General features: G+C 39.7%; 2 protein-coding genes across 3 annotated transcripts; one reads left to right on the forward strand and one right to left on the reverse strand.

The window, feature by feature from the left end:
- Positions 1–3,680: 3,680 nt before the first annotated feature.
- Positions 3,681–89,214, reverse strand: Megf8 (multiple EGF like domains 8). Its single transcript, XM_071663563.1, has 17 exons — positions 87,902–89,214; positions 84,642–84,875; positions 79,309–80,055; positions 76,385–76,635; positions 73,332–73,447; positions 68,652–68,791; positions 66,215–66,352; positions 63,507–63,700; positions 51,215–52,462; positions 50,887–51,080; positions 42,809–42,960; positions 36,645–36,885; positions 36,184–36,375; positions 31,597–31,751; positions 28,986–29,166; positions 21,470–21,935; positions 3,681–14,620 (listed from the first exon to the last, which is right to left on the reverse strand). Exons 1-17 carry the CDS (start codon positions 88,080–88,082, stop codon positions 10,577–10,579), a joined length of 8,874 nt encoding a protein of 2,957 aa, XP_071519664.1. The 5' UTR covers positions 88,083–89,214; the 3' UTR covers positions 3,681–10,576.
- Positions 89,215–93,033: 3,819 nt separating this feature from the next.
- Positions 93,034–105,380, forward strand: LOC139749557 (uncharacterized). 2 transcript variants are annotated; one of them, XM_071663568.1, is made up of 9 exons: positions 93,034–93,335; positions 95,077–95,249; positions 98,061–98,148; positions 99,199–99,382; positions 100,223–100,494; positions 100,736–100,870; positions 102,184–102,408; positions 103,717–103,825; positions 104,571–105,380. In XM_071663568.1, the coding sequence occupies exons 1-9, from the start codon at positions 93,135–93,137 to the stop codon at positions 104,747–104,749; spliced, it is 1,566 nt and encodes a 521-aa protein (XP_071519669.1). In that variant the 5' UTR covers positions 93,034–93,134; the 3' UTR covers positions 104,750–105,380. The 2 variants fall into 2 exon arrangements, with proteins under 2 accessions (XP_071519669.1, XP_071519670.1); XM_071663569.1 differs by having other exon boundaries at positions 93,035–93,335; positions 100,232–100,494.
- Positions 105,381–117,377: the final 11,997 nt, after the last annotated feature.

Genomic DNA, 117,377 nt, shown 5'->3' on the forward strand with positions numbered 1-117,377 from the left:
GACCTGGGATCATGTGTGATAACCGTAGCGACCCCTCGCAAGGAGGTGGAGACAAGGAAAGGATCTAGTTCATCAAAGGAAAAAAAAAGGTAGACGTGAACACAGATATATATATAAGACAAGTAAGAACAGCTGTTCACATGATTGAACCCATTGAAGCCACCGAGAGAAAAGATTCTTGCAAGGGGCAATGTCATAAATGTAATATCGAACTAACAGCATCAATGTCACCAATTAAATTACGATAAGAATACAAGACAATGACCTGTGCTACCTAGTCACAAGCTATACCTAAGGTATTTGCTTGTGCAAGGCCTTTCTGAAATAACGTACTCCAATGCTTTCGATTTTGAATGGCCTGTATCCCAGTTCTTTTACCTTTTCAGATCAGTTTTCAAGTGTTGTGGTTGCTTTAGGTTTCATCCCTTAGCCATGGTGTAAGTGGACCTTTGTATTACACCTTCTGCTTCCACTTGAGGAACCTCGAGCTCTTCTTTGCAGAGAGCACGAAGACTGACATCACTTGATGACAAGAAAAGTAGTTCCATTACTGCATGCTTGATGGCAGCATGACTGCCAAACAACAAATGAGTGTTTACTTAATACCAATAATACAGTGTAAGTTTCCTGAACCACTATTGTCAGTAATAAAGACACCAATCAAAATAAATTTTTCCTCTACAGCCCGTTCTTGTAAAACTGATATGAACGATTATTCTGGTAAGTTTAAGACCGCACAAGTTAAATTGTGCGATTTTGACAGTTAATAACAAATGATATTTTTCTTGGTATATAGATTATGGCTTTATAAACGAGATATTCAGTGTCAGTGTCACTCACTATATCTTTACCGAGATTATAAAGCAAGACTACTTCGTTCCTAATATAAAGTCTGATGCTCATACAACTACTGTGTTCATTACAGATGTGAAAAGGAAGTCATATTACATTAAGTTGGATCTTCACTGAAATGAGAAAAAATGGAAATTATACTTGCATAGTCTATCCTAACAACCTGATTACATAGCTAAATTTAACTTACACCAGTAATTAGTATAAAATCTGTTGCTAAACCTAACCAAACTTACACAAATACTACCTTGGTTGCCTCTTTATGATCAAGCCATCATAAGAGGCTGTTGGAATTAATGCAAGGCTCACCTGACCTGACACCCCGGATAGTTTTACCACATGTTCACATTACTGAGTACAGTTGTTACAGCAGCGGCCAGGCTGTGTGTACAAACAAGTGTCCATACAACAAAATGAATATATCATTATCCCCAGTGGTCCAAGTCTCTCCTGTATGTCGATAAAAAAAAAAGTTTAAAGAAATTGCATTTAGATTTTCAAACATAATTTTATGGAACCAGCAACATTAAGTTAGTGAAAAGAAAAAATTGCTTATTTCACCAACGAATACCTGACAATCTTCTCTTGGTCAATACTGAGAAAGTGACCAGTGTAGCGAGACAGCCATTAGAGAGCAATGGGTGTGGGTGTAACGAAAGGGGTGAGAGGTCTTTCAAATGATGTGGGAACATGAGCTCTCTTATACTGTGGCACTAATATCATTGAACCATATTCTCTCCTCAAGTTGTTCAAAGCATCGACCACTAATTTGGAGAAAATAAAATACTTTACACGCCCTGCTTCAGTCCAATGACAGCACGTTAATCCCTGTATACCACATGGTTCTAGTTCACTTTATCCCATCCACGCCTTTCAGCCTCCTGTATGTTCAGGCCCCCATCACTTAATGTAATTTTTCACTCCATCATTCTATCTCCAATTTGGTCTCCCCATTGTCCTTGTTCCCTCCACATCTGACATACATATCCTCTTTGTCAACCTTTCCTCACTGGAGTGCATGGTATTAGTTGATTGGTGTGTTAGGAATTTCAGTGTATGCATCGATTATGGTGAGGTGGCTGAGGATTGGCGGAATGAATGTAGAGTACCTCTGTATAAAGGCAATAATGATAAAGTTGAGTGTTCAAACTACAGAGGTATAAGTTTGTTATGTGTCCTGGTAAGTTGTACGGGAGGGTATTGATTAAGTGGGTAAAGGCACTTATGGATCATGAAATGGGAGGAGCAGTGTGATTTCAGAAGTGGTAGAGGATGTGTGGATCAGGTGTTTGCTTTAAAGAATGTGAGAAATACGTAGAGAAACAGATGGATTGGCATATGGCATTTTTGAAAGTGGAAAAAGATATAATAGGGGTTGATAGGGATGCCTTGTGGAAGGTCTATATGGTGTGGAAAGAAAACTGTATAGGAGCAGTTTAATGTTTCTAATGGGTGTAAGGCATGTGTATGAGAAGGAAAAGAGCAGAGTGAATAATTTCAAGTGAAGGCTGGTCTGCAGCAGGGGTGTGTGAAGCTAATATGATTGTTTAATTTGTTTATGGATGGGGTGGTGAGGGAGATAAATGTAAGTCTTGGAGAGGGGAAAATTTGCAGCCTGTATACTGGCATTTTCTGCTGAAAATAGCCTGTCTTTTTCTAAATTGAGGTTAACATAAAAGAGATATTTGACATTGCCTTGAAACCTTGAATCTTCTGAACTAAAGCTAGAGTATTTTGATGAGGCTGTATGAATATCTATGTCTTTCACTTCAAAAAGCATTAGAAAGTGGTAACTGTACACATGAACAGACTATACTGAAATGGCTTTTCATTAAAAACATGATACTGGAAATTTCATGAATAAATTTATATTTAGACATGGTGAATTGGGTTGAAGATTTTCTTTATCACCAATGAAAAATTGATTTCCTTAACAATAAATCAAAAGCATGGCAGAAATATGCAATCTACCAATTCTGGTAATCATTCAAACATGGAAAAAATCCTGAATAGATATAAAACCACAGGCAAAGCAGTGTGCATGTGTAAATGTGTGTGTGTTTGATGGGGTGAAGTCAATTAAACATCATAAATGTGTTTGAATATTCACCCAAAAGTGACAGAAAAATATTAAGCAAAGAGAGGTATTTTTTGACAATACACTAGTCCCGTAGCGTTGATGCTATATGGTTGTAGGGTGTGGGACTTACACAAAAATGTAAAGGATAGTGTGAATGTGCTGGAAATTAAATGTATGAAAACAAAATATGGTGCAAGGAGGGTTGATTGAATAAAAATTGATAGGGTTAGAGAGAGCTGTGGAAGTTAAGAGGAGTATGCATGAAAGGTATGAAGAGAGGGAAAGATGATTAAAGAGGGTATAAATGTCAAGTGGAGGGAATAAAGAAAAGGAGAAACCAAGGAAGAGATGGAAGTATGGAGTGAAAAATGCTTTGAAGGCTCAGAGCCTAAACATGCAGGAGGGTGTAAAGCATGCAAGGGATAGAGCAAATTGGAACAATGTTGGTTACAGGGGATGACCTGCTGTCAAAGGACTGAAGCAGTCAGGGAGAAACCAAAGGTTTGTGGCCTGATTGTGAATAGGGAGCTCTGGTTTCATTGCATTATACATGTAAGCTAGGATGTGGATGTGATCAAACGAGGCTACTTCTTTGTCTGTTCTTGACACTTTCTTGGGAAAAGAAAAAAATCCATGATTACTCTTATTCTCCTAAGTAGTGCTCTGGGTTTACCTCTCGTATCATACGAAAAACCATCACTTACATTCACATTAACAGAACATCACTGGACAAGGAAGTGAGAACCAATTTCCTATGGAGATTATATTTCATTAGAAAAGCATTACAGATAAATCTATACATAATATCAATTTACAAGTTCATAAATAGAGATTCAGAATAATGAAGTCCTAGATTTCTGCAGTGATTTATAAAATGCATATATACATGAACAATTCTACAAATATTCTATCATCACAACGGATGCCTAATGAAATTTTAACACTGAAGAATAAATTATGAATTTTGTAATCATATATATGAGTTACATACAGTAGAACACTCAAGTATAACAACAGGGTTATGCTAAAAGAACTTTTGTTAGTAAGTGCTACTCTCAAACAGTCATCTAAATAATTTACTCCAATGCCTTAACCTGATTTGTCTAAAGATAATCTATTTACTTCTGGTATACTCTCTCTTAAGTAAAGAGTTTACTTGAACTGTAATTACAACTTACATACATAGCTATGATTACTTCCTATGAAAAATTTGACAGCAAAAATTACATTCATTCTAAGGAAGGGAATGTGGATTAACTTACAATAGGCAATAAGTAAATATGGGCGGAATGGGAATAATTCTCAACTTTCTTAAACAAGACTTGTTTATATCTAACAAATTAAGATATAATTACAGGAAGGAGGCATACAATTTGTCTCACATTATAAATTACATTCCTTATACCATATACAGTTATGCTAACCTGATATGCTGATTTGGACGCAAATAAACTTTGGTAGGATGGATGATTTTAATAAAGGAGCTGGAAAAATGTTTAGGCAGATACTGTTGTTGTAAAGCATCACTAAAGTGTAAAGAGACAGCCAAGAAAGAAAGGTATGAAAATATGCAGAGGGCAAAGGAACAATACTCTTTAAAGATGAAAAAATAATAGACTGAGCACCAGGTACTAGGAGACACACACACACACACACACACACACACACACACACACACACACAAAAAAAAAAAAAAAAAAAAAAAAAAAAAACTAATGTCCACACACAGAAAAACTTATAATAGACGCAGAGAATGGACAGAAGAGATAAAAACTGAAATAGAAGACAGAGTGGTAACAATGTAGCAAAGAAAAAAGAGCATGAAACAATATCATTAAATGGGTATTACAAATACTAGAATGTATGTGGCGGGGTGGTGACGGGAATGAATAAAGGCAGCAGGTATGAATTATGTACATGTGTATATAAGTATATGTCTGTGTATGTATATATATGTATATGTTGAAATGTATAGGTATGTATATGTGCGTGTGTGGATGTGAATGTACATACATGTGTATGTGGGTGGGTTGGGACATTCTTTCGTCTGTTTCCTTGTGCTACCTCACTAATGCGGGAGACAGCGACAAAGTAAAATAAATAAATAAATAAATAAATAGAATGTATAAAGTCCTATGTTGTGAGAGGCAAGTCAGAGATGATCATAAGCTTTAAAGGATCAAGATAAGAAAAATAGTGAGAATGAATATTCAAGAATTTCAAAGTCTTCCAATAGTAATGCCAAAATTTTGCAATTAATACCACGGATCACATCTAAATGTCAACTAGTTGAATTAAACAATACACTTTTCAGTCAAAAGATAAAATGCACATAATTTCAACTGCTCATTACAAATTATATGTAATGCAACTATATACACCAAATTACTATATCAAAATGGCACAAGAATAATCATTACTATCTATCTGTCTATCTATATCTCCGACACAATACCAATCCATCTAAATCACTAACAAATCCGACTTAACATGCCATTCTGGTAAACCTACTAACTTTACATTTATGACTATTGCTTGTATAAGGGTGCTTCGTTTCAGCTTAAAAGTTATCTTTTTCCCAACAGAAAAACTAGAAGTCTGATTATGTACCAATAAACATGAGCATCTTTAGTTCAAGCAAAATTCTAAGGTTAAAATATGTATTCCCACCAGTCCTTTAATGCCTACTTGTTGGGATGAATGTCTAAATTGAATATCTCATAGGTATTTATATTTCTGTTATATACAGTTATATACTATATACTATAAAATCACTAGCAAATGAAGGGATACAGGTTGTACCTCTCTAATTTGGCACTCTGTGGTCCAGCAACTCTCATGGTCTGACACATTTTGAATCTTCTGCCATTAGTTTGTGGGTCTGCCACCAGGGCAGCGCTGTTAGCAGTGCTAAGGTGCCAAAATCTGTTTACACTGCAGCTTAGCTAATTAGCAGTCCTGTTAATTCTTATAGCCCCAAAGCAAGTGTATAATGCAGACAAATGTTCCCTATGTTGGTGCTGTATGCCACGAAAAACCCTTGCCCAAGATATTGAGGAGTCTACATCCTGGGGTAAGGATTCCAAAGATAGGGTAATAATTCTTGGCTGCAGCAATGCTTCAAGAACACACATAGCGAAGCTGATGGTAACTGGTAAGAGTGTTAACATGAAGGTCTTTAAAGATCCAATTTCTGTTTTTTGGCATTTCCTACGGTCCCAAGGTTGCCGGATTAAAGGGGTACAAGCTGTATCATTGTAATTTCCCAGAGATGATATTGAACAAAATTTGTGCCAATGGAAAGCACATTTTATATAGCATTTATTTACTTTTAGTATCTAAATAAACATAAGAAAAATACAGGAGACAATTCCAGTAATAATGTAAAAGATAACTTATTTCAACTAATGCAATCAATGAGGTAGGTCAAAAGCCATTCAGAGTGCAAGAGAAGGTGGTTGTTTACCTTCCATCTTCTCTAATGTAGTCCATGTCTGTCTCTCTTGTATTGAATTTACAAAACTAGTAATCCCATCTAACAACTGACTAATTAATGGACTCCTGCATATCTACCCAAGATAAAATGAATAAAGATTAAAATCTACACAAATTTACAAAACAATAAACTTTCCTTATTTTGTATCTATGTCCTTAAAAAAGCAAAGCAATGACTACCAAAAATAAGTCTTGATATTTTTATTCAAATATAAATTTGCATCAATGATGATAAGAATTCTGCATTAACAGGATACATTATGGTTTACTAACTCTGAAATAAAGTTCAATGTATGATGATGCAGATGCATTTTTAAAAACTGCAATAATACTGCTGAAATGTAAAACTGTGTTTTGGGCACCACAAATGTCTGTGAGAAATACAGATAATATAAGAAGATAAACAATAAATGAATCTGAGATGGAAAGTCATTAGGAAATACACAAGTGAAGAGTACATGTGACAAGTACCATATGATGCTCAATAAAATGTCAGTTTTGAATAGCATGTAAATTGCAAGAGAATGTAATGAGAAAATAAGCCATACATGTTGCATTACATGTGCTGAAGTATGCTATAAAGAATGGTGTAGTTCATCTAAATGTATGCAAATGAAAAAATTTTGCAACAAAAGAAAGGCATGAGACAAATTTCTCACAACGTGGACATAAAGTCAGGAGATAGGATGAAGGCAGAGAATGAGATAATTTGAGAAAGACACATTATTCTGAAATCTTTCAAGGGCTGGAGTAATGAAACATATAATTATGAGAAGAAAAGGATGTTGATAGAGAGATGTAAAGTGCAATTCAGAAAACAGGTGCTGGAAAAGATCAGTGGCAAGGGAAGCATGAAATGTGGGAGTCTGTGTGTTTGTGAGAGATCAAAATGTTGTAATATGCAAATATGCAAAAGGTTTAGAAGCTTTGATTATAATGCAGCCGGATAAAGGGAAAAGACATAAAAAATAAATAAAGATGGCATAATAAAGACAAACTAAAGGAAAATTAGATAATCTACATTAATTTACAGCAATCAAAACAGGGATGGAATCAATACTTTACTGATTTATTTCCTTGGTTTTTACCTAAAGAATCAATTGAATAAGATTTCAATGCCTTATATATATTTAGCCCTTTCCAAGTGGGATATGTTTGCTGATTTTCTGTGGGACCTAGTTTCAAACTTTATTCATTTATTTATATTCATTTATACTTGATCATTGTTTCCCTTGCCGGTGAGGTGGCACCAGGAAACAGATGAAGAATGACCCATCCACTCATACACATACATAAATGTCCATACATGCACATATACATACATCTACATATCAACATATACATATATACATACACAGACATATACATATATACCCATGTACATATGCTTGCTTGCCTTCAATCCATTTCCACTGCCACCCCACCCAAAAGGAAACAGCATTGCTGCCCCCTGCTTTAGTGAGGTAGCAACAGGAAAACAAACAAAAAAGGCCACATTTGTTCACACTTAGTCTCTAGCTGTCATGTGTAATGCACCGAAACCAAAGCTACCTATCCATATCCAGGCCCCACACACCTTTCCATTGTTTACCCTAGATGTTTCACACGCCTGGGTTCAGTTCACTGACCCCTGTATACCACATTGTTCCAATTCACTCTATTCCTTGCACACCTTTCACCCCGCTATATGTTCGGGACCCAATCACTCAAAATCTTTTTCACTCCATCCTTCCACCTCCAAATTGGTCTCCTGCTTCTCCTTGTCCCTCCACCTCTGACACATACATCCTTTGTCAACCTTGATGCTTTTAAAAGTTAACCTGTGCACTTACTATGGTAAATGTAAGTTGCTATGGGCCATGATACATTCAACCATGTAAAATAATTCAACCACAGTCATAATCTACTTGCCAGTGATCATATCTCATACTCCTCTCTCAAGTTTTGATATAATGAAAGCTAAAGTGTAAAATTATTAACATCCTAAAAGTTTTCTTTTCAAACTCACACTCCAACTAACCTGCAGAAGTTGGTGACAGTTTGAAAAAGTGTGTAAAAGAAGAAAGCTGAGAGTAAATGTGAATAAGAGGAAGGTCATTAGGTTCAGTAGGGTTGAAGGACAAGTTAATTGGGATGTAAGTTTGAATGGAGAAAACTGGAGGAATAAGTGTTTTAGATTTCTGGGAGTGGACTTAGCAGTGGATGGAACCATGGAAGGGAAAGTGAGTCACAGGGTGGGGGAGGGGGCGAAGGTTTTGGGAGTGATGAAGAATGTGTGGAAGGAGAAAACGTTATCTCGGACAGCAAAAATGGGTATGTTTATCGGAATAGTAGTTCTAACAATGTTGTATGGTTGACAGGCACAGGCCATAGATAGGGTTGTACAGAGGAGAGTGGATGTGTTGGAGGTGAGGTGTTTGAGGACAATATGTGGTGTGAGGTGGTTTGATCAAGTAAGTAATGAAAGGATAAGAGAGGAAATAAGAAGAATGTGGTTGAGGTAGCAGAGGAGGGTGTGTTAAAATGGTTTGGACATATGGAGAGAATGAGTGAGGAAAGACTGACAAGGAATAGAGTGAATTGTGGTATACTGGGGTAGACGTGCTGTCAATGGACTGAACCAGGGCTTGTTAAGTGTCTGGGGTAGACCATGGAAAGGTCTGAGGGAGATGTGGTTTTGGTGCATTACACATGACAGCTAGATTGAGTGTGAACGAATGTGGCCTTTTTTGTCTGTTTTCCTGGCGCACACTCGCTGAACTGGGGGGTGGCGATGCTGTATCCTGTGGGGCGGGGTAGTGACAGGAATGGACGAAGGCAAGCAAGTATGAATATGCTCATGTGTATATATGTCAATGCCTGTGTGCATGTGTGTATGTACATGTATGTACATGCTGATATGTATATGTGCGTATATGGGCATTTATGTATAAATATGTGCATATGAGTGGATAGGTCATTCTTTGTCTGTTTCATGGTGCTACCTTGCTGATGTGGGAAACCGATTATGTATAATGATAATATAATAACTATTTACTGTAGCACCAGATTTTAGTTAACCAAAAAAGACCTGATTAACAATGCACCATTAAAATAAACTGTAATAAGTTTCATCTTTTGGAATTTTCTGAAGCAACTACATTAGAAATACTCTTTAAGGTACAACTTCAGATACATGTCTTTTCCATCCATATCCAACCTTATCTAATTATCCTTTTCAATTGTACTGATCCTATTACCTTAAACAATGAAGCTAAATTGAAGTTAAACTGACTACATCTCCATGAGGAGACTAAAAAGTCCATTCATAACATAATTCCCTAAAAGGTACAGAGGTTAAGAGGTTTCATGTACTTAATTCACCCACATAGATACAAAAGGAATTACAGATAATGGATAGATTGTCATAATGATATTGCAAACAGATCCAGGAAGATACCTCTATGCTTATTATCACCAACAACCAACATTTATATTCTTTAATAACCCTGACAACAATAATGATCATTTTAGTAACAAATGCTTTACTATTTGAATTCTTCCCCATCTAAAACTAAGAATATTGAAACTTTCTGCATAATATTTCAAACACTTTATCTCTAAACTAGCCTGAAAATAATCAATCTACATACGAGAATTTTTTTATCCTAAGTATGATTACCACCATATAAAATATCATGTGGTATGTCTTACCTACCATTTTCCTATTGTTACAACACTAAATCTATGAGATTAGACAATAATATCACAGCAAATTACAACTATCTAAAAACAGCATGGCCATGAGCGAATTTAATCAACCATAAGAGTACAAGAATATGGACTTCATAATGCAAATGAATAACCACTTGTTTCCAGTTCCATTTTGTGCATATTCATGATACCAATTCACAGCAAACATTAGTATTTGAATCATGGGAAGATTTGTGACCAATGAGAAGTAGGAATCAACAAGAAGTCAGTAAAGCAAAAAAGGCTGATTTGTTGTATATAAAAGTAGCAGCAAAATTCTAACTTTTCAATTATGTAACATTACTGTATTTCTAATACCTGTACATCTAAACGCATAATTTAAATGCTATACATTACCAGCGCTGGTTCTCCTGGCAATTATAAAACATCACTGTGGGACCAACAATCAACAAGGATTCAAGCTGCCATGTGAGAAGTACGCCGTCGAAGATGAAATGGTCTAGAGGCAGGAGGATAGATACGTGACATTAAGCACAAGGCAGATCCCAAAGCTAAGCGATGAGTTGGTCCCTCTCCATGACTCACAGGATTACCAATGCCTCCTCCAGGTAGCTGAACCATTACAGTTACTACAGCTGCAACACCATCATCTGTTGGCTCCACTGCTAGAGGGCCTAAATCAAATCCATCTGCATATCGATCCTTCTTGGTGGTCCGCTTCCGTCTCCCAGGAGACAATGGTGTTGGGTCTGGAGGCATATCTAGAGCATCATGGTTGAATTCATCCTCAGCATGAAGCACCAATGTAGTGATAGCAAAAGGCCTCTTTGCCATATGTAACATCTCCACCACATGACGTCTCCTTGCCCGTCTCAGATCTACTCCCTGCTTGATTTTCCAAACCACAACACAGAGAGCAAGAAATAAGAAAAAACATGAGAAAAAAACTGAAAAGAAAACAAATAAGTCAATCCTTGGCTGATCCTGACGGAAGAATATAGAACCAAATGTGTCCACCTCTTTTTCACCTCCAACACCATACACAACAACATAAAACTTTGCGGATCGCAAATCATGCTGATGCTGTGGAAGTGTGATTACTAACCTATTAGTTACATTTTTCACTATCAATATATCATTAGCTCTTGATACAGTTGCAAATGTCTTTAATCCTTTAGCAACCTTTTCAGTGACCTGATAGCCAGTTATTGTCTGTTGTGTTGCATTTGCAATTAACTCCTTTGTTAAAGGGACTGGAAAGCTGCCAAGGTTGAGATCAGAATTTGTTCCTAAATATTTCCTCTTCAGAGGTGTGGCATATAAGGCATGAGCTGGTTCTTGTGCAATTGGATAGTTTCTGTCAAAATCCACTTGCTGCTGGCCAGTATCCTGGTTGACTGTGACAACAAATGTCTCTTCACTGGAGCTGAAATATACATCTGCACCACCTTTTGTTATGTCTAGAATTAGCCTGATGTCTACATTCATAAATTTTGGTTGAACTGCAAAAAACACTGTCTGACCTGGGCTAAGGGTGCTAGGTTTTGTGTTACAATCACTCTGAGTATAAGGATCAAGGCAGTACTCCTTCTCCACATTCATCTGTCTGTAACACTGATGGCCATTACTTGGATTTCCCAAATATGAGTCCTTACACTTGGCACACTGTTGCTGCCAACAGTTGTCTTCTTCATTTTCAGTACTGCCTCCTCTTGTTTTTGTACTACCTGTGCACTGAGTGTCAGTGTTATTACCACAGTTACATTCTGTACCCCAAACTGGGTTACAAGTTGTGCCATGGCCATTGCACTGACATGGGCGGCATGGGCGACGCAGGTCTTCTATGCCCCGAAAATAACCAGGTAAACAACTATGACACTTTGGTCCTGTGGTATTATTTGCACAGTCTATACAAACTGCATCTGCTCTTGCCCCTTCTGTTACATTTAGTACATTTACAGTTAAGTTGGACATTGCTGTAAGTTCTGGGGGAATGCACTTACTGGCATGCATGTTACAATACTCTAAACAACTAATGCATTGTCCATTATTCCGAGGATCACCCACAAAAAGAGGCTTACATTTTTCACACTGTTTACCCATTGTGTTATTATAACATTCTAAACATATGTCTAACTTATCTGGGCCTTCACAGTTTGCATGACCATTGCAATGGCATTCAATTGAACAGTTGGTGCCTACATAGCCAAAGTCACAGGTGCAGTTATTGGGTTCAACACAAGTTCCAAACACACATCCTTGAGAGCAAACAGGCATGCAGTGCCCGCTCTCTGTCATGTTATAGCCAGGAGCACACACACACTCATATCCTTTTACATGATCTACACATGACTGACTTTTATCATCACAGGTATGGTGACCATTCTCGCACTCATCCTCAGGTGGACAAAGATCATAGTGCCAAGAAACAGGCAGTGGATCAGATATGCTGTGATCAATATGTGAACGTGCACTATGATAAGGGTGATGGAGGGACATGATGGTGGTGTTGGCAAGAATGTGAGAAAAGCTACGTTCTTGGCATGTTCCATTATAGGGGCCCTCTAGAAGGCCTCCAGTGCACAAACCTAATCCTCCCACTGGTGTCTTTAAGGCACACCATCCACAATGTGATTGACTCAGACACTGAGAACACTGCGTGAACTCCTCACATGGTCTAGGGCACTGATCTTCATTTCCTGTCAAAATGAGGCCACAAGTGCCACCTAGGCAACGTAATGCTATGTAACTAGGTGAAAGACACTCTTTAAGTGATGATGACCAATAGCACTTTTGCCATCCACCCTCAGCTCCCTTGGCACTTAGGCAGTCATGGCAATTGGTGTGAAAATGACAACGAATGGGGCACTGGCGAGGAGGGGAAGACTCCACCAAATATGATGAATGACGACGGATCATACTTTTAACACAATTCCAGTTATAAATGGGCATCACATAAAGGGTATAACCCAATTCTGAGGAGCGAAGAACCTGTCGTGTCCAAATACACTCACGAAGGCTTCCACACTTGTCACAGTCAGAGGCAACACATGTACCCCCATGACACTTGTCAACCTCAGTGATAATGTTCCCTGAGCCATTATCATCTCTTGCTTGAGAATCACAGAGATTCTCCTGTGCACAGTCACTATCACGAGGTATACATTTTCCTTTAGAACAGTTGAGGCACCACTGGCAACGCTGTTCTGAATGTGGGTGAGCAGGCCATTCAGCTAAACATTCTGTGCAAGACTTATGTTGATAGCAGTCATGATCTTCAAGCCATCTTGCATCGCAGTGCACACCCACCACACTAGTCTTAGCACCACGTGTACTAAGACAGGTACTAGGTTCCTCTCTAATATTGGAATAACAGTAGGATGTGTTAGTACCTGACTTTTCATGTACCACACAGTTGGCACATCCAATTACATCACGGCACTGGATTTGGTTTGAATTGAGAGTGCATAAATCAAGTGGTATCTTTATTTCAATCACTGATCCTTGAAGGGTACCGAAATAACCACCAAATACATAAATAGTTGAGTCATAAATAGCTGCACTAGTTCCAGTGTGAGGGATTACCTCATGACCTACTACAGTGATGAATTCGTTATTAAGAGGAATCCACATATTACACTTGTAGGAGTAAACCAAGAGTCCTTGATCTGAGTCTCGATGATCAGTAATGTCACCTCCAATTATAACCATGTAGTCTTCTGTTGTGACTGCTGAATGAAAAGTTCTTGGAGCTGGGAGAGATGCAGGATTAAGGTTTGTCCTTCGATCTGGTGGAAGTACAGACCACTTTCTACGAATATAATCCAAAGCATAAAGATCTGGAAAGTGATCTACTTTATTAACTTTAAAGGAATATCCACCATATACATAAAAAGATTTCGTTCCTACATGATACACTGTGCTGTGACCGTATATGCCAACAGGGATAGCACCACTAGTCTCTATCTTGTTCCACTGTCCATTAGCCAAATTGTATTCCCAAATTTCCTCCAAAAAGCCATAATCTGAGGATGCTCCACCAATCAATACTAATGACTGTGACTCTGCATCACTACGGTAAGTCAGAGTATGGCCAGCTAAATGGGGCAAACCAGGGTGAGGCTCCAACTTTTTCCAGCTTTCTGATTCAATGTTGAATTTCCAAGAGTCTTTCAAGAAAGCACTTTCATTCAGTCCTCCATATATATACATCTCTCTCTGATTGGGAACATATGCAGCTGCATGAAAGTATCGACTGGGAGGTGGCTGACGCCCTGGTTGTACATTAACTGTAACTTGTTTCCATATGTTGCTGTTGTTGTGAGTGTCAAACTGCTGAATATCATTTAGGGGACCTCTTGACAACGAGTAACCACCGAATACCCACAATGAACCACGGTGGTCTACAATGAGAGAATGTCCCATCCGTGGCAATACTTTTGAGAGATGAGAATTAAGAGATGCAATCTTCTCTGGTGCAAAGAGCTGAGTCACTACAACCTGCAAGCAAAAATTTCTGTTTAATGTTTCTTCAAAAAATGAACCTGAAAATCAATGTCAACAGAAATTTGTAAAAAATCTTTCACAGTAGATCTGATAGTTTACTTAGCTGTCTGTCATGCATTTTCTAATTCCATGCTACTTTACAAACACCTTTGTATTCCGACTGTTTATCTTTTATGACTTTCTTACCTTCCTACCTTTTCTGTAATATGTCAAAATTCAGTTTCAGGCATTACTTTAAACAATCAATTATCAGAGATCAAGATCATGTGAGAAATAAGAAATCCATGTGCACTGCTACTATCGCAGGAACTATTTAAGTTACAATAAATTAAATGTGAACAAAAGTAAGGGAATATGATGCAGCAGGGGAATGGGATAGGAGGGTCTGAGTGCAACTATGAATTTGAAGGACCTGGAGAAAATTAAAAGCTATAGGTACATGGAAGAGGATGTAACAGCTGATGGAACCATGGGGGCTGCAGGGAGTCAGAGGGTGGGAGAGGGGGGGTTAAGTTTTTGGGTGTACTGATGAGTGAGGTAAAAAAGATCAGTGTCAAGAAGGGCAGAGACAATCATGTCTGAAGAAATAATAGTCCTGACAGTGTTGCACATCTGTGAGTTTTGGGTCTTCAATAGTTAGGAACGGAAGTGGTGGAAATTATATTCCTGAGGACAATGTGTTGTGAGGCAGGTGGATTGTGTAAAGAATTACATCATGAAAAAAGGTGTGGTAAGAAGCACAGTCTGACTGAGAGAGTTAGCATCATGGCTGAAATGGTCTAGAAATATCAAGAGGATGAGCAAAGAAAGACTGACTAGGAGGATCTAAATGTCAGAAGTGGCGGTAGGCAGGGGAGAAGGAGACCAAGGAGAGGGAGGGATGGAGCAAAGGAGGCTTCAAGGTATCAGGAACTTCAACATTCCAAGTGTGAGAGATGTGCATGGGAAAGAATGAAGTGGCCTGAAGTGGTATACTGTGGGGTGGAACTGCTGTCAATTGGCTAAACCAGGGCACATGAAGCGATCACAGTAAACCATGAAATAATCTGGGGCTTGGCTGTGGATAGGAGGTTCTTGTTTAAGTACATTATACATGATAGCTAAAGAAAGTTTGTGTACAAATAAGGACATTCACTTGTACCTGGCACAACCTGGCTAAGAAGAGAGCAACAATTGTGAATAAGAAAAATAAGCTATCATAAAAACTCTCGGGGTGGCGATGGGAATGAATAAAGGCAGACAGTATGAATTATGTACATGGGTATATATGTATATGTCTGTGTGTGTATATATATGTATACACTGAGATGTATAGGTATGTATATGAGCTGTGTGTGGACATGTATGTATATATATGTGTATGTGGGTGGGTTGGGCCATTCTTTCGTCTGTTTCCTTGCGCTACCACGCTAATGCGGGAGACAGCGACAAAGTAAAATAAAATATAAAAATAAAAACTCTCAATGTACTGAGATGTATCAATGATGTAGAAACCAATTAAAATGATTCCTTGATCAACTGAAATGAATGGTTGAATTAATTTCAGACTACTCCTACCACTATTACAAATGGCATAATGTTACCCACTTGATACAGTAAATTGTATCATATGACAGAGGAAACCAATGTGACACCCATTATATTTATACTAGTACATAATACTGATACCTTTTCTTGACAAATAAGGTCTCTAAACTGTAAGTTGGGTAGAATTGCCAATAATACACTGAATCCTTACTGAGCACAAGGATGCATTACTGGAAAACAGTATGCTGGGCAAAATCTTGGACAAATTTAATACCTTACAGAATAAATGAAAAGAAGGAAAAATGGCCACAAAGTGTACCATTAGGTAAAATATTTTCATGATTTTTCTTAATAAAAACCTGTGTGACTACATGTACATATGTATAAATGGTAAGCAGCTAAAAGTAGTGAGAAGTTTTTCACAAAGGTGTAAAGCTTCTGTATGAGTAGAAAGAGAGGGGTGAGTGAATGGTTCCAAGAGAAGGTTGATCTGCGGCAAAGGTGTGTGATGTCACCATGGTTGTTCAATCTGTTTATGGATGGGGTGGTGAGGGAGAAAGTTACGAAAGGGTAAGAAAGATGTGTGGTATCAAAAAAAAAAAAAAAAAAAAAAAAAAAAAATCGTTGAAAGGGCAGAAGACAGTGTGTTGAAATGGTTTGGACATATGGAGAGAATGAATGAGGAAAGGTTCACAAAGAAGATAAATATATGTCATAAGTGGAGGGAACAAGGAGAATGGGGAGACCAAATTGGAGATGGGAGGATGGCATAAAAGAGAGTCTGAGTGATTGGAACACTAAAGCTCATTTGCAGTCCAAGCATTACAAATACCTTCAACTACTCATGGCAACACAACAAAATCCTTTATATCTGAAAAGTTGCCAACATAATACTCTCCAAACCACCACTCCCCTGCTTCTTACTGTCCTATACCATTTCTAACCTTCATATCCAAACTGTGAAAACTAATTCACAACAGAATCAAACAAAACATCAAACTCACCCTAAAAAATCATGGCTTCAGACCCAAACACTCTACAATCATGCTGCAACATTTCATAGATGGATTCAACCAACCACAGCCTCCCTCCCTGCACCAAATTAATGGCAAAAGACATCAACAAGACATTTGACACTGTCCTCAGACAAATTCTGACAAAAATTACTTGACACTACTCTCCACACCAGTGACACAAACTGGTCGGCCAATTTCATATACAGCCACCATACCAGAGTCACTCACAGTGGCTTCACCTCTAAAACAATTAAACTCTACAAGGGAGTCCCCCAAGGACCAGTTCTTCCTTCAACTCTCTTCAATCTCTTCCTACATGACCGACCATTGCCTTAAGGTCCTTTCATATGCAAATGACCCTACAATCACATCACAACACCCTAAAACTGCACTAGCATCATCAAACATGCAGCAACACATCAAACAATTGGAACACTGGCTCACCCAGAACAGAATGTCTGCATCTCCACAGAAGTCTTCAATCACTCTTTTAACCCCAGACAGAGACATTAGTCCAGATCTTATCCCCGCCAGCCACCTTGAATGGACAGTCACTCCCAGTAAACAAGACACTAACCATTTTAGGCATCACATACAACATACAAATTCACTTCCCAGATCAGTAACATGGCCACAAAAGCAATACACAAAGTATATATCCTAAGAACGATAACTTGAACTAAAACTGGACACGGAAGAGAATCACTTAACATTCTCAACAAACAAGTCATCCACACCACTTCAAATTATGCCTCACCTGCCTCATCTTCCTTCCCCTCAAGAGCATATATAAAAAAGCTGCAAATGACATAAAACTGTGCATCCAGAACAATCACTAGATACCTAGCCATCACAAATACACAACACCTTCACGATGAAACAAAAATTCTCCTAATATGGTCTAAACAACATTCAATTCTATGCAACCCCACCCACCTAAAACACTTAATAACTAACCACCAACTCCCAAGTAAAAATGAAAAGCTTAAACCTGTAGGGTAGTTGGTGGTAACAAGCCACCAACCAGGGAGGTATATTACCACCTTGGTATCGGGAGGGTTATTGACAGCTGTGTAGTAAGCCAGCACTTCAGTTCTTGTCAAGTTGCACTCTTTTGAGTCCACAAACATAAAATCTCTCCTTGTCACACAACTCTCGACAACACTCAATTCATGCAACTCCTTCATAACTATAGACTTTTCTGTGTGCTAGCCCTGCCTCTTGGTAAAATGGTAGGAGCAATAGGTAGAAGCAGTAGGTAGGAACATTAGACAGGAGCATTAAACATAAACATCTGGCAGAAGTAGTATGTAGGGATGAACAGTAGCTGGGAGCACTAAGTAGAATAGGTTGGAACATTAGGTAGAAGTAGTAAGTAGGAACATTAGATATGAGCCCCTGATAACATTGCACTAGAGTTGCCCTCTGCCAGTGCCTTGAAATGGGTGAGGAAGTAGAGGCTGAGAAGCAGCACTACAGTTCACCAATTATGGAGACTCTTTAGCTGTGGCCATCCCCTTAAGGGAGTTCCTAAAGGGAATGGGCATCAGAGATACAGACAGATAGATATCTCCTACCTTACACTTCAGAAATCTCCATTCATGGATCACTCCACCCCCAACAAATTGTACACTGACAAAACACAAGCACACCAAAATAACTTGACAAGTGTTAAACACCAAAGCCCCTGCCTCACGCTTCAGTAACCTCTATTCATGGATCACTCCACCCCCAACAAATAGAACATTGACAAAACACATGCACACCAAAATAACTTGATTAATGTTAAACACCAAACCCCCGAGACATACACCCATCAGAAATCACAATATACTGACAACCACATGTCACACTCTCCTGTCTACACTGTGGAAATCAACTGTCACTACAAAAACCATTTCAACATATCTAAGACCCTTCATGCCTATAATGCAACTACCATACAGATGACACCAAGCACTTACTATCCAAATGCCCAGTACTCTCTGCACATACATCAAAACATGGTGCACATGGCCAGCAACCTGAGTGCTGCAGGGAGCCTCGTAAAGACACAAGTGACTCCTGAGACAGAAAGTAAATTAGCATGTACTGTACTACTGGGCTCTACCTGCATGACATTACACTGCTAGTGAAAAGTTGCCTCTGGTATGGCTGTATCACTTGGAGTACAGTTTTGTCACAGAACTTTTCACTTCAGTGGAGTTCATTTCCCTGCAACTTGAAGTGGAAGCCACAGAATGGGTGAAGCAGCAGAAGTTCTAAGAGCATTCAAGATTGTGTGAAAAGACAGGTCATCATCTGGGAGGGCAAAAATTGATGTTTAAAAGTCAAGTAATCCTAACAATGTTGTATGGATGTAAGGCATAAACTATAGGTGAGGATATGTTGGAAATGAACTGTATGAGAACAATAAGTAGTGTGAGGTGGTTTGATTGGTTAAGAAACAAGAGAGAGAGAGAGAGAGAGAGAGAGAGAGAGAGAGAGAGAGAGAGAGAGAGAGAGAGAGAGAGAGAGAGAGAGAGAGAGAGAGAGAGAGACAGAGACAGAGAGAGAGAGAGAGACAGAGAGAGAGACAGAGACAGAGAGAGAAACAGAGACAAAGAGAGAGACAGAGAGACAGACAGAGAGTGTGTTTGTCATAAGAAGTGTTTGCTTGAAAAAGCTAAAGAGGCTATGCTGAAATGTAAGGACACATGAAGAAAAAGAGCGAGTTGTTGACAAAGAGGATATATGTGTCAAAAGTGGAAGAGACAATGAGAGGGGGGGGGGAGACCAAACTGGGGATGGAAGGATGGAGTGAAAAAGATTCTGAGTACTTTGAGTGAGTGAATTGGACAGATGTATTACACTGGAGGTGGTGTGCTGTCAATGGATTGAACCTGGGTATATGAAGCAACCGAGAGAAACCATGGATAGGTCTGTGGCACTTGATTGTGCATGGGGGGGCTGTGGTTTCAGTACATTACACATGACATCTAAAGAATGAATGTGTGCAAATGTGGCATTTCTTTATCTGTTCCTGGTGCTATTTCCCTTAACATGGAAAAATGGTAAGCAAGTACGAAAAATATTACCACTAGCAATACCAAAGGCATTTACCTAAGAGCCATTACAACATTTCTCTGGATTTTCATGAGAAATATTTTGTTTCAACCATATCATCTAATTTCTATGCTGACACAAATACCATCTTAATTTCTTAGACAACTTACCATGTCCTGCCTTTGAGAAGTTGAGGCAGGAACTAACCGTCTACCTATCTATCTACATATATCCCTGATACCCATTCCCTCCTGGAACCCCCATCATGAGGGTGGCCATGGCAAAAAAGTCTCCACTTATCTCTGTCCTTATGTGCCTCCCTTGCAGACACCATTTCTCTTCCATTGTATTTCCCCATGTCACAGGTGGTCTTACTCTCACACCAACCTCTTTAATTGCACTATGGTCTTACTCTCACACCAACCTCTTTAATTCACTATATGTAAACTTCCCATCTTGCATTCTTTCTCTATGCACAAACCACCACAAAGTGTTATGTTTCACCCACTCTACAATTCAATCCCTTTGCATTCCTGGACATACCAACTTTCTCATACACTTCCTCATTTTCTTCCTTCCATCTAGCCATACCACATGCTCCTGTCAAACAGCTCATTTCCACCAGATGTATGCGACTCATTCCATGTCCATGTTTTGGCTGCATAGGTAAGGGTCAGGAAGAATGCTGTCTCTTAATCCTTTCTTCACTTTCATACTTAAACCTCTTCATTATTCTATGCAAGCACTATGCATCTCATAAAATCATGAAAAACTTTTGTAATTCCTTCAAATGACTAATCATTCAAAAAGAGTGAATACTACTGAAGCATCAACTGATGATAAGATTTCTAAAAACAGCAGTATCAACTGATGATAAGATTCCTCAAGACATCAGTGTCAACTGGTGATAAGATTCCTGAAGACACCAGTATTGACTGAGGCTAAGAATCCTAAGGAAATCTACTGTTGATGAGATTCCTATAAACAGCAAAACTGACAAGAGGATAAGATTCCTAAAAACAGTCGTATCAACTGATGACAAGGTTCCTAACAATAACTACTAAAGATACTTGAATGGTGTTAAACTCATGAGCACAGAGTTATGTATATGTTAGGTAATGATCACACTACTTAAGCCAATCAGTAAGAACAATTAGTATATGATCACAACCATGAAGGTAATGATAATGGATAAGCAAAATGTTAACCAAAGATTACACTACTGGTACCAAATGTTAAAGGATACTCTGCTTACCTGATGATCACGCTGCTTTATGCTGCAATCATCTCCAACAAATCCTGGTTTGCATATGCAGCGTCCATAACCAACATGACAACTCCCTTGTCTTTTTGCTTCAGAGCACTTGCTGGGGCACACAGGAATATCACAGTGAACGCCACGCCATTTCTCATTGCATACAGGCTTATTGTTCACGCATATGCGGTTGTGGCCTACATTGTTCTTACACTGCAGCACCTCATAAGTGACATTAAATCCCTGACCAGGATCATTTTTCTCATAAAAGACAGTCATAAGCCCACTGGCCTGTACAGTCACAGGGTATGAGGCCTGGCTTGCACAGAATGCTCCTATGATGTGATTTTGCTGATTTGAGCGATTAGTACCAGAAACAAAATCTGGAAGTCCCTCATATACATATAATATTCCTTCTCCACATTCTATATTAATTTCTTCTATTGTCAGCTGAATGACGTATGTTCTGAAAACAGAAAAAATTGATAAATTACTACAATCTTAGTACACATCTACATGCAACAGACTGAGTCCACATATCTGATAAAGGTACACATTTACATGCTGCAGACTATGTCCATATATTTTATAAAGGCAGCTCCAAACACAACAATCAAGAGTCTACATGCACTCATACATAAAAAAAATTTGGAGATGAAGTCCCTAGCCCAAAACCAAATTCTTTTAATAATCTTTACAATGAGCCCTATTCCTAAACCTTAAAAAAATCCTGCTTTGATACTCAGAAAGATATCTTTTCCCTGAGTAGGTGCCCCTGAAGTTGCCCAAATCTTTATGCACTGGGTTAGATGAATTGCACTGTGAAATGAACTTCAACTAAAGTTAAGCTGCATTGCTACTAATGGCTTAATTATTGTGCCCACATCTCCATCTTCATCTACAAGTTGCTTACAACACTCCTAACTCTGAGAGACATAATCTCTATGAAAAGAAAATCCCCCCCCCCCCCCCAAAGATCAAGCAACTGGACCCTCTTGTCAACTGAAAAGACAAAGTCAGCAGAACAGAACCAAAAAAATGGTGGCTTTACTGACAAACACTGAACCATGAAGGGCACACCCCTATGACTTGAATTAGTGTCATCACCTTGGGGCTTGCTACAGAACATAAATTACTGCATACAGACCCCCTTCCTGCAAAAGTGAAAGGTGGCAGAGGAAGCAACAAGGGGGAGGAGAAAAAGGGAGGTGAGCCTCTAATACAAATTAAACATGACTTCTCATTTTTACAGAAAGACTTACACACAAACATAAAGGATATGATGAAAAATGTAAGCTGACATAACCTTAAAAGATAATGCATAATTCCCCTGAAGGAGGTGGCAAGAGAAGGGAGGATACACTGTTGGGATAGGCTTTGTGACCCACATTTACTGAATGGCACTTACCACAACTCATAGTTACTACTTACATATATTTAAATATTGCACAATTCTACATATATTTACATACTACACAACCTTATAAATTCACATCAATGTATATGTATATGTAATCCTGTGTGTCATAGAAGGTGACTAAGTAAGGATGGAGCTGGGGGCAGGAAATGATCCCCTTCTGGTATTTCAATTTCTAAAATGTGGAACAGAAGAAACCAAGTGAGGAATACTGATCCTCCTCCAAGGCACAGGCCAAGGGTGTCTGAATGTGTGAAGACAAATATGTACTATGTCTGAGGAAAGGAACTTGGATACTCTAGCTATGTGGGAAACAAAGCTTAAGGGTTATGGGGACGACTGGTTTGAGACCATTTTATGGTGAAGTCAAGAGTGAGGGTGAGGATTAAGGAAGGGTAGCACTTCTTCATATGAACAGTGTCTCATCAATGCTTTAAATAATGACAAATAATGACTATGACACCACCTAAGCAGTGTGAATCAAACCTTGAGTATAAAACTGAACACCATGAATCGGATGGCAGCAACTATATCCCTGAGTCTGTTCTGGGGGCTTCTGGTCCCTCTCCTTGGAGGCATGGGGGATATTGCAGAGCACTGCACCAAAAGGTAAGACTGTTACAAAATAGTTTTACTACAAAGGCAAAATACTACCTTTATAAATTATAGTTTTATCATACTGGTACAATACTACAAAAATTATACTGCTGTATACTGTGCTGTATAACAATACACCAAATGGGGATGGATTTTTTTTTTCTAAAATTGCTTACAGCCAAACCATACATGCCAGCAAAATTTTAGCTCTGCATCCATACTTGACAGAGTTGAGTCGAAAGCGATCCACCTGGTGAACTGTCACAGAATAATTTCCAAACTTGACCATTTTGCCTTGCATCACAGTCTTGGTTCACTTTCCCTCTTTTATAGGTATTACTTTGGATTCTGCTTCTGAGAGCTGGCTGCTTGTATGCCCACAGCACTAACTAGACCATTCAATATTCAGCAAGCTGCTGAGCCACACAATTATCATGTGGCCATCAGCAACTCAAAAGTGGAGTTTTGACAACTGCTTCTTTTCCTACCCATCAAAGCTTTAAGACTCTCTACCTTCTCATGTCTTTCCCAATAACTATGACCTGGCACATTTCAAAAGAAAAGTTTTAAACTCAAAAATTTGTATGTACTTTCCCTTGTGTTTTCTTTACTATTCAACCATTCTCACTATATATTTCAATTAAAGCCTGGCCTTGATGTAGACCTTTGTCCATGAGTGGAGCCTTAAAAAAAAAAACTTTACCAATGGAATACCAAGAAATAAAAAATAACAAATGACAGTTAGAGACTGAGTGTGAACAAATGTGGCCTTTTTTTGTCTTTTCCTGGCGCTACCTTACTTGGGGGAATGCTATTTCATGTGTGGCAGGGTGGCGACAGAAGTGGATAAAGGCAGCAAGTATGAATATATACGTGTGTATATATGTATATGTCTCTGTATGTATATGTATGTATACGCTGAAATGTATATGTATGTATACTATGTGCATGCATATGTATATACATATGTGTATGCGGGTGGACTGGACCATTCCTCGTCTGTTCCCTTGTAATACCTCACTAACATGGAGATGGCAATTAAGTATGATGAATAAATACATAAATAATACAAAAATAAAAGTAATAGTGAAAAGTAACAAGATAAAGCAATTTTGGAAAAAATTTCATTATACCATTTTTCAATTCATCAACCTTAGTATTATCTATCTGTCTACATCTCTGACGCCTGTTCCAACTGGAACTTCCTCAAAAGGATGGCCAAGGCAACAGGGTCTCCATAACTACAGAACTCCAGTGCTGCTTCTAAGCCTTTAGAGCCTCACCCTTAACAGGCCACTGGCAGAGGGCAAGTCTAGTGCAGTGTTTACAAAAGCTCCTACCTAATATTCCCAATGACTACTGCTATTCAATGCTCCTACCTACTACTTCTACCTAAGTTTCTACCTAATGCTCCTGCCTAATGTTCCTACCTACTACTTCTATCTACTGCTTCTACCATTTTGCCAAAAGGCAGGGCTACCACACAGCACTCACTGCAGGGAAATCTAGAGTTATGAAGAATGAGCTGTGTGAGTTAAGTGTTGTCAAGTGTTACAGATGACAAGGAAAGACTATGTCTGTGGACAGAATGCCAGTAGTCCAAATGTTAGTTAGGCAAAAAGAAATGACAGCTACCTGTGTCAGAGGAGTGCAACTTGACAACCACTAAAGTGCTGGCTCACTAAGCAGATGTCACAAACCCTCCTGATACCCAAGTGTGTAGTAGTACTGGTAATATACCTCCCTGGTCGTTGGCTGCCTACCAACTACTGCCTACCTCCTTAGTATTTTTTTTTTTTTTTCCCGTCTCCCGCGTTTGCGAGGTAGCGCAAGGAAACAGACGAAAGAAATGGCCCAACCCACCCCCATACACATGTATATACATACGTCCACACACGCAAATATACATACCTACACAGCTTTCCATGGTTTACCCCAGACGCTTCACATGCCCTGATTCAATCCACTGACAGCACGTCAACCCCGGTATACCACATCGCTCCAATTCACTCTATTCCTTGCCCTCCTTTCACCCTCCTGCATCTTCAGGCCCCAATCACACAAAATCTTTTTCACTCCATCTTTCCACCTCCAATTTGGTCTCCCTCTTCTCCTCGTTCCCTCCACCTCCGACACATATATCCTCTTGGTCAATCTTTCCTCACTCATTCTCTCCATGTGCCCAAACCATTTCAAAACACCCTCTTCTGCTCTCTCAACCATGCTCTTTTTATTTCCACACATCTCTCTTACCCTTACGTTACTTACTTGATCAAACCACCTCACACCACACATTGTCCTCAAATATCTCATTTCCAGCACATCCATCCTCCTGCGCACAACTCTATCCATAGCCCACGCCTCGCAACCATACAACATTGTTGGAACCACTATTCCTTCAAACATACCCATTTTTGCTTTCCGAGATAATGTTCTCGACTTCCACACATTCTTCAAGGCTTCCAGAATTTTCGCCCCCTCCCCCACCCTATGATCCACTTCCGCTTCCATGGTTCCATCCGCTGCCAGATCCACTCCCAGATATCTAAAACACTTTACTTCCTCCAGTTTTTCTCCATTCAAACTCACCTCCCAATTGACTTGACCCTCAACCCTACTGTACCTAATAACCTTGCTCTTATTCACATTTACTCTTAACTTATATCAAATTACCGATTTCATGAATGTAAAGCTTAAATAAAGACATAATTTTTGAAGACTTATTGAGCTAACCCTAGTTTTTTGTAGGCCAAAACATTTGATTGCATTGAAAACTAAAACCTGCCAGGATTAGTGATGGTTAAGTAATGAGCCAGCACTTTCTGCCTCACCCACATGTGGACTGCTAGCATTCTGTCCACACACATACAATCTCTCCTTGTACACAAACTTAACAGCACTTGACTTGTATACAACTTATTCTTCGCAACTCTAAAGTTTCCTACAATGAGCACTTTGCACTAGCCCTACATTTTGGCAAAATGGTAGGTGCAATGGATAGTAGGTAGGAATGTTAGATAGGATTACTGGGTAGATGTAGGAAGGAACATTAGCTGGAAACATTAAGTAGAAGTAGTAGGTTAAAACATTAGGCAGGAATATTATGCAGACACAGTAAGTAGAAGTAGTCGGTAGGAACATTTGATACAAGTCTCTGAAAACACTACACTAAAGTAACCTTTTTGCCAGTGGCCTGTTAAGGGTGAGGCACTAAAGGCTAAGAAGCAACAATGGAATTCATTAGTGATGAAGACTCTTGCTGTGGCCATCCACATGAGGAAGTTCCCAAAGGGAAAGGAAATCAGAGATTGATAGAAAACTAAAATGCATGACTTCGAGTATTCAATTCAATTTTTATTATCTATTTTATTACACTTTGTCGCTGTCTCCCATGTTAGTGAGGTAACACAATGAAAAAGATGAAAGAATGGCCCAACCCATCCACATACACTTGTATATACATAAACGCCCACACACATACACATATACATACCTATGCATTTCAATGTATACATATGTATACATATTTACAAATGTACATATTCATACTTGTTGCCTTCATCCATTCCCGTCGCCACCCGCCACACACAAAATAGCACCCCCCTCCCCCTGCACACGCACGAGGTAGTGCCAGGAAAAAACAACAAAGGCCACATTCCTTCACACTCAGTCTCTAGCTGTCAAGTGTAATGCACAGAAACCAGAGCCCCCTTTCCAAATCTAGGCCCAACAACACTTTCCAAGGTTTGCCCCAGACGCTTCACATGCCCTGGTTCAATCCACTGACAGCACATCGACCCCAGGTACACCACATCGTTCCAATTCACTCTATTCCTTGCATGCCTTTCACCCTCCTGTATCTTCAGGCCCTGATGGTTCAAAATCTTTTTCACTCCATCCTTCCACCTCCACTTTGGTCTCCCACTTCTCCTCGTTCCCTCCACCTCTGATACATATATCCTCTTTGTCAATCTTTCCTCACTCATTCTCTTCATGTGACCATACCATTTCAATACACTCTCTTCTGCTCTCTCAACCACACTCGTTTTATTGCCATACATCTCTTTTACCCCTTTCATTACTTACTCAGCCAAACCACCTCACACCACATATTGTCCTCAAACATCTCATTTCCAGCACATCCACCCTCCTCTGCACAACCCTATCTATAGCCCAAGCCTCGCAAAAATATAACATTGAGTATTCAAATATATACATCTGTGGTTTTGGTGCATTACACATGACAGCTAGAGAGTGAGTGTGAACGAATGTGGCCTTTGTTGTCTTTTCCTAGTGCTACCTCACATGCCCACAGGGGGGGAGGGTGCCATTTTCATGTGTGGCAGGTTGGTAACAGGAATGGATGAAGGCAGCAAGTACGAATGTGTAAATGTGTACATATGTATATCTTTTGGTTTTTGGCTTTTTTCTCTGGTTTCATGTGAAAGAGAAACCAGTCTTACAGAGAATGTAGTTGGCTTCACATGAAAAATGAATCAGCTGCTGAAAAATACACCTAAAGACAAAATATACAGCACAGCTCTTCTGTAAGGTCAAATCTTGCCCCATGCTTGGGAAAGGATTCTACTATCAAAATGGTGGTACACCTGGGTGTTAAGACAGAAATGAAAGAAACGGTGTCCTCTCTTATCTCTGACAGCAGTGAAGCATTAGTCTTTCCATGGGTATTACAAAGATAAGTTTACTTCTCTGCTGTTTCTCTCTTTCTCTGTAAGGAACTATCTGTAAGGGTACAAAAACCTCAAATACTTACAGAAAGAGGAAAAAATTGTATTGACATTACAGGTTTAAGAGGTTAAGCAAGAAAGTTGTTACAAAATATGTAAAGGAGGTATCAGAATTGTGGATGAAACTGTGAATAATGACAATATCCAAAATATCAAAAAGTTGCATGATAATACAAAAAAGCCTGAAAGCTATGGTCCTAAAGAAAAGAACAGTCTCCTGTACTGGTACTGCACAAACAGTTCATTTCATACTAGTAACATGCACACACATACACACACGTAGTGATAGAGCAACCTGAGGACTTGATATGAAAATATGCATGAAACTTGTTATCAAAGAATGAAAGTTCTTTTACAGTAAATGAATGGTGGATAAATGGAAAAGAATGACTCTGGACATATTTAAAGCAAGTCAACATACATAAATTCAAGAAGACGCATGACAGTATTTCAAGGGATTGGGCGGGCCCCAAGAAAGCACGATTCCCTCCCGGTACAGTACAAATAGATCCTTACACGAATGGAGTAAACTGAAAGAGAACACAGTCAATGCACATACAAGCTGAAAAATTTGCATGAGCAGAAAATGTCCAAAACAATGGGTTCCATGAGTGCAAAGCACCTTTCCTGGACAGTACAAATGGGTAATCATAAATAGATAATTAAACAGACACACACACACACATACAAAGAAAAAACAAAAAGTCATCTACAATATAAAACAGAGTTGGGTTTGCAAAATCATGAAACTTACCCATCTAAGGTAGAAAGGGGGTCCAAAGAGTCACTAGCATCTATTATCCACATACAAGTGGCAGGTGACTCTAAGCCAGTTGTCTGAGCTCCCAAGTAACCAAATGTAGCATTGTAAAGAATATTCCGTGCACTGCATTCCCTGAAGCAGCGTCCTCCATTACGTGGATCACCATAAAATCCTAAAAAATAATCAAATCAAATTAATTGGTAGGTAGTAGTAGGTAGGAAGCCAACAACCAGAGAGGTATATTACCACTACTACCTGCCTGGGTTCAGGGGGTTACTGACAACTGCTTTGTGAGCCAGCATTTTAGTGGTTGTCAAGTTGTACTCCTCTGACCCAGGTAGCTGTCTTTTCTTTTTGCCTCATGAGCATGTGGACTACTGGCATTCTGTCCACAACCATATAATCTCTCCTTATCATATAAAACACTTGACAATGCTTAACTTATGCTGCTCATTCTTCATAACTAGATTTTCCTGCTGTGAGCACTATGCTCTCGCCCCACCTTTTGACAATACGGAAGAAGCAGTCAATAGAAGTAGAAGGTAGGAGCACTAGGTAGAAACATTAGGTATATGTAGTAGGTAGGATCATTAGATAGTAAAAGTCATCAGGAACATTAGGTAGGAGCCTCTGCAAACACTGTGCTAGACATGCCCTCTGTCAGTGGCCTGTCAAGGGTTAGGCACTAAAGGCTAAGAAGTGGCACTGGAGAAGCAGGACACCAAATTGGAGGTGGAAGGATGGAGTGAAAAAGATTTTGAGCCATCGGGGCCTGAACATACAGGAGGGTGAAAGGCGTGCAAGGAATAGAGTGAATTGGAACAATGCGGTTAACCGGGGTCGAAGTGCTGTCAATGGATTGAACCAGGGCATGTGAAGTGTCTGGGGTAAACCATGTAAAGTTTATCTATTCATCATACTCAATTGTCATCTCCCATGTTAGCAAGGGAGCGCAAGGAAACAGACAAAAGAATGGCCCAACCCACCCACATACACATGTATTTACATAAATGCCCACACATGCACATACACATACATATACATTTCAACATATACATACATATACATACACATATATACACGTGTACATATTCATATTCGCTGCCTTCATCCATTCCTGTCGCTACGCTGCCACACATGAAATAGGTGGAGGAAAGAGGGAGAAGCAGGAGACCAAATTGGAGGTGGAAGGATGGAGCAAAAACAATTCTGAGCAATCGGGGCCTGAACATACAGGAGGGTGAAAGGCGTGCAGGGAAAAGAGTGAATTGGAAAATTTGTGAAAGTTTGTAGGGCCTGGATGTGGAAAGGGAGCTGTGGTTTCTGTGCATTAAACATGACAGCTAGAGACTGAGTGTGATTGAATGTGGGCTTTTTGTCTTTTCCTGCTGCTACCTTGCATGCACACAGGGTGAGGAGGGTACTATTTCTTGTGTGGCGGGGTGGCGACTATTTCATGTGTGGTGTGGTGGTGACAGGGTGGATGAAGGCAGCAAGTATGAATATGTACATGTGAATATATGTATATGTCTGTGTATGAATATGTATGTATACATTGAAATGTATTTGTATGTATATTTGCACGTATGGGCATTTATGTATATATATGTGTATGTGGGTGGTTGGGCCATTCTTTGTCTGTTTCCTTGCACTTCCTCACTGATGCAGGAAACAGCGGTTAAGTATTTCAGGTGTGGCAGGTTGGCAACGAGAATGGATGAAGGCAGCAAGTATGAATATCTACATGTGTATATATGTATATGTCTGTGTTTAAATGTATGTATACATTGAAATGTATATATGTGTGTATGTGGGTGGTTGGGCCATTCTTCGTCGGTTTCCTTGTGCTTCCTCGCTGACGCAGTTAACAGCAGTTAAGTATTTCATGTGTGGCGGGGTGGTGATTATTTCATGTGTGGTGGGGTGACGACGGAATGGATGAAGGCAGCAGGTATGAATATGTACGTGTGTATATATGTATATGTCTGTGTACGTATATTTATCTATACATTGAAATGTATATGTATGAATATGTATGTGCATGTATGGGTGTTTATGTACATATATGTGGGAGGTTGGGCCATTCTTCGTGTTTCCTTGTGCTACCTCGCTGACGCAGGAAACAGCAGTTAAGTATAATAATCAGTCATCAGCAAAAGGCCCAGAAACCAAAGAACGTCATGTAAGTCGGTAACTAGTTGGGCTTTTGCTGTTATAATTTGGGGAATTCCTAAACACCTTTATTCAAATATCTGAAATAGGGCAAATCATTCTGTAACACGCCCAAAGTTAAGAGTTCCCTACCTCAAGTATACTACTCCCTACAGAATAAGAGTGCTTACAAATGTGAAAAGGTTGGAAATGGTGCTAGTTTTAAACTATGAGTTCTGATATCTCATTCTTTTAATTCTGTCAGCTATGCATCTCATTAGAACATGCCCTAGTGACCTGAGGCAGTGGTGCTTGGGGTTACAAAATGAAAAGTATGAATCATGAATTTTGAAATCATGTGTGGAAAAGTTAAGGGAGACCTATCTTGTAAGAATAACTTTGTTTAAATGATTTGGAAACTTATCACCATCATACATTCATTATGCCTTACCTGGTAAGCATTTCTCACAGTTATGCCCATAAGTATTATGTATGCAAAAACATTGGCCTGTGGTCTGATTGCACTGTCCAAGGGTTTCATCCCAATGATCATTGCAGTTACACATATGGCACTCATCAGTTGTTGCATTCCCAAAGCTTCCAGGCCTTAGATAAGAGAGGAAGAATTGTTAGTGAACTTAAAACAAACATATAAGTTATATAATCTGCTTACAACTGATTAAACTAACAATAAAATACCTACAAAAAAGATATCAAATGATTCCATAATATAAAGAATAGTGTAAGAGATAAAGGATAATTATGAAGATACTGGTATACTGTATCAATAGCCTTAGATATGATTACTTAAAAGGCAGATTAATGTAAGTCAACATGTTACTGAATTTCTAAGATTAAAAATTGGTCTACTTGTATAACTATAGATTTCTCAAATATAGAAAACATCATATACATAATACAGTAAAAATTTCATCAAGTTATCTTCAACTTTTACACATTTTCCAGATATGAAGCACTGTGGCTCATCCTGAATGCCTTCCGAACATCACATTTTGCATTTATTTATTTTCTTTATTACACTTAAACACCATCTACCACGTTAGCGAGGTAGCGCAAGGAAACAGACAAAAGAAGGCCCAAACCCATCCACACACACATGTATATACATGAACGCCCACACACGCACATATACATACACAGACATATACATATATACACATATACATATTCATACTTGCTGCCCTCATCCATTCCCGTCGCCACCCCGCCACACATGAAATAGCACTAGGAAAAGACAAAAAAAGGCCACATTCTTTTACACTCAGTCTCTAGCTGTCATGTGTAATGCACCGAAACCACACCTCCCACAAAACTTTCCATGGTTTACCCCAGATGCTTCACATGCCCTGATTCAATCCACTGACAGCATGTTGACCCCGGTATACCACATCGTTCCAATTCACTCTATTCCTTGCATGCCTTTCACTCTCCTCTATGTTCAGGCCTCAGTCACTCAAAATCTTTTTCACTCCATCCTTCCACCTCTAATTTGGTCTCACACTTCTCCTCGTTCTCTCCACCTCTAACACATATATCCTCTTTGTCAGTCTTTCCTCACTCATTCTCTCCATGTGACCAAACCATTTCAATACACCATCTTGTGCTCTCTCAACCACACTCTTTTTATTACCACACATCTCTCTTACCCTTTCATTACTTAATCAAACCACCTCACACCACATATTGCCCTCAAACATCTCATTTCCAACACATCCACCCTCCTCCGCACATCCAAAACCATCCAAACCTGCTGCCTTGCCAGCTTTCATCTTCTGCAAAGCTTCCACTATCTCTTCTCTCTTTACCAAACCATTCTCCCTGACCCTCTCACTTCACGCACCATCTCGACCAAAACACCCTATCTCTGCCACTCTATCATCAAACACATTCAATAAACCTTCAAAATACTCACTCCATCTCCTTCGCACTTCACCACTACTTGTTATTACCTCTCCATTAGCCCCCTCCACCGATGTTCCCATCTGTTCTCTTGTCTTACACACTTTATTTACCTCCTTCCAAAACATCTTTTTACACTCCCTTAAGTTTAATGATACTCTCTCATCCTAACTCTCATTTGCCCTCTTTTTCACCTCCTCCATCTTTCTCCTGACCTCCTGCAGCTTTCATTTATACATCTTCCAGTCATTTGCACTACTTCCCTACAAAAATCGTCCAAATGCCTTTCTCTTCTCTTTCACTAACAATCGTACTTCTTCATCCCACCACTCACTACCCTTTCTAATCTGCCCACCTCCCATCTTTCTCATGCCACAAGCATCTTTTGCACAAGCCATCACTGCTTCCCTAAATACATCCCATTCCTCCCCCACTCCTCCTGTGTCATTTGCTCTCGCCATTTTCCATTCTGCACTCAATCTCTCCTGGTACTTCCTCATATAAGTCTCTTTTCCAAGCTGATTTACTCTCACCACTCTCTTCACCCCAACATTCTCTCTTCTTTTCTGAAAACCTCTACAAATCTTCATCTTTGCCTCCAGAAGATAATGATCAGACATCCCTCCAGTTGCCCCCCTCAGCACATTAACATCCAAAAGTCTCTCTTTTATGTGCCTATCAATCAACAATCAATTATCCCTGGGGATAGGGGGAAAAAAAATACTTCCAAAGTATTCCTCGCGTGTTGTAGAAAGCAACTAAAGTGGGCAGGAAAGGGGGCTAGAAACCCTCCTCACCTTGTATTCAACTTTCTAAAAGGGGAAACAGAAGAAGGAGTCATGCAGGGAGTGCTCATCCTCCTCGAAGGCTATGATTGGGGTGTCTAAATGTGTGTGGGTGTAACCAAGATGAGAAAAATGAGAAATAGGTAGTATGTTTGAGGAAAGGAACCTGGATGTTTTGGCTCTGAGTGAAAAGAAGCTCAAGGGTAAAGGGGAAGAGTTGGTTTGGAAATGTCTTGGGAGTAAAGTCAGGGGTTAGTGAGGGGACAAGAGCAAAGGAAAGAGTAGCACTACTCCTGAAGCAGGAGTTGTGGGAGTATGTGACAGAGTGTAAGAAAGTAAATTCTAGATTGATATGGGTAAAACTGAAAGTGGATAGAGAGAGATGGGTGATTATTGGTACCTATGCACCTGGTCATAAGAAAGATCATGAGAGTCAAAAGTTTTGGGACCAGATGAGTGAGTTTGTTAGCAGCTTTGATGCATGAGACTGGGTTATAGTGATGGGTGATTTGAATGCAAAGGTGAGTAATGTGGCAGTTGAGGGTATAATTGGTGTACATTGGGAGTTAAGTATTGTAAGTGGAAATGGTGAAGAGCTTGTAGATTTATGTGCTGAAAAAGGACTAATGATTGGGAATACCTGGTTTAAAAAGCGAGATATACATAAGTATATGTATATAAGTAGGAGAGATGGCCACAGAGCGATATTGGATTATGTGTTAATTGATAGGCACGTGAAAGAGAGACATATTTTGCATATCTTTGCATATTCCCTCATTATAACATCCTTTCACTCATACAATTCCTTACTCTAATTTTTTCATCCTCTCTGTACTAAGAATATGCCAAATCTGTACATGGTTACAGCACTATGGTTTTAGTCATCCTTTCTGAATCTAATGTCACCACATATCAGTTAAAATTTTGTTTCATTCCATGATTTGATAATCATTTATCAATATTACCAAACCTATTTTCAATCTAAGTATATAATTTTCTCTCCTAATGCCACAGTCTATCAATCTATCTACATATCAGGTGCCTGTTTCCTCCGGGAATTTTTCAGTCTATCAATCTATCTACATATCAGGTGCCTGTTTCCTCCGGGAATTTCTATCAAGGAGGCAGACATGGCAAAAGTCTCCACTTATCCCTCCCTTATGTGCCTCCCTCGCTTACACCATTCCATGCATTCTTCCATCATTTCTCTACCCCCAGATCTCTTCTACTCTATTTCTCTGTCACAGGGGGTCTTCCTATTTCATTAAACATTTGTACACTCTACTTGTAAACACCCCATCCTGTATTCTTTTCATGTGTTCAACCCACTTCAATGTAATATGTATCACCTACTCTACCACTCCACAATTCATTCCCTTTGCATTCCCTGCCATAACACATCTCCCATACACCCCCTTCATTTCTTTCTTCATTCCATCTAGTCATACCTCTCAAATGGCTTGTTCCCATAGCCTGGATTCTTGACCTCTATGACTCGTACCATGTCCATCTTTCGGCTGCATAGGTCAGGGTTAGGAGGGTTATGCTGTTCCTTAACCCTTTCATCACTTTCATATTTACACATCTACCTTTCATTATTCTATTAAGGGTCCCATATCTCTCCTTCCATAACCCCAGTCTTTCTCCCCCAAAAGCTATTACACAAGTTTAGTACACTTTCTTCTTTCATTCTATAAGGTTTTTGGAAAATCTATATTTTCACTCTCTTTCCTTTTAAACATCATTACATCACTTTTACTCACAGTTACTTTCAATCACATATGCTTACACACATCTTAAGAGACAGCAGGGACCGGAGATGGTCTGGCACTTAGTAATGTGCGCTCTCCCCTGACATTTTGATGGCTAACGACCCATATAATCAAAATCAGTTGGTGCATTATCTGGCATGATTTCATGTTGCTATACCTCAATAGTCACCATTTTTCTAAAAATCTCTCTGGCATGAAATTTAAGTACATGCTGCTACAGCCACAGTGCCCAGTCAATGTAAGATATTTTAGGTGCTTATGTTCTAAAAACCCAAAGTGAATAAGTTAAGGATGGGGTAGAGAGGGAGGTGAATGTATCTTGGAATGAGGAACAGGTCTACATTATGCCCAAGGTGGGTCAGAGGGGTATGGGTGATGAATCAGCTGTTATGTGCTGCATAAAGTTTCAGAGAGAAACTCTATAAGCTGATGAAAGTTTGTCAGGTTTATGATACATTATGATATTCATAGGTAGAATCACTGAAGTTACTGAAAACAAATCATAAGAAAAATCAGTTTATTTCTGAGGGTCAAATGAACTTACACAATGAACATACTTACTGACACAAATGGCAAAATTCTCCATCTGTCAAATGTTTGCACTTGTCACAAATACCTATACCCTTATGACAGGTAGAATGGTTATGGCATCCACAGTTTGTGGTACAATCTGGCCCCATCCAACCAAGAGTACAGATGCACTTATAATCTGGATGGCCAGAGCAGTATCCATGAACACATGTTTCATAGCATCTGAAATATATATACACATATATACATATACATATGTACATAAACAAAAATGAATGAAAATTCTCATAATCATAAATGTCTGAAAAGTTAAAATAAAAAAAAAAGGCAGAATGCATTCCCTGTAAACTGGAAACATGCAAGCAAGCCACTTCACTGTTAAATAAGACAATATTATTTTAGTCTCTAAAAACACACACACACACACACACACACACACACACACACACACACACAAAACTATTAAAAAGATAATTCTTATTCATACTTACGTTCTCTCACAAGTATCATGTCCATTTCCATGGAAACCTCTGTTACAGGTGCAGTTGAAGCCTGGGTGTGTATTGGAACAAGTAGCATTGGAATGACAGTCATGAAGAGACAATTTACATTCATCTACATCTGGACAGGAATCATAAGCCCAATTAGTTTCTGAGATCTGTAGGTCAACCACAGCAGATACATTGTCATGGGCACCTTGTAGAAGAAGCTTAATGAGGCTGGCACAGTCACCTGCAATGATATAATATATATTCACAAGTTTTAAAATCCTGAAGCTTATGTGAGCAAACAGAGATGCTGCTGAAAATATGGGGCTGGGTTATTAATCAGCTTTAGATTGAAAATAAAAATCAAGAGTTAATTTGGAATAAGTTCAAAGCCAAGCAGTAAGAATTCTAAATCAGCAAAATGGGGTCTGGCAGGATAAATAACCATGACCATTGATCTGCTAGAAAGATGCTGGATGATGGGGACTGAAGTTTTCACAAAGGATGAAGAAAGAATCCAAAATTAATAAAACCTTTTGATGCACAGTGATTATTTTCAGACTCCACAGTGCACAAGCAATAACAAAGTAAATTTTTTCAATTTAAAAAATATGCACTAAAATTCTTCTTTCTTTTTTTCAAAAGAAGTATGACATAATTATTCCTAATTTAAGGAAAAAAAAATACCTACTGGCTGTCAAATTCCAGTTAAAAAATTACATTTGCACACTTTTCAAAACATTTTTATTTACATGACTACATCCTTTAAAACTACTAGGACATTTCTTTCTTAAGGATTAAGAGTCATGCATTTGTAGTTCGGGAAAACACAATTCACCAGATTGGCAAATCCTACGTAAAGGCGATGGGGACAAAATGGTGGGTGCTATGGGCAGTGGTGAAAGCCAAAGACACAATAAGTCCCTCAAAATGGCATGCAGCCCCACACTGTAGTCACTAGCAAGTTAATGAGACCACCAGGCAGCTCCTATAATTCATCCTTTATTTGGACTGCCATCTGTAGTGAATATTAGAGCCAAAACTGTACACAGAATCCAACTTTCAGGCAGGATATTAAGTTTGCAGATTGATGTTTATGGCATTCTTTTATGTCCATAGCAATGAGAGGGTTCAATGATGATTCATCCAGGACCATGTGGCTCGGAAATTATAACAAGTTATGGAAAAACAGAATCAGAATAATAAAGTCCCAAGATCCTGAAAAATGTCATCAGAATGAAGAAATTAGGGAGCTGAGATATATACTCAAAGGGCACAATGATGAAAGCATATCAACTGAATGGAATTCAGAAAGAAAGCTACCAAAGAAAAGAAATGCCAATCAAAGAGAAGCGTCAGAGAAAATGTTTAAAGGGTCTTCCTGGATATGTCATAGAGATAAACCCAACAAAAGAAAAATGCCGTTAACACAGAGATACGAGTGCTGACAATAGAGGGCAAAGATCAGGGGCAAATTTTGGACCTGATAGCTAGAAAAAGAGAGTAATGACCTATGCAGAGGAACAATGACCCAGGGATATTGAAATATAGGTATGTAGGAGACTGTTAAGTTAAGCTGCAGAGAGATTGATATGAAATTTTTGGGACAGATATATATCGGGGAAATGTATAATGTCCAATTGATTGAAGGTTTAAAAGAGCGCAGAATATTCAAGATTAGTATTCAATGGATAAAACAAGAAATTGGTCGGTGAAAAATTAATGTTGGAGGAAGTAAGAAAGAAGTGGATTACATCAAAATTAACCCATTCACTGAACATCACATTAATCTACATTGCCCAGTGAAGGGGACCTCATGTATACAAATGAATACAAATTAATTTAAACAGCAACACACCACTAGGTCCTAACGAGGCTGTTTGTAATGTGAAAGAGAACAGAAACTCATGGATTGTGGTAAGAGTAGTATAGCACAAATAGCATCTGTCACGGATATGAAGCAAAATATTTAGTCTATGCTTAAATATATGTATGATACTGCTTTAAACTACTAATTGGTAAATAATTCCATATGTTACAAGTCCTGTTAAAAAAAGTACTTCACCACATTCAAGGTAAAACATTTGCCAGTAAGTTTATATGCATTACTACCAGTGAAATCAGATGAATCTAACCTGAAGTAGCCCATTTGAGTGAGATTATGGAGCCTTTAATGATTTTCAAATGCTTGCATTAGATCACCTCTTCACCTTCTCCTTTCTAAGCTATAAAATCCAATTTGTTTAACTGGTTCTCAAAGGATACATTTCTCAGGCCGGGAATCATCTTGGTTGCTTGCCTCTGTACTGTTTCCATTCTATATCTTTTCTCAAGTAGGGTCACAAAACAATATTCAATATGGGATACAATAATGAATTGTAAAGAGTGAGAATAATTTCCCTAGACTTAAATCTGAAAACCCTAACAATAAATCCAAAAATTTTGTTCACCTGTTTGCCCTTTCCACTGTTTTTGTGCAATGCTTACTTGGCATTAGGCCACCAGAGATTATTACCTCAAAGTCCTTTTCCTCAATTACCTTTAGTAGCCCAAGAAAATTCATACTGTATCTTGCCTTATTATATTTACTACAAATAAATAAAGCTTTGCACCTATCAATACTGAAATTCAACTGCCACCTGTAAGCCCAGTCCAACAGTTTGTCGAAATCAGTTTGAAGCTGCAGACCATTCAATTTCTGTTGTAGATTTATTTCCCAACTTATTATCATCTGTGAATTTCAATACCTTACAATGCAACCAATTACCAGTAACATCAATATGTGTGAGCCAGGGAACTGGTCCCACAGCTGATCACTGTAGCCCACCACCTGTTACACCTTACCACTCAGAAGTTGACCATTAATAACCACTCTTTTTTACAGCCTGTCAGCCAATTTCCTAACCATCAAAGTACAACAACTATACCATGAGACTTCAACTTTTACTGGGACTCTTTGATGCAGAACTTTATCGAAACCTTTTTGAAAACCTGAATAAATGACATCAACTGCTTTACTTCCACATACATGTTGATTTCTTCATAAAAGAAATCAAGCACATTTGATAAGTTACAGATAGTTTACTACGTGGTGGTCCTCTAGATGGTCTACAATCTTACCCCGAATGATGACTTCCATCAGATTACCAGCTACAGACGTTTAGCTAATTGGGATGACAATATCCAGCAGTGATTTATTACTTTTTTTTAAATCTTAATATCACAATGGCAAATTTCATTCCTTTGAAACACATCCCATAGCAAGTGACTTGCTGAAAAGGGCAACCAAGAGTTTAAATATCTCATTTTTCCTTGGATAAAATCTATATGGGACTGACATGCTATCTACTTTCATTCCAATGATTCTAGCTTTCATGCCAAAAATCTAATTTCATATGATCAATGGTGGTGGTGTAAGATGTCTAAGGACTCCTAATACAAAATGCCTATGTTCATCAGTTAATCCTGCATAGAATCAAGAGGATATCAGAGTAGATGAAATCGAGCAATATATCCTTCGTCCTAATAGGGGATCAAGCAATCCAGATGATCTATCAGATGATAGCAAGTATGGGAGAAATACTGAAGAACTGGATATAGGTGCCAAAATGTAAACTAACTGCAAAATATTACAACAATTTTGGTCTTTTTCAGTTGTTCACCATTACCTACATGGGGTGAAGCAGCTTCAGAAACAAGATGATCAAGCCTTAAGAGGAAAAATCCTCATTTGGTTCCTTTCTCAGTTCCCTCTTTCAGAAACTATGAACACAGTTGGGGGCATTCCAGACCCCCAATTCCCCTCCCTCTTAGTTGTCTTCTATGACACACAAGAGATATATAAGAAGCATTCTTTTTTCCTATCCCTAGGGACTGGACTGGGATAGTGAATAAGACTATTTCTTCATCTGTTCCTGGCACTACTCCACTAATGTGGGAAACAGTGAATGAAAGAATATGTGGATCAAGTGTTTGCTTTAAGGAATGCGTGAGAAATACTTAGAGACTGAAAAGGACCTGTATGTGGCATTTATGGATCTGGAGAAAGTGTATGACAGGGTTGACAGAAATGCCCCGTTGAAGGTGTTGTTAATATAAAGTGTGGTAGGAAAGCTAATTGAAGGAATGACGATTATCTATCAAGAGAATATGGTGTGTGTAAGAATAGGAGAGGAGGGTGAGTGATTCCAGGTGAAGATGGGTCTGTAGCAAGGGTGTATGATGTCACTATGGCTGTTTTAATTTGTTAATGGACGGCATGGAGAGGGAGGTTAATGCCAGGGGTCTTCGAGAGAGGAGCTGGTATACAGTCTGTCAGGGGTTGGGGGCCTGGGAAATGAGCCACTTCTTTGGTGATGACACAGCACTGGTAGTAGATTCGAGTGAGATACTACAGAAGATAGTGTATAAATTTGGGAGTGTGTGTGTCAAGAAAGTTAAAAGGAAATGTCAGTAAAAGCATAGTTATTAGCTTTAGCAATGAAGAGAGAAGTATTTGAAACATGAGTTTAAATGGATATAAGTTGGGAGGCAGTGAAGTCTTGTAAATACCTGGGAGTATATGGCAGAGAATGAAATCCCGAAAGCTGATAAGATCAATAAACAAGGTGGAAGAGGGGGGGCTAAAGTCCTAAGCACACTGATGGATGTGTGGAGCGGTCACTGTATTTAAGGTCAAAAATGGGTATGTTTGAAGGTATAATAGTCCCAGTGGCAGTGTATGGATGTGAGGCATGGGCTATAGATGAGGGAGTCAAGGATGGTGATTGTACTGAAATAAAATGTTTGAGGACAATTGTGGTGTGAGGAAGTTTGACTGAGTAAGTAATAAAAAGGTAAGAGAGAGGTGTGGTTATAAGAAGAGTGTGGCTGAGAGAGCTGAAGAGGGTGTGCTGCAATAGTTTAGACATATGGAGGGAATGAGTGAGGAGAGGTTGACATAGAGGATATGTGTGTCAGATGCAGAGGGACAAGGAGGAGGTGGGTCAAATTGGAGATGGAAGAACAGAATGAAAAAGATACTGAGCGATTAGACCTGAACATGCTGGGGGTGCAAGGCTTGCGTGGGACAAAGTGAACTGGAAGAATGTGGTATACAGGGGGCAATGTGCTGTCAGTGGACTGAACCAGGGCATGTGAAATAGCCAGGGGAACCCATGGAAAGGTCTGTGGTACCTGTTTGAGGATTGGAAACAGTGGCTTTGATGTATTGCACATAACAGCTACAGAATGGATGTGAGTGGATGTGACCTTTCTTTGTCTGTTCTTGGTGCTACCTCATTAATGCAGGAAATGGCAGGCAAGTATGAAAGAAAGAATATATATAATTTTTCTTTCATACTTGATTACTGTTTCCCGCATTAGCAAGGAAGCACCAGGAACAGATGAAGAAAGGCCTCATTTTCTTATATCCATTCTCTAGCTATCATGCGTAATGCAAGAAATCCACAGCCCTCTATTCACATCTAGGTCCCACACAACTTTCTGTGGTTTACCCTGGCTGCTTCAAATGTGCCTGATATGTGCCTGGGAATTTGAAACCCAGGCCTGCCAAAAGGTATATTGTTTACATCTATTCCATGTGTACTGTACAAGTTCAGAGAAGTAAATGCCACTGGTGTTTGGGACTGATTTGATACTACCTATGACTTGTGTGGGCATAGGACTTCTTTCACCTTCCCAGGTCACTATGTTTATGACTGACATGGAAAACAACAAAGCAGTGAAACAAGCAAAGTAGTTTTAGTAAGGTGTAGCAGAGATGAACTTTATGGAACACTTGAGTAACCTTGCTAGCCCATGACATACTAAAGACACATCTAAGAGCTTACAATATCATTGGTTTGGGTGTGTTGCCATATGGCTGTTGGGTCTCTATGAACGAGCATTAGCCAGCTCAAAGACATTATAGCGGTCAAAGAGGTTGAAATCTCGGCATATACACTTTATATAGAAGGTAAAATCATACTTTTAGCCACCCAACTGAGAGCAAATGCTCTCTTTGAAGCTCACTGGGTTCAGTCTAAAGGTCATAATAAAAGTCAAAATATCCACGTGTTTTGAAGTTCTATGGAAACTGACTACCTTGCTGTGTAGCAAATGACAAACAGGTTGTAAAAAGACAGAATCCAAAGAATAAATATTTGAAACAATCAATAAGCAGTTACCTCTGTCAGGCTGTGAAAAATCCCCTGCAGTACACAGACCAATTGTAGGATTAAATATGCTGTAACACCAACCACAGTTCAAAGACTCCAGGCAAACATCACAGGACTGCAGATTTTCACAAATATGACATTCGGAAGTATCCACAAGTATTCTGAAAAGTAAATGGTGAACAACACTGTTCTTCAAACATCTAAGGATGCAAAGTAAGTACAATTCAAAATCATACAAGTTCACTATTTTGTGTATCATAAAAGAATGGCTTATATTGATGTCCCCTGTATGTAGGGCATACATTCTTTGAAAATTAAGCTCCTTTGAAAGTTCTTCCTCACTCTTGCCTTCCACAGTATCTTTATTCTGTCTCATATTCATTCCTCATTTAAACATTCTTTCTGAAACACTATTACATCCATTTGTACTTCATAACCAACAAGCCTAAGACACTGTGTTGCATCATAATAAATACTCCTTTCAAAACAGAGAATACTCCTTTTAAAATATCTCCCTTTACTTCCTCAATTCCAACATTCATTTGAACACCTCTTTTCAATGTTTACACTAAAATGACAACACCAATCCAAAAAGTACTATAAACAATCAATTCTATATCCTTTTCATTCTCTCTACATTCTATCAAACCTTGCATTTTGAAAAGTTCTAAAAATGAATAAACCCTCTTTTAGTATGGATTGGAATTAAGTTTTCTTTCTTACACCAGAAAGAAGTTCAACTCTCTGCATGGTCAGGCTCTCAATCAACTCTCCCATTATCATACAACATCAGCATCAACTATCACCACTTTTGTTGTTCAAATCTATTCTTCTCCCTATGCTATCCACAATGTCACATACAACGTCTACAAAAATAATGAAACGTGGTGACATACCACAGCACTTTATTTCATTAGGATGATCCTACACCAATTCAGACAAACGCTATCAAGAAAACTTTCCACTACTAACTTTTCAGCACACTACCTAGAAATTAAGCACATACAAAAACCCTTCCATATTGAAGGTTATACATGCTTTTAGTTATTGTGCACCCTCTTGTTTCCTACCAGTTTCACATTCACTATTCTAAAAGATAAATTCAGGTACATCCATTAATATTCTTATAAATATCCTTCCTGCTCATCTTCACTACATCACTTCTCACTTTTTAATCATAAGTCCATATAGTAACACAACATTTCGCTGGTGTAGTTATAGCCTGAGCTTCTCTGCCTAATGTTCGCAAACAAGTAATGTGGCTGGCAATATGTTGAGCTCCTCTGATTCCTCAGTCACATGAGTCAAGTACCAACTTACAGCAGAGTCAACTGATGTATAGCTTATGGAGAAAGAATGAACTGGACTCAAGTCCTCAACCTCAAGTTAAGCAATCAAGTGCTCTAAGTACCTAAACAGTATGCACTTATCGTTGTTAACAGTTTAATGAAATTAATCAATACTATTGCTTATAGTTTATCATTCCTTCAAAAACTTTGAAGTCATTGCAAGTATCCTTTATTTCACATGGTGGAATATGAATATAGGCATGAAATCCTTATAAATATACATAGAGGAAACTTCCACACATACAGCACTTAAACATTAAAGTAGAGTCTTCTTGCTTAGTTGTGGCTGATATATATATATATATATCTATATATATATATATATATATATATATATATATATATATATATATATATATATATATATATATATATCAGTTGTTAGAAGCAGTGAAAAGTTTTTATCAAGGATGTAAGGCATGTGTACGTGTAGGAAGAGAGGAAAGTGATTGGTTCTCAGTGAATGTAGGTTTGTGGCAGGGGTGTGTGATGTCTCCATGGTTGTTTAACTTGTTTATGGATAGGGTTGTTAGGGAGGTGAATGCAAGAGTTTTGGAAAGAGAGGCAAGTATGAAGTCTGTTGTGGATGAGATAGCTTGGGAAGTGAGTCAGTTGTTGTTCGCTGATGATACAGCACTGGTGGCTGATTCATGTGAGAAACTGCAGAAGCTGGTGACTGAGTTTGGTAAAGTGTGTGAAAGAAGAAAGTTAAGAGTAAATGTGAATAAGAGCAAGGTTATTAGGTACAGTAGGGTTGAGGGTCAAGTCAATTGGGAGGTAAGTTTGAATGGAGAAAAACTGGAGGAAGTAAAGTGTTTTAGATATCTGGGAGTGGATCTGGCAGCGGATGGAACCATGGAAGCGGAAGTGGATCATAGGGTGGGGGAGGGGGCGAAAATCCTGGGAGCATTGAAGAATGTGTGGAAGTCGAGAACATTATCTCGGAAAGCAAAAATGGGTATGTTTGAAGGAATAGTGGTTCCAACGATGTTGTATGGTTGCGAGGCGTGGGCTATGGATAGAGTTGTGCGCAGGAGGGTGGATGTGCTGGAAATGAGATGTTTGAGGACAATGTGTGGTGTGAGGTGGTTTGATCGAGTAAGTAACGTAAGGGTAAGAGAGATGTGTGGAAATAAAAAGAGCATGGTTGAGAGAGCAGAAGAGGGTGTTTTGAAATGGTTTGGGCACATGGAGAGAATGAGTGAGGAAAGATTGACCAAGAGGATATATGTGTCGGAGGTGGAGGGAACGAGGAGAAGTGGGAGACCAAATTGGAGGTGGAAAGATGGAGTGAAAAAGATTTTGTGTGATCAGGGCCTGAACATGCAGGAGGGTGAAAGGAGGGCAAGGAATAGAGTGAATTGGATTGATGTGGTATACCGGGGTTGACGTGCTGTCAGTGGATTGAATCAGAGCATGTGAAGCGTCTGGGGTGAACCATGGAAAGCTGTGTAGGTATGTATATTTGCGTGTGTGGACGTGTATGTATATACATGTGTATGGGGATGGGTTGGGCCATGTCTTTCGTCTGTTTCCTTGCACTACCTTGCAAACGCGGGAGACAGAAAAAAAAAAAAAAATTCTATTTTCATTATTCATACTATTCGCCATTTCCCGCAATAGCAAGGTAGCGTTAAGAACAGAGGACTGGGCCTTTGAGGGAATATCCTCACCTGGCCCCCTTCTCTGTTCCTTCTTTTCGAGAATTAAAAAAAACCCAGAGGGGAGGATTTCCAGCCCCCCGCTCCCTTCCCTTTTAGTCGCCTTCTACGACACGCAGGGAATACGTGGGAAGTATTCTTTCTCCCCTATCCCCAGGGATATATATATATATATATGTGTGGCGATGTGGCGATGGGAATGAATAAAGGCAGACAGTGTGAATTGTGTGCATGGGTATGTATGTATGTGTCTGTGTGTGTATATATATGTGCACATTGAGATGTATAGGTATGTATATTTGCGTGTGTGGACGTGTATGTATATACATTGTGTATGGGGGTGGGTTGGGCCATTTCTTTCGTCTGTTTCCTTGCGCTACCTAGCAAATGCAGGAGACAGCGACAAAGCAAAATAAATAAAATAAAATAAATATTTATTCATTTATTTGCTTTATCGCTGTCTCCTGCGTTAGCGAGGTAGCGCAAGGAAACAGACGAAAGAATGGCCCAACCCGCCCACATACACATGTATATACATACATGTCCACACACGCACAATATACATACCTATACATCTCAATGTACACATATATATTACACACACAGACTTATACATATATACACATGTACATAATTCATACTGTCTGCCTTTATTTGTTCCCATCACCACCTCGCCACACATGGAATAACAACCCCCTCCCCCCTCATGTGTGTGAGGTAGTGCTAGGAAAAACACCAAAGGCCCCATTCGTTCACACTCAGTCTCTAGCTGTCATGTAATAATGCACCGAAACCACAGCTCCCTTTCCACATCCAGGCCCCACACACTTTGCATGGTTTACCCCAGACGCTTCACATGCCCTGGTTCAATCCACTGACAGCACGTCGACCCCGGTATACCACATCGTTCCAATTCACTCTATTCCTTGCACGCCTTTCACCCTCCTGCATGTTCAGGCCCCGATCACTCAAAATCTTTTTCACTCCATCTTTCCACCTCCAATTTGGTCTCCCACTCCTCCTCGTTCCCTCCACCTCTGACATATATATCCTCTTGGTCAATCTTTCCCCACTCATTCTCTCCATTGACCAATCCATTTCAAAACACCCTCTTCTGCTCTCTCAACCACACTCTTTTTATTTCCACACATCTCTCTCACCCTTACATTACTTACTCGATCAAACCACCTCACGCCACATATTGTCCTCAAACATCTCATTTCCAGCACATCCACCCTCCTGCACACAACTCTATCCAACTCTACCCAAAATAAATATATATATATATATATATATTTCTTTCAAACTATTCACCATTTCCCGCGTTAGCGAGGTAGCGTTAAGAACAGAGAACTGGGCCCTTGAGGGAATATCCTCACCTGGCCCCCTTCTCTGTTCCTTCTTTTGGAAAATTAAAAAAAAAATAATGAGAAGGGAGGATTTCCAGCCCCCCGCTCCCTCCCCTTTTAGTCGCCTTCTACGACACGCAGGGAATACGTGGGAAGTATTCTTTCTCCCCTATCCCCAGAGATAATATATATATTTTTTTTTTTTTTTTTTTTTTTTTTTATACTTTGTCGCTGTCTCCCGCGTTTGCGAGGTAGCGCAAGGAAACAGACGAAAGAAATGGCCCAACCCCCCCCCATACACATGTACATACACACGTCAACACACGCAAATATACATACCTACACAGCTTTCCATGGTTTACCCCAGACGCTTCACATGCCTTGATTCAATCCACTGACAGCACGTCAACCCCTGTATACCACATCGCTCCAATTCACTCTATTCCTTGCCCTCCTTTCACCCTCCTGCATGTTCAGGCCCCGATCACACAAAATCTTTTTCACTCCATCTTTCCACCTCCAATTTGGTCTCCCTCTTCTCCTCGTTCCCTCCACCTCCGACACATATATCCTCTTGGTCAATCTCTCCTCACTCATTCTCTCCATGTGCCCAAACCATTTCAAAACACCCTCTTCTGCTCTCCCAACCACGCTCTTTTTATTTCCACACATCTCTCTTACCCTTACGTTACTTACTCGATCAAACCACCTCACACCACACATTGTCCTCAAACATCTCATTTCCAGCACATCCATCCTCCTGCGCACAACTCTATCCATAGCCCACGCCTCGCAACCATACAACATTGTTGGAACCACTATTCCTTCAAACATACCCATTTTTGCTTTCCGAGATAATGTTCTCGACTTCCACACATTTTTCAAGGCTCCCAAAATTTTCGCCCCCTCCCCCACCCTATGATCCACTTCCGCTTCCATGGTTCCATCCGCTGACAGATCCACTCCCAGATATCTAAAACACTTCACTTCCTCCAGTTTTTCTCCATTCAAACTCACCTCCCAATTGACTTGACCCTCAACCCTACTGTACCTAATAACCTTGCTCTTATTCACATTTACTCTTAACTTTCTTCTTCCACACACTTTACCAAACTCAGTCACCAGCTTCTGCAGTTTCTCACATGAATCAGCCACCAGTGCTGTATCATCAGCGAACAACAACTGACTCACTTCCCAAGCTCTCTCATCCCCAACAGACTTCATACTTGCCCCTCTTTCCAAAACTCTTGCATTTACCTCCCTAACAACCCCATCCATAAACAAATTAAACAACCATGGAGACATCACACACCCCTGCCGCAAACCTACATTCACTGAGAACCAATCACTTTCCTCTCTTCCTACACGTACACATGCCTTACATCCTCGATAAAAACTTTTCACTGCTTCTAACAACTTGCCTCCCACACCATATATTCTTAATACCTTCCACAGAGCATCTCTATCAACTCTATCATATGCCTTCTCCAGATCCATAAATGCTACATACAAATCCATTTGCTTTTCTAAGTATTTCTCACATACATTCTTCAAAGCAAACACCTGATCCACACATCCTCTACCACTTCTGAAACCGCACTGCTCTTCCCCAATCGGATGCTCTGTACATGCCTTCACCCTCTCAATCAATACCCTCCCATATAATTTACCAGGAATACTCAACAAACTTATACCTCTGTAATTTGAGCACTCACTCTTATCCCCTTTGCCTTTGTACAATGGCACTATGCACGCATTCCGCCAATCCTCAGGCACCTCACCATGAGTCATACATACATTAAATAACCTTACCAACCAGTCAACAATACAGTCACCCCCTTTTTTAATAAATTCCACTGCAATACCATCCAAACCTGCTGCCTTGCCGGCTTTCAACTTCCGCAAAGCTTTTACTACCTCTTCATAATATATATATATATATATATATATATATATATATATATATATATATTTTTTTTTTTCATACTATTCGCTATTTCCCGCGATAGCGAGGTAGCGTTAAGAACAGAGGACTGTATATATATATATATATATATATATATATATATATTTTTTTTTTTCATACTATTCGCCATTTCCCGCATTAGCGAGGTAGCGCTAAGAACAGAGGACTGGGCCTTTGAGGGAATATCCTCACCTGGCCCCCTTCTCTGTTCCTTCTTTTGGGAAAAAAAAAAAAAAAAAAAAAAAAAAAAAAAACGAGAGGGGAGGATTTCCAGCCCCCCGCTCCCTTCCCTTTTAGTCGCCTTCTACGACACGCAGGGAATACGTGGGAAGTATTCTTTCTCCCCTATCCCCAGGGATAATATATATATATATATATATGTATATATATATATATCACCAGCGTTAGAAGAAACAGGATGAAGTGTACATAATTCATATTGCCTTCATTACCCATAAAAGCATCACCATGAGGGAAAGAATTTTCCCTTTCATACAATGATAGTTCTATTCTATGTTCGCATTCATGACTTGTGGATTTGTTGCATTCACAAACATAACAAGATCCTTCCAAGACTGGTATTTCCTACCTAACAATTTTTGCCTTCTTCTATTTGTCTCAAATACTTTCTGCATTCTCACCTTTCTTACTTCTGTTTACTAAAACATCATTCATGAGTGCCATCTTTGGAAAAATCTAGCACTAATTATGGCCTTTCTATGTTATGACATCCAGCACAGAACACACCACTGTATCAACATCCTATCACTTGTACCTAGCCCTAGTCTATACTCTAGGTTGTACAGGAAAAGAACAGTTAACATGATACCAATGATACCAGGAGGGGTTCTGCTTTCTCCTTACGCATATTTGCTGAGGCAACACTCTGCAGTATATGTAGAAACTCTGGCCCATTCATAAACACTTTTGACATTACTCAACAATCAATAGTTGTGACATTCTGCATAGATGAACTATCTTGGTCCAGCTGAATTACCACTAAACATTCAGTTTGCACTTAACTTATGCATTTCAATTATTATTTCATTACTAATGATATATATGGAACAATGAATGTGAATTCAATCAAACTTTCACGAAAGACTTGTATTAATTTACACAATTACTATGCAAACATTTTTTTTTAATTAGTTAAAAGTGGTGGCAGGTGATGAAAAAAGCCCCTCTATGGATTAATCTGATATCTTCAATATTTCTACATCACACTTTGTGGGATCATTAAAAACACTAGTCCTGTAAATAAAAACTGCATGAATAAAACCTCTTTATTTCTAGGAGAGTAAATGTCTGTGAAAAAAATGCAAGACTGTGACTTTATAAGGAGACAAGGAGACTGTATCATAGTATTATAAAGGGGTTCATGTGAAAGGAATACCACCTGTAACATGGAGAAATAGAACTGAAGAGTATCAATGAGAGAGAAATGGGGAAGAATGCCTGTAATGGTGTATGCAAGGGAAGCATGTAAGGGCAAGGATAAGTGTAGACTCTTCTGCTATGGCTATCCCTTGATGGGAGATACTGGAGGGAACTGGCATCAGAGAGATATATAGACATGTCTACCCTGCCCACAAATTCTTGTACACAAGGGTTTTCTTTTTGTTAATAATGAACTTGAGTTGACATTATCACAGCATGTTAGTAAACCAGTTCAAAAAATTTCCTAACATTACTAGGAAACACTCATTAGTTTTGTTCTGTTAGAGGAAGAATGATTACATCATAATACAAATTTACCTACCCTGCAACACTGGCTTCAACTGAGGCACTTGTGGAGAGGTATGGTAAAGTTGTGCCTATGTGTTCCGTGTTCTCAACAAGGCTAGGGGATGTAGAAGGAACAGCAGTAGACATATTGGTGTGGTCTTCATCCAGCCATACACGACATGAGCCATACTGATACACTGATGTGTAAACTGAGAACAGGAAACATTCCTGTAAGGAAAATATTTTTACAGATTTACATATCTTTTACCATAAAGATTCTTCTTGCAGTTAAGGATCACTAATGCTTTAACATTACATAATATGACATGTAAATCAGATGAAGAGATTTTCAAATGACTTACACTTGATTCTTGGCACCAAGCACAACGTCCTGGATCCCCGAGGCATGTAGCACAGGACTTCCGTTTATGACATGCAGCAGGGCATTTACCAACCTCTGTCACTGCCCCTGGAAACTTTCCTTTTCTGGAACAGGAAGCCTCATCTGGCAACCACTCACAAAGCCCAGATCCAACACAATCATTGCAATAGATATACTGTTCACATGTTACACACTGCTCAGGAACCAATGTGAGGAAGTGGATATTCTTTGAGTCTGTGTTAATGGTAACAGAACAATTTGTAAAATGATCACGTCTGGCAACACAGGAGGATGTCAAGCTGCACCAACCACATTTGGAATCTACAAGACATGCCAAACATGTGGTGTGAGCAATACATGCATCACCTCCAATGCCATATGGCTCAAGATATTCAAAAGTGATGGCACGTCGGGTGTTGGAATGTGCATTCCAAACTAAACTCATAACTCCATTCTTAGGCGAGGAGTGCACTGGCTGGATCACTTGCAATTTACTTAGATACCGATGACCCCGTGAGGGGTTTGGAAAGATGATTCCTTCTCCAGGTCTCCGTGCTGCTTTTCGACTTTCCTTCTCACCAACCACACTAGCAACCAATTCCAAGTTTTCTTCAGTATCATCAAGAGAGACCCATAGTGAGGCATTCACACCAGATGCTTGAATAAACATCAAATCTTTATCACCTTTGACAGGCTGAACACCCAAAGGATGAATAAACCCAATGAACTGAGCCATTGTACTTCCCCCAATGTGTGGTTCTCGGGCACCATGGAACTTCTGGGTGTCCCCTAGCTTTTGCAGTGTGGAATTGACAATAAGAACATGATCAGGTTTAGTAAGATCAATTGGATGATGGTACTGCACAACAGTTATGCCAGGTCGTAAGTCTTTTTGTTGGCAATCCTCCGGTGAGACCAAGTCATTGCCATGGGGGCCCCACCAGCCTTCCTGACGTGAGGGATTATCATCAGGAGATCCACAGCGGCTTCGTCCTCCACTTGGTTCATCTCGCTCATGACACTTAGCTGTCTGGACACACCAGGCACATGGACCCCCGCGTGCATATCTACCATGAATAGCACATGCTTGACAGGAATGTAATGAAGAGCATATTCCCGGGCACTGAGATGTCTGCAGGTTATTTGTACAGTTGGCTCCACGTGACCTCTCATAACAGCTCATATCTGATGGACACCAGCCACACTCCAAGTTGGACACACATGAGGCCTGCAAACAGATAAGATATTGTAAATCAGAAATCACTACTTTCATGGAACTCATATACTTACATAGGTAAAAGAAAATAAAGGAAACAGAATAAATAAAAACTGAGTTACACAGCAGAGAAGAGACTGACAAAGAGATGGTTTAAATTTCTAAAAGGGAGAGAGAAGAAGGAGTCAAGCAAGGAGTGCTCATCCTCCTTGAAGGCTCAGATTGGGGTGTCTGAAGGTGTGTGGATGTAACCAAGATGAGGAAAAAGGATAGATAGGAAGAATGTTTGAGGAAAGAAACCTGGATCTTCTGGCTCTGAGTGAAAGAAAGCTCATGGGTAAAGGGGAAGAGTGGTTTGGGAAAGTAGTAAAGTCAGTCAGGAGTTGGTGAGAGGGCAAGACCTAAGGAAGGAGTAGCACTACTGAAGCAGGAGTTGTGGGAGTATGTGATAGAAGGTAAGAACGTAAATTCTAGATTGATGTGGGTAAAACTGAAAGTGGATGGAGAGAGATGGGTGCACTATTGGTGCCTATGCACCTGGTCATGAGAAGAAATATCATGAGAGGCAAGTGTTTTGGGAGCAGCTAAGTGAAAGTGTTAGCAGCTTTGATGCACAAGATTGGGTTACAGTGATGGGTGATTTAAATGCGAAGGTGAGTAATGGGGTGGTCAGTGTTGTAAATGGAAAAGGTGAAGAGCTTGTGGATTTGTGTGCTGAAAAAAGACTAGTGGTTGAGAATAACTGGTTTAAAAAGAGAGATATACATTTGTATACGTATGAATAGGAAAGATGGTCAAAGGGTGTTACTGGATTCCGTGTTAACTGATAGGCATGTAAAAGAGAGCCTTTTGGATGTTAATGTGCTGAGAGGGGCAGCTGGAGGGATGTCTGATCACTTAGAATACCTGGTTTAAAAAGAGAGAAATACATAAGTATACATATCTGTGAGTAAGAAAGATGGTCGAAGGGCATTACCGGATTTCGTGTTAATTGATTGGCATGTAAAGAGAGACTTTTGGATGTTAATGTGTTGAGAGGGGGACAGCTGTAGGATGTCTGATCACTATCTTGTGGAGGTGACGGTGAAGATTTGTAGAAGTTTTCAAAAAAGAAGGGAGAATGCTGGGGAGAAGAGAGTGGTGAGAGTAAGTGAGCTTGGAAAGGAGACTTGTGCAAGGAAGTACCAGGGGAGATTGAGTGAAGAATGGCAAAAGGTGAGAGCAAATGACATGAGGGGAGTGGGTGAGAAATGGGGTGCCTTTAAGGAAGCAGTGATGGCTTATGGAAAAGATGCATGTGACATGAAAAAGGCGGGAGGTGGGTGTTTTGGTCAGGGTGGCGTGCAAAGTGAGTGGGCCAGGGAGAATGGTTTGGTAAAGAGAGAAGAGGTAGTGAAAGCTTTGCAGAAGATGAAATCTGATAAGGTGACAGGTGTGGATGGTAATGCAGTGGAATGTATTAGAAAAGGGGGTGACTGTGATGTTGATTGGTTGGTAAGGATATCTAATGTACATATGGACTGTGGTGAAGTACCAACGGATTGGTGGAATGCATGCATTGTGCCATTGTACAAAGGCAAAGGGGATAAAGGCAAGTGTTCAAATCACAGAGGCATAAGTTTGTTGAGTATTCCTCGGAAATCATATGGGAGGGTATTGATTGAGAGGGTGAAGGCATGTACAGAGCATCATATTGGGGAGGAGCATTGTGGTTTCAGAAGTGGTAGAGGATATGTGAATCAGGTGTTTCCTTTGAAGAATGTATATGAGAAATTCTTAGAAAAACAGATGGATTTGTATGTAGCAGTTATGGATCAGGAGAGGGAATATGGTAGGGTTGATAGAGATGCTTTGTGGAGGGTTTTAAGAGTATATGGTGTAGGAGGGAAGTTCTTAGGAGCAGTGAAAGGTTTTACCAAGGATGTGAGGCATGTGTACAAGTAGGAAAAGAGGAGAGTGATTGGTTCCTAGTGAAGAGAAGGGAGTGACAGGTTTCCAGTGAATGTTGGTTTGCAGCAGGGGTGTGTGATATCCCCAGGGTTGTTTAATTTGTTTATGGGAGGGGTGGTTAGGGAGGTAAATGCAAGAGTTTTGGAGAGAGGGGCAAGTATGCAGTCTGTTGGAGATGAGAGGGCCTGGGAAGTGAGTCAGTTGTTGTTTGCTGATGATACAGCTCTAGTGGCTGATTCATGAGAAAAACTACAGAAGTTGGTGACTGAGTTTGGTAAAGTGTGTGAATGGAGAAACTTGAGAGTAAATGTAAATAAGAGCAAGGTATTAGGTTCAGTTGGGTTGAGGGACAAGTTAACTGGGAGGTAAGTTTGAATGGAGAAAAATTGGAGGAAGTAAAGTGTTTTAGATATCTGGGAGTGGACTAAGCAGAAGATGGAACCATGGAAACAAAAGTGAGTCACAGGGTGGGGAAGGAAACAAAGGTTCCGGGAGTGATGAAGAATGCGTGGAAGGAGAGAACATTATCTCGGAGCAAAAATGGGTATGTTTGAAGGAATGGTAGCTCCAACAATATTATATGGTTGCAGGGCATGGGCTATAGATAGGGTTGTGCAGAGGAGGGTGGATGTACTGGAAAGGAAATGTATGAGGACAATATGTGGAGTGAGGTGGTTTGATCGAGTAAGTAATGAAAGGGTATGAGAGGTGTGTGGAAATAAAAAGAGTGTGGCTGAGAGAGCAGAAGAGGGTGTGTTGAAATGGTTTGGGCATATGGTGAGAATAATTGAAGAAAATCTGAAAAAGAGGATATATGTGTCAGAGGTGGAGGGAACTAGAAGTGGGAGACCAAATTGGAGGTGGAAGGATGGAGTGAAAAAGATTATGAGTGATCAGGGCCTGAACATACAGGAGGGTGAGATGCATGCAAGGAATAGAATGTTCTGGAATGATGTGGTATACCAGGGTCTACATGCTGTCAATGGACTGAACCAGGGCATGTGAAGCATCTTGGGTAAACCATGGGAAGGTCTGTGGGGCCTGGATGTTGATAGGGAGCTGTGGTTTCGGTGCATTACACATGACAGCCAGAGACTGAGTGTGAACGAATGTGGCCTTTTTTCTCTGGTTTCCTGGCGTGTGTATGCATGTGTGTATGATTACTATTTGTGTGTTATGGAGTGATAATTTTACTCACGTGTGTGTGTGTGTGTGAGTAAAACAAAAAACTGTTACCTTAAAATATGTACAAAACAAAATGAAACAGTGAAAAAGAACAAAAATGCTGAAAAGCAATAGCACTGGTAAGGGAGAACTGACTTGGAATAATAACTACATCTAAAGGATGAGGAAGAGCAAAGTCTGAGAATATGTAACAGCCCAATATGCTCTTCTCTAACATAAATATGTACATAAAAAATAACCATCAGTATTATAAGGCAATCTCTTACACCACAGCAATATCAGGAGGGACCAATCTATGTAACAATAATGGAAAGCATACACAAGATGAAATGTAGGTTTTATGGTAAAAATACATTAATGTAGGTTTTATGGTAAAAATACATTAATGTAGGTTTTATGGTAAAAAAACTTATGTAGGTCTTATGTTTGAAAAATCATTTCTGTAGCAAAGACAGATCCCTGTAAATGTTTTATAGAGTATTTGCTGTATCTAACTACACACTTAGTACGACAAGGTTTAGCCAAAATGGTGGGGCTAGTGAAAAGTGCTCACTGAACAACTTGCTTGATGTATATGACTTTTCTCAGCTCCCACCTGTGTTACATAATTATCGATTCTTGGTTCTTTTGTGCTTGATTTCAACTAAGTCATTTTCTTTTAAATGTTTCTTTAGTTGTTCCATGCATGTTTCTTAACTCTTATGGCAGTGTACTAAATATCTTTCCCATTTCCAGGGTGAGCTGTCATGTTTTTATCTAATTCATTTGAAGACTTTACAACTCTGTAGGTTCCCTGTTGAGGAGCTCTCAGGTTTAACACATTTTCTTTTATACCTTCAATTTGCTGCCTTGTGTAGATTATATCTTTCTCCTCTTCTTTCTAAGCTATTTAGTTACAGTTCTTACACTCCTCCCCTTGGAAGGGGAGTCAAAAATGTTTTACCCCTTAAAAAGTGTGTATCCATGAAGATTTATCTATGATCATTATAAATCATATAAGGCTGGCAAATGGTCATTCACAATGACTTCTCAACCATACAGTAAACTGCCTAGGCCTACAATGGAAGTGAGGTGGCATAAGTAACTAGTCACTTTCATCATTCACTTATAAAGTGGTGTCTGCAATTCATGCCTTTCACTGTCAGAAATAAAAGTGGCTAAAAAAAAAAGGAACGAAAAATAAATGGATCACCATCATCAAGCTTAACCTAAGGTGCAGAAATGAAATTTCAAGTCAGAACCTACGATTCCCACATATGCACCCGCAAGCATAACCACATTAAGGAAAAAATACATCAAAAACAACAAAAGCTTTCTCTTAATGATGATTTGGCTCCTGCTCTGGGTTAACCTCTTCTAAAGATGGCATGCACAAAGATATACGAAGATAAATGTGATCCAAACAAATATAACTTTGAACTAATCTGTTCATAGAATGCTACAGACTCCTGATACCAATCTCAATGTATGCAAGGTTCCTTAAAAAGAGAAGAGGTAAATGCCACTTTTCTTTAATCTTGGGCTCTATCATGCAGTTCAGGGTGTGAAAGGAGTATCATCATACTGATTCAGCTGTGAAGATGGTTGCTGATAAAGGTTTAAAGAAGTCTGTATGAAAACTCAAATGTTCTAAGTAGTTTCTTGTGAGATCAAGAATTTTTTTGAGTCTTGAGTGGACACACAGGATGAAGCTTCCGAAAAATTTTCCTAAAGTGAAGGAAATTCATTACTAAATCTAACTTTCTTTTTCTAGCAAGGGAGTTTAGATTAACCCTTACATGGCAGTAATGGCTTTAATTCCCATATTCACATGGGCAAAAAAGAATAAAGAAAATATTTCCTTTATGAAATAATAGAATGAAAAGTATGAGAAAATACTGTAGAATGAAAAGTAAGAAAAAACTCAGAAAATCATTCAAATACCTTTGTGAAGACCTGGTCCTCTGCTGAGTGTGGGGTAGAGGGTGTGGTTGGTATGTCTGACAGCTCCTGATAAGACGTGAGGACAGGGAGAGTCTGTATGTTTCTTTCTATTCAACCTGGATTCACAGTCTACTCAATTTTCATACACAGGGACAGTGTTGGTGATGAATAACATAAATACATTAAAAAATATTACATCATACATGTTCAAACTGAGTGATAGGGAAAGTGGATAGAATATGTGGGAAGGGTGCTGGACTTGCACTTCCTTTGGGAATGTCCTAGCTCTTTGACTATCATCAGTTACTGAGGTTCTTCATCACCCCAGGCTTGCATAAAGAGAATATTTGGTGTCGTTGCTACATAAGTACCCCCTATATACCACCTCGCTCCATTTCACTCCATCCCATGCAGGCCTTTCACCTCCATCCCCTTGCATGTTCAGACCCAGAGCACTCAAAATCTTATTCACTCATCCTTCCCTTCAAATTCAGTCTCCCCCTTCTCCTTGTCCCCTCCACTTCTGACACATCTATCTTTATTGCATATATCTCACTATCAATCTATCCTCACTCATTCTCTTCTTAAGTCCTAACCACTTCAGCACACCCTCTTCAACTCTCTCAACCATACTTACCTGACCTAAATCAACCTTCCTCACACCATATACAGTCCTTAAACATTTCATTTCTAACACATTCACCCCTTTCCATACATTCTCATCTATTGCTCATGCCTCATGTCCATACAACAATGGTGAGACTATTATATATTCAAACATACCCATTGTCACCCTTCCAGAAAGTGACCTCTCTTTCCACACCCACTTCAATGCTCCCAGAACCTTTACCCTCTCACCCATCCTATGACTCACCTCAGCTTCCAAAGTTCCATTCACTGACATGTTTACTCCCAAGTAACTAAAACACTTCACTTCCTTCAAGTTTTCTCTGTTCAAATGTACACCCCAACTGACCAGTATCTTTGTAATGTTAAGCTGAATATCAATCTTGCTTTTATTCATATTTACACTAGACATTCTCCTTTTATACAATCTTCCCAACTCAGTTTGTTATCACCTCATGACCAATTTCTGTGAAAGAGTCTTGTTGTTATCCAGGACCTTTCTAAAGGCTCCTGCAGCTCAAAGCTGCACTACTTCCTGAAGCAGAGAATTACAGACACATTTGGAGCGAAAAGTTCTTTGACAAAAGTGTACTCCTAAAGATAGAGCCTTGCCAAAGGTGACTTTTCACTTGAGGTGTAACTTTAAGCTGGTGGAGTCAGTTATCACCTCTTTTTCCTTTTCAAATAATTTCTTTTTCATGTATACAAATTCCTGTAAACTCTTCTGCTCAAAAGAATATTCTACACTATTTGCTCTCCATTCAGTCAGTATTTCTTGTCAGATCAAGCTTCTTCCAAATTCATATTTTCTCATCCACCAAATTTCTTTACCAATTCACGGTAGGAAGGGCATGTGTCACAGTAATATTTTTCTGTGAGTACGGCTTATACAAGTACTTTATCATTTCCTGAATCAACCATCTCAACCTTAAGGTGAATATACAGCCACTAATGGACATAAATGCATTCAAAACATTGTTTTTCCTGACACTACAGCCCAAAGATTTTCCATACATTACCCAGTATATGTGAACATGTCAAGGAAACCTACAGTCATTTACTTACGCTTACGAACCGCGGAACCGCTTCTTTTTTCAGTGGTGCTCAATATGATATTCTATGAACTACATCTACTTCAGGGGAGCTGTGGTTTTGGTGCATTACGCATGACGGCTAGAGGATGAGTGTTAATGAATGAATGAATGTGGCCTTTGTTGTCTTTTTCTGGCGCTGCCTCGCGCACGTGCTGTGGAGGAGGGTTGTCATTTTCATGTGTGGCAGGGTCGCGACTTGAATGAGTAAGGGAAGACAGTGTGAATTAATGAATGTGGCCTTTGTTGTCTTTTCCTAGCGCTGCCTCGCGCACGTGCGGGGGAAAAGGGTTGTCATTTTCGTGTGTGGCAGGGTCGCGACTTGAATGAATAAGGGAAGACAGTATGAATTCTATCCCTGGGGATAGGGGAGAAAGAATACTTCCCGCGTATTCCCTGCGTGTCGTAGAAGGTGACTAAAAGGGGAGGGAGCGGGTGGCTGGAAATCCTCCCCTCTCGTTTTTTTTTCAATTTTCCAAAAGAAGGAACAGAGAAGGGGGGCCAGGTGAGGATATTCCCTCAAAGGCCCAGTCCTCTGTTCTTGACGCTACCTCGCTAATGCGGGAAATGGCGAATAGTATGAAAGAAAAAAGAAACATCTACTTCAAAATACAGCATCTAATACAATATTGCGGTCAGGTATAGATATTTACACTATTCTTACACATCTCCAACTTATGAACTGATTGACGTATGCACAGGGTCCAGGATTCTAACCTAGGGCCCTCATGTACCTGGTAAGCGTGAGACCAGAGACCTACAAACATATGACATATGTGCTGACGTTTCCCAAGTCATCTTAAATTTCCTAGAGCAGCCACGAGCCATATATGGATACAATATGCTACCAGCAAAAATAACTCACTTTCAGATATTTCACAGCTGTCAGTTACCCTACAAACACCAAGATAGATGGACTCATTGAAGCATTCATCTGGCAGCCAAAAGAGTGATACTCATGCATGTGGCAGCCACAAACATAAAAAATGAACCATGGGAAAAAATAAGATGAAACCTTGATGGAAAGCAATGATTAGCCCACCCACACATCCTAAAAGCTATAAAGACTCCCTGGAGAAACTATGGAATGAGACAAATACATTAAGGTTTTCTAGTGTTTGCATTAGCACAAATCATATCGGCAGATAGATAGTGCTTGTATCGGTGCAAGTCAATTTGTTTAAATATCTGTTTCATGTATATACATCACCATTACCACATTCAAAAAATGCAGACCTTCCCATGAAAATTATTTCCAATCATATTTTCTTTTATGTACTTATGTAAGTCATAGTTGTCTGTCTAGAATTTCTGGATTATGCCAAAAGAAATAAAAGAAAAGGCTATAATTATCTTGTATACACCATACACTATTTCCATCTCCTGCCAGCTCTAGAAGAACAGTGATGACGAGCTATTTGTTTCTTTATCTACTTTCTTCCAAATTTTATTTTGAATTTAGCCTTTTTTTCATTACATACATATTTACATACTTCATTTTTTGCAATATCGTGGGGACAGCCATAAATATCAGATCTCCCTTGTCCATTTTTGTCATCTGTGTCCAATTTCACAGCCATCACTGTTATCTGCTTTGCTTTTCTCTATTTCTTCTTCACTTTTAGGCTCACTGAGTGCAGCAAAGTCTATTGCATCCAAGATATCAACAACTCTTACAGTTTCTTTGCCAAAGGTCTTAGACTGGCCAACAGAGGCAGAAGATGGTCTAGCAATGATTGGATATTGAACTCTCTTCTCCAACATCTTAATTACTACTCTATTCATTTCATTAAACTTGACCACAGTTTCCCGCATCAGCGAGGTAGTGCAAGGAAACAGACAAAGAATGGCCCAACCACTTATATACACATATTATTTATTATTATTATTATTATTTTGCTTTGTCGCTGTCTCCCGTGTTAGCAAGTTAGCACAAGGAAACAGATGAAAGAATGGCCCAACCCACCCACATACACATGTATACACATACACGTCCACACATGCAAATATACATACCCATACATCTCAATGTATACATATATATATACACACACAGACATATACATATATACACATGTACATACTTCATACTGTCTGCCTTTATTCATTCCCATCGCCACCTCACCACACATGGAATAACATCCCCTCCCCCTCATGTGTGCGAGGTAGCTCTAGGAAATGACAACAAAGGCCCCATTCGTTCACACTCAGACTCTAGCTGTCATGTAATAATGCACCAAAACCACAGCTCCCTTTCCACATCCAGGCCCCACACAACTTTCCATGGTTTACCCCAGACGCTTCACATGCCCTGGTTCAATCCATTGACAGCATGTCAACCCCAGTATACCACATCATTCCAATTCACTCTATTCCTTGCACGCCTTTCACCCTCCTGCATGTTCAGGCCTCGATCACTCAAAATCTTTTTCACTCCATCTTTCCACCTCCAATTTGGTCTCCCACTTCTCCTCGTTCCCTCCACCTCCGACACATATATCCTCTTGGTCAATCTTTCCTCACTCATTCTCTCCATGTGACCAAACCATTTCAAAACACCCTCTTCTGCTCTCTCAATCATGCTCTTTTTATTACCACACATCTCTCTTACCCTATTATTACTTACTCGATCAAACCACCTCACACCACATATTGTCCTCAAACATCTCATTTCCAGCACATCCACCCTCCTGTGCACAACTCTATCCATAGCCCACGCTTCGCAACCATACAACATTGTTGGAACCACTATTCCTTCAAACATACCCATTTTTGCTTTCCGAGATAATGTTCTCGACTTCCGCACATTCTTCAAGACGCCCATACACACACATATACATATCAACGTATACATACATATACATACATAGACACATACATATATACAAATGTATATATTCATACTTGCTCCCTTCATCCATTCCCATCGCTACCCCGCAACACAGAAAATAGCCCCCCCTTTACAGTCAGGTAGCACTAGGAAAAGACAAAAAAAGGCCACATTCACTCACACTTATCTCTACCTGTCATGTGGAATGCACAGAAACCACAGCCCCCTTTCCAAGTCCAGGCCCTACAGACCTTTCCATGGTTTACCCCAGACGCCCTGGTTCAGTCCACTGACACCATGTCGGCCCCAGTATACCACATCGTTCCAATTCACTCTATTCCTTGCCCGCTTTTCACCCTCCTGTATATTCTGGCCTAAATTGCTCAAAATCTTTTTCATTCCATCCTTCCATTTCCAAATTTAATTACTATTGACTGATATACTTAAAAACAATTAGGTCATTGTCTGGCATTAGTTTCATTTTTTGCCATAACTTAATGGTCACCACTTTTCTTCTTGCCAATACTTCAGGCTAAAAAATGTAAGAAGTTGTGGCAATAGCAGTCAACATAAGTAATTTTAAGCATTCCATCACAACTCATCCTCGGTAAAGCAATTGTAGACAGCACAGTGTCAGAAACAGCACTGGATTGAGTGACCAGTTTAAGGTTAATTATAAAATAATAATGAATGTGTAAGAGTAGGAAGAGAGGAAAGTGACTGGTTCCCAGTGAATGTCAGTTTGCGGCAGGAGTGCATGATGTCTCCATGGTTGTTTAATTTGTTTATGGATGGGGTGGTTAGGGAGGTGAATGCAAGAGTTTTGGAGATAGGGGCAAGTATGCAGTCTGTTGTGGATGAGAGGGCTTGGGAAGTGAGTCAGTTGTTGTTCGATGATGATAAAGCGCTGGTGGCTGATTCGGTTGAGAAACTGCAAAAGTTGGTGAATGAGTTTGGTAAAGTGTGTGAAAGAAAAAAGCTGAAAGTAAATGTGAATAACAGCAAGGTCATGAGGTTCAGTAGGGTTGAGGGACAAGTTAACTGAGAGGTAAGTTTGAATGGAGAAAAACTGGAGGAAATGACTGAAAGAGTGATAAGCAAAGAATGTAGATAATACAGTAGAATGTTTGCTATATGCTACAGGGGTGATGAGAAAAGTTGAGTAAGGAATGGAGATAATAGTGAAAAGTACACAAGTGATGGAAGGCTTACATATCATTGGTGTTGCCACAGTCACATGAAAATATTACTATAGTCTCATGAAAAACTTTAAAGACTATTCAGAACATATCACTTGGCTTAAATGCAGGAAGAAGCAACACTTGAAGAAAGACAGAGATGGGATGTGAAAGCAAAGAAGAAAAAAACTAATATAATATGGAGAGTAATAGAATGAGACTTTTTTCAAGGAAATGAGTGCTAAATTTACACTATGTATACATAAACCTACCTGACTATTGTGTCTATGGCATGCCTCATCCATATCAAAATCACGGCCATCAGGAGAAACTAAAGTGGAAGGCAAAACATATGCCAAAACATGTCCATTGACAGTGCCATGGAATCCACCCACTACAACCATTGTGTTGCCGCCACGTAGAAATGCACTATGTCCATAAACACCTTGTGCTTTAGGGTACATTCCTGAAAAAGCTGACATCATTTAATTGTTGGAAATAGATAAATATAAATACCTTTAATAACATCATTAGTTACAACATACACAGAAAATATATCTACATTCATTTGAGTCTCAAGAGGGAATTCACAATTTTTTCCCTATATCTTCCAATTGAGATTGATATGGTTTAAAAGGACAAAGAAATCCTGGAATCTTTCTGGTGATTCAAAGTTTCCTTTACCCTTTTGTTTACTTTCTGAGGTAAATTTGACATGTTTTCTTATTTCTATGGAAAAGATAGTGGAAATATGACACAAAAATGTGTTCTATATCTTCCTGTCTGTGATTATGTTTTGATATAGACCACTACAGTAACAGCTCTACACTATAAATTTGAAATTCATAACCACAATACATTAGGAAAACCATGACCATGTTGTATTCCAGGTACATAAAGCTTGACTAATGCCCATTTCTCAAAAGTACATTTTTTGACCACCTCTCATCTTTAAAAACCCTCTAGCTAAAGCAACCTTTGATTAGCCTTATTACACAAACACATCAATATGAAATGTGTAAATACCAAAACAGATAGTGTGGGAAGGGAGTTCTAAACTCATGGGGCCTCATCTCTTGAGCTTTCTTTACCATTAGATAACTTTAATTGTATCATTCATGATTACAAGTTGAGTGTTTTGAATCAAAGGTGATCATAAGCATTTGGGTGCTAGATAAGATCATCTTAATTTTTCTGAATACATACATAATTATCAGTTCACATGTTAAGAAAAAGCCTAATGAAGAGAACTGTTACAAAAATTGTAATGATAATAAAATTTACAGTATCATTCACCAAAATTATTTGATGGGCATTTTGAAATGAAGATAATCATGAGCATTCAGGTGTTAGGAAAGACTTTCTTGCATATCTATATCTCTGAAAATGTAGACAATTACAATTTAAGCATGAAGTTATAACCTACCAAAGAGAACTGTAGATGAAATATGTCATAAATACAAATTACTTTATCATTCACCAATCATAAGTGAATGTCTTGAAACAATCATCATAAGCACTTGATTGGACTATTTATTCAGTATGTCCTCTAGTTACTCTTAACCTACATCTCTCAAGAACTGTTCACTGCCCACATCATCAATATATTAAAGTAACAAAAAAAAAAAAAAAAGTTGTGATCAGGTCATCCCATGACTCTTCTCTCTTCCTAAGTGAGCAAATCTAGAGCCTTCAGCTTTTCCCTATAACTTGACCCTCTTAATTCTGGTACCATCTTTGTTGCTCTGTGTGGAAATAAAAAGAGCGTGGTTGAGAGAGCAGAAGAGGGTGTTTTGAAATGGTTTGGGCACATGGAGAGAATGAGTGAGGAAAGATTGACCAAGAGGATATATGTGTCGGAGGTGGAGGGAACGAGGAGAAGAGGGAGACCAAATTGGAGGTGGAAAGATGGAGTGAAAAAGATTTTGTGTGATCGGGGCCTGAACATGCAGGAGGGTGAAAGGAGGGCAAGGAATAGAGTGAATTGGAGTCATGTGGTATACAGGGGTTGACGTGCTGTCAGTGGATTGAATCAAGGCATGTGAAGCGTCTGGGGTAAACCATGGAAAGCTGTGTAGGTATGTATATTTGCGTGTGTGGACGTGTGTATATACATGTGTATGGGGGTGGGTTGGGCCATTTCTTTCGTCTGTTTCCTTGCGCTACCTCGCAAATGCGGGAGACAGCGACAAAGTATAAAAAAAAGAAAAAAAAAAAAAATCTTTGTTGCCCTCATCTGGACCTTCTCTATTAGCCCTTTGTGCTTCTTTAGGTGTGGTGACCAAACTTGAGAGGCATTTTCTAGTTCTGGTCTTAAATAGGTTATGAACAGCTTGCTTGATATTTCCTCATCCATATACTTGATAGCTGCTCTGATATTTGCCAGCAGAGAGTTTATCTCCTTTACTATTCTCCTAATATGGGACTCTTGTGACAAGTTTGGGACACTGTTAATTCTCATGTTGCTTGATATTTCATCATCTATATACTTGAGAGCTATTCTGATATTTACCAGCAGAGTGTTTATCTCTTTTATTATTATTCTAATATGGAACTCTGGTGACAGGCTAGGGACAATGTTAATTCCCAAGTCCTTCTTACACAGAGAATCCTGAAAATAATTTCCAGCTAAATAAGAATCATTTTGAGACCTTTTTACACTTTGTCCTGTCCTTATTACTATACATCTAGGTCCCCTTGTAAGTACCCATTGTTTCGTACAGGGCAGGGTTTTACACTAATGGGCCTTTCATCTCTTAAACCTATCAACTTTTCGCCTTATCTGCATTACATGGGCCACTTGTCATAACATATACTGTACATTACATTTACACATTTTCCACAATTTATCAAATTCCTTTTTATTTTCACTATGTAATACTGGTGTGTGTGTGTGTGTGTGTGTAACTGTTAAGTAAGGGTAAACACCCCACTGCATGATCAAAAGGCACACATAAAGCAAAACACAAGTCCCTCTCACCTGAATGACCTGTTGGTGTCAGCTGATGGGACATCCAAACATGACATCCCAAATGGTAAAGGTAGATTTTGCTGTCATAACACATTTCTTCCTTATCATGTCTGTGCATGTATCCTCCAAAAATTACCATGTAGTTCCCTGTATAAAAATAAGAACAGGATAAAAGCATCTATTTAACAGTTACAATACTATTGTTCAATAATATTCTTAGTAATATTCTTTCTCTCTTCTTGTAACTTTCCCTTGGCTTCCTGACACTTTCTCTTATATTCCTACCAATCACTTACATTCATTCCCTGCAAACACTAATAAATTTAACTTTTCTCTTTAACTAGCATATTAACTCTTTCATGAGTAGTTGCCTAAAGTTGGTGGAAAATCTTACTTTATCTGTCCAAAGTATACAACTTTGTGATGGCAAAAATTTTTTTCACTTTCAGAAAGGACACCTAAACTCTCTAGAAGCTATAATTTCCACCAGACATTGCATGTGCTGCCATTTGGAAGCCTGGGTTGAATGACAAACTTCAACATGAGTGTGCTGCGTCAGCAAAAAATACCACTTCAAGAGGAGTGTGGCATTGTAGACATATAAATCTTTTGTAATACATATCATTTATGTTTCTAAAAAATAAACTTATCTTTCATGTTTCTAAAAATAAAATCTCCAAAACTGTATTGTTCTCATTGATTTATCTGACATCAACAATGTTGTGGCATAAACTACACTAAAACAGGGAATTGTACATGATACAAATTATGGATTATAAGTAATTCACAACTTACTCATCTAGATTACTTTTGGCCTTCAAATCATTTGAGCTTTTATAACATTTACTGTCCTACTGCAATTGTATATATTTTCAGTATTTTATATAAAAACCACAATTTTCACCATAAAACATTAGTCTCAACAAATATTTATATCAAACATGGCAACTTTATAATAATGACTCTACCTCAATCATGCAGGAAATGGTGAGCATGTATAAAAAATAAACACTATATCATCTAAATTTCTAAAAGGGGAAACAGAAGAAGGAGTCATGTGGGAAGTGCTCATCCTCCTCGAAGGCTATGATTGGGGCGTCTAAATGTGCATGGATGTAACCAAGATGAGAAAAGAGGAGAGATAGGTAGTATGTTTGAGAAAAGGACCTTGGATGTTTTGGCTCTGAGTGAAAAGAAGCTTAAGGGTAAATGGGAAGAGTGGTTTGGGAATGTCTTTGGAGTAAGTCAGATTAGTGAGAGGACAAGAGCAAAGAAAGGAGTAGCACTCCCCCTGAAGCAGGAGTTGTGGGAATATGTGATAGAGTGCAAGAAAGTAAACTCTAGATTGATACGGGTAAAACTGAAAGTGGATGGAGAGAGATAGGTGATTATTGGTGCCTATGCACCTGGGCATGAGAAGAAAGATCATGAGAGGCAAGTGTTTTGGTAGCAGGTGAGTGAGGGTGTTAGCAGCTTCAATGCACGAGACCGGGTTAGAGTGATGGGTGATTTAAATGCAAGAGTGAATAATGTGGCAGTTGAAGGTATAATTGATGTACATGGGGTGTTCAGAGTGAGTTTACAAACATTTATTAACAAAATTATTGAAATAAAAAGAAATACAAGAAAGACTGAAAGAACTATGATTGGTAAGTATAAAAAGAGGTAAAGCAAAGTTATTTTAAACTAAAAACTTCAGGATGTGGAAGAAACAGAATGATCATCACATACATCCTAGGGAATATACTAAGAAGGTTTCAAACAAATATTTGAAGACCTTGCAAAAGAAGTAGAGACTCTCCAATGTTTGCACTCATATAATATGAGAAATGTGTAAAAGTGAGAAATGAAACATTTCCAGGATGACTGGAAAAATAGTTAAAAACTGTTCTGAATGAACCCAACACTGATAACTGTATCAAGTGTATGACAGCACTGACCATCAATAATGTGAAACAGGTTTGGCAGGCAGTAAGCAGTAAGCATCAATCCTGCCATATAGCTAAATCTCACATACGCAGTTGGCAGTCAGCACTAGCTCTGCCTCAGTAAAATCTCATCGTAAGTGCTCTCACTTAAAGTTTCATCATACTTTCTCACTCTTCCCAAAAGTATAATCTCCAGCCCTCACTCTCAAAATACCCTTGACAGTTCTTTACTCACTCACAGCTCAATCATATACCCAATCCATCAAACCTTTACTCTCACAGTCCTTCTTTCTATATCAACAACCTTCCCACAATTTCACAGTCCGTCTCTCCCTTTCCCTCTTTTCTAAACCCCTTTATTTCTCTCCCTTCACCTCTCTCCCTTTTCTGCTTTCTCCTACCTTTTGATCCCCTAACTCCACCTTCTTTTCGTTCCCTTTATCAAGGGGGAATGGAGTGCTAAGTTGACAGAACCAATTAAACCAATAAACCAAAGCTATTTTTTTTTTTTTACTTACCAGCAATTACAGCAGTGTGGAATGCACGTTCCAAAGGAACATGATGTAAAGGGCTGTTGTAAGACTTGGGGTAATGAATCTGAGACCAGTACTGCTGGTCAATGTCAAAAACTAAAAGGCGATCTGAGAGTTTGGAGAATCTGAAAAGAGAAAGCAGATTTTGAAAGTTTAAAATTTTTCAATCCAAAGTAGAGTTCATGGGTGTAAGATACTCCCTGGGAATATTCAAGTAAAAACTCAGTCTACCCTCAACATTTTGGTTAAAGGGCACCAGCCTATGCTCAACCTTTGCAAATGACCTTAAAAACATCCACAATGAATGCTCATTTCAGGCCTGCCACCACCAAACAGGGTAACAGAACTGGAAAAAATTGCCCACAGGCCACCACTTAGGAGAGAAAAGACTGCCAACATAGAAAACCTACCTTTCTCTTATCTGCAAATTGTTCTGTGAGCTTGGGAGAATATCCACACGAAGGATTGACAGAAAACTTTTTGAAAACACTAACCCTATGTACAAATGACCTTCAAAAGGTGAATGGAAAAATGCGATAGAACCCATTCTCCTAATGAAGGAGTCCTTGAGCCACAATGTCTAAACTCTTATTTTCATGTAGGTGAAAACTGGGTTTCCTTTAATAAAAGGTTCTTCAGGAAGGCCAAGACAGGCTGAATTTGTGGAATTTGCATAACACCAGAACTCAAGTCATTCAGTGCATTTTAATATGATAAAGACATATCTTGAAGAACAATGAAAATATGAATGAACTTCAGTTGTAAGGTAACACTGTCTCCACCTGTGACGTGCAAGGAAGACAGCTCCTTATCATCAAGTAATCAAAGCCATCTTTTGTCTGGTCCTCTATATCTAGCAAAAACTGCTAAATTTCCTTCCAAGAAAGTTTGCAGAGATGTATTCTCTTCAGCATGGCTAAGGGGTGACTGAGACTGATATGTTATCATGCATATCTAACTCAACGATCACCAGCTTCTTAAACAGCCTTCAAATAAGAAGCACAAAACATTACGAAGAGATATAAGTCTAGAGGAGTTTGCTCAGCATAAGGCTTCAGGGTCTTATGCAAGAATCAAACACAAAAATATGAGCTCCAAAATGTTGAGGGAAGGTGGGTCTCTGACAGCCTTGTGGCAGTGACTGACTGGCTGATGACAGCCCTGAAATGATCTACTGCCTTGGATACCTTTAAGGCAATTAAAAGAGAGTGAGTGTAAGCTGTTGTCTCCTTACAAATATAAATACATCTATAACAATGAAGATCTAAAACTAGATCAAATACATAGAGGCAAAAACTATATGAACAAGAATTACCATCCCAATCAATCTTTATCTATATATATATATATATATATATATATATATCTAGTAGGGTTGAGGGTCAAGTCAATTGGGAGGTGAGTTTGAATGGAGAAAAACTGGAGGAAGTGAAGTGTTTTAGATATCTGGGAGTGGATCTGGCAGCGGATGGAACCATGGAAGCGGAAGTGGATCATAGGGTGGGGGAGGGGGCGAAAATTCTGGGAGCCTTGAAGAATGTGTGGAAGTCGAGAACATTATCTCGGAAAGCAAAAATGGGTATGTTTGAAGGAATAGTGGTTCCAACAATGTTGTATGGTTGCGAGGCGTGGGCTATGGATAGAGTTGTGCGCAGGAGGATGGATGTGCTGGAAATGAGATGTTTGAGGCACAATGTGTGGTGTGAGGTGGTTTGATCGAGTAAGTAACGTAAGGGTAAGAGAGATGTGTGGAAATAAAAAGAGCGTGGTTGAGAGAGCAGAAGAGGGTGTTTTGAAATGGTTCGGGCACATGGAGAGAATGAGTGAGGAAAGATTGACCAAGAGAATATATGTGTCGGAGGTGGAGGGAACGAGGAGAAGAGGGAGACCAAATTGGAGGTGGAAAGATGGAATGAAAAAGATTTTGTGTGATCGGGGCCTGAGCATGCAGGAGGGTGAAAGGAGGGCAAGGAATAGAGTGAATTGGAGCGATGTGGTAGTATACCGGGGTTGACGTGCTGTCAGTGGATTGAATCAAGGCATGTGAAGCGTCTGGGGTAAACCATGGAAAGCTGTGTAGGAATGTATATTTGCGTGTGTGGACGTATGTATATACATGTGTATAGGGGTGGGTTGGGCCATTTCTTTCGTCTGTTTCCTTGCGCTACCTCGCAAACGCGGGAGACAGCGACAAAAAAAAAAAAAATCTATATATATAGAGTGAATTGGATCGATGTGGTATACCTGGGGTTGACGTATACCAGGGCATGTGAAGCGTCTGGGGTAAACCATGGAAAGCTGTGTAGGTATGTATATTTTGCGTGTGTGGACGTATGTATATACATGTGTATGGGGGTGGGTTGGGCCATTTCTTTCGTCTGTTTCCTTGCGCTACCTCGCAAACGTGGGAGACAGCGACAAAGCAAAAAAAAAAAAAAATATATATATATATCTATCTGTCTATCTATATCTCTGAAGCCCATTCCCTCCAGGAACTCTGCCAAGGGGTTGGCCATAGAAAGTCTCCACGACTGGTGAACTCAGTGCTGCTTCTTAGCCTTTAGGGCCTCATCCTTAATAGGCCACTAGCAGATGGCAACTTTAACATAGTGTTTCTAAGGCTCCTACGTAATGTTCCTAATGACTACTTCTACCTAATGTGTTTTTACCTAATGTTCCAACCTAATATTCCAACATTCTACATCTACCTAATGCTCCTACCTAATGTTTCTACCTAATGCTCCTGCTTAGTCATCCAACTTCTGTATTATTCCTAGCATTTTGCCAAAAGGCAAGGCAAGTGCATGGCACTCACTGCAGAAAAATCTAGTTTCAAAGACTGAATTGTGTGAGTTAACTGTTGTCAAGTGTTATGTGTGATAGACTGTACTTTGTAAACAGAATGCCAGCAGTCCACATGTGCATGAGGTAGAAAGATAGCTACCTGAGTCAGAGGAGTGCAAATTGGCAAAAGTGAAGTGCTGGCTCCCTATGCAGCCATCACAAATTCCCTTGATACCCAGGTGGGTAATACCAGTACTATAGGTCCCTGCTTAGTGGCTGCCCACCAACTACTACCTAACATATAAATCAAACCACCTCTATGAAGATCGTTATGCCTTGATCAATATAACTGAAAAGAAGGAACCTACTATATTTATGTCATCTGTGTGATCAAGCATACAACTGTAGTGTAAATGTCAATTTGCACTCAAGTTTATCCTGAAAGTGGGGTTAGGTTATCATCATGTTCAGTCTTGTACAGATGGGACTTTTAGTATTAAGAACATTTACCTGCAAAAGTACCTCTGCAGGTGCACAACCATCATTAATATGCTTGCTAGGGCCAGCGACTATCAACCAAGAAAAATCATTTCATACAATATAATATAACTCCTTGAAGCTGCAATAAATGAAGCTCTAACTACAAAAAAAAATTTCTCCAAGGAGCATATTGGAAATACATCTTGTTTTAAGACTGTAATCATAATAAAATATGTCTCACAAACAAGGATTAACAAACTAAGGAAACACTATCTTGATATGGTGACTGCCAAACAACTGCCAAAGCCACCTCGTTTTGCTTTACAGACATCCTGCATTTCCCTTGAAATAAAACAGCATGAAAGCAAAAGAGTTACATACTATAATTCTAGAGATGACTCTCTTTATAACCACTCTAAATTTCAGCATTTCTATGAATATCATAATGTACATTCCAATAAACATTACCACACTGTACACGACCCCTTCAGGATGCACTAAACTGCATGTATTTACCTATTTGTAAGTACCTTTATGTACTGCATGAGGAGGGAGTTTTATACTTGTGGGGGGCCCCATCTCCTGAACATACCCTACAATCATACAACTTCTTAAATCAACACATGCTGTTTGCATTAATGTGTGTATGCTGTTCCACATGTATGCATGGTGCTCTTATTGTGTGTTTCATTCCAGTAGTGTATTCCACTTTTCTGCTTACCTTTCTCAGAGATCTAACACATTTATTACCATCTATTACAATCTAAAAAATTTTAGCCTCCATTTAACAGAAATACCTTCAAAAAGTCTGAAATCTACGACCCTTCAAAATACTTTTGCCCAACCTAAATTCAAAATTGGACTTCATTTTATCAAACGCAATCATTTTAATCTTGTTAAATGCCACTTTCAACATTCTTTTCTTCAAGTGTCCTGTTTCTCTCACCACAGCCTCCAGTTCTTCACAGAACTTGGAAATCATCTACATACAATGTACCAAAATTCAGTTACCTAATATTTTTCTCCTTAAACCTTCCTCAACTACCCAGTCAAAAATAATTATCTACTGAGCTGTCATCATGATTGAAGACTAGCATAACTTTCGGATATTCCCTGAATTATAATCCTCATTCCATTCAATAAATCTTTTCCTGCATCTGAGGTAAAAGATCTAGTTAATCTTATCGTTGGAAGCTAAATCCCCCAATTTTGCGTCATAATCATGATACATTTACTATTGTTTAAAAATAACTCAAAAGCAAAATACCATTAAAATCTCTCATGATAAAATTCACATTTCTTAGCTTTTAAAATCTTTACAAAAATGAGACTTCTGCAGATTAGCTAAACCATGGGGATTACTGACAAGAAAATTACATTAACAACCATAATGCAACATACCTGGCTATATCCACTCTAATTCCACCATAAACAAGCAGAGATTTAGATGGAGCATGAAATACAGTTGAATGACCAACAACACGAACCTCTAATTCATTGCCACCTCGTACTAAAACCTGCAAGGAAAAGAATTAAATAATTCTTCTTAAAGCATATATTTTCAGAGGCTCTGAGATAATACTTCTACCAACTACTTCTATCTAATACTCCTGCCTTATGTTCCAGCCTACATCTTCTACATAAAGCTCCCAGCAAAAGCTCCTACCTACAACTTTTACCTAATGTTCCTGCCTACTAAGTCTAGCCATTATACATACCAATATACATACACCTGCATTTGCTCCTCTACAGAAGACCTTTCACACCATCCATCAGTTGTTCCCTAACTCCATATATCATTCATACATCCCTCAAACCAATCTACTCATTGCCATCATACGCTTTCTCCAGCTACATAAAAGCTGCATACAGCTTCTTATCTTATGCTAGGTACTTTTCCAGTCACTCTTATCACAAATATCTGATCCACACATCCACTACCTTTCCTAAAAACCCCCTTGCTCCTTAATCTGCATGCAATGCCTTCCATCACTCTGTCAATCAACACTTTTGGATACACTTTTCCTAAACTTTTACTTAACATAATTATTCTCTAACAATTGCTATGTGCATCATTAGCATCTTTTTCTTTGAATAAAGGAACAGTAATAACTTTCACCCAATCCTCAGGCACAACCTGCTTTCATGCTAAATTACATACTTAAACATTTCAGCCATAATCCCATCCATTCCAGGTGCCTTTCCTACTTTCAACCTCCTTATGGCCTTTTTTGCTACAAGACCATGCACTTTTATCCTTTTCCTTCTATCCTCTATACCGTTGCATGAAAAAATTGCTGTCTCACCTTCTCCCAGATTCGTCAGTTCTTCAAAATACTCATTCCATCTTCCTTTTCCTTCCTATAGTTGATTCAGCTACTCCCCTTCTTTACTTCTCTCACTTACATTTTTCCCTTTCATATCACCTTTTTCATCTCCTTCCTATATATTTTCTTATTTTCCCTAAACTTTTCACTCACCTTTCTTCCAAAATCCATACCTACTCTTTCTTTGCTTTTCTCTAGCAACCTCTTAACATTCTGCTTGCACCCCTTATATTCTTCCTTCCTCCTGCAGCCAATGCAGATAGGTCACAGCTTTTGACCTATGGGAAGATGTTCTCCCTCCCATTAACCAAGTAACTGGCATCTTGTGTCAGGTCATAAGACTATCAGTTACTTGGTAATGAATAATAATAATAACCTCCCGTAGATCTGGTGTTTGCTTTGAAGAATGTATGTGAGAAATACTAAGAAAAACAGATGGATTTGTATGTAGCATTTATGGATCTGGAGAGGGCATATGATAGGGTTGATAGAGATGCTTTCTGGAAGGTAAGTTACTAGAAGCAGTGAAAAGTTTTTACCAAGGATGTTAGGAATGTGTATGAGTAGGAAGAAAGGAAAGTGATGGGCTCCCAGTGAATGTTGGTTTACGGCAGGGGTGCGTGATGTCTCCATGGTTGTTTAATTTGTTTATGGATGGGGTGATTAGGGAAGTGAATGCAAGTCTTGGAGAGACGGGCAAGTATGCATTCTGTTGTGGATGAGATGGCTTGGGAAGTGAGTCAGTTGTTGTTCATTGATGATACAGCACTGATGGCTGATTCGGGTGAGAAACTGCAGAAGTTGGTGACTGAGTTTAGTAAAGTATGTGATAGAAGAAAGCTGAGAGCAAATGTGAATAAGAGCAAGGTTGTTAGATTCAGTAGGGTTGAGGGACAAGTTAACTGGGAGTAAGTTTGAATGGAGAAAAACTGGAGGAAGTGAAGTGTTTCAGATATCTGGGAATGGATTTAGCAGTGGATGGAACCATGGAAGAGGAAGTGAGTTACAGGGTGGGGGAGGGGGTGAAGGTTCTGGGAGCGTTGAAGAATGTGTGGAAGGCAAGAATGTTATCTCGGAGAGCAAAAATGGGTATGTTTGAAGAAATGGTGGTTCCAACAATGTTATATGGTTGCAAGGCATGGGCTATTGATAGGGTTGTGCGGAGGAGGGTGGATGTGTTGGAAATGAAATGTTTGAGGAGAATATGTGGTGAGGTGGTTTAATTGAGTAAGCAATGAAAGGGTAAGAGAGATGTGTGGTAATAAAAAGAGAGTGGTTGACAGCGCAGAGGAGGGTGTGTTGAAATGGTTTGGTTACATGGAGAGAATGAGTGAGGAAAGATTGACAAAGAGGATATAAGTGTCAGAGGTATAGGGAAAGAGAAGAAATGGGAGACCAAATTGGAGGTGGAAGGATGGAGTGCAAAAGATTTTGAGTGATCGGGGCCTGAACATACAGAAGGGTGAAAGGCGTGCAAAGAATAATGAATTGGAATGATGTGGTATACTGGGGTCAACTTGCTGTCAATGGATTGAACCAGGGCATGTGAAGCGTCTGGGGAAAACCATGGAAAGTTTGTAGGGCCTGGATGTGGAAAGGGAGCTGTGGTTTCGGTGCATTACACATGATAACTAGAGACTGGGTGTGAACGAAAGTGGCCTTTGTTGTCTTTTCCTAGCACTACCTCGCACGTGCACAGGGGGAGGGGGGGTGCTATTTCATGTGTGGCGGGGTGGCGACGGGAATGGATGAAGGCAGCAAATATAAAAATGTACATGTTTATATATGCATATGTCTGTGTATGTATATGTATGTATACGTTGAAATGTATAGGTATGTACATGTGCATGTGTGGGCGTTTATGTATATACATGTGTATGCGGGTGGGTTGGGCCATTCTTTCATCTGTTTCCTTGCACTACCTCATTAACATGGGTGACAGCGACTAAGTATAATAATAATAATAAAAATAGTTTGAAACTACAATTCATGATTTCAGCTTGATATGACTCAATTTATCTCAGAACAGCATGTTTTCATTACACCTGAAACCCACATCTTTTATACTTAACATAACACATGAGATGAAAAAAGAAAAAATAGTACAACTAGTTTCAATTCACCTACCCTCTCCCATACTCTTTTCCCATCCATGTTTATTTTGTACATGTGGTTTGAAAACTCTCCATGTTCAAGGCTACCACCAAATAGGTAAAGCCAAGAGTTGTTCACGAGAGTCAAAGTAGCGTACATCAACCCAGGGGGTTTGTTGTCATCCTCCACTTGGGTTTCATCACTAGAATCTTGCATCTTGTCCTCTATGAGCTGCCAATTATCCAACGTAGTGTTGTATAGCCACAGTTCATTGCTTACTTTACCTAGCAATGAAAAGTGAAACATCAATAATCCAAAAAATCTGGCTTTAACAAAACAAGGACAGCATTCTGCTGTGGTGTGGAAAACAAACACCTTCCCATTAGTTTTATGCTTAAAGACTTCATTCAACCTCCAGTCCCTTATCAGATCCCACCAATTTCAAAAGGACATGTATAACTATCATGCTTTCTGCTTTGTAGAGGCAGTCCACCAACCTAACTATTACACAAATATGCAAGACAAAGGAAGGAAGAGGAAAATCCTGCGATGTTCCAGTCTTCTTTTTTCTTATACACACTTCCCACACTGAATATCATAAAAAATTTCCTTTTGTCATAAAACATGAATTTCACAATGAATGTGGAATATTTCATTATTTCAAATACTATCTTTTTTGTACAAGCCTTAGTCATGTGATATGACAAGGCAGCAAGCAGATTTCTTAAACAAATGTTTCAAGAATTGCTACTGGGACCTGGACACATGAAGGAGTGGAAATGATTAGTTGCTGATCTGTTTGAGGAAGATTCTGCAGGCACCATCCAAGTGTAGCTCTACCACAGTAAACTGTACTCTACTAGAAATTTCTATCAGTCACTCAGCCCCTAAAGCATTGGATAACTCCAGTTATTCTACTGGATACAGTAGAATTCAAAGAATACAAAGAATACAAAAACTAAAATGCTGTAATCCTAAACCTATAAATCACTCATAGCTTGCTGTCAGAATCATATACCTACTACAGCTGATGACAATCCAAAGCTTTGAAGGAAAAAGACAAGAGGCTCCCTTCCCCTCCTATCAGTAAATATGCCTAAATAACTCAAGGCACATCTTATTGGTTGCAGGTTGGGTCTATGGAATGAGTAAAGAAGACTGAGGTTCAAGGAAAACAGGAAACATTACAATGAAAATAGCTGGTTCTAAATGAATGCAGCAGAAATGAACATCATGGGCACAAGATCCAATGGGAAAATTTAAAGTGGTGTTCCACATCATGGGAAAGAAAATGGAATGGTTCTGGGATACCTACAAACTTTAAAATTCTAATACCTTGTATAAGAGAAGTGAAGGACTACATAGCAAACTTATGAAATATTCTCATTCCACCCTGAGATAACCATTCACTCTTTAGATGTCAAAAGATCTACATGAAAGCTCTTTCATTAATTTACAACCAGAACTGAAAATTTAAAGAAATTGTATCTTTTAGTAATAACTTTTTAATTATCCAAAATGTACAATACAAGACTGTACCCATTCAATGATTTCAAAAGAACATAAATTCTGTGGGTAACACTGAAACACACTACCTAATAAGCAGCATTGCTAATTCTGAACACGTAAGATAAAAAACATAACAATTGCTGTTTCTTTCCTAAGATACAGAGGAGTTCCTTCAATAATACCAACATGATTCTGTCCAAACATTTCAGTTAAAAATAATTTCCTCTATTATACCAGCAACAATTCATTTACATGAAACATTTATCAGCAAATTCTTCTCATCTTAGAGAGTATCTGAAAAACAGAAGCCTACGAAGTGTACTGAATGTGAAATGAATAATGAACAATATCAAAATCTACCCTTCTCCTCCTCTAACTTGGTTAATATGAAAGAATCAGATCACTTAACAATTACAGACATATAAGTCTTCTTTATATCTTTTGCTTTTCACTCTTCTATGCACAATTCCCTTTCTTGATCCAAAAATGTCGCTTATACTTCTTTTCCTTAGAGATTTACTGACTACAACACTTAACTTGCAAATATTTGGTCAACCCACTATCCACATACCCTAACTCCTTGTTCTTCACCTAAATGGAATCCAGTTTTACCATGCCACAATTAATTATAATCCTATCTACCATACTATACTTCTATTCAATACTATAACTTTAATTTTCACTCATTTTACCCTTAAGCATGGGTCAATCATTACTGTTCCCTTCATATCACCAAGAATGAACCAGTTTTTATGCTGAATTATAAGTTTTCCGTATACATGCAAGCCACTGTCTCGCCCAGTGAATCACCTCATTCATCATCCTCCCAGCCAACAGCCTTTCAATCTTTCAGCTAGATTACAATTCTTCTAACCTTCTCCTTTATAATGTCTTCTTCCTTCGCAAACTTATTATGCACTCTCTTAACATTAAATCCCATCAAATAATATTCATATTACTTTGAGTCAGCACCATACATCAGATCTTTAAAGTAGTCCATCACCATGTTACAAACTTCATCCCCTTACAAGTAATCTTCAACCACTCTCTAGCACAACTTAATGTTCTTGAATACCTCCTTTCTGAACCTATGATAATTATCTCTTTTTAATATTAACTTCTGTTCTCCCTTAAATTTCCATTCAAAATTTCATTAAGATTCTCACTTGCCTTCTTTCATTCCTTTTATTCATTCTTTCATTGAAGTTTCAGATTTTCCATACCAGGTCTTCCAGTTCACTGTATCACTATCTTCTGAGAACGTGTTTATCAATCAAATTCTTGAGATCTTCATTCCAGCATGTGTATACTCTTTCCACACCCAATATCTTATTTTACATGCCTCTGAGGACATTTCAATGTCTTCAATTACCTCTATACATACCATACAAAATTTTGGATAATCACTATCTTTATTTCCCCAAAAGCAAAATTTTTCAGTTACTTACCTGAAGTTAATCTTCCACCAAAGAGTACGAAATGCTGACCATATCTCTCCATAACATGACCATATCTAGCGCCTGGATTTACTCCCCTCGGACCATGGCCAGCAGGGGTATGATTCGACTCCTCACTAGATGTGATCATACGTCGTGTTCTTGAAGCATCATCTCTACGGTTACTGAGTTTGACACTAACTGTGTTGTTGCTAATAACAGAAAAAGTTAAATTCTTGAGAAGGAAGCTATTTGTCATTAGAGGTTCAATCATGCCTTTTTGCCATGCAGTACGCTGAGAGTTGAGACGGTGTTTCAGGTGACTATGGCTAGATGGGTCACTTACATTAACCCACAAACTTGTGCTAAAGTCATAGAGTAGGAGATCACCCAAAACTTTATTGAGATTATACCCTCCATAAACATAGAGGCGATCTAGATGAGGTAAGTAAATACTGGCATGGCTTGTTCTGGCATTCATGGGAGGTCCACCTTGCCACAACCAGTGCCATGTATCACCTTCTGTGTCAAACGCACTCAGAGAACAGCCATCACCAAAATATCCTTTATTGCAAAGGCAGTATGGTACTGGTTTTGGCCCATGGGACTGTAGCGGTTCATGGCAGTAACCACGGTTGTGAGCCATTCCACAGTTTTCTGGACAATGGTGAAGTTCACAGCCATCACCAGTGTATTTCTCATCACAGATGCACTTGTGGTTTTCACAACGTCCATGAGATGAGCAGTTGAGGGGACAATCTGCAATCAGTAAAAAAAGAATATTATTGTGCAAGGTATGATTTAAAAACTATTACTCCTGTGTACATAGCATTTGGAGCAACATCTAAACAAAACCAAATGGCAAAATAATGGGTGTGCTGAATCAAAAAGGAGCAAAAGCACCCACATCTTTCATTGTTAGAGTTAAAAAAAAATGAGAATGTGAAGATACAATCACTTGCAGGTTATAAAAGTCAATCATAATTATGAAAGTATCAAAACATTCAATAGGTGAAGAAAACGTGAAAAATAATCTTATGAGTACATGTGAAGGTCACTTAACTCTACACTAAAAAAGGACACATAATAATGCATTCTGAGACATGTAGGGAGCTATAATGAAGGTTCCTGATATAGGCATGGGTTGCATTCCCATACAATGTGTGCATAAATCAAACTCGCATAATTAAAATGCATATGATTACAAACAAAATAAGAATGTGTTCCATGGGCTGATCTGTACTGACCCACTGACCCATTTCCACAACGTTCTTGATATTCAAACAAGAATCACCTCATCAAATAAAACATTCTTGATATTCAAACAAGAATCACCTCATCAAATAAAACATCAATTTTTTCAAAGTACTTGTTAGCTGTTTCCCATGTGGCAAGTTAGCACCAGGAACAGATGAATGGCTTCATTTCTTCACATCCAGTCTCTAGCCTTTATGAATAATGCTCCTCAACCAGAGTCCCCTACACATAACCAATCCATACAGTTCTTTCCATGGTCTCCCCTAACCACTCCATGTTCTCTGGTTCAGCACACCGATAGCAGATCACCCCCTGAATACCATATTAAGCCAATATGCTCTATCCCACGCATTCTTCTCACCCTCCTGCATGTTCAGGGCCCAATAACTCAAAGCCTCTTTCACTTCATCTTTTCATCTCCTACTATGTTCCCTCTCCCCCTTGTTCCCTACAATTCTAACAGATATACCCTCATAGCGAGTTTCACATCTCTTTACTCATCTTCTCCATATGTCCAAACCAATTTACAATATCCCCTTCAGCCCTCTCAATCCTTCTCTACTTACTATCATACCTCTTTGTTACCTTGACATTCCTTACACGATCAGTGCCTCACACCACATATCAACAAGAATTTCATTAGCAACAGTTCCATCCTTTTCCACTTTTGTATTTAAGGGTCCAAGGCTCACAACCCCCAGCACCATTGGGACTACAATACCATTAAGCATACCCATATTTGTCCTAATAGACATTGTCCTGTCTTCACCTGCTCTTCAATGCATCCAAGACAATCGCCCATCAACCCAACCTATGGTTCACTTCAGCTCCAATAGTTCCATCCGCAATGCTATGTCTACAACTTGGCATTTTCAAACTAACCTGAATCCCTTCCCCTGGGAAAATCCTCATAACCCTTCTTTCATTCACAACAAATCTTAAATTCTTCACTTCACACACAACCAAACTTCTGCAGTGTCTCTCAAGTCTACTGCCAGAACTGTGTCATACACCTCATCATCCCATCCATACAGTGATTAAACAGCTAGTGACATAAAATGCCTTGACATAAACCCACCTTTACCTAGAAGCACTCATCCTCCTCTCTTCTTACTCGCACACATACCTTACTTTTTTGATAAAAACACTCCTCCCTGCTTCTAGTAGATTTCCTCCCATACCAAATATATATACAGCACCTCCTACATTAGTCTCTATCAACCATATCATATGCTTTCTTTAGATCCATAAATGCCACATGCAAATCCTTCTCTTTCTCTAAATATTTCTTACATATATTCTCCAGAGCAAACACTTGGTCCAGACATCCTCTCCTAATCCTTAAGCACACTGCTCATCCCCAATCTAATGCTTTGTGCATGCAATTACCCTCTCATTCACTATTCTCCCATACAATTCACTTGGTACAATTAAAAGACTTGTAAACATGCAATTCTGGTATTCACTTTTGTCCCCCTTGCCTTTATGTAATAGCACAACACAGGCATTCAACTAGTCCACACGCACCTCACCTTGAGCCATACATAAACTAAATTTTTGACTAACCAATCAACAACAGTATCATCCTCTTTCTTGAGAAAGTTAAATGTAATGCTATTTGGTCCAACCACTTTGCCGCATATCATCTTACACAACAGTTCCACCACCTCTTCTCACCAAATGATTCAGCAGGGCTCTCACGTCCTGTGTATCTCCATGTGCCAAACACATCACATCTGCTACCCTTCTTAAACCACCAATCCTATAAAATACCCACACCATCTCCTCTTTACCTCTCCTTTGCCTGTTACAACTTGCTCATCTACTCCCTTCACTGATGCTCTCATTTGCTTGCTTGTTTTCACATCATTCATATACTTCCAAACATTTTCGTATTCTCCCTGAAGTTTACCAATACTCTCTCACATGAGCTTTCATTGCCCTCTTTTTCAGTCCCATGCCTACCTCTCGACTTCCTGCCAATTTTCCTTGTACAGTACATCTCTCAATCATTCGCACTCCTCCCTTGCAGGGAGGAGTGCGAATGATTGTAGCTCAATTTTCTCAACCCAACACTCAATGCCCTTTCTCAAAAGCCCACATCCCATCTTACACATGCTGCATAATCACACATGAAAACAATGGTTCCCTAAATACCTTCCATTCCTTGTCCCCTCCCCTAGTTTTGCTTACACTCTTCTTCTGCCATTCTTCAACCACTTTCTCTTGGTATTTCTGCATACAAGCCTCTTAACCAAGCTCATGTGCTTTCATGACCCTCTTCCCATCCATGTTGTTTCTTCTTTTCCTAATGCCACTATAAACTTTCACACTCATCTCCACCGAGAAGTGATCATACAAACCACTAGCTGTTCCTCTCAGCAAGAGAGGCTACTTCTTCACATGTTCCCGGTACTACCTTGCCAACATGGGAAACTGTGGAAAAGTATGAAAAAACTTTTTTTCCATGAAAGACTTCATGCTACATACACCTATACACACTACACAGAAGTTCCCTTTCATTCTATGAATGACTATAACTGTAAGTGTGCAAATCTTGCTTCTCGTCATAATGAGAGAGTTACACTTTCTTTAACAATTAGTAAGTGACTGTGATGCACGACAATTTAACAGGCTCTTTTATGCTGCCTGTGACATGTTTGGATAAGAGTAGGAATCATGCATTAACTGGGAATTCAAATGAGGGTAGTAGCCATCAAATCTTATATGAGGCATAAAGCAATCCTTGGTGATCTTTCCTATGAAAGACAGGGTTAAGAAATGTACATAAATTATCAATGTTATTACTTTTTCTTATAAATTAAATCACAAAATAACAATTACCCCGCACACATGAGGGGGGAGGGGGATGGTATTCCATGTGTGGCGAGGTGGCGATGGGAATGAATAAAGGCAGACAGTGTGAATTGTGTGCATGGGTATATATGTATGTGTCTGTGTGTGTATATATATGTGTACATTGAGATGTATAGGTATGTATATTTGCGTGTGTGGACGTGTGTGTATATACATGTGTATGGGGGTGGGTTGGGCCATTTCTTTCGTCTGTTTCCTTGCGCTACCTCGCAAACGCGGGAGACAGCGACAAAGCAAAATAAAAAAAAAAACAATCATCAAATGGATACACACTGGGCCTATAAATAATGCCTCTTAACCAAACAAACATATTCAAACTCACATTTGATCCTGTAAAGGGTTTGCCTCCTATTCCTACAAGTGCATCCTCCTCACTTCTCATCAACATTGTACATTTCTATTTTACTATCCTCTTCAACTAAATGAAAACGGGAAACCTCGCTCATCTAATAAATTCATTCAGCACTCTTGTTATTTTTGAGGGCATAAGATGAGACAAACAGGGATGCAATGGGTTCGGTGGCCGAGCAGAAGGAGCACTATGCGGAAAGATAAAGTCCCTCTATACCTACTATAGGTTTACTGAAGCCTCCAAGCTGTTCCAATCACTCATCCTTTGTTTGAATAGCCATCATTGGCCAGCTAACAGATTTCACAAGGAAGGCAAATAAAAGTTAATGAGTGGCTGCTGAGACTGAGGGTTATAGCACCCTAATACACTTGCTTTGATTGATGATGAGTAAAATGAAAGGGGTGACAATCTGCATTAACAAAGATATGCTTTGTTACTTACAATTTTGGCGTACAAATCTACACATTACTACATGTAAACAACACTCAACCAGCATTAGGTATAAAAACCACCCTGTTAAGATTACAATATATTTTGAACACTACCTGCAAGCCCATATTTCTAATACTGGTATATTTCAAGAAACCAAACAGTGTTTTGTCCCAAGAAATATGGATTTTTAAATCTTGAACTGTATTTATCTGGTTCTTTGTCCTTTTGGCATCTTGCAAGAAATTCCTTCTTAATGAGGGTGAAATAACTTATATAACTCTTAAAAATAGGCAAAAACTTCCTTCTTGTTAGCCATTTGACCAGTGATCTCAGAAAATTAATATAGAACCACCATAACATTACAGATATAACCATTTATTTGAGCACTTACAACATAAAACAGAAGCCCTGGAATGGGAAATCTTACCTGTAACAAAATATTCAGCTACAAATCCTTCCAAGGCATAGTTAGTGTCAGAATATAAGAGAATCAACATAGCTCCTGAGCTGGCTGTGACTTGAGGGGGTATAGTCTTGCCTGAAAACACCCCAAGCAAAACAGAGTTATACGTCTCCCCATCATAAGCATATATGTGATCATAGGAGCACTCCGTTTCTATGTTGGTGATATTGAGTGTTATGTACTGGCCAGGTGAAGAAGCTGAAATAAAGAGATGCAGTTGTTAAGCTTACTTCTGAACAATAATAAAGTTTCCTGTCACCAAAAGCATACATACCACATTCTTTACCTGTTTGGAGGATGGGGAGGAATGTTATGACAGTGCTACAATATCTCATCATCCACCTTTAACCCATGATATGCCAAGAGACAGCTAAAATCTGAATACAGTACTTAAAACATAAAATTACATTAGAAAGGTTTCCCATAAAATGCTTGTGTTGCTTGCAGAGCAGTACAGTTATCAAGCAGGAAATATGAAAGGGAGGTAATACCAAAATATCACATAGCCATATCAATTCCCATGAACAAAGGTGAAATTTCCAATAAGTTAACAGCCAGGATTAAGTTTTCGATTAAATAAAGAAACATGTCTGCCACCATCTTTCTTTACATTTTCTAAGCCAGCTGTGTTTAGTCCAACATAATTTTGATCTCGGACATTCTTTTTTTCACTATCTCCCAAATTGATTAGGAGAACATTTTAAAGCACTTATGTCTGGAATGTGGCCTGCAAGTGCATGTTTAGGTAAAGCACTCAAGGTGATAATACTGACTGCTGCATGTAATTTATAGGGTGAAGTAGGCAAGTGTCAGGGACTTGTGGGTTATTCACTTGGAATACCTTCTCCTACCATCACAACAGTAATGATGGACAGCAGGCCAGGAAGGTGTAGGGACAATGTCAGAGAGCGGCAATGATGATGAACAAGCTCCTACAAACATGCGACTGTTGATTACATTTAGTTTTGTATGGTATCTATATTAGCAATGCCTTTGTTTTATCTACAAAATGCCAAAATGACATCTACAGAGCCATCATTGGTACCAAAGTAAGCCATTCTAAGGCACTTGCTAGTGTACGAATTCACACTATCAAGAACACACGTACATAGAAATCATGTTTATAACGATCTCTTTTAACGGATTTTTCACTTTATAGTCATTACTCAATAACATATCTTGTTCGATATAAACAGCTCACTTGACACTCAGGCCTTAACTCCAACACTTTTTAGCAAATTGTGCTGAAACATCCACAAAACTTCTATGCATTATTATCAGAGTGAAATTAGTGTATGAAATATACTTCAGAAATAATTTCCTTCATTGTTATATGAATATCCTTGAAACTGCAAGGATAAATAAATTCTTTAAACACCCTAAAACATTAAGACTCAGAGGCTTGAAAATTAAAGCCAAGCACGGAGTTAAGGGGTTAATATTTGTCAAGGAAATATAATTCTCAATTTCATGCTTCTTAATTGCTACCATATTCCCTAAATACCATAGTACCATTTAGCTACTTAGGTAGGCCTGTCAAGTTTCCTCTATAGCCAAACTGTTGCTCTGGTTGATAACTCTATATGAAAATCATAGTTTGACATAAAAAATTTGGTTGATATTGTACTCCCAAAACTTATCCTGGAGGTGCATGAAGGCATTCACCAATGGAGCTTAAGCAATTTCATATGATATAGTGTTCGTATATCCTTAACTCTCTGCATGAGTGTATTTAGATATCTAATCTGTGACCTTCCTTATGTAACTTCAAAGCATGCCCTTCCAATACTGACACTGCTGTTTCAATATGGCAAAACCTTTTTTTATCATGTATTGTTCATGAACTTGTTTACCACAATCTTATCGCCCCTATTACGTCTATATTCTAAAGCTAGCAGATTCAGCTTTTGTCTTTCAGAGCAATAAGAGTCTTTAGGGTCCATGTACACTATATCTTCCTTATTGTTAACATTTTGTCATTTACTGAAAAACAAATTCACTCAACATCCAAAATTAATGAACGGAAATAGGCTTTTACCATGTGTTAAATCATTTAGAGTCTCCCGTTAGTCAATTTGTGTAGTCTCAGCCAGAAATGATGTGAAGCTAAACTGATAAATTTCCAACAAATGATTGAAAATTGCCATAAATATTAAATATCTTTCAAACAACAACCAACATATAATAGATTTAGGTTATTATGGGATGTCAGGGGAGTTTTTAGAAAGTTCTATCGATTTCCAAAAGCATTCCACTTTTACCCCAATTTTCCTTACTCATCATAGCCCACACATTTATCATTGAGACAAAAAAAGTAATACTCTAAATCATTTTTCTTTAGTCTAATTCACTTTTATCGAGTATAACGTGTCCATCAAAATTCAACTTTTCCTCAAAAGTTAATCATTTCTGAAACTTCTCCTTAACTAACAATGATAATCGTTTTGGGTACCTCTCTACTGCTAATACTTTTGAATAGACTAACTGTGTTCTGCAACATTATGGGTGTATAATATACCATAACCGTTAAAGAGAATGAATTGGAGCATTATATCTTGTTGAATATCAAATCAAGCAATATGGACTATTTATACCAGGAAACATGAAGTTAATCTAACAGTTGGTAATACATTTGTAAAATATCAACAAAACCTAAAAAAAACTAAAATTATGGTACAATCATAACACCACCATATATGTCTTCTGCTGGGGATCGCATGACTGCTCACATGTTGTTTATTGACAGCAGACACCATGTTGGTGATACATCATCATAAATGTGACATATTTTGACAACAATGTTCAACACTCAGTCTTGACTGCAATGGAGTGGTGAGGTTTACGTAGCTTCGGTTAGTTTTTCACCTACTTCCGAATAATCAATCGTACAGGTTCCCTGATGTACTGCTATTACTTTGATATCATCCAATATGAAATCTATGATACATCAGTCTTCTGCATGCCATTCTGTAATCACAAAACCTTTTCACTGCACGTATACGAAGTAGCGACTTCCCCAAAACTAGTTTCGGCACAGAGCTAAAGTGAACCTCAATCAAAACTGCGACCAATATACTCAACATTTAAGCATACATAAAAAAAAAGGTTTTCAACCAAGTTCTCATTCTGCTGAGTGTGAAGAGAGCAAATGCTAACGAGCAATATCCTGCGAAAGGAAGGAATAGGGTTCGCAAGCATACGTAATACAATTTAAAAGAACATACCTCTTATAAGCCACTGGCAATGTGATGCTTTGGGGTAGATCCCCGGGCCATCACTGATGACCCCCCAGGACCCCGTCAACACCTGGCGTGTGCGGTTACACGAGCTTTCCCCAGACAACTCTAAGGACTCGACGGGTGCCCAAGTCACCAACACCAGCAGTGGCCACCACCATCCCCACATCTCCCTAGCTCAGGCGAGTCGCCAGGATGGGAAGTGCTGAGGCTGTGGTCTACAGGGTAATATATCCCAGCACCAGTGACGTCCGCTCCTCTCTAGCATCTCGCCTAGGGGTGGTGGAGGGTGTGTGTGTGTGGGGGGGCTATATACCATCCGTTGGTTTATGACTAAACGAGCCTTGTGCAATGCTGTGGTTGTGCTACGGTGTGGGTAATACCCCAAAAATAGAGATATATCCACCACCAAATTCACTGATAGACCTGCATGGTAATCGCACTATGTACACACAAACCCTGCAGCCAACCACCACCACCACGCCAAGTAAACATTGGTGATTCACCCATTATCTCCCCTGCAAACTTGGTTTCACAGGTTCCCACACGACTGAATTATTCATAGCTCATTCACATGGTCACTAAATGGATAAGAGTATCAGGTGGAGGCACATGAGATAAGGAGCGATAGAGGAAGGGTTTGTTTGTGCGGTGGTGACCCGATCCCTAGTCGACTACCATCGTGACGTCACTGCGCGCCTACTTTAACCCTCAGGTGGACGAAAAAAAATATATATTTGGAATACAGAGATCTTATCTATCTATCTATGCCTATATACAGTAAGTTTTTTTTATGGGTTATTCACAATCTTTTTCATTCGCCATTTTTAGATTTTCTACTGATAGTCGATTTACTACAAATTTGTTGCTAAATGAATGCTTCCACACATCCCTCAATTTTCTTCCCTTTGCCTAACCTCCATTTCGGCCTAGTGATTTTGCACTCTTCTTCACCATCGGACAACTGTTGTGTGTTAGTGTCATGGCCTCTGAGAAATTTAGTCTAAAGATACCATGGTTATCAAGTCCCCCTCCTTCTTTTTATCAGTATGGGCATTTTGAGATGATCGCTGAAGCGTTGGTCTAATTTCTTTTGAAAAGATGAGGAATAGCAGAGTTGGGGTCTAATTTCTTTTGCAGTGGTGAGAGGTGAGAGAGCGAGTACAGACACACCGATGAAAAAAACTTTATACACGGCAGGAACAGGGAAAGAAGTGTCAGGGATCCCGCTGGTAGGAGAGGTAGTCATGTTTGGTCTGTTGATCGTTATGTGTTATATGGAGAATGTGTGTTTAATAACTGAACGCCATCAACTTTACAGGTAGGTGAGGCGGAAAGAAAAGACAGCAGCGATCATGGGCTAGGGAGGTGAATCTTGACAACCAGTGTGTCGCTAATTTAACACACAGCCGTTACGAACCACACTCCTATACCCAAACGGGTATAGGAGTGTGGTTTTACCAAGATACTGAGACACTTCTTTCTTCGTAGTTCCGTCTCCTTTTGTCTGGAGATATTCTTGTTCCACTCCATTGGAACTTTTTCCAGCAATTCTATATGGCTCTTCAGGCAAGCAGACCTTGCTAATGCAGCACATCCCAGTTGAAGGCGAACGCACAAATGTATATATCGTTCTAAATTTCTTTTAAACCCATGAGCTTGGAGAGAATGTTGACGATGAACCTAAATATATATTTATATATGGTTTACCCTCAACAGGATCCTTCTCACTTGCTGATCTGGTGACAAGTTCTTTATGATGATGACTCCCGTCTCTTTTTTTCTCTTGTATTGCAGATTTTGCCATTGTTTTTCATTATAGTACTCACAGTTTCGTCTGTTTAAATCCCCTGTCTATATCATGATTATGTTAAGATCATACTCCTCTATAGATTTCCAACAGAAACATTCAAAATCAAGGGAAGGAAACAGACCAAGGGCACGTCAATGACACGTTGGAACCTTAACAGCTCCACTCACTGCCTTAAGAGGCATACTACACATCTGATACAAGGCTTTTGCCTGGTTGAAATACAGAATATACTCTTTCTTGTTCACAAATATGGTATCTGGTGATAAGCACTCTTGATATTGATAGTACTGAAATGTCTGTAGTACCTATTTCTTAGTCACTCTATCTAGAAGTTCATTCATAATGGGGTCTAGAGTGTGCGTGCATCCACCTTCCGTGAAGCGAGTGACCGTCTGTGAGTAGAGTGAACAAGTCATCCTCTTCAAACCTCTCAGGGTCAAGTGTTGAGCTTGATAATGAATGCCTTCAGTGAGATGCTTCTGTCTCGGAGTCAATCAACCTTTGATCCACTGGGGTTGTCGATTTAGTAACAGCGGGCGCACACACACACGGTCTGCAGAAAGGTAATTGAAGAAATGTGATGGGGTTAGAAGGGAAATAGAAGTTGTCTGTCCACACACTTCCAATGGAGGTTTGTCAAGGCTTGAAACGACTGGTATTTGATCACAGATCAGGTAAGACGGGGGCAGAAAGGCATTGGACAAAACCTGTTTGGTATGGTAAAATTGACAAAATAATATTGCAGAACTTCTAAGGACAGAGAAAAATTCCTACCATGAACGCCCTCCTTGAAGCAGGATACGCACGAAATTCAAATATCCGAACTTGTCGTTGGGCTACGAAACTTTTTTTTTTTTTTTTTAGAACTACCAGTGTTTATCAAAACATATGCCAAATGACCATCAGATAGAAAGAATTTACATACTTGACGAGATCTAGAGGCTAAACTTTGAAAGGGGAAGGGCAAGAAAGACATTTGTCTTTTCATCTTACCACAAGGCGAATATTTGGCTCCTGCTGCCCAGCTGGACCTGAAAGAACTAGGCATGGCGGTACAGCTTCTAGGTTACAATGGCTTGTTCTCTTTGAGGGTCAATTCAAAGGTCACGTCATCACACCTAAAGGGTTGAACAGTAGTGGTCAATGTGTGTTAACTCCCATGTACACCTATCCTCAACTAGCATTGCTTAATTACAGATAAATGGACGCCTTCCAAGCTATACATTATGGACTTTATGAAAGAACGATCGAATCTTTGAATGTTGCAAACTTTATTTTCCCCTGTTCACCACAGGCAATAATTATCTTCAAGTGTTTCCTGTTATCATCATTTAATGAAATTACAATCCTCATACAATAATACCTTTTCTTCTAAATTTTTGTCCAGTCTATAATTAATAGTACTGATGTTTGCTGCACTAATTATAAAGCTTTATCCTTTGTTGAATAATTAAGGATTTTGTATAACTTAAGGCTTTTTGTGTGTGTGTGTGTGTGTGTGTGAGTTACATAGGGTTGTATGAGTTCATAGATATTTTCTTCTTAGCTAAACAGGGATTGTAAACCTATGGATATTTTTCCTTCCATCAAATATGGGTTATAATAAATGATTCCCATCTTGTGCCACTGGAACGGTTTAGTTTGTAGAGTTTCTTGTTTGTCAAAAGTGGATGGATGGGCCGTAGACTTTTCAACAGTAGTGCTAGGCTGTAAGTCTCTATCTGTTAAACAATATTTTAGGAGGTAAACTTTTCCAGTTACAGACGATTGTAAATCCCAATTCTTTCCTGTTTCGGAAATGTAGGTAGGGAGGGAGTCCATAAATTTTTTTTTTATGTACTGGAAATCAATTTGTAACCACATTATTTTCAGTTGTGAGACGGGGTTACGTCCGTTGACATTCTTGGGGGTAATAGGTTGTAAATCTGCAAGCTTTTGGAAAACATTGCCTGTAAATTCAAAAAACTGTGAAATGTGGGCTGTAAACCAAGAAATATTCGAGACTAGTTTGTGAATCTATAAATCTTCGAGAAAATTGGCCTGTAATCCACTCTACCTTTGTGATCATTGGGCTGTAAACCAGGTGAGGATATTCCCTCAAAGGCCCAGTCCTCTGTTCTTAACGCTACCTCGCTGAGGCGGGAAATGGCGAATAGTATGAAAAAGAAAGATATATATATATATATATATATATATATATAATATATATATATATATATATATATATATATATATATATATATATATATATATATATATATATATATATTCCTTTCATACCATGTCATGCTCCAGAGGGTTATAAGCAACTCCATTCCCCAATTGACCTGACTTGTCCCAGTAGAGGTCAGGTGACTTCTGGGGTCATATCAATTAACCGTTCACACACACACACACACACACACACACACACACACACACACACACACACACACACACACCAGTGTCAAGATTGGGGACTTTTTCTGGCCAATCTTTACCTCGGAACAGCGGCAAATTCAGCCACATGAGCTGACCCCGCACAGCTTTCGAGTTGCCACTTCGTCAAAACAACACAAACAATATTGCTCCCAACTTGGGGTATGGAGGTGACAGTTGCTGTATTTTGTATTATATATTTAATCATGCGATAGAAGAAGAGTAAACAGAAATGGAAGTAGGATTGGCTGGCTAAGAGAAAATCCGAAAGTGAAGGACCTATTTTGTGGCCTTTAGCAATGAAATATGTCAACAAAGAGCATTCAAATCAAGAGATAAATAATCTATTTGGAATTTTGATATAAAAAGCGTGTATTCCTGCATAACAATACTATTAAAGTTCATCTTAAAAATACTAGTATCTGACAAACATTCTTATTTTCACTTAATTATAATCTTAATGCTCATTTGACTTTCTGGAGTTTTCCGACACAATGGAAGGGGAAAATACTAATGACCCTTATATCAGACTACATATTTAGGCCGGGAACCACCTGCCTTGCACGAGGAACGAGCTCGTTCCCGGGAGAAAATTCGCCAGTAAAAGTGTGCCCTCCCCCGTGTGACACCGCCCATAGCTAGATACCTGAGTGTTGTGGAGTCCTTATCACTACAGATAACAGACACTCGGTTCAAGATTAACTCACATAGGGAAAAGTCGCCCACTTGATGTATACTACAATTAAAACAATGATTCGCATGCCTATCTGACTGGATATATTATGAAAAAAATTTAAATATATCAGTAAACACATTTAATTGTGTTTAATAGATCATCTTCGTAACATTACGAATGCTCCCAAATAGCCACACCAGCTGACTACAGCTAATCAGTTGAGAGGGTCGGACGACCTGAGATTTTGAGACCTTGGTCCACTCATAACCTCTCTCTCCTCCCTCTCTGTCCCTCTCCCTCGCCACTTAAACACCATGTCTGTCTCCCTCCGGATCGCGATCTTCTTCCTGACGTGCATCGGTGCCCACGTCTCCCTCGCCTCTCCACGACGAGGAGCGGGAGGCAAGGCAGCGGGATACATGGGTGGATTACTTCCAGGGGAAGTGGACGCCATTAGGAATAGTTTGATCAATCTGATGGATATCTTGGACGACGGTGGACGCATCACAGACGAGGTGAGGAGGTTCTATGATTATATTCCCTAAAAGGCCCAGTCCCTCTGTTCTTAACGCTACCTCGCTAACGCGGGAAATGGCGAATAGTATGAAATATATATATATATATATATATATATATATATATATATATATATATATATATATATATATATATATATATATATATATTACTGGTAATCGATTATTCATATTCTTAAGGGGCGAGCATAGCCGAGTGGTTAGCGTTACCAGCATTCATTCAAATGGTGCGGGGTTCGATTCCTATCTAGGATGACAGTGATATATATATATATATATATATATATATATATATATATGTGGAAGTGGATCATAGGGTGGGGGAGGGGGCGAAAATTCTGGGGGCCTTGAAGAATGTGTGGAAGTCGAGAACATTATCTCGGAAAGCAAAAATGGGTATGTTTGAAGGAATAGTGGTTCCAACAATGTTGTATGGTTGCGAGACGTGGGCTATGGATAGAGTTGTGCGCAGGAGGATGGATGTGCTGGAAATGAGATGTTTGAGGACAATGTGTGGTGTGAGGTGGTTTGATCGAGTGAGTAACGTAAGGGTAAGAGAGATGTGTGGAAATAAAAAGAACGTGGTTGAGAGAGCAGAAGAGGGTGTTTTGAAGTGGTTTGGACACATGGAGAGGATGAGTGAGGAAAGATTGACCAAGAGGATATATGTGTCGGAGGTGGAGGGAACAAGGAGAAGAGGGAGACCAAATTGGAGGTGGAAAGATGGAGTGAAAAAGATTTTGTGTGATCGGGGCCTGAACATGCAGGAGGGTGAAAGGAGGGCAAGGAATAGAGTGAATTGGAGCGATGTGGTATACCGGGGCTGACGTGCTGTCAGTGGATTGAATCAAGGCATGTGAAGCGTCTGGGGTAAACCATGGAAAGCTGTGTAGGTATGTATATTTGCGTGTGTGGACGTATGTATATACATGTGTATGGGGGGGGGGGGGGGTTGGGCCATTTCTTTCGTCTGTTTCCTTGCGCTACCTCGCAAACGCGGGAGACAGCGACAAAGTAAAAAAAAAAAAAAAAAAAAAAAAAAAAAAATATATATATATATATATATATATATATATATATATATATATATATATATATGAACAAAGTGCATATGAACGTGCACCTTCATAGAACATACAAACTTCCAACAGCCAGGATCGAACCCGGGACCCCGTGTAACAGGCGGGATTGCTACTGCTAGGCTAATTTCTCCACTTTAAGAGGTTCTGTGTATTCCTCCCATTTTTCTCTGAATTCCTCCCGTTTTCTCAATTTCCTCCCATTTCCCCTCTGAATCCCTCCCATTTTCTCAGAATGTCTCCCATTTTCCTCTGAATTCCTTCCATTTTCTCTCAGAATTCCTCCCATTTTCCTCCGAATTCCTTCCATTTTCTCAAAATTCCTCCCATTTTCCTCTGAATTCCCTCCATTTCCCTCTGAATCCCTCCCATCTCAGAATTCCTCCCATTTTCCTCTGAATCCCTCCCATTTTCTTCTGAATCCCTCCCATGTTTCTCAGAATCCCTCCCAATTTCCTCTGAATCCCTCCCATTTTCCTCAGAATTCCTCCCATTTCCCTCTGAATCCTTCCCATTTTCCTCTGAGTCCCTCCCATTTTCCTCCGGATCCCTCCCAATTTCCTCTGAATCCCTCCCAATTTTCTATAAATCCCTCCTTCAGTTTCTCTAAAAGTCTTCCCGTTTTCTGTTGGGACGAACAGAAGAAATGCCGGAGGAGACAGTGTCGCAAGGGGAGCCAAGCCGAGCCTACGGTCGTCATCGTAGTGGAGGACGAACACGCTGACCCCAATGCAATCACTCTCGCCTCCTTCCTGTACGAGGAGGACACGCCGTGGGGACGGTGCACCCGCTCCTGTGTCACTAGGAGAGCCAGGTCGGTCATACCAAGTAACTCCTACGACAAACAAAAACAAAAAACAACAAACATTTAGCGATAATGTAAACCTTTTATTATATATAATTCTTCTTGAAAAAGTATTCCATTCTAAAGACTTTATTTAATATTACGATATAAGTAATAAAAAAAATTCCCACTTATGCGAAAATATGAGGAAATAATATTATTTTAGGCTTTTGAGTTACTACGGGGGGGGCGCGCGAAAGTGGGGAATATTCAGTGGTACTGGGTTCGTTGACGCGTCTGGGTTCAGTTGGATGCGTTCACCACCTACGGTCCGACTCCATGGCGGTGGCTGTGATCCCGGAGGTCAGAGTTCACTTAAAGGGTAAAGATTCACGCCACGCTTTTAAAGTTCGCGAGGTTTAGAGTCTATCTGCAGCGTCAGCTAACCTTTGATCAAAGATCAGACGTCGAAATTATATATGTATATACATGTGTATGTGGGTGGGTTAGGCCATTCCCCGTCGGTTTCCCTGCGCTACCTCGCTGACGCGGGAGATAGCGATTAGGTTTAATATATATATATATATATATATATATATATATATATATATATATATATATATATATATATATATTATTACACTTAAGCACCGTCTCTCACATTAGCGAAGTAGCGCAAGCAAACAAAACAAGAATGGCCCAACCCACCCACATGCACATGTATATACACAAACGCCCACACACGCTCATATACATACATATACATACACAGACATATATACACATGTACACATCCATACTCCCTGCCTTCATCCACTCTCGCCGCCACCCCGCCAATGATCATTACGACTCTTGAATTAGTCGTTAGGATGAAATGGGTGTCCAAGATGGTATGTATACATATACAGATGGTTGAGACAGACACGCATGTCGATTTGGGTATGTATACGTGTTTGCTGGGATGTATTGATCAAATAGAGCTGGTGCTGATGTGTGTTTAACCCTTTGTTCTAGGAAGGAGGGAGAACAGGTGTATATATCTGTTGATCTAGGAGGGGAAGTGGTGTATATATCTGTTGATCTAGGAGGGGAACTGGTGTATATCTGTTAATCTAGGAGGGAAACTGGTGTATATCTGTTGATCTAGGAGGGAAACAGGTGTGTCTGTTGATCTAGGAGGGGGAGTGGTGTATATCTGTTGATCTAGGAGGGGAAGTGGTGTATATATGTTGATCTAGGAGGGGAAGTGGTGTATATCTGTTAATCTAGGAGGGGAAGTGGTGTATATATGTTGATCTAGGAGGGGGAGTGGTGTATATCTGTTGATCTAGGAGGGGGAGTGGTGTATATATGTTGATCTAGGAGGGGAAGTGGTGTATATATGTTGATCTAGGAGGGGAAGTGGTGTATATCTGTTGATCTAGGAGGGGGAGTGGTGTATATATGTTGATCTAGGAGGGGAAGTGGTGTATATATGTTGATCTAGGAGGGGGAGTGGTGTATATCTGTTGATCTAGGAGGGGAAGTGGTGTATATCTGTTGATCTAGGAGGGGTAGTGGTGTATATCTGTTGATCTAGGAGGGGAAGTGGTGTATATCTGTTGATCTAGGAGGGGAACTGGTGTATATCTGTTGATCTAGGAGGGAAACTGGTGTATATCTGTTGATCTTGGAGGGGAAACTGGTGTATATCTGTTGATCTAGGAGGGAAACTGGTGTATATCTGTTGGTCTGGGAGACAGGATTCAAATGATCATAGAGACTCGAAAATTTTGAGATACGGTTTTCAATTCTTGGTAAATGTTTTCAACGGTGTTTACTGATATAGGCATTGTCGTAAAGGTCATTAAGGTATTGTAGATAGACAAGTTATATATTCTATTAATCTTGCCATCAAGCCACAATATATAAGTTATTAATAACGGTCCTGAAAATGATACGATCATTATGAAAATGACGTCTCTAAGATTTGTGTGTGTGTGTGTGTGTGTGTGTGTGTGTGTGTGTGTGTTTGTGCACTTGCAGAAGACAGTAACCTTGAGAAACAAGGTTAACTGACCAGCCAGTCGTAAAGGAAGAGCTGGTCTGACCCCTTAAATAACCCATTTCTCATGTTTTCCCCCTAAAAAAGAACTTTATCAATTATTCCTAAATTCATCTACTCTCGGCAGTGGAAAGACCCCAACGCGTTAGTACAATCTCCTGTGTGAACCTTATTAGAAACAGACCCAACAGACGCTCAGTGACCTAACATGACCTGGAAGGCAGCCCAAAGTGCCCAGGACAATGATAGGAAGGAGAACGAACAGGCAGTTAGCCAGCCAGCCCTCCCACCCACCCGGGACTAAACCAGACCAAATGAGAAGACAAGTCCACATTTAGACTCAGTAGTATTCACATGCACCCCTGGACACCCTCCTCTCTCTCTCTCTCTCTCTCTCTCTCTCTCTCTCTCTCTCTCTCTCTCTCTCTCTCTCTCTCTCTCTCTAACCTGGTAGTAGTGGAGAACCCAGAGCATTAAGACAGGTCTTAGGTCAGGGATGACCTTCGACATCGAATGCCACCATTCACCTCCACCTATAATCAGGCCATTAGAAACACTCAGATGATGATGATGATAACATCCCTTCTGTGTAGTATGGTAAGTACAGACAATATTGTCTCCCCCTTTGCAATCATGTACCCTCTCATGGAATGCCATACTTGCAGACCAGAGACCTTCCCTGCGTCACTGTGTGTGTGTGTGTGTGTGTGTGTGTGTGTGTGTGTGTGTGTGTGTGTGTGTGTGTGTGTCAGACGCCCTAAGTTGACCTTAATAGCAGCTGGAACCATCGTTTGCAGAGGCTGCGTGTACCAGAACCTGTGTGGTGACGAGCCACTGATGGAAGAGGCCTTCTGCTACGCCCCTGGGTCTGTTTGTGAAAGCACGGTAGGTCTTCTTCTGTGTGTGTGTGGGGGGGGGGGGGTTGGGAGAGAGAGAGAGAGAGAGAGAGAGAGAGAGAGAGAGAGAGAGAGAGAGAGAGAGAGAGAGAGAGAGAGAGGCACAGACGCGTCATAGCATGAGCTGTGCATGTCGAAGAGGAAGCAGAGGAGACAACGAAAATGGGAAATTTAGAAACGACAACGGGATAAGTTAGAGATAATATTAGAAAGAAGTCACAACTTGCAGGTAGTTAGGAGGACTTAACCAGCCTAAAGTCAGGAGGGAGACATTGTTAGAACGGTGACTAAATGGAGTTGGGGATCCTTGGTTTAGGCATTTGGGGAAAGAGTTTTTGCCGTCAGAACCAAAGACTATGTTCCCCCAGGGGGATAAGCTGGGGATGATGTCACAAAAGATTTAGATTCATGGTTTGGGGGGGACACACAGCAGAGGATGGTGTAGCTATACTATTCAAGCAGAGGAGAAGAACATGGTGAGTGACAGGTGCGAGAGGAGAATGTTGAGAACTACAAGGTTTTCGTGTGAAAGCCTAAGTGTAGTCGTAGGTAGGTAGTGGCTGCTATTTTATATATATATATATATATATATATATATATATATATATATATATATATATATACATATGTCTCTTTTGGTTTCCCTCCCTGGTTGGCTGATGTACCTCTCTCTTTGTCCGTGGATGATGATGAACCTCTTCTCCTGTTCTTCCTTTATTAGCATGAGTGTTCCTCGTGTTCTCTCTCTCTCTCTCTCTCTCTCTCTCTCTCTCTCTCTCTCTCTCTCTCTCTCTCTCTCGTCTCCCGCGCCGGCGCCCTTCTCCCTCCTTTCGTCGACACAACCCTCTGTTTAACCAACAGACGACCAGACATATTGGTATGTCGAGAACTCAACACCGCATTCCTCCTCCTCCTCCTCTTCCTCCTCCTCCTCCTCCTCCTCTTCCTCCTCATCCTGCTCCTCCTCCTCCTGCTCCTCCTCCTCCTCTTCCTCTTCCTCCTCCTCTTCCTCCTCCTCCTCCTCTTCCTCCTCTTGCAGGTGTTGGAGTACCTGACTGAAGAAGGCTACACCATCATTGAAGATAACGAGGAAGAGGTGTTCGTTGACGACACGCAAGCTGACCCAGACTACGTGCCGGACTACCTCCACCTGGGGGGTTCGAATGAGGAAGAGCTTTACCCTAACATCGGAGACAACATGTTCGGGGACTACTATGACTATGGTGAGTGTGGGTGTGTGCGGGGTGTGGGGAGGAGAGGGTGTGTGTGTGTGTGGGGTGAGGAGGAGAGGGTGTGTGTGTGTGTGTGTGTGTGTGGGTGAAGAGGAGAGGGTGTGTGTGTGTGGGGTGAGAAGGAGAGGGTGGGTGTGTGTGTGTGTGCGTGGGGTGAGGAGGAGAGGGTGGGTGTGTGTGTATGCGTGGGGTGAGGACTGTAAGAGGGGTGGGGAAATTAAAGTATGGGTAAAGGAATGGAGTGGACCCGGTGAAGGGGGAGAGTATGGAAGGGTGGAAATAGAAGTGGTACGGAGGTGTGTATATATATATATATATATATATATATATATATATATATATATATATATATATATATATATATATATATATGAAAGAAAAATAGTCTCATAGCATCTCCATCGCATCTCCGCAACCACCATCTTAATTAAGCAGCTACAATTATAGTTACAGAAATAATTAACCCAGGGATCTCTTTACGGCCATCTTAAGCAGCTATAGCCACAATTTTAAGTGCTTCTTAAATCATATTAACCCAAGGGTCTCTTCACAACCATTATCTTCAGCAGTTTACGTAGTCTGAGCCTACAACACCAGACTGGGTAGCGAGGGACAGGATGAACCCCACTGTAGTTAAAAAGGAAAACAAAAGAAAGTTGATGGATAAGGCTGTACTGTGCTTTTGTACAGTCTTACTAAAAGGTGACTTTTCACTCGCAGTGTAGCGGTCTTGGAGGAGATACACCACGGCATATTGCTGTTTTGTCTACTTGTATTCACTGTATCTACGTTTCAGTGTCTATGAATCTACGTTTCAGTGTCTATTGAAAGTCATTTCAGGTTGGTCAGACTTCCTAAACGAAATGGCTGACGGCGAGGAGGCGCACACTGACCTGGGCTATGACGACCTAGATTACCATGAGGTAGTGGACGAGCAGGAGGAGGTGGAGGAGGTGGTGGAGGTGGAGGAGGTGGAGGAGGAGGTGGAGGAGTGTGGCCGCAAGAAGGTGAACGTGCGGGAGGACTTCCTGAGGATCATTGGAGGGCGGGAGGCCAGGAAGGGCGAGTGGCCGTGGCAGGTGGCCATTCTCAACAGATTTAAGGTCAGTTTCCCGCCAACACAAGGCTGGCAAGATGGGATGTTTTCCCCTCTTCGATCTACGTGTGTGTGTGTGTGTGTGTGTGTGTGTGTGTGTGTGTGTGTGTGTGCGTGTGTGTGTGTATGTGTGTGTGTGTGTGTGTGTGTGTGTGTTCATTATGACAACTTACTAAATCTCCCGCCATTTTCTCTCCCGTCATTCGTTCGCTCACGTGCGCCTGGCTCACCTCACGTGTCTGCTGCAGGAGACCTTCTGTGGCGGGACCCTCATTGCGCCCCGGTGGATCCTCACGGCTGCGCACTGCATCCGCAAGCGGCTGTACGTGCGGCTGGCGGAGCACGACCTCCGCGCCTACGACAGCAGGGAAATTGAAATGAGGGTAAGTCCACTGGACCCCCAAGCTGTTCCAGGTGGTGTGTGTGTGTGTGTGTGTGTCAGTGTGTGTGTGTGTCAGTGTGTGTATGTATGTGTGTGTGTGTGTGTGTGTGTGTGTGTGTGTATGTGTGTGTGTGTGTGTGTGTGTCAGTGTGTGTGTGTGTGTGTGTGTGTGTGTGTGTGATGGTCGCGTCTTACGTATGTGTTTGTGACTCTGATAGACATACTGTATGAGTGGATGACTCGTATTGATAGATAGTTAGGGGATAGAGTCAAGGGGGTCGGTGGTGGGTGGCTAGACGATAGATTCTGTAAACCTAACCAGTTGAGTGAGGAAGTGGGAGTGAAGTGGGAGTATAGAAGTGGTAAATATAACCAGTTGAGTGAGGAACAGGAGGAAGTGGGAGTGAAGTGGGAGTATAGAAGTGGTAAATATAACCAGTTGAGTGAGGAACAGGAGGAAGTGGGAGTGAAGTGGGAGTATAGAAGTGGTAAATATAACCAGTTGAGTAAGGAACAGGAGGAAGTGGGAGTGAAGTGGGAGTATAGAAGTGGTGAATTTGACCAGCTGTAGTTGCTCATATTTCCTCTCTTCCCTCAATATATATACACGTCTGGTCAATACATGTCGCTACTGAAAACCCACTAGAAATCTGTCGCACACTTAAATAAGTACCTAATTTGTCACCTCCCACTTTATACCTACTTATACCTCTTATCCACTTTATTCCACTCCCACTTTATCTACTTATATCTCTTATCCACTTTATTCCACTCCCATTTTATCTACTTATATCTCTTATCCACTTTATTCCACTCCCACTTTATCTACTTATATCTCTTATGCACTTTATTACTCCCACTTTATCTATTTATATCTCTTATCCACTTTATTCCACTCCCATTTTATCTATTTATATCTCTTATCCACTTTATTACTCCCACTTTATCTATTTATATCTCTTATCCACTTTATTACTCCCACTTTATCTACTTATATCTCTTATCCACTTTATTTCCTTCCCACTTTATCTACTTATATCTCTTATCCACTTTATTACTCCCACTTTATCTACTTATATCTCTTATCCACTGTATTTCCTTCCCACTTTATATACTTATATCTCTTATCCACTTTATTACTCCCACTTTATCTACTTATATCTCTTATCTACTTTATTCCCCTACCACAGACGTGCGACACTTGGCTACGTCGTTAACCAACTACAAAAAAAAAATACCCAGTAAAATGTAATCAAACAGATGGTACGAAACATGTTTTTTCTTCACGTACCTCATCCAGTTGTCCTCCCGCAGGTCGAGCAGGCCTTCGAGCACCCCGAGTATGACGTGGAAACCATCGAGCACGACCTGGCCCTCCTGAAGCTGCCACGGGCAGTTAGGTACAACAAGTACGTGAGGAGCGCCTGTCTCCCCCGGCGAGAGACGCCTCCGCCAGCGCGGAGCAAGTGTGTGATCGCTGGCTGGGGCAAAGAACGGGAGACCCACATCTTCGGTTCTGATGTCTTGAACTGCGCCAGGGTAAGTACGTGGCTCTTCCTGGTCTATATATATATATATATATATATATATATATATATATATATATATATATATATATATATATCGCCCCTGGGTATAGGGGAGAAAGAATATTTCCCACGTATTCCATGCGTGTCGTAGAAAGCGACTAAAAGGGAAGGGAGCGGATGGCTAGATATCCCCCCCCCCCTCTATCTCTCTCTCTCTTTTTTTTATTTTTACAAAAGAAGGAACAGAGAAGGGGGCCAGGTGAGGATATTCCCTCAAAGGCCCAGTCCTCTGTTCTTAATGCTACCTTGCTAATGCGAGAAATGGCGAATAGTATGAAAGAAAGATATATATATATATATATATATATATATATATATATATATATATACTGAAGGTTGAGCTTGGAGGTTTTTGCATTACTGATTTGAGTTTTGAACTGCGGTGAGAGAGAAATGTTGTCATTTTTGCTATAATGAAATATTCTTGTAAGGTATGGACGATTGCGCTTCTTAGAACTTAATTAGGAAGAAATATGTAATATATTTTTATGTATATCCTCACGTGTGGTAACCAAACCAGTCAGGCATTCATTTTAGTTTGAGTCTAATGAATTACGTCAATAATTTTCCTGAAAATCTAATATTCTATTATATATCATGTAGGATAGTGTTATATATATATATATATATATATATATATATATATATATATATATATATATATATATATATATATATATATATATATCTTATAGGATAATGTATATATAACCCATAGGACGGGAATGTATATGTTCTATAGGATAGTACTATAGGCTCTCACACTACTTTAGGTTCCCGTCATTTCGATGCGTTCATTTTCTATCATCCTCTCTCTCTCTCTCTCTCTCCTTCCTTTGTTCATCACCTTATACAGCAATTCCCACTTTCTATCTCTCTCTTTTCTTTGTTTCTTGTAATTCCTTCTCTCTCTCTCTCTCTCTCTCTCTCTCTCTCTCTCTCTCTCTCTCTCTCTCTCTCTCCTTTGTTCATTACCCGTACAGCAATTCCCACCTTCTATCTCTCCCTCTCTTTCTCTTTGCTTCTTGCAATACCTTTTCTTCTCTCTCTCTCACCTTTGTTCATCACCCTATACAGCAATTCCCACCTTCTATCTCTCTCTCTCTCTCTTTGCTTCTTGTAATACCTTGTCTTCTCTCTCTCTCTCTCACCTTTGTTCATCACCCTATATAGCAATTCCCACCTTCTATCTCTCTCTCTCTCCCTTTGCTTCTTGTAATACCTGTTCTTCTCTCTCTCTCTCTCCCTCCCACCGCAGGTCCCCATCGTGACCAGGGCGTCGTGTAGGAAGGCCTACCCAGACCACCCCATCACCAACAACCACATCTGTGCCGGCTACAGGAAAGGTCACTACGACACTTGCTCCGGTAAGGAAGATAATTACATTCCAAATGTCTCTCTCTCTCTCTCTCTCTAAGTCAGTCTGTTGTCTGTTACTGGAACTGCTTTATAAAGTTTTGGCGTTTGTATTTATCGGTGTCCTCAATTTTTTTTTCTTTTTTTAATGGTTTGTGGTCTAATGTTCTCTGAATGTGAACGAATGGGGCCTTTGTTGTCTTTTCCTAGCGCTACCTCGCACACAGGGGGGAGGGGGATGTTATTCCATGTGTGGCGAGGTGGCGATGGGAATGAATAAAGGCAGACAGTATGAATTATGTACATGTGTATATGTGTATATGTCTGTGTGTGTGTATATGTATACGTTGAGATGTATAGGTATGTATAATTGCGTGTGTGGACGTGTATGTATATACATGTGTATGGGGGCGGGTTGGGCCATTCTTTCGTGTTTCCTTGCGCTACCTCGCTAACGCGGGGGACAGCGACAAAGCAAAATAATAATAATAATGATATATATGATTTCTTTTTGATGGTAAAGTGATTGACTGATATATATATATATATATATATATATATATATATATATATATATATATATATATATATTACCCTAGTTTACTTAATAATGTTTAGCTTTTAATTCTGGTTTTAATTTTCGTGAGAAACCACACCCGTGAATATTGATCATTTCACTATAATCCATTACCCTCGTAAAATGCTCCTTCTTATCTCACCTGGGAATCCTTATCTCTCCTCCTGCTGCTCCCTCAGGTGATTCCGGGGGTCCCCTGGTGTGCCAGGAGGAGGCGGAGGGCGCGGAGGGCGGCGTGTGGCGGGTGCACGGCGTGACCTCCTTCGGCGAAGGGTGTGGGGACAGGGACAAGTACGGCGTGTACACCAAGGTGGTCAACTACATCCCCTGGATCAGGGACGTCATGCTCCACAACTGAGAGAGAGAGAGACTGAGAGAGAGAGAGAGAGAGAGAGAGAGAGAGAGAGAGAGAGAGAGAGGGGGGGGGGAAAGGAAAGGTAGGGAAGGGGTGCATTTTATCTTTAAAAAGATGGTTAATTGTAGAAGGATATATATATATATATATATATATATATATATATATATATATATATATATATATACCTTCGAAAGATACTGGGTAGATAATGATGGGAAAATTATTGATATATGTTCCAAATTTGTAAAAATTGAAGTTTTCATAAAGAATTATGTGAGAAAATGTTAATTTATTTTCAGTTTTATGATTAAAACTTGTAATTCACTGTTGGATTATAAAGAAATATTGCCAGATTTTATTTGTAAAAAAAGAACGTTATTAGATTTGTAAAATATTTTGTAGCGGGAAAATTTTGTAGCAAAGTTATAAAGTAATTATCGGACGATAATACCAAAAACTGCCTCAGTTATTTATTTAAGTATTTAATTAGGAATGTTAGTGTCTTGATATGACAGTCTTTTGATGATTCTGAAATGTATATACAACAGAGAAACAAATAATTAATGTAATTATTAGTGTGACCTTAATTTAGCAGTTGCTATAAGAATGTGTGATAAAAATCGTTAATTGTTTTCGTTGTGTCATTTTTCTAAACGTGTATACCATTTCATGTTCGTATTTCGCTCTCTTCATCTCCTACATGTATAATCACCATTAAAAAAAATCTGTGGAAGAGCAATTGAGGTCAAGTATTTAGCAGTGTGTCTTGTTATGCCTCTGTAATTGTCTCGCCCCACTTTGATTAAAGACGTAGTGTCAGGAACAAATGAAAAATGGCCTCATTTGCAGACATCCTCTCTCTCTCTCTCTCTCTTTAGTGTTAAGAGGAAAGTACTAGAACCACAGTCCACCATACACAGCCAAACCCAACAGATTTATACATTTTGTTTCCCTAAACCACCTCATTATTACCCTGGTTAAGCCTAGTGATTAACACGTCGTTGCCCCTCATATACCACAGGTCGGGGGTAGAGGTGTGGCGGGTTAAGGGCTGGACACTCACCCCAAACAGCCAGGACGACAATTGGATTGTTATATTGGTTGAGGGTGTTAGTACCCTATGAGTCTACGGGGAAAATGAAACACGATAAGTTCCCAAGTGCACTTTCGTGTGATAATCACATCATCAGGGAAGACACAAGAGAAATATAACAGTCAGTTGATATACAACGAAGAGACGTAGCTAGGACGCTATTTGGTAAACATGCGATTGTTCAAGACAATATATATATATATATATATATATATATATATATATATATATATATATCCCCTTTGACACACTATGGGTAAAAGATATTCACATACCCAGCGTGTGGGGGGATAAGATAACATTATGATGGATCCCCCCCTTCCCCCACACCCACCTTATCTCTACTATCATGATCGCTTGCTCACCCGTGTGTGGCAGCAACAATCTGTGCAGGACCACCTAGTGTTACCCACTCTTCGCGAACATGAGTCAATTTCATTAAACTGACATCAGGAAGCGAAGTTAATTGGCCTTTTTCATCACAAACGACATGAAGGCAACAGTTCAATGTGGCGGCCATGTTGGACATTTCCTGCTATACGGTTGGCCAAATCTACACACACACACACACTCACACAGTTTGAACTCAGTTTATCTATAAAACAAGCAATGCAGTCTCGTTCATAATTAACAATGAACATCTAATCAATATGCCAGTGAATTTCCTAGAACATCATATATATATTTTTATGTTTTGAAATCATTGTGGGAAAAATTGAAAGAAAAATTGAAAGAAAATTGATGATGGCCTACGGTCTAGCCATTCCGTCGTCACCCAACAACAACAACCAACTTGTACCAATCACAACTCGTGCTGACAGAGAACAACCCTTGTATGTACCACTGTGAGTGAATGTCGAAAGACGATCCACGAAGTAATGCGCAGCTAATTTGAGTAAATAGCCCAGTCGTCTATCAAGCTGTGGTAAGTCAACTACTGTTTCAATGGACATCAAAAGTGTAACAATTCATCACGTGATGTTCCATAAAACACTACTCAGACGATAAGAGAGAGAGAGAGAGAGAGAGAGAATTATTTACACCGTAAACATTCCTGTGTATATATATCTCTACCACCCTGGCTATCTCAGATGTACCTCACACTTACGTATGGTTAGTTAACTAGTCACTATCAAAGACTTCCCCAGGGGTTCTGTAATATACATCTTCACTGCGCATTACCAGCCGAAGAGATGCCTAAGTTCAATAAACCGTTCATTTATCATCATGATCAAACATTATATAAACAATGAGATTGGGGCATGACTAATGCAAAACTCCCTCCCTAGATAGTACAAATGACACACACACACACACACACATGTACAAAGACACACGAGTGCATGTCTTTGCACAGACTCACCTTTGTATACAGACACACAGACATTGAGTGCAATAGCTTGATCTTACACACACACACACACATAATAACATATATATATATATATATATATATATATATATATATATATATATATATATATATATATACATATCGAGGGCGATATAAACCTCTTGCAAATCACTCCTAATTCCCTCAAAGACACAGCATCTATTCTGACTCTAAAAGCCTTTTTCTTACCTTCTCTCGTAAGATGATGAATAACCCAGGCACACCATGCTCCACTTCCACTCGAGCGACGAATCTTTGATGAAGCGCCTTTTACCCGGGACCATTTTCCACCATGGTTCAGGAGGTACAAGTCAGTCCCTGACACTGGCATGGTGGATGGAAAGTGAGTCGACGAGGCTTTAATTTACGTCTCATGCGTATCATTTACGTCTTACAAAATACGAGTATTTGTTATAGGAACTATTTACATATTTACACAATTATGTAGATGAAAAATGGTCTTATTTTCACCCAAATACAAACGCGAGAGAAATGACATGGTAAAATACCTGAAGTGTTTGGGTGTGTTCGATTCCCACAGGCCAAGCCACTGGGTTGAATGGTTTGGTCGACCAAGCTGTTGGAAGCCACATCCCTCAGGCCCACATAGCCCCCCAAACAGCCAGGCTGATCTAGTACATTCTGTAACTACTTGTCCAATGTACTAGAAATGGTGCATCACACCCTGTTTCTGGGCCCCAGGTAATTACTGAGTTAGTATTTTTTTAAAATGTCTTCCACGTCTGTTTTGGAGGTAGGAGGTAGGTATTTCCGAAAGTAAGTTAGGAACTAAAACTTATCATTTTTTTCAAGATAAAGGTGATATGGACATACCCTTCCGTCTGCACTTGTAGGAGTATAAGACAGTCTCTTGATAATTCAACCGTTCCCAGTAATCTAGTATCCTGGTATCTTTACCACATGAGCTGTGAAATATATATGAACACTTACACTTATTAGTTCTACATTTCTGCCCGCATTGTAGGATGGCGTTAGAACACACCAGTGTTCAATTCCTGAATAAATTGGGACCTTGAATTTTGTCATTGGGTTTCTCCTGTTCTTGAAGGTCAGCAGGATCCTTTCCTAACATCCTTCTGTACAGCTGCCTGTGATACAAAATCATGTTTCACCTGCGTTTGTTAGGAAGCTAGTGGCAGTTATGGATGAAATAATGGAACCATACGATCAGCTGGGAATACAACAGTTATGTGGAACCAGTGTACTGGCCCACTACAGCTTAATGGTCAACCTTAAACCATTAAAAAGTGGAACAATTCTGACAATTCAAGGGGAAGGGAAGGTCGTGGTGGTGTGTCCCAAGGACGAAAGTTTATAAAGAAAAAAAAAAAAAATAATGGACAGAAAATACAGTGGAAATGAAAAAGGAAAATGTCATGCAGACTAACCTTATCTTCTCTGGGTGGTGGACAGGACACATGGTCGCTACCTTGGTGATGTGTGCAGGCTGTCTAAAATGTCGCTTTTGTCGTCGCCTGGGGACACCACGAACTACATGCTCAGTCGTGACACTTGCGCACGTATTTGTTTTATTACCTTACACAATGCCAGACGTTATAACATGATATGCAGTCAATACATAAAAATCATGTACAATATTTCATTATCCAACATGTTTCACTTGACATCACCCCCCCCCCCTTCCATGTTAATTGTCGTTTGCCGCATTAGCGAAATAGCGCCAGGAACAGAGTATGAGTGGCCACATCCGCTCACATTCAGTTTCTAGCTGCCATGTGAAGTTCACCAAAACCACATACCTTTCCATGGTTTTATCCCGGGTGCTTCACATGCCCTGGTTAAGTCTACTGATGGCACGTCGACAACTGTATACCACATTGTTCCAATCAACTCTATCCCGCTCAAGATTGTCACCCTCCTGCATATTCGGACCCAGATTGCTCATTTTTTTTTTTTTTTTTTTTTTTTTTACTCTTCCATCTCCAACTTGGTTTCCTTGTTCCCTACACTTCTGATACATATATCATCTTTTGTCGATCTTTTATCCCTTAATCTTTCTGTATGTACATATTAAATACATAAGCACACCCTCTTTACCTGTCTCAACCACACCTTTAATTACTACACCTTTCTTACCCTCTCATTAGTTACTTGATCAAACTACCTCACACCATATACTGTCCAACTCACCCATCCTCCCCAAAGTCTTATCTGTATCCCATGCCTCGCATTCATATAATGATGGGAATATCATACTTTCAAACATACCCATTTTTGCCCTTCCAGATTACGATCTCTCCACACAGTCTTCTGCACTTCCAGAACCTTCGCCCCCAACCCATCCTATTACTCACTTCCACTTCAATTTGCTGTCATGTCCACTCCCAGGTATCTAAAACTTTTCACTTCCTCCATTCGAACTCACACCCCAGCTAACCTGTGTTCCAACCCTGCTGAATCTACTATCCTTGCTTTTACTCACATTCACACTCAACTTCCGCCTCTCATATACATTTCCAAACTCGGTTACAGATTTCAGTGCACTCGCATTCAAATCTGCCAACAGTGCTGTATCATTAGGAAACAACTGACTTACTTCCCAGGCCCTCTCATCCCCTATAAACTGCATACCTGCCCCTCACTGATTCTCGTATTTTTCTCCTTGCCACCCCATTCTTACACAAATTAAACTACCATGGTGACAACACATCCCTGTCACTGACCAATTTTCACTTGGAACTACTCTCTCTCTCTCTTCTTCCTCAATACATATGCCTTACACCCTTATTAAAACATCTCACTGGTTCTCCTAATTTTCCTCCCACACTGTATACTCTAAGGACCTTTCACGTGGCTTCTCTTTCAACCTTAAAATATGCTTTCTCCAGATCTATAAGTGCCACATACAAAGTCATCCATTTCTCTAATAATGCGTTTCACATTCTTCAAAGCAAAAACCTGATCCACACATCCTAAACCATTCCTAAAACACACTGTTCCTACCCAGTCTGATGCACGGTACATGGTTTCACACAATCACTAACCTTCTAAACAACTAACCAGGTACCTTCAACATCTATACTTCTGTAATTTGGACACTACCTTTGTTTTTGTAGTTTTGTAGGTTTACCATTACCTTACATAAATTTCAGATATTCTACTTATGTGATATTTATATATTCTCACTGTTAAGTACATAGTTGTTATTAACTACACACAATAATCTTTAAGTGTGATGATCACTGAAACAGTTTTGAAGGCATACTGTTCCAGAACATTTCGCTTTTATGTTCTCTGTATCATAAGCAAGATAATTTTCTTAGTTATAATCAAAAGCACTTTCTTATAATAACACCAACATCTGCCAAAGCATTATCGCCATCATTAGTAACCAAGAGAGTAACATAGTTTGCTGGGCTGTACCAATTGCACGTACCTGATGTGGAAAGTAACCAACAGACATGTCTGCGAGTGTTATAAGGGTAACTAACACACCAGGATTTTATCTGCGCTAATCACTAATGCTTGTGACATTAGACACCTTTACGAATCTAAATGAGGGTGAGAAGAAGCAATCCTGTACAAATACGGTCTGGGTACCATTATCTACACTGTACAACTATGGCTATGAGTTAAATTGCGACATACATCATTTGCTGGTACAAAGATGTATAAACAGTAGTCAGCAGGAACATTAGGAAGGCTCATCTGCAAACACTGGTCTGTTAAGGGTGAAGCACTAAAGGAGAAGAACCAGCACTGGAGTTCATCAATCATGCAGACTATTCTGCTGTGGCCACTTCCTTAAGGGAGTCCCCGGAGGGAACAGGCATCAAATATAGATAGATAGACTGAAGACAAATGCAACAACATATGATCAGAAGCAAGATTTCCACACCACTGCATGAACTCTTACACTGTGCCATGCATTGTAAGAGTCAACTTACACACCTACAACATTCCTAATATGAGAACACATGGTTACTGCACTTTTTAAATTTTCCAGTTGATGTATGATTCTTCGGCAAAGATGTCACCAACGACCTTACAACACAACTGGGAAAAAATATCACATCACAGTCAGAGTGTAATTGCTTCATCCTGACAGGACGTCAAATTCAGTGTCTCATGAGTGAAGTGGTGCCAGGAAGAATGGCTTCATTTGGTTCTGCTTATTTATATCTTTGATGAAAATAGGGATAGTATTTCATTTATATGAGTTTATGATGTTCTGTATGTGTAAATATGTAAATATATCAAACTACCTATGTCTTTCAAGCCCATTCCCTTTGGGAACTTCCTCAAGTGGATGGCCAAGGCAAATCTACACAAATAATAAACTTCAGTACCACTTCTTAACCTTTAGTGCCTCACCCTTAATAAGCCACTAGCAGAAGGCAAGATAACTAGTGCAGTGTTTTTGGAGGCTTCTCCTTAATGTTCATTCTACTACCTAATGCTAATGTTCCAACCTTCTACTTCTACTTCATGGTCCCAGCTAATGCCTCTACCAACTACTACTACTACTACCTAATGCTCCTGTCTGACATTCCTACCTAGTACTTCTATCCATCGCTCATACCATTTGGCAAAAGGCAGGGCTAGCAAAGAGTGCTCAATGCATGAAAATCTAGTTACGAAGAATGAGTTGTCTGAGTTAAGTGTCGTCAAGTGTTATGTGTAACAAGGAGAGACTGTATGTTTGTGAACAGAATGCCAACAGTCCATGTGTGGTGAGGCAAAAAGAAAACATAGCTACTTTGGGTCAATGGAGTGCAACTGACAACAACTGAAGTGCTAGCTCACTACGCAGCTATCACTATCCCTCCCAATACCTGGGCGGGAAGTACCAGGCCCTACAGCACATCAAACCAATTATACCACATCTTTCCAAATCACTCTATCTTGTGCACATCTTCCACCTTCCTATGATTCACTTCCGCTTCCATCCGCTGCCAGATCCACTCCCAGATATCTAAAACACGTTACTTCCTCCAGTTTTTCTCCATTCAAACTTACCTCCCAATTGACTTTACCCTCAACCCTACTGTACCTAATAACCTTGCTCTTATTCACAAGCCACCAGTGCTGTATCATCAGCGAACAACAACTGACTCACTTCCTTAGCTCTCTCATCCACAACAGACTTCATTCTTGCCCCTCTTTCCAAAACTCTTACATTCACCTCCCTAACAACCCCATCCATAAACAAATTAAACAACCATGGAGACATCACACACCCCTGCCGCAAACCTACATTCACTGAGAACCAATCACTTTCCTCTCTTCCTACATGCACACATGCCTTACATCCTCGATAAAAACTTTTCACTGCTTCTAACAACTTGCCACCCACACCATGTATTCTTAATACCTTCCACAGAGCGTCTCTATCAACTCTATCATATGCCTTCTCCAGATCCATAAATGCTACATACAAATCCATTTGCTTTTCTAAGTATTTCTCACATACATTTTTCAAAGCAAACACCTGATCAACACATCCTCAACCACTTCTGAAACCACACTGCTCTTCCCCAATCTGATGCTCTGTACATGCCTTCACCCTCTCAATCAATACTCTCCCTTATAATTTACCAGGAATATTCAACAAACTTATACCTCTGTAATTTGAGCACTCACTCTTATCCCCTTTGCCTTTGTACAATGGCACTATGGATGCATTCCGCCAATCCTCAGGCATCTCACCATGAGTCATACATACATTAAATAACCTTACCAACCAGTCAACAATACAGTCACCCCCTTTTTTAATAAATTCCACTGCAATACCATCCAAACCTGCTGCCTTGCCGGCTTTCATCTTCCGCAAAGCTTTTACTACCTCTTCTCTGTTTACCAAATCATTTTCCCCAACCCTCTCACTTTGCACACCACCTCGACCAAGACACCCTATATCTGCCACACTATCATCAAACACATTCAACAAACCTTCAAAATACTCACTCCATCTCCTTCTCACATCACCACTCGGAAAGCAAAAATGGGTATGTTTGAAGGAATAGTGGTTCCAACAATGTTGTATGGTTGCGAGGTGTGGGCTATGGATAGAGTTGTGCGCAGGAGGGTGGATGTGCTGGAAATGAGATGTTTGAGGACAATGTGTGGTGTGAGGTGGTTTGATCGAGTAAGTAATGTAAAGGTAAGAGAGTTGTGTGGAAATAAAAAGAGCGTGGTTGAGAGAGCAGAAGAGGGTGTTTTGAAATGGTTTGGGCACATGGAGAGAATGAGTGAGGAAAGATTGACCAAGAGGATATATGTGTCGGAGGTGGAGGGAACGAGGAGAAGTGGGAGACCAAATTGGAGGTGGAAAGATGGAGTGAAAAAGATTTTGAGTGATCGGGGCCTGAACATGCAGGAGGGTGAAAGGCGGGCAAGGAATAGAGTGAATTGGATCGATGTGGTATACCGGGGTTGACGTGCTGTCAGTGGATTGAATCAGGGCATGTGAAGCGTCTGGGGTAAACCATGGAAAGCTGTGTAGGTATGTATATTTGCGTGTGTGGACGTATGCATATACATGTGTATGGGGGTGGGTTGGGCCATTTCCTTCATCTGTTTCCTTGCGCTACCTCGCAAACGCGGGAGACGGCGGAAAAAAAAAAAAAAAAAAAAAAAATATATATATATATATATATATATATATATATTATCCCTGGGGATAGGGGTATCCCTGTGGATAGGGGAGAAAGAATACTTCCCACATATTCCCTGCGTGTCGTAGAAGGCGACTAAAAGGGGAGGGAGCGGGGGGCTGGAAATCCTCCCCTCTCATTTTTTTTTTAATTTTCCAAAAGAAGGAACAGAGAAGGGGGCCAGGTGAGGATATTCCCTCAGTGGCCCAGTTCTCTGTTCTTAACGCTACCTCGCTAACGTGGGAAATGGCGAATAGTTTGAAAAAAAAAAAAAATATATATATATATATTTTTTTTTTTTTTTTTTTTTTTTATACTTTGTCGCTGTCTCCCGCGTCTGCGAGGTAGCGCAAGGAAACAGACGAAAGAAATGGCCCAACCCCCCCCCCCATACACATGTACATACACATGTCCACACACGTGTATACATACCTACACAGCTTTCCATGGTCCACCCCAGACGCCTCACATGCCTTGATTCACTCCACTGACAGCACGTCAACCCCTGTATACCACATCGCTCCAATTCACTCTATTCCTTGCCCTCCTTACACCCTCCTGCATGTTCAGGCCCCGATCACACAAAATCTTTTTCACTCCATCTTTCCACCTCCAATTTGGTCTCCCTCTTCTCCTCGTTCCCTCCACCTCCGACACATATATCCTCTTGGTCAATCTTTCCTCACTCATTCTCTCCATGTGCCCAAACCATTTCAAAACACCCTCTTCTGCTCTCTCAACCACGCTCTTTTTATTTCCACACATCTCTCTTACCCTTACGTTACTTACTCGATCAAACCACCTCACACCACACATTGTCCTCAAACATCTCATTTCCAGCACATCCATCCTCCTGCGCACAACTCTATCCATAGCCCACGCCTCGCAACCATACAACATTGTTGGAACCACTATTCCTTCAAACATACCCATTTTTGCTTTCCGAGATAATGTTCTCGACTTCCACACATTTTTCAAGGCTCCCAAAATTTTCGCCCCCTCCCCCACCCTATGATCCACTTCCGCTTCCATGGTTCCATCCGCTGACAGATCCACTCCCAGATATCTAAAACACTTCACTTCCTCCAGTTTTTCTCCATTCAAACTTACCTCCCAATTGACTTGACCCTCAACCCTACTGTACCTAATAACCTTGCTCTTATTCACATTTACTCTTAACTTTCTTCTTCCACACACTTTACCAAACTCAGTCACCAGCTTCTGCAGTTTCTCACATGAATCAGCCACCACATATATATTTTTTCTTTTTCTCATACCATTCACCATTCCATGCATTAGCGAGGTAGTGTTAAGAACAGAGGACTGAACCTTTGAGAGAATATCCTTAGCTCCAAGCACTCAAAATCCTCTCACTTCATCCTTCCATCTTCTGTAAGGTCTCCCCTCTTCTCCTTATCCCCTCACTTCTGATACATATATCCTTTCTGTCATCCTCTTCCTGCTCATTCTCTTTGGAAGTCCAAACCAATTCAGAGTGTTCTCATCAGCTCTCACAACCACACTCTTTTTATCACATCCTTTTATTACTTGATCAAACCACCTCACAATACGTATTGTCCTCAAACATTATATTTCCAACACATCCACCCTCCTCTGCACATATATATAGTCCATGCTATGAATATAAAAGTGGCAGTATGGTGATAAGGAAACTCAAACTTGTTTGAAGTTTCCCAGGTAAGTGAGGTAGCGCAAGGAGCATATGAATTAACGGTCTCACTTTCCCACAGCCATTTTCTAGCAGTCATGTGTCATGCACTGAAATCACAACCTTTCCAAGGTATCTCTCAGTTACTTTATATGCCAATTAACAGCATGTCACACCTGTATAACACATCTACATGTAAAAAAAAATATGTAACTATATATAGGACATGTAAAACCTCACATGGAAGACATAAAAGTGTGTAATTTACTTAGGTTAACTAAATCACACCTAAAAATCCATTAGCATTATATACTTACAAAAATGAGCATCCATGTCATCAGCCAGGGCCATAGCCTACCAACTCATCACCCTCCCACACCAGTATAGATGAAAGTACACAGCTTCTTTTGGGCATTTTCTTCAACATGAACATCACATGGTATGAAGATATTCTGTATGAGTACTCTTTTTTTTTCTACTAGGTGTGCATTATTCCAGAATAATGTTGCAATTTACGGCATAAATTACATGCCAAATGTAGCATTCATAAATCCCATCACATGTCCTACATGGGATCCTCACACTATCCATGCATCAATCAGGCCCTTAGTAGCATCTCTGTCAGCATGGGGGACTTGTGCAAGTTGCCATCTCCTAGTGATCTGGTACCATCTACTTCCCACAGGACAGGTGATGTGCGAGGGAAGTCTAGAGCAAAGAAAAAAGTGTTATTAAAGTAATTCTCTGATAAACTTGTTAGTGTCTTACTTTTTATATTGTTTAGATACCCTAACTGCATCATACTTTATTTGTTGGTACACGACCAACTGAGATATGCATCACCTAAGAGATTTCCTTGTCACTATTTCAAACCTTACAAGCCAAGTACAAACAATACTTCACTCACTCCTTCCTCCTCCCTTAAAATGCACCCTAGCATACAGAGAAGTATTAACTGGCCATCACCCAGGCTCTCACTTCCAACACCTCACCGCAGCAAAACATATAGGATTTATATTTTCATTTTTTGTTCTGCATGCACATCTTTGATTTAAAAAAAAAAATTAATGTTAGCTTTTTTTCATTTTCTGTGCATACTACATAGTGATGGCCAAGATTTCTCAAAGCCTCAAGTAAGGGTTGGATGCAAATGAAAGGAAGATGGTGGTTGTGTTGGAAATGAAACATCTTAGGATGATAGGTGGTGTGAAGCTAAGTGACCATGTGAAGAATTTCATCAGTGTTAAAGTGTGATACAAAGCAGTCAGACTGGGAAAGCTGAACAAGGTGTACTGAAAGTTCAAATACATGAAGAAGATGAGTGAAGACTGAAAATATGGAATGGGGGCTTTGGGTTATCATGGTCTGAACATTCAGAGGGGTGAAAGGAATGTACAAGATAGAATGAACTGGACAGATGTAGTAGATGGGGGGTGACTTGTCATCAGTGGGCTGAATCAAGGAGTATGAAGCAGTGTAGGTAAACACTGGAATCGTTTGTGGGGCTTGGCTATGGATGGTTGGATGTGGTTTCAATACATTATAATGACAGCTTGGATGGAATTATGCATATTAGGCCACAATTGTTTCTAAGGACACTGCTATGGCAGGAGAAATAATTAGATGGTGGTGTTAATGGACTCTGTCAGAAAGAAGTAATGCAATTAGCAAGAACACATCTTTTGATGTGGCTGTATCAATGTCAATGGATGGGAAGTTGCACAGTGTCTCAGACAAATGTCAATTCCAAATGGATTACCCCACCATGTTCCTGCATGGAGAACTGCCCTGAACTGAAAAAGCCCCATAAAAGGTGTATGGTGTCATTTAACCAA

This window comes from Panulirus ornatus, chromosome 7, assembly GCF_036320965.1.
Source record: "Panulirus ornatus isolate Po-2019 chromosome 7, ASM3632096v1, whole genome shotgun sequence".
NCBI classification, from domain to species: domain Eukaryota; kingdom Metazoa; phylum Arthropoda; class Malacostraca; order Decapoda; family Palinuridae; genus Panulirus; species Panulirus ornatus.

Coding starts and splice junctions, on each gene's coding strand:
- LOC139749557 (XM_071663568.1), top strand. CDS start 93,135: ATGTCTGTCTCCCTCCGGATCGCGATCTTCTTCCTGACGTGCATCGGT. Junction 98,149..99,198: donor GGTCTGTTTGTGAAAGCACG/GTAGGTCTTCTT, acceptor CTCCTCTTGCAG/GTGTTGGAGTACCTGACTGA. Junction 100,871..102,183: donor GCAGGGAAATTGAAATGAGG/GTAAGTCCACTG, acceptor GTCCTCCCGCAG/GTCGAGCAGGCCTTCGAGCA.
- Megf8 (XM_071663563.1), bottom strand. CDS start 88,082: ATGTGGGGATGGTGGTGGCCACTGCTGGTGTTGGTGACTTGGGCACCC. Junction 42,961..50,886: donor GTTGAAGCCAGTGTTGCAGG/GTAGGTAAATTT, acceptor TTTACTTTTCAG/AATACTTGTGGATACTTCCG. Junction 29,167..31,596: donor CTGTGAGAAATGCTTACCAG/GTAAGGCATAAT, acceptor ATTATTTTTTAG/GATTTTATGGTGATCCACGT.